Source organism: Pygocentrus nattereri, chromosome 27 (genome assembly GCF_015220715.1).
Source record: "Pygocentrus nattereri isolate fPygNat1 chromosome 27, fPygNat1.pri, whole genome shotgun sequence".
NCBI lineage: Eukaryota > Metazoa > Chordata > Actinopteri > Characiformes > Serrasalmidae > Pygocentrus > Pygocentrus nattereri.
This window is the reverse complement of record NC_051237.1, coordinates 24726677-24870855: the sequence shown is the minus strand read 5'-3', so window position 1 is coordinate 24870855 and position 144179 is coordinate 24726677. Positions and strand designations below refer to the sequence as shown.

Here is a 144179-nt window from a genome sequence, read left to right as displayed (position 1 = left end):
TCACCCCAACCCCTTGGAACAAGGGGCAGTGGTTGAGATCTTCCCTCTGAAATGAGACCCTCTAATAAAAGAGCATCACTTCATTAACAGCTACTAGCGCCGCTCTGTAGGCGACCCTGCCCGTCTGCAGGGACAGCAGAGGAGGGGAAAGTTCAGCTCCTCACTGGTGGGCTTTAGTTACATTTAGGGATCATACGCCTTCAAAGAGCGAGGCAATTATTTATTATCACCCCCCCCTAATTCTTCAGTGATATGAAGCTGAAGTCAGATATTCTCCAGGTTCTTGTTAGAATTTTCCCGTTCCACCTTAAATGGAGCAGCAGTTACATTCTGGCACTTCAGGCATCAGAACCGCTGGACTATTTAAGGTGGAACGGGAAAGTTAGCTAGCTAGCTACAGAGACATTAGCATGCTGTTAGGAATTTTATGTTATGAAGAAAAACGACCAAAATACACTGAAACGACACTAAACCAAGATGGTTATAGCATTTTTTTTCCCACTGAGAAAATTCTCACATTTGTGGGTTTCTTTGGTCTCTTGTTCTCCATCTTGCCCCTCTATCTCAAAAAGAATCGGGACACCCCACCCCTAGACGAGAACACGCAAAGCAGAGGACCGAGGGCTAAGTGGTAGGGGCGAGGGGTGAAATGGGACTTGGCCTAAAAATGTCCACATCTCCCATGTTTTGCAAGAGTTCTTTCAGAAAACCAAATGGAAGCTTCTGTAGGGAACCTAAAGTGGTTCTCTTGTTGAATCGCTCCAAAGAACCTCCTAAGCTACCACCAGCTGGCGTTTCCTGAAACGGCTGAGCGAGCGCTTGGTGGAGCAAGTGATGGACATAGTTACAAATGCTGCTGCAATTGAATAAAGTTTGTGATCTGTGTTTTTATTCATGATCCAATAAAGAATTTCTGTCTTGTTTCTAGCTGTTTCTTCTGTCCTGCAGTGCTCAGTGAATGTATGCAAATGAAATGTTGAATGTTTGCAGATTAAAACATGATGCATTGTTCTTTTCATCTTAAAGTATGTCCATTTATTCTAAGTACATGCAATGCATACTACAGAAAACGGTGCCTTTGACGTCATTTTGTCTCTTCTAAAGTAGGAGCTTCAAGATCTGTGATGCGTGGTGTCGATCCCCAGTGATTTGACATGGATTGTGCGTGTGGGTTTGAGGAGAAAGTTAAAAAGTAAGAAATTTAGTAAGAACGTAATGTATGTAAATAAGATTCTGTTGTTTGGCTTTCTGGTGCATTTGGACTCTTAATTGTCAAAATTCTAAGTTAAATTGCTTTATTTCTGCCTATGTTTACTTTAAATGCTTGAAAGGACGGTGTTTAAAACACAATTCTTAATGTGTGGCTATTTTTTTGTTCTCGGTATATTTGATTATTATATATATTGCTTATTAACCATTCCCACTCTCACAATCTTAATTTTACATTACTCTTTACATGTTAAAGATTAGCTAAATTACAATTATGGTTATCAATAATTGTGCCTTGTGAACGAAACGTAAAATACTTTAAAAGGACTGAAGGTCCTTTTTGAAAAATTACATGATGTTTTCTTCTAGCTGTTCAGTGTTTATGGTGTATCCTGGTGAACTTACTAGCTTAATTAGGAGTCATGTGAAACATCATGAATCAGATGATTTGATTACCTGTTTGATTCAGGTCAATGATGCTTTATGTTATCGAATATTATAGCACTACTTATTGATGTCGGTGAGTTCCGTAAAATAATGTTTGATGTCTCTCTCTCTCTTATATCTTCTCAGCTCCCATCTGGCGCCCCGCATCTGTCCAGACGCTCTCTGAACTGCTGTGACCGAGTGGATTTGAAAGGCTGATTGGAGAGAATATCTGCCTCCCAGGTAAAATGGCTGATACCACAGAAGCAGAGAGCTGAGCATCACACATTGCCCCCCCTTTCTTCTATGTTCGAGGATCATTTTATGTGGACATTTCCCCCTTCCATTTCAATTTTCTCATCATGGCTATGCATGATATGAATCGTGCAAAGGGTTTCCCTTGCAAAGAATGCGACATGATATGCCCAAGTACAACTAGCCTCCTGGAGCACATGAAAGCCCACTATCACCAAGAGGGAAGTGGCAGATTTGAATGTGAACAGTGTGGACGCATTTTCAAACATGCCAGTAGCTTGGCGTCACATAAAAAGTCCCACGAAATGGGTTCGTTCCAGTGCCCAGTGTGTACCAGAACACTGCCCAATGCAGTAGCACTGAAGAACCACCTCCGCATTCACACTCTGTCTCCTAGTGCACAAGCTGAAGAGGAGAATGAGGATGGTGTTGATGAAGATAGGGAATATGGTTTAGCACAAGATCTTTCTGACACAGGTTTCCGGGGCCACCTGAACAGCAGCGGAATGATGCCGGGACACGACCACGACAAGCAGAAATCGCCGGGAGCCGAAGATGCTTGGGACAGACCATTCAAGTGTGACCAGTGTGACAGGGCCTACCGGCACCACGGCAGCTTGGTCAACCACAAGAAGTCTCATCAGGAAGGCACTTACAAGTGCTCCGTCTGTTACAAACAGTTTAGCAACCTGGCAGCCCTCAACGCCCATGAGCGCACCCATTCAAAGTTTAAACCCCCTGGAATGTCCTTGGGGAGCCTGGTGCCTGAGACGTCGTCTGAACCTCGCCACCCTGTCCCCCAAACAGATGATATTGCAGCTTGCTTTTGCCATCTGTGCCAGGTTTCCCTGCCCAATAAGACTGACTTTCAGGAGCACATTCTGTTGCACAATGCAGCGTCCTCTTCACTGGGGCTGACGCGTAGTTTTCCAGGGATAGTGCCACATAATCTCGGCACTGTCCGTTCCTCAGCAGTCAATCCCTACACCCCTGCACTTGGTGACCCTCTTCCACTTCCCCCCTTACCTGACAAACGTTACGATCAGATGCTAGGGCCTCCAGTCAGTAACGCTATTTACACCTGTGCATACTGTGGGTCTGGACATCCTGACTTGGAGAGCCTCAAAATTCACTACCTGACCCACGAACCTCACCCAACCACGCATGCTCAAGAGGGGCCCTCTATTCTGAATTCCGATGGCCTAGGGTCCAACTCCCAACCATCTGTGTCCTCACCCAGTGGAGAGTCCAGATCCCAGCAGCAGTCGTCATCCATTGATGACGTTGACCGCAGATTCAAGTGTCAAGAATGTGGGAAAAGCTATCGACACGCTGGAAGTCTCGTCAACCACAAGCGCTGCCATCAGACCGGGCATTACCAGTGCACCATTTGCTGCAAGGAGTATCCTCACCTTGCGGCCCTCCAAAGTCACCTGCGCAGTCACAAAACTCGGCCAAACTCTCAGGGCCTAAATTCAGAAGGCGACTGGCTATCATCAGAGCCAATAACAGGACTAGAGTCCCAGCAAAGCTTTGTGCATTCTCAGGATCAAGAGAATGGCACCACAACCCCCATCTCGCTCTCTGGTAATCTTGGTGATGCAGCCCATTTTGTTTCCGACGGCGGCCATAGCAGTGGCCTGGATTCACTAGAGTTCCATGACCGGTTTGATGGCTCGCTTGCTCAGGGCAACTCCGGACACTCCCCTCTTCCACAAAACCATCGGCAGGCAGACAGGCACATGTGCTCTGAGCAGAGCAATATGTCTAATGGTTACATCGGCGGCATGAGCTTCCACAGTTCAGGGGCTGCCTCTTTGCCATCAGGTAGTGCCAACCTCAAAGAAAGCAGCCGCCAGCGACGTGGACAAGACCAGCATTATGGTGGAGGAGGAGGAAGCCAGGGAAGCAGCAAGAGAATGGAGAGCAAAGATGATGACGGAGAAGTCTACCAGTGCACGGTTTGCGGGAACCACTATGCTAGCCTTCGGGCTCTGCGTAGCCACCTGCGCAGCCATGGTGTAAACCAAGGCGCAGGGCCTTCCTCTGCCCTCTCGCCCATAGGTGAGCAAGAGTGGAGGAGGCGTCAAGAAGGTAGTCATTCTGGTCTACTAATCTGTTCTACCTGCGGCCAGAATTTTACCAGAAAGCAGGACCTGCTCAATCACCAGCTGGTCCACGGACCTCACCGACCAGACGGATCTGCACAGGGCTTGGGGGGCAACAGCTCTAATTCTAATGGCAAAATGGATGGAAGGAACCACATTTGCGTTGACTGTGGCATGTTCTTTGCAGATCGCCATCACCTGATCACTCACCTGTGTCCAGGGAAGGCAAGAGGCGGATCCCTGAACAAAAACATGAATGGAGCCAAAGGGATGACTGGTGGTGCTGGGACCAGCAGTGGTGTTGACCACCGGCAGATGGCCGATGACCGCCCCCACAAGTGTGACCAGTGCGGTAGAGGTTACAGGCATCCTTGCTCCCTTCTCAACCACAAGAAATCACACAAGACTGGGGTCTTCCGCTGCCTTGTCTGCCAAAAACGCTACTACAACCTGCTGGCTCTCAAGAACCACCAGAGGACTCATTTTGACTTAAAGAGGTTAGCCAGCATTGCATGTGCCCTATTATACTTTAACTGTGTAGTTCTCTTTGCATACTTTGACTGTGTATGTATTATGAGTTCCCCACTTGTGATTATCCAGGTCATCACTGAAAAAAATAGATTTGAATCAAATTGTGAGTGTTAAAACAATGTGTACAACTCATATTTCCATTAAAAGAAGATGAGGGCAACACACTTAGTCAGTCATTTTCTCTTCCTCACGCACACATGCGCACACACAAACACAATCTGTATTTCATAACATTTGTCCCATTTGAGCTTTTGTGTAGTCATCTCTCTATGTGTAAGTTCATGCTGTGTACTGCATTGTTTTGTTTGGTTTTACTTGTTTGTTTTTTGTTCCTTTGTTACAGATGATTTTGACATTTTTTTTTGCTCTCTCATCTTTTTCTACTTCTGTTTTTTTTCTCTGTTGCAGGCACAAGTGTGAGGAGTGTGGGAAAGCCTTCAAGATCCAGAAACAGCTGATCAATCACCTACGTCTGCACGAAGAACACAGAGCCAAGACTGGGGTCCCTGACCAGCGCGTCCAAAGCATGAACCAACACAACGGTGCGTGCTATGAGGGGGGCCCATCCCAGATGCAGCCCATGAGGATGGGGGACCCCAAGATGCAAAACCCTCAAATGGCCCCCAGTTACGGCCAACCTCAAGGCTACAAGAAACCGTACGCTGGGGCAAGGGCACAGCAAGTGGATGATGGCAGTGGCCGGCGCCCCTTTGCCTGTGACCAGTGTGGACGCACTTACCGTCATGCCGGCAGTTTGGCAAACCACAAGAACCTGCACAAGATTGGAGAGTATCACTGCAACATGTGTAACTCCACCTATCCAAACCGACTGGCCATGAAGAATCACCTCCGCATGCATTTCGCTCTGAAGAAGTACTCCTGCACCGACTGTGGCCGGGGCTTCAGGAACCAGAGGCAGCTTGAAACGCACACCGCCAACCAGCTGTGCAAAGACCTTCCAGGCCCCAGTGTGCCACCCCCACCACCTCCCAGTGTGTATGAGTGCAACGGATGCTCGGATCGTTTCTCAACCACGACTGAGCTAGCCTCCCACAACTGCAGTGCCCAGCTCCCTTCCTCTTCAGCTTGTTCTTCATCGGCCTCTCTGAACAGCTCCAGCTTGAGCATGGATGCCGTTGACCAGGGATCCCCCGAGCGTGAGGAGCGACCCTTCACCTGCGACCTCTGTGGCTGCTCCTACAAGCATGCCAGCAGCCTGCTGAACCACAAGAACACACACAAGACTGGGAACTTCAGCTGCTCCTACTGCGACAAGCCCTACACCAACTACATGGCGCTACGCAACCACATGCGCATCCACACGCAGAAGAAGCGGCACATCTGCTCCACCTGCGGGAAGGCCTTCCGGCTGGCGCGCTTCCTCCGCAACCACCAGAGGGTCCACGAGGAGGGCCACACCCGTTTCGGCTGCCCCACCTGCGGGAAGAGCTTCCAGGGTCGGTCTGGGCTGGCCAGGCACCGCTGCGGGGACAACCAGGTAGGCATCGAGGGCAGGAGGAAGGCCACTTCAAGCACAAGAGAGGGAGAAGAGTGCCGGTTCACGTGAGTTTACGTCTGTTGTTCGTGATTCTTGAAGTGAACTAGTAAAGATCACAGGTTTCTACATGTCTATTACAGGTATATGATCTCCAATCCGGCTTCCTCGGGACCATTCGCGTGCCGGAATTCGGATTTTTCTGAAGTTTGGACAGTATGATTAGTGGAGACCAGATAAGTTACCCCATTTTGCTTTCAGTTAGCATTATACTCTAGATTTTTTTTTAGAATTTAATAGGTAAACTATGTACTGTATAGTTAGATGTGATTGTTTTGTGTTTACAGTAAAGATGGGTGTCTCATTGAATCCCTTCTAAATGATGTCTTATTGAATGTCTGTTGTTTGCTATTGCACTTCTAGCCTTAGCACTGATGTTGTGTTATTTAATTGACTGCTGGAGGGAAATGAGACAATGTGTTATTGCTGTGGTGGTCCCAGGCATTACAGTTGGCCTGTCACTGACCAGTAGAGCTTGTCATGGGACTTTGTCCGTATGTACACAATTAACCCTAAATCTCAACATTTAGTACTTTCTTCAGTTTTACTTAATGTCTGGATGAGCAATTTTGTTCCTGTAAAGTCTGACATACTGATAAACGTACTAATGCACATTCTGTGACTGTTCTACTAACACTAAACGTTTCTAAAGTAAAAATATCACTCATTTGTAGAATTGTTTCAGGCTGACCTGTTCAGTTTTGTCCAGGTTTACTATACTCATGACTAGGTTTGTGCTCAAAAGGCTGCAACAAAGCTTTAGGTTAACAAAGAATATTTTGGCAGTAGCTAAATCGATGGAGGCCTGCCTTGTTGACACCTGAAAGAATGGGTTTATTATGACTAATGTTGGTAATTGCATTGAAATGAATCCATTCAGTGCCTTTTATTTGGCACATTTTGCTAGTTCTCTTGTCCAACTTCAGATAGTTTATGTTATGGCAGCTGGATTCAAGATCATATACCTGTACTTACCTCTCCATCTAGGCATTCCTTAACTTGGTCAAATGTGCTGTGTCAGGTTGCATACATTTAGATTAATCTAGGTCACTAATAAGACGCTGCTTAAAGAGAATAGAGATTTATTTTTCTTTATTTTTGTGTCTCCACAGATGTGAGCAATGTGGCCGTTCCTACCGGCATGCCAGCTCTCTCCTGAACCACAAGAACACCCACACAGTTGGCATCTACCATTGCGCCGTGTGCCTCAAGACCTACTCCAACCTGCTCGCCCTCAAGAACCATCGCCGCATTCATTCGGAGACACGGAGGCACCGCTGCCCCGAATGCGGCAAGGCCTTCCGTGTCTCCTCACAACTCCAGAACCACCGCCGTGTGCACCAGAAGGAGCGGGAGTTTGCCTGTACCATGTGCCAGCGGAGCTTCCCCAGCCAGTCCAGCTTCCGGTTGCACTTGGAAATGCAGCATGGACGAGGCCACAAATCCTCGCATCATCACCACCACCATCAGCATCAGCAGCAGCAACAGCAGCAGCATCATCACCCGGCGGTTTCATCTGGAAGCTCTGACTTGGGCTGGGGCTCGGGACTCGATCTGACATTGATGCAAGTGCAGGGACTGAACCCGAATGGCTCCAGCCGCTCCTCCGGCCACCAGCAGCACCACCACCAGCAGCAGCAAGGCCGCAGCGAAACGGGCCGCAAAGCGCACGTCTGCGACCAGTGCGGGCGCGGCTACAGGCACGCCAGCTCCTTGCTGAACCACAAGAACAGCCACAAGGCGGGCACCTACTTCTGCAACTCCTGCCAGAAGGAATTCTCCAACCTGATGGCGTACAAAAACCACAGACGCATCCACACAGAGCCCAAGCGCTACCAGTGCCCGGACTGCGGCAAAGCTTTCCGCGTCTCTACTCAGCTCATCTGCCACCGGCGCATTCACACCAAGGAGAAGCCCTTCTCGTGCCAGCAGTGCGATAAGCGCTTCTCCAGCAAGTCCAACCTGCGCCACCACCAGAAGGTCCACTGGAACAGCTCGGCGCCCACCAGCACCATCTCCATGGGCGCCGCCAACTTCTTGGGTATGCCCTCGGGGCCCTTTATATAAAGTTAGTGGTGGGAGTTTGGGGAAGAAGGACATGTTTTTTGTTATGGAGATTAATGCCAAGGTTTCTGGAGGTGCCAAAAAAATTCCCTTGCCCCCATCCTCCTCTCACTCCATCTGTAGTTACCGTAGTGTTTGAGTTGAGGCTGTAAGGTTTTCCTCTTCTGTTTTCCTGTTCTGTTGTTTTCGTTGAGCAGGTTGTCGTCTAGGTTTAGAGGACTACCCCTCCATCTCTCCCCGTACGTTCTTGGAGACACTGAATAAAACAAGGACACGGACCATTATGTCATTTAAGACAGTCTTAGGCTGACATGGCATACAAGCCACTCACCTCCATTCATTTTAAACACTGCAGCTGACCTTACTTGCATTGTTTCGTCGCTTGATTTACCTGGTTTACCTGGGAGGTGCTTGGGCGCCCGCCCTCCGTTCTTGAACCCAAGGTGATCGTTTGCTCAGCGTAGTAACTGAAGGCTTACTGTTTTAAGCTTGATTGAACTTGAACTCTGGCTTGATGGAGGACTACATTTCACATTGGACTGTCGATAGGTCAGATACATTTTCCGTTGTCAGGGTCAGTATTGAGGGAGAGATCGCTGTAGGTTCAGCTGAGGTCAGTGAATCGGACCCCATCGATTGACCCGCGCAGCTTAGGTCACTTTTTTTTTATGGGAGGCTTATTTAGGACTTCTTTGTTTGGCCCAAATTGGGCACTTCTGAGAGGTCTTTCACTGTGCGTTATGCTTTATTCATTATCATCTGCATTAATGCACTATTTCTGTTAGAAAATCACTAATAATTGCATTGTTAGTTGTAATAATGCGCAATAAAACTCTTAAGACATTGTTAAGCAAATTGTTGATTCCAGTAGTTATAAATTATTGAAAGCTTTGGTGCTTTTTGGCATCTAATGGAGCCTGAAATGGTGACGTGCTAGACGTGCATTGGTTCTAGTGTAATAAACTGAAATAAAACTCAGAATTTGATTCCTCTATAAGGAAAGCTGCCGATTATCAAACGCACACTAATGTGTGTGAATTTAGTTGATAATTCATAACTGAGTATTTTGTTTAACAGTGTCTTAAGAGTGTTGTGTATTATTATTATTATTATTATTGTCAACAAATAATGCAGTTATTGGCGAATTTCACAAGAAAGACCTCCAGTTAGGTTTCACTGAACAAAGACCAGAATAAACCTCCGTATCGCTGTTGCCAGGAGTAGATCTCCAAAATGGTAACTTTACAGGAGAAGGAAAAAACCCCACTTTACTTTTAATGTAAGTCAATGGAACCAAGTAATTTTGGGCCGTTTCTTTTGGGCCATTCATCGTGAAATTTACGGACAACATGAAGAGCAACAGGCGTTTTCAGAATGTTTCAAAAACTGAAAAACGACAGAAACGGAGATGCAAGGTTTTCTTCCGACAGCAGCGAAATACCAGTTCCTTAGAGTAAAGAGTTTCCGGTCAGGTCGTTCAGGCATCTGCACTCATGTTAAAAATCCAGACTCATCCACCATCCCATCTCCATCTCCATCCCCCCCCCCCCCCCGGTCACCTTAAAACATTCAGTCTGATATTAGACAAATAAATCATATTCACTGACTTTCAAATAAAATAAAAATAAAATGAACAAGATTGATGAGCCTGTATGTGTAGGGTGTAGGTCTGACAGTATATAGTTCGTATTTTTGAGAACTGACTGCAGGTCCCCATGTTGTGTAGAACTCTCAAGGGTGTCTCTTCTTTTTCCCGGTTCTCCTTCTGATGTTCTAATTTGTTTCTAACTTGTGTGTCTCTTGCAGCACGAAGATGAGCTTCAAACCTTATTATTCTGCAGATGACAGCAGCGTTGCGCTGTATGGGTTCACTTCTTTGCGGCATCGTTTTTTTTTTTGTTTGTTTTTGTTTTTTTGTTTGTTTTTTTGCGCGTTCCCCTCCTGTACGTTTTCAAGACGTTGCTCATTTTCCGGTCACCGCGCCTGAGTAGCTAGTGTATAGATACAGTAGGTTGTGCTTCGAGGAGACAAAAAAAAAAAGAAAAACAAGCAAAAGAAAAAGCAAAACAGGGGAAAAATGTATATTGATAGGCTTGTACTGGCATTTGGTTTTACCTTGTATTGTATCGTATTTCTGACTGTATTATTTACAGGAAGACTTTTATAAATGAAAAAAAAAGGATCACTGTAGTATGCATTTTATTTATATTAACCCTTGTAACCGAAGACGCTAGTTTTAGGACCTCCCTGTCGTAGGAGCTCTGTTCCAGACACTTCCTTGCTTCTTTTTTTTTTTTTTTTTAAATGCGTTTTGACCGATGAATCCTTCATATACAATTGACACGGAGTCGAGGATGTGACCGGGCTCCTGAAGAACACTCGTTATAGTGACTGTAATCTCCATATTTCACTTTTCGTTTGTTATTTTATGCTTTTAAAACCTTGTACAATAGACAGGGAGCTGTACTGTGTGTGGTTTTGTTTCTTTTTCTTTTTTTTAAATTTTTTTGTTTTGTTTTTATTTTCCCGATTGCAGTACGATGAGTGTAAAGATATCACTGTATTGTTATGCCTTCCTCACGTGATGTCGTGAAAAGTCCCGCCCCCTTCCCATGTCAAGATTGGATGTGCCTCTGTCTCATGCTATAAAGCTCACACACCGTTTAAGGGATGATTTTTGTGAACATTACAATCACTTGGGCAATCTCGTTCTAACTTTCTTTTCTTTTTGTTATGGTATCCCTTGTATTTATTAGTATCCTTTTTTTTTATTTAAATGCATTTGACTATTTCAAGCTCATTGAACCTATATGACCAGGGAGCACTGGTGCTAGTAAGTCCATTCTATTTTGAGTGAAAGTGAAGTCGTAAGGACAAGTGATATGACTAGAGCACAGGAAGATTGTGTGTGTGTATATACATATGTGTGTATATATATATATACATATACATATATGTGTATGTGTATATATATATGTATATATATATATTCCTATAACCTGCAATTAGGGTGGAAGAAAAAGCTAAACTATATAACAAACTAGGTGCATTAATTTGGGAAGGATTGACTTTGAACGAATAAGAATTATTATGTAAGTTTAACCTTTTCTTTTCCCTCTTTCATGCATATATATGTACTGCTGACTATACACTTTTTTTAAACTACATTTTGATAATTCATTTCCTAACAGAACTTGTTTGGATTATAACCTTAATGCTCTCAAGTAATGAAAATAAATAGCTGAAAAACAAAAGAACATGCATATCTGTGCGTGATTGTAAGTGTATAGTTGATGAAGTTACTGCGCAGCTTTATTAAACACCGTTCTCTATCCTTGATCTCTAGGGCTCGACCGATGTATCGGTTGGACGATGCTGTGGAACGATACTTGTGACCTGCACTTTTATTGGTCTATATATTGGGGTTTCAGACCTGTGACCGCAAAACCTCAAATGCCTAGAACCTGCAACCCCATTTCCAAAAAAGTTGGGATGCTGTGCAAAATGTAAATAAAAACAAAATGCAACGATGTGCAAATCATTTAAGCCCTACGTTTCATTGAAAATACTACAAAGACAACAAATCAAATACTGAAGCTTTTTTTTCTTTTTTTTCAAATGTTTGCCCGTTTTGAATTTGATGCCAGTTACACATTCCAAAAAAGTTGGGACGGGGGAACAGAAGGCTGGTAAAGTTGTGTAAAGCTTTAAAAAAAGTTGTTATTAATTGGCAGCAGGTCAGTAACCTTTCAGAAGAGTCTTTCAGAAATAAAGATGAGGAGGGGTCACCACTCTGTGAAGGACTGCACCATCAAATAGAGCAACAATTCAAGAAAAATGTTTCTCAACAACCGGGGTCCTCTCTGTGTGGAGTTTGCATGTTCTCCCCGTGTCTGCGTGGGTTTCCTCAGGGTTCTACGGTTTCCTCCCACAGTCCAAAGACATGCAGTCAGGCCAATTGGACATGCTAAACTGCCCCTAGGTGTGAGTGACTGTCTGTGTCTGTCTGTCTGCCCTGCGATGGACTGGCGACCTGTCCAGGGTGTATCCAGCCTTTCGCCCGAAGACTGCTGGGATAGGCTCCAGCACCCCCCGTGACCCTGACGGAGAAGCGGCTTAGAAAATGAATGGATGGATGTTTCTCAACATAAAACAGCAAAGAACTTCTGCTTTTCATCGTCTACGGTTCGGAATATCATTAAAGACTCCAAAAATCTGGAGAAATCTCTGTCTGTGAGCGACGAGGCCAAAAACTAGAATCTGCTGGCGGTGATCTTTGGGCCCTCAGGCAGCACTGCATTGAAAACAGACATGATTCTGTAGTGGAAATCACTGCATGGGCTCAGAAACACTTCTGAAAACCACTGTCTGTGAACACAGTTCATCACTGCATCCACAAACGCTGTTAAACTCTAAAACACAAAGAAGAACCCAAATATAAACAGGATCCAGAAACGCTGCCACCTTCTCTGGGCCTGAGCTCATTTAAAACGGACTGAGGTGAAGTGGAAAAGTGTCCAGCGGTCCGACGAATCAACATTTGAATTCTTTTCGGAAATCATGGACACTGAGTCCTCCGGGCTGAAGACCACTCAGCTTATCAGTGCACAGTTCTAAAGCCAGTATTCATGATGGTTTAGGGGGGACATTAGTGCACATGGCCATGGGTGACGTGCTCATCTGTGAAGGTGCCATTAAAGCTGAATGATATTTACATGATTTGGCAACATCTGCTGCCGTCCAGACGACGTCTTTTTCAGGGAAGGCCTTGATTATTTCAGCAAGACAATGTCAAACCACATTCTGCATGTATTACAGCAGCATTGCTCCGTATTAAGAGTCCGGGTGTTAAACTGACCTGCCTGCAGTCCAGACTGGTCACCACTGAGAACATTTGGCACATTATGAATTGAAAAATAATAAATGAGCCCCTGAAACTGTTGAGCAGCTGAAATCCTGCATCAAACAAGAACAGAAAACATTTCACTTTCTAAACTTCAGTTCCCAAACACTTAGAGTGCTGTTATAGAAGAGGTGATGACACACAGCGATAAACACGCCCCCGTCCCAACGTGTTGTTGGCATCAAATTCAAAATGGGCAAATATTTTTCAAAAAACAGTAAAACTTGTCAGTTTCATCATTTGATATGTTGTCTTTGTAGTATTTTCAATGAAATATAAATTTAAATGATTTGCACATCATTGCATTTTGTTTTTATTTACATTTTGCACAGCGTCCCAACTTTTTTTGGAAATGGTGTTGTCCCCCTGTTTAAAAATAGGGTTGCAATACAGATTGACCCAAAGAATCTGAAAACAAAACGTCATTTAAATTAGAAACCAAAAATCAAACCGAACGGGGACCTGTGCCAAGAACCAGGTTCCACGCAGAATGCAAAAATGCTTCATGTCTTTTTTTGCTGTGTACAGAATGACCTTAGGGGGAAAATCTCACCAGTTTTTCAACATGTTTGTGTAATTCAGTGATTGAGATGTAAACAAAGTCATTCAGAGCCATTTGTTGTGAACTGGTTCAGAGGTCTTTACAGTGGTGGTGAATTCAGAACCAGTTCATGTAGGAACTTTCTGTGAGGAGCTTTTAGAGGGAGACGTCTGGTTCCCATCACCACCACTGTGGACAGTTCTGACTCGGTAAGTTTATCTAGAATGAGAGTTTCGCACCAAACCGCTCTGAACGACTTACATGTCAACCGTTTTGTTATGTAGAATTTTTTGAAATTTGGTGGAGTTCCCCTTCAAAGCTGCAGTAGGTAACCTGTATAAAAAAGAATTGTCATATTTACTAAAACTGTCGCTGTGTCCTGACAGTACGTGAAAACCGATAATTAGGTTCCTCTGGTTCCACTTAGCGCACCCAAAAAAAACCAGTCAGAGCCAGGAGGTGCACGTGCTCTCACTGGGTCAAGCTCAAGTTCAGTGAGCAGCTTCAGGAAATGGAAACACATTATGCAATAATGATGATTATAACTTAAGTGCATTTCCTGAAGGAAACATGGAATGCTTGCTCAGCGGTTACTATGGAAGTCTATCGGAGGAATGAGGGATGAAAAAACTACACATGGTTGAGGATTAGACCTTGGAGACCTGATTTGAGTGAGCACATGTACGTTGGTGTCTGTTGGGAAAAAGACAAGTGCTTTTGTTGTGAATGAAAGTGAATGGGACTGTATGGGAGGAACGAGTTAAAGAAAAAAAAAACGCACATAGAGGAGTGCAAGTCAGTGGGGCTGAGGATTAGAGCTTTGGGATCTGCCTTGAATGAATGCTTGAAGTTCGGTGGCTGTTGGGCAAAGGAAATAATAGGGCTGGTGTTTGGGTGAAAATGAATGGGACTCTATGGGATGAACAAGGGATGAAAAAACAACACATGGAGGATGGTGGGTCAGTGGGACTTTAGATTCAAGCTTGGGGATCTGCCCTGAATGAGTACACGCATTTTGCTGATTGTGGGACAAAGTAGTTAGAAGAGTTTGAGTGGTGGTGAAAATGAATGGCACTCAATAGAATGTCATGCAATTTTTCATCCCATTCATTCTCCATAATAATTATAATGATAACTATCTTTATGTAGCACTGTTTATGCTGGTGGCAGCTCAGAGTTCTTTACAGACAGGAGATCAAGCTTCACAGTAACAGAAGAAAATATGAGTATTCATTTATAATAAGTCAATGACAGATCAGATTAAACAGATAAACCATGAAGAGCCGAAGTTTTACTGAAGCTCAGAGTTAAAGAGGCGGAGAGTTTTACTGAAGCTCAGAGTTAAAGAGGAGGAGAGTTTTACTGAAGCTCAGAGTTAAAGAGGCGGAGAGTTTTACTGAAGCTCAGAGTTAAAGAGGAGGAGAGTTTTACTGAAGCTCAGAGTTAAAGAGGAGGAGAGTTTTACTGAAGCTCAGAGTTAAAGAGGTGGAGAGTTTTACTGAAGCTCAGAGTTAAAGAGGAGGAGAGTTTTACTGAAGCTCAGAGTTAAAGAGGAGGAGAGTTTTACTGAAGCTCAGAGTTAAAGAGGAGGAGAGTTTTACTGAAGCTCAGAGTTAAAGAGGAGGAGAGTTTTACTGAAGCTCAGAGTTAAAGAGGCGTAGAGTTTTACTGAAGCTCAGAGTTAAAGAGGAGGAGAGTTTTACTGAAGCTCAGAGTTAAAGAGGAGGAGAGTTTTACTGAAGCTCAGAGTTAAAGAGGCGTAGAGTTTTACTGAAGCTCAGAGTTAAAGAGGAGGAGAGTTTTACTGAAGCTCAGAGTTAAAGAGACGGAGAGTTTTACTGAAGCTCAGAGTTAAAGAGGAGGAGAGTTTTACTGAAGCTCAGAGTTAAAGAGGAGGAGAGTTTTACTGAAGCTCAGAGTTAAAGAGGAGGAGAGTTTTACTGAAGCTCAGAGTTAAAGAGGAGGAGAGTTTTACTGAAGCTCAGAGTTAAAGAGGAGGAGAGTTTTACTGAAGCTCAGAGTTAAAGAGACGGAGAGTTTTACTGAAGCTCAGAGTTAAAGAGGCGGAGAGTTTTACTGAAGCTCAGAGTTAAAGAGGAGGAGAGTTTTACTGAAGCTCAGAGTTAAAGAGGAGGAGAGTTTTACTGAAGCTCAGAGTTAAAGAGGAGGAGAGTTTTACTGAAGCTCAGAGTTAAAGAGGAGGAGAGTTTTACTGAAGCTCAGAGTTAAAGAGGAGGAGAGTTTTACTGAAGCTCAGAGTTAAAGAGACGGAGAGTTTTACTGAAGCTCAGAGTTAAAGAGGCGGAGAGTTTTACTGAAGCTCAGAGTTAAAGAGGAGGAGAGTTTTACTGAAGCTCAGAGTTAAAGAGGAGGAGAGTTTTACTGAAGCTCAGAGTTAAAGAGGAGGAGAGTTTTACTGAAGCTCAGAGTTAAAGAGGAGGAGAGTTTTACTGAAGCTCAGAGTTAAAGAGGAGGAGAGTTTTACTGAAGCTCAGACCTTTCACTCCACTACATTTCAGAGTCTAATATCCGACTTTTTCCTCCTACATTTTGAGAAATCTGTCGTTCCTTTTGGTTTCTGTGTGTATAAAAACGTAACATGTCAAAACGAAAGAAGCGCAAAGCCAGAGCACCAATCAGGGCCCAGCGGTCACTTTGTTTAGAGCTGGTTTTGACCTGTTGGTCATACCGACCCAGTGCAACACGCGGTTCAACGTCAGCGCAGCAGCGTAAAACTTTGGGAGAGTCTGTTCAACATAAATGATGAACTAACCTAACTTTGTGTAAATAGAGCTCAATATAGAAATATGTCCACATATGCAGTCGAGACTGACGCGGCTTTTTTCTGAATTTCTACAAACACCATTTCATTTTATAGTAAATAAGTTTCAGTTAAAGCCAGTTTTTACTCAACTTGTAACTAATTTACAAAGTAATCTGAAACTGAAAGTTTGCTTGTGTCTAAAAAGTGATTTCAGAGCCACTCGGTTCTCCCTGATGGAAACTGTTTACCTTCAGTGTTTTGTGCTTCTGATCATTTTAATAGACGTCAGCGTCACTAATTAATGACGTTCTATTAAAAGACTGGTTTACCAAGAGAGACGCTGGAGGACTTTCACCTGAAATGAGTTCATGAAGCCAGTCTGGTTATAAAAATGATAACAGGACATCAGAGCCAGAATTACTCTTTTAGTACTTTTACTTTATACTTAAGTACATTTGAAGGGAAATACTTTAGTACTTTTACTCAAGTGGAGGTCTAAAGGGAGGAACTTCTACTTTTACTGGAGGAATATTTTACCTTGGGGGTCTCGACTTTAACTCAAGTACATGATTTGTGTACTTCGTCCACCTCTAAAGATAACTGCTGCATCATTTAAGGTGGACCGGAAAAGTGGCATTAGAATAAGCTGGCAAATACACAGACAACTTTAGCCTCTTGAAAAGAGGAACAAGAAAACATCTAACTTTTTCTTTTTCAAAGAATTCTGACTACAGTAATGATTTTCTCAGCAAGTCACTCCGCCCCTTGTGAAGTAATCACTTCACTTTAATCTGCAACTACTCAAACTTGAGTAAACCATGTTTAGGATGGGGCTGTTTGGTAAAAATGAAGTGGAGTCGACTCCATCGATTGGATCGACCAAGTCCAGAAACCGAGGAGTGTGCACCACTAGTTCAAACACAGACAGCATGCTGGGTAGAGTAGGGAAAGGGCGGGGTTTGGAAATGGGTCCTTCGTAATTTGCATAGTTGCATATTCATAGACCTTTGTGTTCTTGATGAGTGTTGAGGTTCGGGGACACTCCTGTGCCAGTTTCAGCAGTTTGGGTATGTATTTTTTGTGACTTTGGGGGTTCTATGAACAGCGGGCAGCTAAATCTGTAGCAGCATTACCCCAGTACAAACTCTAAGGAGGTTCTAGAGTCTGTTGGACTGATGAGGGAAATAAATGAGGAATCAGTCAGTCGCCCTCGCTAATACCTTCACTCAGATATGATCTATTAGGCCTGTGCCAGGAACAGAACTCCCTGGAGGGGGTGTTACTAATAGTGCCTAATAGTGCAGTTCAGTAAGAATGAAATTTGGCCATGAAACGGTCACTAATCTAGTAATAAAGAACCGTCTGATGCTGTGCTGATTAGCGTACTTGTTAAAGAATTTACCTAGATTTTCTCATAAGGCATAATTTCTTTGGAGACGGTGAAGTTCTCATTTCCAGAGAGCCCTGCTGAAAGACCTTGAGAATTATAAGGATTAAAACCTGATGGTTTTACATTCTGTTGTGAATTGGCTCATTGATTAACATTAGAGACCACTATTTTCCTGAAGGACATCCCATTTGGAAACCATTACATGCATCTGGAATCAGTCCCAGAACATGAGTTAAACCAGTGGAGTGACTGTGATATTAACCCATCAGGAAAGCACAGAATACTATTAGAGACTACTGGACACCAGCAGGGACCAGCAGAAACCATTAATGCGTTCTATGATCTCTTTCAGCAGAAGCTTTTCTGTGAGAACCACCTGCATGAGAACCAAGACTTCCAGGACCCAAGTCAACCAATGGTGTCAGCTATCATTAGCTGCAAATCTTATGGTTCTTTAAGGGTTCTTTAGTAAAGACAATATGCCTCAGTCTCCAATATCTTCCTAAGTGTTCTTAAACATTTTTCTAAGAAAAGGTCTCCGTCAGGTTCATGACGTGTTCTTAAAGCGCAGAACTGTTCTCACCTTTGCTCTTGAGTTTGTGTAGATCCTGTTCTTACCTGATAACAGACCCCACTTAGAGAGCAAAATTACACTCATGCGTACAGAAATGCTTAGCGTAGACGTTACCATGACAACCAGCATCACGTGAGGTCCAGTCAGAGTGAGATGAGCAGCAGTGAGCAGTGATTGTGTTTTTAACTGCTTTAAAATGACGTCAGACTCAGGAAAACGTCCTTCACACGTCCTTATTAAAGAAGGCCGAGAGGAAGACGTCGTGTTCTGAGACACATAAGCTGCTCTTCCGTCCCACCGCCATCTTTTAAAGATCAGAGCATGAACTTCGTCTCCTCTGCAGACCAGTTTCTGCTCTGCCGTGTTGAACGGTATAAACTCTCACTATGACGAGACACACATGCAGAATGGACTTAAACTTTCCGATAGGGAATGTAATCAGCTACAGGCGTTTACACAGACATTATTTATCTATTTAATGGATTGTTTACAGGATTACCCACCTCGTTCAATCAGATAGGAACTGTATTCTGACAGGCCTCAATCAGACTAGAGTTTTGCATTACATTTTTGTCACGTCGTCTTCTGTGAGTTTATTGGCTGGTTGTAAAGCAGAAATCTGATTACTGTCTAACTCATGTAGACCTGGAATTTCCCCATTATCTGATTACCAAAGTGCATGGAGACATGGTGAACGGATTATTGACAAAATCCGGCTTTCTAAATGATCAGATTATTTGATATACTCACTGAGTCTTCATATAGACTAATGATTTCCAAGGTTCAGACGCAAGTACAGTTGTAAATCATCTGTATAACAATGAAAAGATGTTATGCTCATGAATAGTTTGGCTTTCAGGGAGCATATATAGTGAAAAAAAGGACAGGGCCTGAACTGGACCCTTGCAGAACTCCAGATGTCATAGTGACTGATGCAGAGGAGTATTTCACAATGTTTTATGCTGAAAACGTCATATGTTTAATATGAGATAAACCAACTAAACACCAAACTCTTGACTCCAACACAGTGTTCCAAGTGTTCAATGAGTACATCATGGTCAGCAGTGCCAAAGTCCAGCAAAACAAAATATCACCAGTATCAGCTGAGTTGAGTTAAACATCATTGGTCGCTTCTAAAAAAGCAGACTCAGTGCTGTGAAAAGCTCTAAAACCTGATTGAAAGGCCTCATAAATTATGATGATGTCTAGGAAAAATGCAAGTTGAGCAAAAACAACTTTTTCTAAAACTTTAGGCCAAAGTAATGATTGTGATATAAGCTGGTAGATACCCAGAACCCCCATATCCAGATTCTACTTCTGTAAGAAGGGCTGAAAAACTGCCAGCATAAAACACACAGGACCTGTACTAGAGGCTGAACTTGAGTTTATAATCAACGAAATATTGCAACTGATTAGAACTCACAGTGCAGTCAGAAGAACATGGAAGACGTACGTACAGATGCCTTTTACCAGAGAACCAGCTCTGCCGTTACTGCATGATGTTTCAGAAACCCTCAAATATCAATCTGAAGAACCACTTCACCAAGAGCTATTTAAGCATGAATTGGTTCTAAATAGAACCATTTCCTTTACTAAAGAACCTTTGAAGAACCTTTATCCACCCTTTTTAAGAGTGCATGGGTTCAAAACACCAGTAAAATAGGTTGAAATATGCCAACAAGCTAATAAACACCCATTTCACAGCCTCGGTATACTTTATCCTTCACAAAAAATACTTGGAACGTTCACGACAGGTTGACGAGTTCCTCCTCATATAAACCTGTCACCTCACTTTCACTTAATAGGAGCATTACTACGTACTGTGTACAATTTGGTGCTGAAAAAACAAAAATGTCACATTGAAATTCTCTCAGAAGGGCAGGAAAGTTTGACTGCAATTCTGGAATGAACCACTAGAGGCGTACATATAAGGAGCTGATAGTGATGGTCTGACAGTGAGGGTCTGAAAGTGCGGCACTGCGGGTCTGGAGCTGGATACGGCTGAAAATGTCCTTAAATAACCAAATTGGAAGAACATCAAAAGCAGAGGTAGCTGATATTAATGCTTTGACCAGTGTTCACTCGTCAGGCTATCAGAGCAGTGACGAGCTGATTATTGCTGGCACTGGCATCCGACTCCTATGACTTAACAGCAGCTGCTCTGATGACACGTTTGAAGACATACAGGTAGAAAAAAAAGTCTGGTGCTTTATTGATGATGGACATCTCACTTTGCATAACTTTGGCATCCAAATGTAACACACTGTTAGAACTGGAGGTTCTGTTCAGGAACTTTTTCCGTTCATCAAGGTACAAACAGTGGAAATGTTCCCTCAGAGGTTCTACAGTGGTTTTAAAGTCTGATTTGTGGAGCTTAAATCAGTTCCTCCAGGTGAAAAGTTGGTATTTGTTCCTTTTCATAACCGAATGTTTGAAAACAGAACAGTAGAATAAAAGCCTGGAGGTGAGGCGAGGCGTGTGGAGTCAGTCCAGCTTAGAACATCATTTCAGTGGATTATGGTTCAGTTATGTTCCCTGATTAAAGGCACTGAGATGGAGCCTTGAGGGTTCCACCCCAGTGACGAGAGGGGAACTGACCCAGAGACAGTCTAGGGCCTTTAATTCTGAGAGTGTAGGATGGCACTGGCGACCCCTTGGCTACACTCTCGACACAATCCCTGCAGAACCCTGTGACCGCTCCACACAGTTCACTGCATGATCTATCAGATGTTAGATAAGCAGAGTAAAGCCTCTCTAGATAACATCACATTGTGTCTCCTGATTAGTGTTTTACCTGCTTTAAATCTGCTCCACTCACTAATCCAATGAGGAAGCAGCAGTGACATCCACTTTTAATGTGGACCTCGTCAAGCTCGCTCCAGCTGCTCCACCAAACGAACGTCTTTCTTTGGGGAAAATATAAATATCTTCATGAGCACCTGAGTTTGAGTAAAAGTGGAGGAGCAGTGTGTTTTGTTTGTCGATCGAGGGCATTAAAATGTTAACTATCCAACATTATTCAGCTACAATCATTCTGGTACACATTTCTGTTTAATGATATTGGGGTGACGATATATTTATTGTTTAAAACAATGTGGAAGTGGAAGTATCGCTGTTCATTTTTTTTACTAAACTAATTTACAAAAGATAACGACAGAAAGAAATGAAGGAAAAATCAGTAAATAGGACTATGAGCACTGAAAAGTGAAGCTTTTGTCTTCACACTCTGCTTAACCACCAGTGATCCACCAACAACCTAATACTTTCGGATATATAGTGTATATAGCCATGTAGTCTGTTTGTCATAATTGTGAATTAGCATGTCATGATATAGTATCTCTTAATTATCACTTGCTGTGCCATAATAATGAGTTTATTATGCCTTCATATCTAATATCAGAGACTTACTTTCTCAATTATGATATTTTCGCTGAATTTTTAGTCTCTCTCCTAAAAAACGTTATCATAATTATGAGATAGGATTACTATTAGATATGATGGCATAATCATGAGATATTATCTCATAATTATGTGATAGTAAGCCACAATTAGATGCAATGTCCCAATTATTAGATAGTATTGTGAGATATGAGATGGTACAATGGTGTCCGAAATTAGTATCACAATGCCCCTCACTAAGTAGTGTACAACTGATGTACCCTTGCAGATCGGGATACCCATAATGCAGTTGGGTTTGAAGATGCACATGCAGCTCAGCTACAGCAGCAGCAGCAGCAGCACCTCCACAGAGACTCTCAGACCTGTTATAAGTGTGAGTCAGATCTTCTCATGTGTGCGGTCAGACTCAGCGGTTATAGTGGACTGACTGCAGGACATTTATAGTGTTTATGTCACAGTAATGAGAAACCCGTATGACGTAGAGTCCCAGATTGTTTACTACCATCACCAGGGTTCTATACAGTGATCCAGATTGTCCAACCCGTATGACGTAGAGTCACCAGGGTTCTACACAGTGATCCAGATTGTCCAACCCATATGACGTAGAGTCCCAGGTTGTTTACTACCATGACCAAGGTTCTATACAGTGATCCAGATTGTCCAACCCGTATGACGTAGAGTCCCAGATTGTTTACTACCATCACCAGGGTTCTATACAGTGATCCAGATTGTCCAACCCGTATGACGTAGAGTCCCAGATTGTTTACTACCATCACCAGGGTTCTATACAGTGATCCAGATTGTCCAACCTGTATGACGTACAGTCCCGGGTTGTTTACTACCATCACCAGGGTTCTATACAGTGATCCAGATTGTCCAACCTGTATGACGTAGAGTCCCAGGTTGTTTACTACCATCACCAGGGTTCTATACAGTGATCCAGATTGTCCAACCTGTATGACGTAGAGTCCCAGGTTGTTTACTACCATCACCAAGGTTCTATACAGTGATCCAGATTGTCCAACCCGTATGACGTAGAGTCCCAGATTGTTTACTACAATCACCAGGGTTCTATACAGTGATCCAGATTGTCCAACCTGTATGACGTAGAGTCCCAGGTTGTTTACTACCATCACCAAGTTTCTATACAGTGATCCAGATTGTCCAACCCATATGACGTAGAGTCCCAGTTTGTTTACTACCATCACCAAGGTTCTATACAGTGATCCAGATTGTCCAACCTGTATGACGTAGAGTCCCGGGTTGTTTACTACCATCACCAGGGTTCTATACAGTGATCCAGATTGTCCAACCCATATGACGTAGAGTCCCAGGTTGTTTACTACCATCACCAAGGTTCTATACAGTGATCCAGATTGTCCAACCCGTATGACGTAGAGTCCCAGATTGTTTACTACCATCACCAGGGTTCTATACAGTGATCCAGATTGTCCAACCCATATGACGTAGAGTCACCAGGGTTCTACACAGTGATCCAGATTGTCCAACCCATATGACGTAGAGTCCCAGGTTGTTTACTACCATCACCAAGGTTCTATACAGTGATCCAGATTGGCCAACCTATATGACGTAGAGTCCCAGGTTGTTTACTACCATCACCAGGGTTCTATACAGTGATCCAGATTATCCAACCCGTATGACGTAGAGTCCCAGGTTGTTTACTACCACCACCAAGGTTCTATACAGTGATCCAGATTGTCCAACCCGTATGACGTAGAGTCCCAGATTGTTTACTACCATCACCAGGGTTCTATACAGTGATCCAGATTATCCAACACGTATGACGTAGAGTCCCAGGTTGTTTACTACCACCACCAAGGTTCTATACAGTGATCCAGATTGTCCAACCCGTATGACGTAGAGTCCCAGATTGTTTACTACCATCACCAAGGTTCTATACAGTGATCCAGATTATCCAACACGTATGACGTAGAGTCCCAGGTTGTTTACTACCATCACCAAGGTTCTATACAGTGATCCAGATTGTCCAACCTGTATGACGTAGTCCCAGGTTGTTTACTACCATCACCAGGGTTCTATACAGTGATCCAGATTGTCCAACCCGTATGACGTGGAGTCCCAGATTGTTTACTACCACCACCAGGGTTCTATACAGTGATCCAGATTGTCCAACCCGTATGACTTAGAGTCCCAGGTTGTTTACTACCATCACCAAGTTTCTATACAGTGATCCAGATTGTCCAACCCATATGACGTAGAGTCCCAGTTTGTTTACTACCATCACCAAGGTTCTATACAGTGATCCAGATTGTCCAACCTGTATGACGTAGAGTCCCGGGTTGTTTACTACCATCACCAGGGTTCTATACAGTGATCCAGATTGTCCAACCCATATGACGTAGAGTCCCAGGTTGTTTACTACCATCACCAAGGTTCTATACAGTGATCCAGATTGTCCAACCCGTATGACGTAGAGTCCCAGATTGTTTACTACCATCACCAGGGTTCTATACAGTGATCCAGATTGTCCAACCCATATGACGTAGAGTCACCAGGGTTCTACACAGTGATCCAGATTGTCCAACCCATATGACGTAGAGTCCCAGGTTGTTTACTACCATCACCAAGGTTCTATACAGTGATCCAGATTGGCCAACCTATATGACGTAGAGTCCCAGGTTGTTTACTACCATCACCAGGGTTCTATACAGTGATCCAGATTATCCAACCCGTATGACGTAGAGTCCCAGGTTGTTTACTACCACCACCAAGGTTCTATACAGTGATCCAGATTGTCCAACCCGTATGACGTAGAGTCCCAGATTGTTTACTACCATCACCAGGGTTCTATACAGTGATCCAGATTATCCAACACGTATGACGTAGAGTCCCAGGTTGTTTACTACCACCACCAAGGTTCTATACAGTGATCCAGATTGTCCAACCCGTATGACGTAGAGTCCCAGATTGTTTACTACCATCACCAAGGTTCTATACAGTGATCCAGATTATCCAACACGTATGACGTAGAGTCCCAGGTTGTTTACTACCATCACCAAGGTTCTATACAGTGATCCAGATTGTCCAACCTGTATGACGTAGTCCCAGGTTGTTTACTACCATCACCAGGGTTCTATACAGTGATCCAGATTGTCCAACCCGTATGACGTGGAGTCCCAGATTGTTTACTACCACCACCAGGGTTCTATACAGTGATCCAGATTGTCCAACCCGTATGACTTAGAGTCCCAGGTTGTTTACTACCATCACACCAGTTAAGCTGTTATTTGCTGACATCAAACTTGGAGAGAACACAAGTTCCGTTGTGGATGAAGAACATAAACCCTGTACTAGAGTTAAAGTAAAAACACCCAAGGTAAAATATTACTGCAGTAGAAGTAGAAGTTCCTCCCTTTAGACCTCCACTTGAGTAAAAGTACTAAGAGTAATTCTGGCTCTGATGTCCTGTTATCATTTTTATAACCAGACTGGCTTCATGAACTCATTTCAGGTGAAAGTCCTCCAGCGTCTCTCTTGGTAAACCAGTCTTTTAATAGAACGTCATTAATTAGTGACGCTGACGTCTATTAAAATGATCAGAAGCACAAAAGACTGAAGGTAAACAGTTTCCATCAGGGAGAACCGAGTGGCTCTGAAATCACTTTTTACACACAAGCAAAGTTTCAGTTTCAGATTTATTTACAACTTAGTTCCAAGTTTAAGTTGAATAAAAACTGGCTTTAAACTCAGGATCACAGATGAGCTCCTTTACTATGTTGATCTGTAGGCGTCTGTTCATAAACATAAACCAGCAATTTTGACGTTGAACCGTGTGCTGCACTGGGTCGGTATGACCAACAGGTCAAAACCAGCTCTAAACAAAGTGACCGCTGGGCCCTGATTGGTGCTCTGGCTTTGCGCTTCTTTCGTTTTGACATGTTACGTTTTTAAACACACAGAAACCAAAAGGAACGACAGATTTACTGTTACAAACACTCACTTTAAACCGCACTGAGACACTTTATCTAGACACTTTATCTACTGCTCAATTCAATATCATGCTGCTATAGCAAACTTGCACTCTGGACTTCATATTGCTGCTAACTGCCTACTCTCCTACTCTCCCTCTCTTGTGTTATTTACCTTATATTTATCTATTTTAATAACAGCTCTTGGGTGTAAACTGGACCATGAGATCTTAATTTCGTTCCACCTCATGTACCATGTGATGCGAATGACAATAAAATCTCCTTGAATCCTTGAATTTCTCAAAATGTAGCGGAGGAAAAAGTCGGATATTAGTCTCTGAAATGTAGTGGAGTGAAAGGAAAAAGTCGCCCAGAACGGAGAAACTTCAGTACAGATACACCAAAAATACTAAAGTACAGAAACTAATTACATTTACTCAGTTATTCAGTTACTGTCCACCACTGCACAGGTTTACCTGACTGCTGTACCCACAATTCACTCACATGCTGTTTTCCTTTTCTTTTTCTGTGACCAGATGGAAAGTTCTGCTTCATCCTCTTATCGAAGTTGTGAATAATAAGGAGCTTTGATATGAGAGAGAAGCGTGACCCTTCGCAATGTCCATAGTGGTCATCTAGGACCAACCGGCTCTGCTATATGGCTATTTTAATTTGAGTGGTGGGAACAGGCTTCTATGGCTGAGAGTCTGTGGTGTTGTCCTGTAGAGCCAGTTTAGAGAGACCCGGGCTTCTTAATCTTCACCCTACACCAAAAACATGGCTGTTTAACACTAGAGGGCACCTGTGAGCAAGTCCTCAAAGCATGGCGTTGAGTGGAGTTAAATGGCTCAAGGTAACATTTAAATCTACAATGCTGTGTGAAAGTTTTAGGCGTCTAAGCAAATTTTTAAACAATGTACCTCAGCAGTGATTTTATCATAATATACATTAGAATAAAGTCGCATTCATAATTCAAATAAACATAAAAACTATAAAAAGTAACAAGAATTTCTTGGGTCCATATTTTTCCTGGACACGTTCACAGCCGCCACAGAGACTCGTTAATATCATCAATGACATCATGAGCTCAATTTACTGAGCACTGATTGGTCAAACCAGGAGCTGCTTTTTAACTACATATAATACTGGGCTTCCTCGAGGAGAGGCTTGGAAATGGGTAAACAAACAAACTAACATCCAGAAAATCACTACTTATTTTATATATATATATATATATATATATATATATATATGAATTTTGTTTATTCAAATATTAACACTTTTCTCAGCAAATAAACACAAACTACACAAATAAATAGATTTTGAAAATGTGTCTTGGGTGCCTCAGACCTTCACACAGTGCTGTATTTCTAGTCTTGCACCCAGCAGTCCTTGTACTGAAGCGGAGGTACTTTTGCTTTGTACTACTGACAGGAAATAACTACGTCTCTAAATGACAAAGCACAGCTTATTCAGTGCCGTGACACTCAGGTACTGCAGTATCAGCTTATGGCTTATGGAAATAATCACACAACACAGGCACATCACTTTAAGAGGGAAAAAAGGCTACGACATTGTGTTTATTCTAAATTTTATCCTCTTTAATTGTTGTAAGTTAAACACTATGAAATTAATCTCTGACCAGTAAGATGGACAGCGCACCCCATGCTTGACCTCTAAACTCTACCTAGGAGGACAACCATAGTTTCGTGACCTGCTGAATATCTGCATGAATTGGGGCGTTTCATTTTCATTGGGGCGTTTTATGTAAACGGGATGTGTTTGAGGGTAAATTGGGGCGTTTCATGTAAACGGGATGTGTTTGAGGGTAAATTGGGGCAGTTCATGTAAACGGGATGTGTTTGAGGGTAAATTGGGGCGGTTCATGTAAACGGGATGTATTTGAGGGTAAATTGGGGCGGTTCATGTAAACGGGATGTATATGAGGGTAAATTGGGGCAGTTCATGTAAACGGGATGTGTTTGAGGGTAAATTGGGGCGGTTCATGTAAACGGGATGTATTTGAGGGTAAATTGGGGCGGTTCATGTAAACGGGATGTGTTTGAGGGTAAATTGGGGCGGTTCATGTAAACGGGATGTATTTGAGGGTAAATTGGGGCGGTTCATGTAAACGGGATGTGTTTGAGGGTAAATTGGGGCGGTTCATGTAAACGGGATGTGTTTGAGGGTAAATTGGGGCGGTTCACGGGGTGTGTGGAGTCAGTCCAGCTTAGAACAGATCATTTCAGGGGATTATGGTTCAGTTATGTTCCCTGACTAAAGGCACTGAGATGGAGCCCTGAGGGGTCCACCCCAGTGACGAGAGGGGAACTGACCCACTGACAGTGTTGTACCTTTATTTCTGAGAGTGTAGGAGGGCGAAGGCAAGGACAGGCTTCCTCTGAGACCCCTGAAGCTCCACCGCTTCTTTTCGAATTGCTGCTCACGCAGCGTCATTAAACAGCTAAACGCGCTCGGAGGAAAGCGTGGACCGCCAGATCTGTTACGTCAGCTCTGTTAAACAGACACCTGTGCTGACTCATCAAACTCAGGAGATCTCCTGATAACCAGGCCAAAGCTTTGCACACTCAGGAGCCCCGGACACGGAGCGGTTTGACTCGCTCAGGACGTTCTACGCAAATTTGATGAATAAGGGCCGTTATTACTAATATGAGCAAAGAAGGAAGTGTTTACAGGCATAAACAAAGATATTTTGCAAAAAAAAAAAAAAAAACATAGGGAGAAAGTATTTAGTATTAGCACTACACTAACATCTACACTCACTGGTCACTTTATTGTCTTGTATCTACACTCATTTGACCAGCTCCGCTGACCGTATAGCTGCACTCTGTAGTTCTACAGTTACAGACTGTAGTCCATCTGTTTCTCTGATACTCTGTTACCCTGTTCTTCAGTGGTCAGGACCCCCATGGACCCTCACAGATCAGGTACTATTTGGGTGGTGGGTCATTCTCAGCACTGCAGTAACACTGACGTGTTGGTGGTGTGTTAGTGTGTGTTGCGCTGGTGCGAGTGGATCAGACACAGCACTTTCCTTTGCTGAGTTGATCAGCTGCCCATCCTGTGGGTTTGATGCCGATGCTTCTTCAGCCTTGATCGGTGCCCATGGCTCACAAGCCTTCTGGACCGGTTTGACCACCATGGAGCTTCTCGCTGTATTTACTTCACCTGTTTCTCCCCTTTTCTGTATCTTAATGTTTTATGCTAATGTTAAAATCTTATTCTCTGCTCATTCCGCTCTTGTGTTATTGTTTGCTGTCCAGTGTGGTCCAGAGGAGGATGGGTTCCCCTTCTGAGTCTTGGTTCCTCTGAAGGTTTCTTCCTCTCGCTCTTAGGGAGTTTTTCCTTGCCACTGTCTCCATTGGCGACGCTCATGGGGGCGTGGACCTGGATTTTTCTGTAAAGCTTTGTGACACCACCTGCTGTAGAAAGCGCTACATGGATAAACTTTGACTTGACTCGGACTCTAAAAGAAGGTCCGGCTCCATGTTTCTGCCTCAAATGATCTCAGAATCAACATCGCACTGATGAAGATGGGATTGTAGTAGATAATTCACTCACATCCTCAGAGATGCTCCTTCACCGACTTTACTCCGAGCTCTCTCTGAATTCTCCCTCAATCACATTCATCCGCTCAGGGAAGAAGCACAACCCACACTACAGCGTTCTTTCTGAATGCAATTACACACGTTCACCAGAGAGGTCTCCAAATCCCCAAAACTTACACAGTGCAGCTTTGAAGAACAACCAGTGCTTGAATGATTGTTTCCCCTCATCGGTTCTCCTGGATTGATGTTCTGATGGAGAATGAAGAGAGAGAGAGAGAGAGAGAGAGAGAGAGGAGGAGAGCAGGAAAGACCAGGACAGCAGCGTTACACTGAACAATCCTTTTTTTTTCTTTATTCATGGTTTTTTTTTCATTTCATAATGTCTGTTGGACGGGGTTTTGTCTTTTTTCGTTTTTTGTTTTTTTTTCTCAATTTCAACTTAAAATTTTGACACACTTATAAAAGACAGCATCTGCATAGAGTTGTCATCTTAAAGATCCATGGAGAAATGGGCGAGAGAGAGAGAGAGAGAGAGAGAGAGAGAGAGGGGAGGGTAGAAGAAGATAGCGCAGGGGGGCTTTGGGGGGGATACTGGCACATCACACTAACTAAACAGAACAGCAAACAGCAGTACGAGAGAGAGGGAGAGAGAGAGAGAGAGAGAGAGAGAGAGAGAGAGAGGGAGAGATAGAGATAGAGAGAGAGAGAGGGAGGGAGGGAGAGAGAGAGAGAGGGACAGATAGGTTTATTTTCTCTCTTTTTTAACAATACAGTACGCACACATACACGCACACACGGAAAAAAAAGGGACACGAGTTGCAGCTCCGGGCAAAGTTGCGGAGATCGATTCAACTCCTTAGACACTACTTTAGACGCCCTTGTTCCGCCCTGTGGTTCCCCCTCATCCCGACGGGAGAAAAAGACTGCGGGTGGCGTCGCGAGTGAAACCGTTTGGCTGTCGCTATCGAGCCTCTCTTGGTCGCCGCGCCTGCGGTCAGTCGCTCTGCAGTGCTTTCAGGTCTCTGCGTGGTTGTAGAAAGCCCTTTACTTAGTATTGCACAGATTTTGTTTAACATTTTTATTTTGCAAGTAAAAATTTCCAAATACCGATGTTTTTAAAAATTCTTCTCTCAGTTATTGACGCCCTAGCCTTAATCGCCGAGACCACTTTGGGTCACTTCCTGGCAGAGACCACCCTTGTGATAAAAACAGACAGTAATGCTGCTTTTAAATCTAGAACTCTAGAACTCTGGTGAGCTAAAGTCTACGCCACATGCATCGCACAACACATCTGAGGTACGGCTGACCACGGCAACCTTTTGGCCCGACACCACGGCAGTGTTTTTCGGCTGAGGGTGATACAAATGGAGGGAAGCACGTTTCTCGGAGAGAGCTGTTCTCCAAGCGTATTGGTTAAAACTGCCATTTATGTATATATAAATATACAAATATAAATATATATATATATACAGTACTGTGTAGAGGTTTTAGGCACCGGAGAAAATCAGACTAAAAGCTGCTCATCTGGTCAGTAAGTGTTCATTTGCTTTATTTTCTAGGTGGTAAAAAAAAAAAAACACTTGGGAGCTAACTGGCTAACAGTTAGCATGCTAATGCTAAGGTATCTTTTTCACGTGGTCTGTAAAGAGTACGTGGAAAAAGAAAAGACGCAGCCCCCTGCTGGTCAGAGCTGGTACAGTTAGCCCCTGAGCTCCCCAGTGACTTTTTTTCACCTGATCCTTGAAGCCTAAGGGGAAAAAAAAACAGCTGCCCCCTACTGGTCGAAGCTGGTGTAACATGCTAAGTATTACAGATATATATGTGTGAGTGAGAATTCCATTTTATTTTTTGCGGTTTGGAACTTAAAGTCAGGAAAGTCACACCTTACTCTTCAGGGATTCTGCACTCACATCTATTCTAACGACGCACTGCAGCTTTACTGGCAAACGAAACACCCACTGCTGAGATAAAAAGGTTTTCATCAGGTGCCTTAGACGTCCGCACGGTACCGCCGGCCGGAGCTCTGCTGCAGAAGCACGGAAAAATAAAAGCTATCAGGGACGAGAGACGGGGGTCAGGGCGGAGAAGCTGATCGACCTTTGCAACTTTGGCAGGAGCCAGTTAAGTAAGTTTTATACATAGACATGCAAGTCGTTTTTTTTTTCTTCTTCTTCTCTCGTTAAAGTATTTACAATAATTACAAGACACAAAGATCCAGTTTCAGTTTGACTAAATTGTGAGCATTCAATATTCAATAGTACTACTTAATATTTTAATATAAGACAACTCCTCGGATTTTCCATAAACCACTGCGTTTAGTAGAATTTCACTGTTTTGTCGTCCGCTATGTCAAATTTCTCCCAGTCTGCAGTTCTTCTCCTTCTCAGATCACGGTCAAGTATCCATCTACTCAGAACCACCTTCGAGTGACAGTATTGACAGAGGTCAGTTGTTATTTTTTGTAAATTTTTAGGGGGAGGGGCTTCTCTACAGCCGTCCCTCAGCCGTACGCTAACACTGGACCATAGAAACACTGTCAGAAAGCAGAATTGGGGAAGAAACTCAGGAGAAACAAAAGCAGTCTGAGGTTGCTGAGAGTCGGCCTGGACGGGGAAGCAGCGCGGGACTCATATTAAAGCGTTAAAGCGTTAAAGCGTCGTGGCGGCGGCTGAAAAAACGGGATAGATGACGTAAACGTGGGCGTTTACAGTGGAAAGTGTTGGTGCTGGTGAGCTGATGTAACTCCAAACAACCTCAGACTGACCTGCACCGAAAGGTCACACAGGTCAACCAGTTACAAAATGCTTTCTCTATGAGCGTCAGGCCAGTACGATAAACAAACAAATAAAATCAAATCAAATCGAACAGATAAATAGATAAATAAATAGATACAGAGTGAGCAATCTTCCATCCAGCTCAGTGCCCGTTTTCTTTTTTTCTTTTAAATGTAATTAGTATTTATTTATTTATTTACTGTGTGTGTGTTTTTTTTTTTTTAGTGTTACCAGCACAGAGAAAGCAATGCAATGAGTTGAACATGGTGAAACACCATCAGTGGCCGAAATAACCAAACGAAACAAAACAAAACCAAAAAAAGCTAAAATAAATGAAATGTAAATCAAAACGGAGGAGAAGTAGATGATCACAGAATGTGTGTGTGTGTGTGTGTGTGGTTTTTCCCCCCCCCTAAGAAAACTATCATAAAAAAGAATAAATAAATAAAAAGGAATGAATGAATGAATAAATAAATAAATAAATAAATAAATAAATAACCACTAAACCCCAAAATCCCGTTTGGTTGCTATAGTAACCGCAGTAGTCAGGGTTCAGAGTTTGCACTTGCTGGGTATATTCTGAAACAGCCTTTCTCCAGGCTCCGCCCACAGAGCCGCTCACGCTAGCGCTATGCTTTGGCTTTTTACTGTTATTACTCTTTTTTTTTTCCCACTTAAACTCATTTTTCTTTAAATTTTTCAACACAAAACTGGAACGCACACGTACACACACACACACACACACGCCCTCACACACAACCACACACACACACACACACTCACACACACACTCACAAGTGTTTACTCAGATATGCTCATGCTTACGTACACACACATGCACAGCTTTTTAGTATGGGGGGGGCACACAAACGCACAGTTCCACAAGTTCCACAAAAAACTCACGATAACAGTATTAAATAAAACACCACAAGCTTTTTTTGGGTGGCCACGACTAATTTGCAGGTGGGCCGAACCTTGAATTTTATTTCACCGAACTGTAGCCGTGCGTCTGCGGAGCGTCGACCTTAGAACAGGCAAACAAATGGAAACTGAAAGCGAAATCACGGCTGAACTGCATTTCACAGGCACCTCTGAACGACATTCTGAAAATCCCCTTATACTCGATAATATTTAAATATCCAGAAAAGTTCATTTCCTAGAGAAAACATTGCCGTTTAGCGGTTGCTAGGGTGTTGCCAAGCTGTTAGAGGTCGCTAAGGTGTTGCCGAAAGGGTATTATGCTATTTTGTGTAGTTGGAAAGGTGTTGATAAGCAGTTGCTGTTGTATCCCAGGTGGTTACTAGGATGTTTCTGAGTGGTTGTTATGGTATCCCAGGTGGTTATTATGGTTCCCATATGATTAACATGACATAAGCTGGGTACGCAAACTTTTGCACCCCATTCATTCCTATGGGAAAAAAAGTTATTTAATGATTTGTATGAAAATTGAATTATATGAAAAATATATGTTGGATCAAAAAGCTCAGGAGTTGGAACAGTGTCGACATGTCAAAACTGTGGAATAACTTAGCGCAGAAAAGAAGAAGAAAGAATAAGAAGAATATAATAAAGCGGTAATAGAAATGTGTTAAAGTGGTTATTTATTGCTGTCAGAGTTTTAGTTTTAGTTGTCTGATTATTTGATTTGGCTGATTTGGCTGATTTGGCTGCTTTGGTGTTTGGTCATGGAAAGCAGCTCACCAGAGCCTAGATCATTATCACTAGGCGTACATGTTTGAGATGGTTCATCAAATACTTTGATGGCATACCAGCCTTTTATTGAACATTCTGCTCTGAGCATTTGTTAGTTTTTATGTGGAAAACGTGAGTTTAGACAGCTCGAATTGTATCAATGTAATGCAGTTCATGTGGTCCTGGAAGAGGTTTCTAGTTTTTTCCCCAATTCTGCAGCCAAAACGTTGCTTCGCAGACACCTCACAGCTACAGTTATTGATTTAGGTGGAATTCTGATCAGTCAGCGTAAAAAATAGAGTAGAATTTTGAGGATGCATCAATTAGTTTTTGCGTGAAAATAAATCTTAGCGCCACCACTGCCACAAGCACAATGAGCAATAACGCACAGGGAAAAGAGTGGAACTGTCGACCAATCACACAATCACACCACGTCAGGCGTCACCACCAAGGTGCGGGGGGGGGGCTAGCATGTGTGAAGTAAGTTTATAAAGTTAATAGAGTCAATAAAGTTAATAATCAACCCCATAAACCCCGCCCACCCCTCCCGCCAACCTGCCCAAACAGGATGAGTTAAATAAACAAACAAACAAAGGGGACGAACCCGAAATGGAAGGACGTATGGAGTGAGACAGTGTTTTTCTCTTCGGTTGTAAAGTGCACACATGATGTTGAGCAGTTAAAATCACCATGCAAGTTCTGACGAAGCCTACGCTGCTGCATGCCTGAAGGGAGGAAAAGCGTTCTCCAGCCAACAACGAAACCCCTCACTAAGAAAAAACAACAACGATACACGCACATCGACCCCACTGGAACCACACAGGTAGAGTGATCGGACACCAAGTACACAGAAAGCTTCCGAAAAAAGAAGAAAACATGCTGGCCATCGCTGGAATGGTCTTAAGGGCAAAACAGTCCAGGCCCTCTGCGTCACAAACACAGCATACCGACACGCCGACGGCTCCGTCGCCTACCGGGCAGGCGGACCTGTTTCGAAGGAAGGGGCTTCTACTGTAGATTCTGCGGGAAAGCTGGGAAACGACAAAGTTTCCTCACGCGGTTTGGGTTGCAGACATGTAGCGTTTGGAGGAGCTGTGAACCGCGACAGCGAGGGCTTTCTACTTCTCTAATCTCCAGGAGGAATTCAGTCTAGAGCTGAATTTGGTTTTGGATTTTAAGCCCTTGCATAAACGAAGACCACGTACGCAACCTTCACTATCCAAAAATAAATCGTCTCATGGCAGCTGGACTGTAGCTGCCTGGCAAATCCCTCACAGATGATTTGACCTGTTGACCTTTTCTCCTTATTTCGAATTTGCAAATGATTACAATTATTTTTGTTTGTTTGTTTTATCAGGATTTCCACCCTCCGAGCCTCACATTCACCTGCAACAGGTGTACAGAACTCAACGACGGGATTTGAGAAGGGTTCTCCCAGCCCGTCGGTTCTGGAACGTCTCTGAGATGTAAGTAGAAAGCCTCTCTCGTCTGTAAGTAGCACCAAAATAACTCAAGGCAGCGTTGTCCTCAGAAAATGTCACTCAGTTCGTAATCGGGTTCTGTACGTTAGACTCTGCAAATAAAAATAAAGCATAACTGGGGTTGCATATATAAAACTCCCAGCGTTTTTATATATATTTATATACGTATATTCATATTCATATATGTGACTATTTCTTTTATAGGCATCACAATGTAAAAACAACCAAAGGAAAGACTATTCAAAGGATGAGTCACACATCTAACCACCTCTGAAAGACAAATATCAGGCTATCCACTGCTTCAAGCTTCTAAAGTCCTCAAAACGATTTTCTTCTTGTACTATTTTTATATGTTTTTAGAAAAATCTACGTCGGAACAGCAGCAGACGTCTAAAGTGTGCCCTTCCCATCTCTCCCTCTGGATCCCACTTGAGAAGAGCTAAAGCACGGTTTAATTCTAAAAGCAGGATCGCCTTTCTTCATCTATCAAAACTGCATAGTTCAACTGGTTGCACATTGCTATACTTCTCCATCTCTCCTAGCTGAGCTTCCTGACTCTATGGTCTTCAGCATCAACCTCAAATGACAGCCGAGTCCGTTTGTGTGGTCAAGTTACTGATTATCTAAGAACGTGTGCTTGATTTGGTTATTTTTTTGTCCAGGATGGAGATTGAGGTCCAGCTATGAGGATCGAGGTGCTTATTTGTAATAAACATTTCTACATATTTCTATATTAGATTTATAAGCTTTGTCTGCCGACTACGATCGGATTCATTCATTCGCCGCTAGAAGAGAATGACCGAGTCCATCTATCTGAAAGCAGCCCCTCAGAACTCGAAGTCCCTCCCAACGAAACCTCACAACGTCAGCTAAAGCAAACCGTCCATTCTCCGTTTCGGTCAGTAGGTAAGTGCACTAAATGCTTAGCGCCGTATTAAAACCATTAAATCCATGCTCTACTGAAACACAGCCAAATTTATCAGTCGCAGTCGCCGGCACTGTCCTGGAGACCCCCCGAAAAACGAAAGAAACGTTTAAAAAATAAGGAAACAAACAAAAAAAAAATGTAGGTTGTATTTCTTTACAGGAAGTAACCCATGTGCTGTTTCTTATGTTCAATACATTTACATGTACAATTTTGTAAATAGAGTGTTTATTGTTTATTTGAACCCTCTCTTTTCATATATGTTTTAATCAGCTATTATGTAACATCTGGGTTTTTGTTTTGTTTTGTTTTTTTTTGTTTATTTGTCTGTTTTTATTTTTTGAATTTTTCGACCCTAACCAAACCCCTTTAAAGAGGAGTTTCCTTATCTCGTATTGTTGTGGATATATTTCTCTCTAAATATGCTTCTCTCGGCCTTCATCCGTCTACAAGTGAGTCTAGAAGCCCAGGGTTCCTCCGATAGTGGACGCCAAGATCACTCCCAGGATTACGCAGCAGATGATGATCATGATCTTCTTCTGCAGAGGCACAAAGACAAAAAAACAGTGAGGGGTGTTGTGAAATGGGCTGAGACTGACATTTACTTATCTCAGACTCTACCATTTCTGGGCTCAGTCTTATCTCAGGCTCAACTTTTTCTGGGCTCAGTCTTATCGCAGCCTTTACCCTTTCTGGTCTTGGTCTACCCTGAGTCAGGTCTTGTCTTGGACTCTGTTTCAGGTCTTAGTCTTGTCTCTTTCTGGACTTGGTCTTATCTCAGATTCCACCATTTCTGGTCTTCATCTCATCTCCGACTCAACCTTTTCTGGACTTGGTCTTATCTCAGATTCCACCATTTCTGGTCTTTGTCTTATCTCTGACTCAACCATTTCTGGTCTTGGTCTTATCTCAGATTCCACCATTTCTGGGTTTGGTCTTATCTCAACCTTTTCTGGACTTGATCTTATCACAGATTCCACCATTTTAGGGTTTGGTCATTATCTCAACCTTTTCTGGACTTGGTCTTATCTCAGATTCCACCATTTCTGGTCTTAGTCTTATTTCAGATTCCACCATTTCTGGGTTTGGTCTTATCTAAACCTTTTCTGGACTTGTAACTGTAAACAGTCTGAATCTGCACCTACCAGTGTATATGTGGGTAAGTGTATTTACCTTGCGCGCTTGGCTCTGGTATTTGACAGCCTTCTTGGTGTCAGACACTGCTCTTTCTACATAGTCTACCGAGTGTTCCACGTTGTACTCAATTCTGTCAATCATCTCACCCTGGCAATGACAAAAAATCGCACTGTTAAAATCTTGGCAGATCAGGTCACACACACAAAGATTTTTAACATACCTTCTTTCTTTCTGTGGAGTCTGACAAACATAGGCACACTAAACATAACTCTATCCTTTATGGACTAAACATAGAAGCCACATTGCCTTATTTGCTTATTTCCCAGAGGCGTTTGCAACTTGAGTGTAACTGGGTTGACTGCAGCAGACTGTAGGAAGTTTTTGTTCTTGTTTCTGTCCCCCGGCAATAAAAGGAGAAATATTCATTCAGGCTATGCATGTAAATACCCTGCTGAGTGCCGCATTTCTCAAAATCAGAATTCTGCATTTGGGATGAGGCTTCATTCTGGTTTATCCTGAGGTCAAGACATGAAAACCATGTGATTGGTATCAGCTGGTGTCTAGGAGCTGCAAGACTTCAGATTTTTTAAAGTCAACTGTTATGTGAGGAAAGTCAAGTTGCTGTAGACGTATTGCTGATAATGTCATGAATAAAACCACAGGAGAAGGGAATGCTTTGCAACACTTGACTTTAAAAATGAGTGATGGAAACCCCTCAGGTCAGTAGAGCATCACATTGCTAGCCTTCAGGTAACCAGAGATACGGACCGTGGAATCTCGCAGATTTGTGTCCGACTTGGGCACATCCTAGTTGGCCTTGTCAAGAGGCTTGTCTGCAGCAAAGGTCCAAAGAGCCACAGAAATGACTGGGTTACTGGGTATTAAGCTCCATCTTCAACCACACATGGCTTATTATCGTAGTCTTTGGGAAATATAATGACGTTAAACATCTGATCTTCTCTGAGTATCTCTGAGTAGAGCTCTGAGTGTTTGGTCTGTACCTTTGGACTTTTCAGTTTGGTCCGAACCAAAATAGCGGATGTGAAAGGTTCCTGGGACCAAAGGACTGAAATTGGACCAAAAGAGGTGGTCTTGGTCCAGATCAAACTGAAGCATTATTCAGTTCGTCTGCAGTATGAAAAAAAGAACCAGGCAAGAAGTAAAAAAGAGTCATGCTAGCTCACGGGGAGGAGACCATATATTTAACTGTAATTTGGTCTGACAATAAAATCAAACGTTAATTCAATAATAAAAAGCACAAAAATACCCAAACATCCTCCGGATTCTCAGAGAGAATAAGAGAGTAAGGATATTCATTTTCATTCAAATGGAAAAGACACTTCTCTACGAACCAATCAGTGTCCATGAACCTTGATCTGGACTTTCAGGTATATAAATGCCCCTAGGCATTAAGACTTATCCATACATTCTCCTAACATCAGACCTAAATCTGAAAATTGGAAGGTAATTATTCTGAATATCTGGGCTTATTTGTATGAAATATTTTAGAAAATAATTTGGGTCTCTAATCTTTGGAAACCTAAAGAAGCAATTATCTCTGGTGATAAAAGAATTGTAAATTTATTTTGATTAACAAGTTGAGAAATTGAGGGGAAAGCACAGATTGTGAACTTAATTAAATGGAAATGTAATTATAATTGCACAATGACTTAAACTGTGATTTACACAATGAATAACTTGCATTCAATTTCAATAATTCATTGTATTTAGTATTTCAAAATGACAATATGAGGCTTCTCAGGGTTAAGAAAGCCCCCTTGTCTTCTCAATGAAGACGTATTTGCTGTTCTCCTGTTTGGGTTTGTTCTTTTGAAGGAACTCTGCTCAGCCCCCTCTGGCCGTACCCATATGCCCACACAGCTTGAATAGCAGGGGTGCCAGACTGCAGCCACACAGTGTAACAAAATGGAAGCTCATGAGTGACGGGAAGCCTGTACGAGGTCAGGCAATCCCTCCTGCACTCTGACAGTCCTGTTCACTGAGAGCTGGGGTTGGGCGATATGCATAAAAACGGATATCTCAACATTTTTCAGCATTTTGCCAATATGTGTTTATTACGTGATTAGTACATATTACATTATTATTACATAATCACCTGATCACATTTATTTAATTTGTTCATCTGTTTGCACTTATTTCCCAAAATCACATGTTCATGTGGGAGGAAACAGAGTGAGAAATGGGTGATTTAATCAGCTGGGTTACGGAAATGGCTTGTACAAGCTCAGCTCCAAAAAAGTATGGGCAGATTGTGGAACACCAAGAAAAACAGAGCAGTGATTAATAACTTCACTACATCATGGTATTACTGGAGAATTTTGGTGTTTGATGGACAATGATGGGTTTTTTACAAGGTTAGTATTGATGCTAGCAGTGATGTTTACAGGAGAACTATGTCTGGTGGAGACTCATGGTGTTTGGAGGAGAATGCTGGTGTTTGAGAATGACAGTGTTTGAGAATGATGGTGTTTGAGAATGCTGGTGTTTGAGAATGGCTGGTGTTTGAGAGTGACGGTGTTTGAGAATGACGGTGTTTGAGAATGGCTGGTGTTTGAGAACGACGGTGTTTGAGAATGGCTGGTGTTTGAGAGTGACGGTGTTTGAGAATGCTGGTGTTTGAGAATGGTGGTGTTTGAGAATAATGGTGTTTGAGAATGACGGTGTTTGAGAATGTCGGGATTTGAGAATGCTAGTGTTTGAGAATGACGGGATTTGAGAATGATGGTGTTTGAGAATGACTGTGTTTGAGAACGACGGTGTTTGAGAATGCTGGTGTTTGACGGTGTTTGAGAATGACGGTGTTTGAGAATGACGGGATTTGAGAATGCTGTTGTTTGAGAATGACGGTGTTTGAGAATGCTGGTGTTTGAGAATGATGGTGTTTGAGAATACTGGTGTTTGAGAATGCTGGTGTTTGAGAATACTGGTGTTTGAGAATGCTGGTGTTTGAGGCTGACGGTGTTTGAGGATGACGGTGTTTGAGAATGACGGTGTTTGAGAATGCTGGTGTTTGAGAATGACGGTGTTTGAGAATGACGGTGTTTGAGAATGATGGTGTTTGAGAATGATGGTGTTTGAGAATGCTGGTGTTTGAGAATGACGGTGTTTGAGAATGCTGGTGTTTGAGAATGACGGTGTTTGAGAACGACGGTGTTTGAGAACGACGGTGTTTGAGAATGCTGGTGTTTGAGAATGACGGTGTTTGAGAATGCTGGTGTTTGAGAATGCTGGTGTTTGAGAATGACGGTGTTTGAGAATGACGGTGTTTGAGAATGCTGGTGTTTGAGAACGACAGTGTTTGAGAATGCTGGTGTTTGAGAACGACGGTGTTTGAGAACGACGGTGTTTGAGAATGACGGTGTTTCTGATGCTTCTTGAAGATTGCTGGATTACAGCTCTTCATCCAGTGCACTTTGCTGAAAGGAACTTCTTTGTTGTTTGCTCTGAAAGACGCCCCTGACACCTGCTGCTCTTACCTGGCTCTCCACCAGCATGGCCATGTCCAGAAACATATCGTGTAGCTCACGGATGCTGTTCTCCAGCTTAATGATCTCATGGTGTCGGGTCTCGATCTCGTTTAGGGCCTGCTTGGTCATCTGGGAGTCCATTTTGATCTACAGTGTGATAGAGAACAGAAAACAGTTTAAAACTTTAAATGTTTACCATAAACAGACAAAAATATTCTCCCAAAACAAGACAAACCTTGACCTGACTTCAAACTGGATGGCTTAAAGTTGTGTTATTACTAATAAAAGCCTGAAGAAGATTCTAAAACCAAAACCCTCAGGACCAGATGTTCGTACAAGTACAGACACAGTGCAAAACGTGCCTTGACACGACCACAGTGCGCTCCACAACGCACCTGAATTAAAGTTGTTTTACTCATTTTATTTGAGCAGGCAAATGATTTTATAAAGAACTCATGGATGTAAAGAGAACTACTGTGTTTACTAAAGAACCCTCGCAGAACCATCTTTTTGTACAGTTTGTACAGCACATACAGACAGATAGAGTTGGCCCTTTCTAATTTAGGTAATGAACTGCTCACTTCAGTCAGCCTGTCTGATTTTATGGCTTCAAAATCTGATTGTTTTAAAGACTGAAACACTTATATGATGCTTTTTTTTAATCCCACAAATGGGGAAATTCCACCTCCGCATTTAACCCATCTGTGAAGTGAAACACCACATACACACTAGGGGGCAGTGTGCACACTTGCCCAGAGCGGTGGTCAGCCTTATCCATGGCGCCTGGGGAGTAGTTGGGGGTTAGGTGTCTCGCTCAAGGACACCTCAGTCATGGACTGCCGGCTCTGGGGATCAAACCGGCAACCTTCCGGTCGCAGGGCCGGTTCCCTAACCTCCAGCCCACGACTGCCCCCTTGCTGCAGTGTGTTTGTGGTGTGGAGCTCTGGGCCTGAGTTCTGCCTGGCTGGTGCAGGTTTTGGTTTTTGGGATTCAGTGGTGGATGTTTCACTCACATCATCGGTGAAGACGGCGAGCTTGCCGCTCTCCAGCATGTCCTCCAGCTCCTCGTTGGTGGTTGTTCTTCCAGCTGATCAAGGTGCAAACATTACAGTGTTTATTAGAAATACATACAAAACAGACATAGAATCATGCTTCTCATAAATATGTACCGTTACTATAAAGCATACACTCTTCTAAAGGTGGTTCTTCAAGGGTTCTTTAGTGAAGAAAATGTATCTGTATAGAACCATGAACACTCAAAGAACCATTTGCATGATTAAATGGTTCTCTGCCTTGTGAAAACATTGTTCAGATGGCAGATTGCAGAGTGGGGTAGATGATTCTATGTAGAACCCTTTTGAAAAGGGTTCTGCTATTGTAATGATGTCAAGCCTGTAACAACAGAAGAACCATTTTTGGTGCTGTATAGAACCCCTTTCAAAAGGATTCTGTACAGAACAATATACAACACATTTTCCATCAATCTGAAGAACCATTTTACCATGCAGAGAACCATTTCTTTGAGTGTTCATGGTTCTATATAGATCCATTTTCTTTACTAAAGAACCCTTGAAGAACCGTCTTTCTTAAGTGCGTGTGAATTGTTTTCAGTGATAATAAATCCAGTCTGGTTGCAGATAAACATGTAAAACGACTCTAATCCGCTTCTCGGCCGTCAGACATTCAGTATGAAGCTGTAAATAAGAGTGAATGTTAAATCCAGAAGATTCAAACTGGACTGAGAAACCCGTCACATTCCTGCACAAGCAAATCCTGACAATGCAATGCAAAAATGTTAGCACCCCTGGACACAGTCTATGTATTTGTTGATTGTCTGAGTGTGAATAAGTAAACACATCCTCTACAGAGAACACACTACTGTACATTATAATACACAATTATTGATTATGTACTAAATTTAACACACTGGGGGGAAATAAAACATACTGAAAGTCTTGGGACATTTTATATGTTATGTATTTTTGTATACATCAGACTAGATTACATTACCCAAATAGTCTTGGCTAGAAAATCCTTCATGTTTCTGACTGCAAAATAAAAACGTTGCTACAGGAGTTTCTACAGGATTCCTACTCGAAACTTAAAGGGGAACGTTTCTACATAATCTAGATAAACTCACCGAGTCAGAGCCGTTCACAGTGGTGGTGATGGGAACCAGACGTCCCCCTCTAAAAGCTCCTCACAGAAAGTTCCTACATGAGCTGGTTCTGAATTCACTGCCTGATGACTGAGACGCTGTTTTATGAGAGTTTAGAGAACTTCAACTCCATCCATGGTGGAGGGAGTCATGCAGGGCGCCGTGCGGCAAAATAGTCCCCAAAGAAAACTCATTATTCCAGATTTTCCACTGTTTTCCATCATCAGCATTCCATATGAACTCAGAAGACTCGTGTAGGTTCTCTGGTGGTTCTGGATGGTAAATAAAGTGTCTGTATCTGTGTTGTAGTCATGGCGACGCCTGGTTCCCATCACCACCACTGTAAAGACGTCTGAACCGTTTCACACCAAACCCTCTCTGATTATACCTGAAACACTGAGTTATGGGGGAATTTTGAAAAATCTGTGGAGTTCCCCTTTAAATTTGTTTTACATTCTTACAGTTTGTTTACTAGAGTATATTACACAATTATTATAGTAGAGGTGGGAAAAATATTTGGTTCTCTCATTAAATGATTCGCAAAAAGTCATAATGGGCTGTTTTATAGATTCAATAGACGTTTATGATTGAGAGTCATTTCATAATCACGTCTAATGATGTCATAAGCACCCTGATTAAAAACTGAATCACAAGCTGCCTGGTGATTCTCTCCTCTACACTATACATTACTGTTAGTCCTGTTTAGGCCTGGTCACTTCCTCTGTCCAGTATCTGGGTTGTATCCTGATGAGATTTCAGCCACATGTATTTACACTTGGTGGTCAAATGCGTCTCCGGTTATTCAGACTGAAATCTGATTGCTGTGGGACAGAATATGCAAATCAGCTCATTATGCAGCAACCAGTTACCAATTTTTGTACTAGGAGAAGTTTCAGTTGTACTGGGAGGAGATTTCCTTGTACTGGGAGGGGTTTTGTTGGACTGGGAGGAGTTTTGTTGGACTGGGAGGAGTTTTGGCTGTGCTGGGAGGGCTTTTGGCTGTACTGGGAGGAGTTTTCTTTGTGCTGGGAGGAGCTTTGCTTGTACTAGGAGGAGTTTTGGTTGTACTGGGAGGGGTTTCTGCTGTACTGGGAGGAGTTTTGGTTGTGCTGGGAGGAGTTTTGCTTGTACTGGAAGGAGTTTTGGTTGTACTGGGAGGGGGTTCTGCTGTACTGGGAGGAGTTTTGTTTGTACTAGGAGGGGTTTTCTTGTACTGGGAGGAGTTTTGGTTGTACTGGGAGGAGATTTCCTTGTACTGGGAGGAGTTTTGTTGGACTGGGAGGAGTTTTGGTTGTGCTGGGAGGGCTTTTGGCTGTACTGGGAGGAGTTTTGTTGGACTGGGAGGAGTTTTGGCTGTGCTGGGAGGGCTTTTGGCTGTACTGGGAGGAGTTTTCTTTGTGCTGGGAGGAGCTTTGCTTGTACTAGGAGGAGTTTTGGTTGTACTGGGAGGGGTTTCTGCTGTACTGGGAGGAGTTTTGGTTGTGCTGGGAGGAGTTTTGCTTGTACTGGAAGGAGTTTTGGTTGTACTGGGAGGGGGTTCTGCTGTACTGGGAGGAGTTTTGTTTGTACTAGGAGGGGTTTTCTTGTACTGGGAGGAGTTTTGGTTGTACTGGGAGGAGATTTCCTTGTACTGGGAGGAGTTTTGTTGGACTGGGAGGAGTTTTGGTTGTGCTGGGAGGAGTTTTGGTTGTGCTGGGAGGAGTTTTGGTTATGCTGGGAGGAGCTTTGATTGTGCTGGGAGGAGTTTTGATTGTGCTGGGAGGAGTTTTGGTTGTGCTGGGAGGAGTTTTGGTTGTACTGGGAGGAGTTTTCTTGTACTGGGAGGAGTTTTGGTTGTTGAATGTATCTTGGAGAGACTGATGTGTTTTCACTGCTATAATGGGGCTGAAATGCGTCTCAGTTCACCTCCTGAAGTGGTTTAAATGATCAGATCTGTATCTGTTAAATGCGCCTCGGCTGCGTTTACACCTGCATTTTTATGTGGCCTCATTCAGAAACAATCCTGATACTCTTGCCTGTATGTGGCGTCTTGCCTGAAGTGACCGGGTGTAAACGGGGTCTGAGAGTACTATAGGAATATTATATATAATTATAGACACTGACTTTAGTTTACTACAGAATACCACAAAAATATTTATTATTATAGGTAATTATTTCACTACAGAATGCTACATATACTGTATATTATACTTTCCTATAAGAGCACTACAGAAATGGTATATCAGATTATTATAGATGTATATACAGCACTACAGACATCTTATAGTTTATGATATTAATATAGAGCTTTTTTGTCTTCCTAAGAAAGTCTGATAATTCAGCCTTTGTGTGTTAAAGAAGGTCTGTGGTTTTTGATACCTGTGTTGAGGGAGCTGTGTGTGTTTGAGTGTGTGTGTGTGTGTGTGTGTGTGCACGTGTGTGTGTGAGTGACTCACTGATCTCCAGCTGTCTCTGGATGCGGTCCTTGCAGCGGTCTCTGTATTTGGACTGCGTGGTGTTGTACTCAGTCATCACCTCCACAAACTTGCGGGACAGCGTGGAGTGCTGCAGAAAGAAGGGAGGAGAGAGGGATGAGGAGAGAGGACAGAGGAGGAACGTGGTGGAGGGAGAACCTCGGAGCTCCAGGGTGCATCCTGACTGAGGTTCATGAAGCAGCATCGCTGAGGAACAAACCGTTTACAGCAGCTTCAGTTTGTGCTGCCATGGCAGAAAAGGCCTTGCTGATTCCACTGCTGACCAGCAGAGGGGGCTAACAAAACAGTGCGGCCTACCATGGGAAGATGACTCTGTGTTTTAATGTGGCGCCACCATTTTTCAATATTAACCCCTGAACGTGTAGGCTTTTTACTGAGTTATTAATCCTAATACTTATTATTCAGTATCTAACGTGAATTATTTAGTCTTATTCAGTACATAATATGAATTATTTGGCTTTTTTCAGTGTTTACTATGAATTATTTGGTATTATTCAGTATCTAAAATGATTTTGTCCTATTTTTTACTATGTAATATTAACTATTTGGCCTTATTCACTCTCTAATATGAATTATTTGGCCTTATTCACTCTCTAATATGAATGATTTGACCTTTATTGAGTCTCTAATATGAATTATTTGGTTGTATTTAGTATTTAGTCTGAAGTGTGGACCCACATTCAGACCCTCAGAGTTGAAGGGGTGGAAATTGTGTATTATATAGATGCTGTGAGTATCAGATGTCATTACGAAGTCAGATTGATGGATTATTTAAACACTCTTGCAGAAATTCAGCTCTTTACGCAGTAAAAAGCATTTTCTGTGTATAAGATGGAAAGCAGGCGAGTGACGGCAGCCCTGCTGATATTAAACGCTCCTCTCTGAGAGCTGCAGTGTGAACAGAAGAGTGAAGGATAAGGGAACGTGTTATAAGCCTCCTTCCTCCTGACCTGTTTACAGCTAGAAAATCATGTCATATTATGTCAGACTTTATATCATTCCTGTTATATAATTGTGTGGGAACTGCAACTAACAGCCTCCTCGAGTGAAAGAAAGAGAAATGGGTGAGTGACGGTGGGTCTTCGCTGATTTCAGAGCGTGGAGCAGATTTTAGTTCACAGTAAGATCAGATTTATTAGATTCAGCACATTCAGAGTGAAGACAGCAGACCAAGATGGACAGACGAGCACCCAGTCAAACCCACAGCGCAGATGTTTTAGAACCGCCTCGCTTCATTTTTATACACTCCTAAAAACGATGGTTCCTCAAGGGTTATTTAGTAAACTTAATATGAATCATTTGGCCTTATTCAGTCTCTAATATGAATCATTTGGTTTTATTCTGTCTCTAATATGAATCATTTGGTCTTATTCAGTCTCTAATATGAATCACTTGGTTTTATGCAGTCTCTAATATGAATCATCTGGTTTTATGCAGACTCTAATATGAATAATTTGGTCTTATTCAATCTCTAATATGAATCATTTGGCCTTATTCAGTCTGTAATATAAATTATTTGGTTTTATTCAGTCGCTAATATGAATAATTTGTCTTAATTCAATCTGTAATATAGATTATTTGGTTTAATTCAGTCACTAATATGAATCATCTGGTTTTATGCAGACTCTAATATGAATAATTTGGTCTTATTCAATCTCTAATATGAATCATTTGGCCTTATTCAGTCTGTAATATAAATTATTTGGTTTAATTCAGTCACTAATATGAATCATTTGGTCTTATTCAGTCTCTAATATGAATCATTTGGCCTTATTCAGTCTGTAATATAAATAATTTGGTTTTATTCAGTCGCTAATATGAATAATTTGGTCTTATTCAGTCTCTAATATGAATAATTTGGTCTTATTCAGTCTCTAATATTAATCATTTGGTCTTATTCAGTCTCTAATATGAATCATTTGGCCTTATTCAGTGTCTAATATGAATCATTTGGTCTTATTCAGTCTCTAATATGAATCATTTGGCCTTATTCAGTCTCTAATATGAATCATTTGGCCTTATTCAGTCTGTAATATAAATCATTTGGTTTTATTCAGTCGCTAATATGTATAATTTGGTCTTATTCAGTCTCTAATATGAATCACTTGGTTTTATGCAGTCTCTAATATGAATCATCTGGTTTTATGCAGTCTCTAATATGAATCATTTGGTCTTATTCAGTCTCTAATATGAATCATTTGGTCTTATTCAGTCTCTAATATGAATCATTTGGCCTTATTCAGTCTCTAATATGAATCATTTGGCCTTATTCAGTCTGTAATATAAATTATTTGGTTTTATTCAGTCGCTAATATGAATAATTTGTCTTAATTCAATCTGTAATATAAATCATTTGGTCTTATTCAGTCTCTAATATGAATCATTTGGTCTTATTCAGTCTGTAATATGAATCATTTGGTCTTATTCAGTCTCTAATATGAATTATTTCATTTGAAGACATTCTCTATCAGTCTGAAGAGCCATGGAGAGGACCATTTAAACATGTGGTTATGGTTCTGTACAGAACCACAGCCTTTACTAAAGAACACTTGAAGAACCCTCTTTTTTAAGAGTGTGCTCTGATCTCACCTGTGTCTTGCGGATCCGCAGGTCCGCCGATGATCTGTTCATGACCTCCTCCTGCTCAATGCTCTGCTCGATTGCTGAGGAGAGGAAAACAGAACAATTACAGTAAACGAGTGTGGAGAAACAGCCGCTGTCCCCGCCCCCGTCTCCCTGCGTGACGAGCACGTCCTGCAGACGGACTTACAGAACTAGAAACACTCACTAACCACAAAGACTGGTACAAATAGGGCTGAACTGCTGTAGGCTGAATAGGCGGTGCTTAAGTGCTGTTGGCTGAATGGGTGGGGCTACACTGCTGTAGCTGAATGGTGGAGCTAAATTGTTGTAGCTGAATGGGCGGGGCTAAACTGCTGTAGCTGAATGGGTGGGGCTAAACCACTGTAGCTGAATGGTGGAGCTAAACCACTGTAGCTGAATGGTGGAGCTAAACCGCTGTAGCTGAATGGTGGAGCTAAACTGCAATAGCTGAATGGTGGAGCTAAACCGCTGTAGCTGAATGGTGGAGCTAAACCGCTGTAGCTGAATGGTGGAGCTAAACTGCTGTAGCTCAATGGTGGAGCTAAACTGTTGTAGCTGAATGGTGGAGCTAAACCGCTGTAGCTGAATGGTGGAGCTAAACCGCTGTAGCTGAATGGTGGAGCTAAACCGCAGTAGCTGAATGGTGGAGCTAAACCGCTGTAGCTGAATGGTGGAGCTAAACCGCTGTAGCTGAATGGTGGAGCTAAACTGCAGTAGCTGAATGGTGGAGCTAAACTGCTGTAGCTCAATGGTGGAGCTAAACCGCTGTAGCTGAATGGTGGAGCTAAACCGCTGTAGCTGAATGGTGGAGCTAAACCGCTGTAGCTGAATGGTGGAGCTAAACCGCTGTAGCTGAATGGTGGAGCTAAACTGCAGTAGCTGAATGGTGGAGCTAAACCGCTGTAGCTGAATGGTGGAGCTAAACCGCTGTAGCTGAATGGTGGAGCTAAACCGCAGTAGCTGAATGGTGGAGCTAAACCGCTGTAGCTGAATGGTGGAGCTAAACCGCTGTAGCTGAATGGTGGAGCTAAACTGCAGTAGCTGAATGGTGGAGCTAAACTGCAGTAGCTGAATGGTGGAGCTAAACCGCTGTAGCTGAATGGTGGAGCTAAACCGCTGTAGCCGAATGGTGGAGCTAACCTGTTGTAGCTGAATGGGCGGGGCTAAACTGCTGTAGCTGAATGGTGGAGCTAAACCACTGTAGCCGAATGGTGGAGCTAAACTGTTGTAGCTGAATGGGCGGGGCTAAACTGCTGTAGCTGAATGGTGGAGCTAAACTGTTTTACCTGAATGGGCGGGGCTAAACTGCTGTAGCTGAATGGGCGGGGCTAAACTGCTGTAGTCTTATATTCTTTATACCTTTGTTTTTTAAAGGCAGGTTCCGGTTGTCCCACCGAGTCTCATATCAGAATCACGTTCAAATCTGAGTCAAGCCCAGCAGCCGTAATGGTGAACAGCTCTAATCTGCGCTGCTGTTGTTCAGCTTTAATATCGACAGCCGCATCTTCAAAGTCCTCCTGATGCAATTTGGAGGAAACAGCTACCGGAGTGGGAGTTTGGATCACGGCAAAAAGGAAAAAAGATAACAATAAGAAAAAGAAAGAAAAAGACAGACGGGGTGAAGAACGCAACTCAGCAGCCTGGCATGCTTTCCTGAGGCTCTTCAGACGGAAAGTGCTTCAAAAGGAGATTAGTCCAAACTCCCACCGGCTCAGCAGAGTGAGCTCAGAAACACCCCTCCCCTCCCCACCCAGCACTGCAGTCTGAATGATTGATCAGGTCAGTCTTTCCTTCTCTCTTAGATTAAAAAACATCTCAGTGCGCCAAAATATGATGTCACTTGCAAAAGTCCTTTCATTTATTTAGTTTTCATTCATAACAGCCATTAAAAAGAAGAACATTTACACTAGAACCCCAGAACCCGGCGTCTGAGATGTGGAGGAAAGCTTATGGACTGATGAGATCGTTGGCAGCGTTAACACCACCAAAGCCATGAAAGACTCTTTAAACGATCAGTCAAGCATGACAGAAGATTCTGGAGATGCAGGGCATCTCCAGAGCAGGTTTGGAGATGCAGAACAACATCTGGTGATGAGTTTCTGACCGAAGGCGTCATAAATACTGAACGCAAACTAATGTTATTAGATTTTGCAGTTTGCTCAGTAAATCGTTAAAATGGGAAGAAATGAACCCCACAGCAAGATGACGACCCCAAGCTCACTGCTGAGAAGATCAAGTTAAAGAAGCTGAACGACCAGACCTCAACACCACTGAATGGGTTTGATCACTTCAGAAAATCATCAACCAGCTTCTCAGACTGAGCTTTGGAGGTGTGCCTGCAGATTCTTTGAGGAGCTGAAAGTGAGGCTCCTGAAAAGAATGGAAGCTGGAATGAAGGGGAGGAGTGGAGTTTATCTGGGTTTAGATGGTGAAGTTTATAGGGGTTTAGATGGTGGAAGTTCTGTATGTGGGTTTGGAAGGTGGAGTTTCTGTATGTGGGTTTGGATGGTGGAGGTTCTGTATGTGTGCTTAGATGGTCGAAGTTCTGTATGTGGGTTTGGAGGGTGGAGGTTCTGTATGTGGGTTTGGAGGGTGGAGGTTCTGTATGTGGGTTTGGAGGGTGGAGGTTCTGTATTTGGGTTTAAATGGTGGAGGTTCTGTAAGTGGGTTTAGATGGTGGAGGTTCTGTTTTTGGGTTTAGATGGCGGAGGTTCTGTATGTGGGTTTGGAGGGTGGAGGTTCTGTATGTGGGTTTAGATGGTGGAGGTTCTGTATGTGGGTTTAGATGGTGGAGGTTCTGTAAGTGGATTTAGATGGTGGAGGTTCTGTATGTGGGTTTGGAGGGTGGAGTTTCTGTATGTGGGTTTGGAGGGTGGAGGTTCTGTATGTGGGTTTGGAGGGTGGAGGTTCTGTATGTGGGTTTAGATGATGGAAGTTCTGTATGTGGGTTTGGAGGGTGGAGGTTCGGTATGTGGGTTTAGATGGTGGAAGTTCTGTATGTGGGTTTAGATGGTGGAGGGTTCTGTAAGTGGGTATAGATGGTGGAGGTTCTGTAAGTGGGTTTAGATGGTGGAGGGTTCTGTAAGTGGGTTTAGATGGTGGAGGTTCTGTAAGTGGGTTTAGATGGTGGAGGTTCTGTATGTGAGTTTGGATGGTGGAGGTTCTGTATGTGGGTTTAGATGGTGGAGGTTCTGTATGTGGGTTTAGATGGTGGAGGTTCTGTTTTTGGGTTTAGATGGTGGAGGTTCTGTAGGCATGTTCCTGCTTTGGCTCTCCGCCTGGAGCTTCTCTGGAAACGGTGATGAGCTGAATTACACAGTGACACTGGAGGAGAGTCTAATGATGCTGAGCTGCAGCGGCGCTGGAGTGAATATCAATAGTGCTGCTGGGGGCTTTAAAGGTTATTGATCCAGAGTGAGTTTTTAACAGTGTTGTTAAAATGGAGATTCCCAGGTTTGGGCTGGAAGTGCACTTTAGGGAGTTTGTAGATGTTGGGTGGGAATTCCGCTTGGGGCATTTCAATAAGAGCTCTGCTTGAGTGTCAGAAGCTCCGCCCACAGAGATACACAGTCTGTTTTGTACTGTATGTTAAAATTCCCAAAATGATCAGAATTTCTGTGTCTGAATCTGCTGTATGTGCACAGGTTAGAATTTTGAGTGAATACAGATACAAATCTAAGATTTAATTGGTGGATGTCACTTTTTAGAAAGATGAAATGAGTTTTGAATTAAGACATAAATAAAAAAACAGCATTCTAATATGATCAATTCCATTAATGACGGCCCGGTTTTCGAGAGCCTCTGTGCTGTCCTCTGTTACTCAGGACAGAACCCTTCAGCTTCACACCTGGCTGCAGAATTATGGTTTATACAATAACACAAGAGAAATGATGAGAATGAAGTGTCTATCAGTGAAATTACCTTTTAATTTTAAGCGCACTTTATTGGCTGTCTTCTTGATGTCGGCTGTGAGGTCCTCCAACTCCTGCTTAGTCTCTGAGTGACGAGAGAGACAAAGAGAGTGAGAGACAGAGAGAGTGAGAGTGAGAGAGAGAGTGCGAGATAGTGGGAGAGAGAGACAGAGAGAAAGAGAGAGAGAGAGAGAGAGATAGTGAAGATGCAGACAGAGAGAGAGGGAGAGAGAGAGAGCGAGAGAGATAGTGAAGATGCAGACAGAGAGAGAGAGAGAGAGAGAGAGAGAGAGATAGTGAAGATGCAGACAGAGAGAGAGGGAGAGAGAGAGAGCGAGAGAGATAGTGAAGATGCAGACAGAGAGAGAGAGAGAGAGAGAGAGAGATAGTGAAGATGCAGACAGAGAGAGAGAGAGAGGGAGAGAGAGAGCGAGAGAGATAGTGAAGATGCAGACAGAGAGAGAGGGAGAGAGAGAGCGAGAGAGATAGTGAAGATGCAGACAGAGAGAGAGAGAGAGGGAGAGAGATAGTGAAGATGCAGACAGAGAGAGAGAGAGAGGGAGAGAGAGAGCGAGAGAGATAGTGAAGATGCAGACAGAGAGAGAGAGAGAGGGAGAGAGAGAGCGAGAGAGATAGTGAAGATGCAGACAGAGAGAGGGAGAGAGCGAGAGAGATAGTGAAGATGCAGACAGAGAGAGAGAGAGAGGGAGAGAGAGAGCGAGAGAGATAGTGAAGATGCAGACAGAGAGAGAGAGAGAGCGAGAGAGATAGTGAAGATGCAGACAGAGAGAGAGAGAGAGGGAGAGAGAGAGCGAGAGAGATAGTGAAGATGCAGACAGAGAGATAAAGCAGCACCATCAGTCTGGTTAATGAATATTTTATGGAGCTGAAGTAGGTCTGCATTTCTGGCAGTATGTTTGGTAAATATTCAGTATCGTTTGCGGTGAATAAGCGCTGTGTAGCGTTAAGTGTAATTTGCTCTGAGCACACGGATGGAATCACCTTCACGCAGGTTATAATATCAATAAACAAGTAAAACAGTGTGTTGTGTCAATTTTAGTACAATGAAGTGTCTCTTCAACACGATACAATGCCGACAGTGTCAGAACATTAAAGTGTCTCCACAGCCTCCTAACCAAGCTCACGTCACACTTCCCCCTGCAGCTCATACAGAACAAAAATATGCTCATATTATAAATATATATGCTAAATATATTTGACGGTGCCACATTTTAATACGTAAATATATGTAAATATATGCAAATATAGACAGATCAGCCATAGACTATAGTCCATCTGTTTCTCTGATACTTTGTTACCCTGTTCTTCAGTGGTCAGGACCCCCATGGACCCTCACAGAGCAGGTACTGTTTGGGTGGTGGGTCATTCTCAGCACTGCAGGAACACTGACATGGTGGTGGTGGTGTGTTAGTGTTGCACTGGTCTGAGTGGATCAGACACAGCAGTGCTGGTTTTTGAACTCCTCAGTGTCGCTGCTGGACTGAGAATCTTCCACCAACCAGAAATATCCAGCCATCAGCAACCTGTGGGCAGCGTCCTGTGACCACTGATGAAGGACTAGAGGACTAACAGACTAAACTGTCTGTTGAAACTCAAACAGTGGAGGGTTGAGGGTTAGGACTAGGACCAGGGTTAGGACTTAGCTTGTGGGTTGAGGTTAAGGTTAGGATTAGGATCAGAGCAGGTTTAAAGTTAAAAGAAATGATGGTCAGTTGAGTACACATTCAGTTGAATGGATCTTGAAAGTAAATTAAGTGTCGTCAAAGCATCTAAAGTGGACGATCCAAATAAAGACCCATGTTCCTGTGGCTCATTAAGAACTGGTCAGAAAATGTATGCACAATAGAAGTCAGTGCTACGCTGTCCTTTCAGCCGTGTAGACCCTGAAGCCCTGGTGTTGAAACTGACCTATGGATATTAATGCTATCATGATTTTATACAGAGGACCTAAGAGCTGGACTGGACTGTTTCTTCTGAAATGCCCACAGTCTTCTGACCAACGTTTTATTTTTGGTCAGCGGTTTTGTAGTTGGGACTGGACTGCAGTCGGGGGCTGATTGATAGTAGCTGCAGTGTCGATCACCCTCCTACACACTCCTCCGTCTCTCTCACTTCTCTCTCTTTCATCCCTCGCTTCTGTTCTCTCCTTCCTCCACACGCCGAGTCACGCTCAACTTCATAAGCACCGGTTCCTCACGTGGCATGAGTTACAGGGAGAAGAGCTTCAGCACGAAAATATGTTTCATTTCTCTCCTTCTCCTGCTGGTAGAAACCCATAAAAACCATTAAGTGTTCCTGATGGTTCCTGATGGTTTTGTCATATATATGGACTTTTTTAATGGGTTGACATCACGGTGTAAAGGATTCTAATGGTGTAACAGGTGACCAGCGACGGATTCTAAATGCATTTCATGGTTTCCTAATGGGATCTAAACGTGTTCTACAGGAAACTAGTGGCCTCCGTTGGAAACCATGGAGTCAATTTTCATTAGAAAGCAAAGCCATTAGATTAGCTTTATGGGTTCTTTAATAAAGCCAACGGTACTACATAGAACCGTGAACACACAAACAACACTTTGCATTGTTAAATAGTTCTTGACATTGACAGAGAATATTCTGTACAAAAGGGTTCTGTATAGCACCAAAAAAGGTTCTTCTGCTGTCACAATTTCAAGCCTGTATCAATACAAGAACCCTTTTTTGGTGCTATATAGCACCCTTTTCAAATAGGTTCTATGTAGAACCATATAAAACACACTCTCCCACAATCCTAAGTACCCTTTCACCATGCAAAGAACCCTTTAGTCATGCAAAGTGCTGTTTGTATGTTTATGGTTCTATATAGAACCATTTTCTTTATTAAAGAACCCATGACTTTTTTAAGTGTGTAATGGTTTTTTGTCCAACTATGACAAAAAAAGACTTAAAACAGTGAAACAGATGTCAACAGTACTGAACACCAAAACTCTAAAGTCCCCCATGTTTAGCGCCTGAATTTCAAGCACTGGAGCTACGAGGCTAATGTAGCTAACAGGTAATGGAAGGTCATACCCCACCGATTAGCATGGTGCTAACTGCATGCCTTGTCAAGGTGTTAATTAAACTCAAGCAGACTTTCCTGTGTGTTTTCAACACTGTAAACAATCTTGCAGCAGGCTTTCTTTCTCTTTTCAAGCTTTTATTTTCTGGCAGTAGGGCTGGCCTGAGCTCTGGTACTTGTTATGTTGGTTTCTACCGTCCTCACAGCTTTAAACACACTTTCAAACAAAACATATGATCCTAAAAACAGGACAAAAATGGCAATTACATAACCACGTATATGATATTAGGCTGTAAATACCACGTCATATCCAGCTAACATTAGCCAAAGTCTGAAAACAGCCCCATACTGAACACAACCCTCTGATTTCACAACATTCCTGTCTGCTCATGTGACACGTTACAGCACATCTGCTCATCTGACATGACATTACAGCACATCTGTCTCCTTATCTGACATAACATTACAGCATATCTGTCTGCTCATCTGACACGTTACAGCACATCTGCTCATCTGACACGTTACAGCACATCTGTCTCCTTATCTGACATAACATTACATCACATCTGTCTCCTCACCTGATATGTTACAGCACATCTGTCTGCTTATCTGACATGACATTACAGCACATCTGTCTCCTCACCTGATACGTTACAGCACATCTGTCTCCTTATCTGACATAACATTACAGCACATCTGTCTCCTCACCTGATATGTTACAGCACATCTGTCTGCTTATCTGACATGACATTACAGCATATCTGTCTGCTCATCTGACACATTACAGCACATCTGCTCATCTGACATAACATTACAGCACATCTGTCTCCTCACCTGATACGTTACAGCACATCTGTCTCCTTATCTGACAACATTACAGCAAATCTGTCTGCTCACCTGGCGCGGAGGAGTAAACTCAGAAACTCATTCAGGACCCTGAGCTAAGCTTTTATTTTCTGGCAGGAGGGCTGACCTGGATCAGTTAAATACTCAAGTATTTGTTGGTTATGTTGGTATCTGCTTTTCTTGACTTCTTTAAAAACGTTTTATCATGAAAACAGGAAAAAATGAAAAAATGAAAAAAAAAAAGCCTGAACACAGCCACACTCTCCCCAAGAGTAAACTCATTCAGAACCCCTAAAAGCTAAATTAGCCTAAGAATTTTCTCAAAAGCATCTACACATTTCCACATCCAGTCCTCTTCTGTTACATTTATGTAAATGCATTTCTATATGCAGTGATCACCATTAAACCACGAAACGGGTCACCAGCAATACAGAATTAATTCTGGCCTCAATAACAGATGCATTAAGTGACCAGATCAGCCTGTCCTGTTGTTATTATGGCGGATGGACGTGTTGTTGTCAGCGTGGACATTTTGTCTGTCCATTGATTGACCAAAACAGACCCATATCCTGTATCCCTGACTCTGCGTCCTTCTGCTTACCCACAGCGGATCTGAGCGGCTTCATTCGAGCTCATCGAGTCTGTCATGCTTTTCTGGTTTTCCTCTTTCCTTCAGTGGGTTATATCTTGTTCTACATGTAAACACCATGCAGAGTCCCAAAGGGAGAACTTCTCTCTCACAGAACCCACTTTTCTCAGTTGCCTGAAACGCCTCGTTGGAATTCCAGCCCTTTTCCTTTGTAACAGGATGACATCATCTCGTAACACAGTCCTTACTGCCCGCCTACCGACAAGCTCTGCCCCCTCACACAGCGCACAGCAGCTACTGGAGGAGGAAGAGCGTGGTCGGTGTGTCCGCTGTCCAGGCACTTGAGTGTGGCCATCACTGTGTTCAGCCAATCGGGTAAGAGCAGACGGGTCTTCGTCATGAACGGCTAACATTTATCTTCCTCCAAGGGTAAAGAGAGGCACACCGGCTCTCTCTGCTTTGGATCCATTACAGTTTTCCACAGTAAAGAAAATATCTGAGAAGTGAAGCTTTAAAGGGAAAATGCTTGTTTGAATGAAGTTCACATGGTTCGAGCGAGAAAACCATTTTTTAAAAGTATAAATGGCTTGTAGGTACTTGCTAAGAGGGCTAGTGATGCTATGTTAGTGAGAGTGAGTTTATCTTAGAGAGTTAACTTGGTGGCTCATGTTAACGACAGATCTTACAATAAGAAAATTACAAAAGCACAAAAAACTAAAGTCTACACTTTTGTTCTTGCTGGGCTTTTTGGTGTAAAGAGCCCATGTCCTACATTTTTCTTTCATTTTGTTTCACTCTGAGCTCCACTTATAACATCATAATTCGTTTCTACGTGATCATTTACTTTGAATTAAACAGGCTGCTTTTGTTACTGCGCCTTTAAGACTGATATATGTAACTGCTGTAGGCTGAATGGGTGGGGCTAAACTGCTGTAGGCTGAAAGGGTGGGGCTAAAGTGCTGTAGGCTGAAAGGGTGGGGCTAAAGTGCTGTAGGCTGAACTGCTGCAGGCTGAAGGGGCGGGGCTAAACTGCTTTACACAAGTGGTACACAAATAAAACAACGTCTACAAGTATAAGTGCACACATATCATAAATATTATACGTGTTGTAAATGTTTAGAGTGTGGTGTAAACTGGGCTGCGTGGGTCACTAATGAAATATAAGCATCATGAACATTAACCAGAAACACATCAGCAGGACTACGATGACCATTTCACTGCTCTGTGCTTCTATATAAATGGGGAAAGTGAGGCACAACCCATCAGTGTGAAACACAATAACTGGATTATAATTCTATGATGTTTGAACCAGACGAATACACAAAAATATATTCATCAGAATAAATGATTAATTTGATAAATATGATAACTGTGATGAATCTGTGAGTAAAGCCATCAGTAAAATACTCTGTATTGAATGTATATGGAGGGGGGGGTATTATATGTAGATTGTTTACTTTGGGGGTCTCAGCTATATCAGGTGTTAAACTAACCCCCCCATGTGGAGGCTGTATTTTAGCCTGTCTGGTTCTCACTGTGAGATGTTTATCTGCTTCTATTATCTGCTATATTACACACACCAAGAGATTAAAATAATACAGGAGTGAATTCTTTACAGCTCACTGATCACAAACACTTATGATGGAAATATGTACTTCAGGGTGAATCTGGAGAAACGTCTGACTGACAGCTGTCAGGTGACGTTGCTATGGGAACACGAGAAGATGATCAAAAGCACCGCCTGTTTAACTACATTAACTATCCACTTCACGATTTCCCCGTGTCAGTTTGTGCCTCACTCTCCTCTCCACACTGTTACATCATCACACACACAGCACAAACACACACATGTAGAAGGTCACTGGACCCTCAGTACAGTGACAGTACAGATCAGCTGTACAGGAGAATGACACTGAGGAGCAGGACCCTCCCCTCCACCTACCCCCCACCCCCAGGCCCCTGGCCCCGCACCACACAGACTGTGTGCTTTATTAACCCTTACAGTTAGTACTGTCTACAGTTAGTCTTACAATTAATAATGCCTACAGTTAGTCATACAGTTAGTACTGCCTATAGTTAGTCTACAGTTAGTACTGCCTACAGTTGGTCTACAGTTAGTACTGCCTACAGTTGGTCTACAGTTAGTACTGCCTATAGTTAGTCTACAGTTTGTACTGTCTACAGTAAGTCTTACAGTTAGTACCGTCTACAGTTGGTCTACAGTTAGTACTGCCTATAGTTAGTCTACAGTTTGTACTGTCTACAGTAAGTCTTACAGTTAGTACTGTCTACAGTAAGTCTTACAGTTAGTACCGTCTACAGTTGGTCTACAGTTAGTACTGCCTATAGTTAGTCTACAGTTAGTACTGTCTACAGTTGGTCTACAGTTAGTACTGCCTATAGTTAGTCTACAGTTAGTACTGCCTATAGTTAATGTACAGTTAGTACTGTCTACAGTTGGTCTACAGTTAGTACTGCCTATAGTTAATGTACAGTTAGTACTGCCTATAGTTAGTCTACAGTTAGTACTGTCTACAGTAAGTCTTACAGTTAGTACTGCCTATAGTTAGTCTACAGTTAGTACTGCCTATAGTTAATGTACAGTTAGTACTGTCTACAGTTGGTCTACAGTTAGTACTGCCTATAGTTAATGTACAGTTAGTACTGTCTATAGTTAGTCTACAGTTAGTACTGTCTACAGTAAGTCTTACAGTTAGTACTGCCTATAGTTAGTCTACAGTTAGTACTGTCTATAGTTAGTCTACAGTTAGTACTGTCTACAGTTGGTTTACAGTTAGTACTGTCTACAGTTGGTCTACAGTTAGTACTGCCTATAGTTAATGTACAGTTAGTACTGTCTACAGTTGGTCTACAGTTAGTACTGCCTATAGTTAATGTACAGTTAGTACTGTCTACAGTAAGTCTTACAGTTAGTACTACATATATATGGAGAGAGAGAGAGACAGAAAGAGAGAAAGAGAGAGAGAGAGAGAGAGTGAGGGGACAGAGGAAAGGGTAGTATTATGCCTGTATAATACAGTCTTGTCTCTCTGTCTGTCTCTGGGGATTATGATTAGTAATGTATCGCAGTATGAAACGTGTAAGGGTTAAAACTGTAACATGTCTGCAGCCGTTTCCTTTATTTTGTCCCAGTGTCCTCCTCTGCAGTGGTCACTCTCCTGTGGGGGTCAGAAGTAGTAGTTTGCTCACTCACAAACAGAAATCCAATCAGACACTCAGCTGCCGCTGGACTCCTTCATGCAGCGTGGCCAAAAGAAACGGACAGGAGGAAGACGCGAGGGGGAGGAAAAGAAAAGGGGGGGGGCACAAAAAGAAAAAGACGTTTCACACAGATCATGCAGCAAAATGAAACACCATGCTGGAAATAAAACACATCATGCATCAGAAAGGAGAAACATTAAACAACGTCACGCTGCTGACCGCACTGGACGCACCGCTGCGTTACAGTTAACGAGCACGTCGCTCACACTCATTAACATATCACAGCGCACTGTCCTCTGTCTGTTTATGTGACTGTACAGATCTGAGCTGAGCGAGTTCAGCACAGCACGTTTTCAGTGTAGAGCTGCACAATGTGTGGTCTGTTGATCGTTGTGATGATGTTGCTGTTTGTTTCTCTCAGGCTGCAATATGCAAATTAGCCTCTAACGTAATGTAAATGATTTTGGAAAAAAATCCAGATCATCTCAGGGGTTCACTAATGTGATTTTGATGCGTTTAATTGGGAAGGCATATTTTACTCTGAACAGAATCACAATATAATTGTAACCAAGATAACATCAATACACCTGCAGTATAATATAATATAATATAATATAATATAATATAATATAATATAATATAATATAATATAATATAATATAATATAATATAATATATGCATATTTCAATCATAATATAACTGCAAGAAAACCACAATATAATTATAATATAACCACAATACAACCACTCTATAATTGCAAAGGAACTGCAATTTAACTAAAACATAGCTATAATATAATCACAACACAGCTGTAATATAATGGTAAAATAATTGAAATGTGGTGTTTTGTTGATATTGTGCAGCCCTAATGCTGAGAAACGTAGAAAATCAGGATCTATAGATGTGAAAGTGTAGACGCTGCAGAGTGTGGTGGGGTGTCGTAAACGCCCCGCAGGCTTTTTAGCCAAACCCAGACTCGGGCCTGTCAGGAGGCATTGGAACGTCAGGGATTAAAGCCTCAGCCGGCGGAGGAAAAGGCGCTTTGCCCTGGCAGGCTGAGTTAAGGACAGAGTGACTCAGTGCCAAAGAGAAGAGAGAGGGGATGGCATCACTGGACAGCGTTACAGTGGCCAGAACTGAAGAGCAGCAGTGCTTCACAGCCAGAGAGAAAGGGCTTATATTTATTCTCTGAAGCAAAGCAAATTCCTGGCGTTAGGCAGCACAGACGATGCACTGTTTACGTTATGATATTCATTTTAATTACAGAATAACACAGTGCATGAAAGGAAAACGCACTAAAGAGGGGATTACTGTATTTAAAAAAGAATAAAGCATGTGTGGTGCAGGCCTCTATTACAGTTCTTAGGAAATGATTCAGTGCAGCATTAAATCCCACATTTCACCACAATTTGATCTGATTACTTTGGTGCGATTCACAACATTTTTTTGTTAAATACACTGAATACTCTCCACTGTGACCAGAGGAAATGAGTGAGTAGCCAGATAATTCTGTTTTAGCCCAAATCAGGGGGCAGACATTGCTGAATATTGTTAGAATCATTTATAATTTATCATAATGCTGAGTTTACAGTTTGGTGATCAACAGCAAATGATATTTTCACTATTTTTCCTGGAAAAAAAAACAGACGTGACTGTAGCATCAGAGATTAAACTCATCATTTTGTATTTATATTAGCGCTGGCTTTCACGGTCCTTTAAAGGGCCCATATCCTACATTTTTCTTGTATTTTATTTTTCCTCTTATGTAATTTTACCTAAACAAAAACAGCCATAACTAATTTCTACATGTTTATTTGGCATTTTATCAGGCTGGTCCTGTTACTGTGCCTTTAAGGCTCATATATTTAAAAGAGCTCTGTTCTGATTGGCTGCCCTGTATTACACCTTACTCAAAAAGCAGTCTGGGCTTAAACACTTCTTATAACTTCAGTGTGAGTGGGCGGAGCTAAAGTGCTGTATTTTGAATAGGGGGATGTATGTAAATGTGTTGGTTTTTGTAATGTTACAAAAACAGAGAATTCAAAAACAGTTTTTTTTTGCAGGTTAGTTTCCATAAACAGACTGTCTGTTCTGGGAAGTGAATGGTATGACTTGAAACCAAGCGTTTACATGGTATGAACTTATGATGATCTTATCTAAGAAAGAGAGGAAAATTCAGTTTTCCATGATGCAGGTCAAAGGATTAAGTGGGTAAGTGTGAGACTTAAACTCTGAAATACTAGGTAACTATTCTGGTCTTGGAAAAGAGTCTGTACTTCATAATTATCTGATTAACACCCAAAATTAGTGTAAAAGAGTGTCATATTTTTCCGTTTTTTGGGCAGTACATTAATCTTACAATATGTTTTCTCAATCATGAAAAGGAAATTAAAGTTTTAAGTGTTGTCCAAATGCAATATTCCACAATATGTCAGCATTTTTACCAATTTTGGTCTGCCAGGGATCAAATTTACATTGGATCTGTGATCATATCCTGTGAACTTGGAAATGACTTTGATGGCAAAAATGTTGCAGTGGGTGGAAAAAAAAGGCAAATTCTGTGTAAAGTTTGTGCCTTGACCTTGAGAAGGTAAGTAACAGGATTACTATAGATCCAGGTTCAAAGCGATTGCAGGATTAAGTGAATCTGAGGGATGCTGGAGATGCCGAAGTCTGATTAGTGAGCAGTAAAGAACATCCAGGTGCATTCAAACTCTGGGAGTTTGAGTATGTAGAAAAAAATCACACTGTTAAATAAACAGTATGCTGTAGAACGTTGAGTGCTTGGCCCCCTGATAATTGCCACATTACGTAAGCCGAAGCCCAGGGCACGTCAGGCGGAGCTGCTTCCTACAACATGACATCAAACCGAAGCACACAGTGCTGGTACGAGTGTTTTTTGTGAGGGAGGACGACGCGGGACTCACTCTCGTCAGGGTTGGGCGCTGCCAGGATGGCGCTGTGCTGTTTTTTCACCTGCTCCACGTCTTCCGACAGCTTCTCAATGCAGCCGCGAATCTCCTCCACCTGCAGCCCAACACAGCAACCGTTAAACATGGCCCAATTAAAAGAGTCTTAAACACAGGATCCTCAGTTCTCACTCTGAAACTTAGTTGTGTATCGGCTTCATCGTTACCTGAAAATACAGGGCACAAAGTTAGATCTTGGCAAAAGAGGTCACTAGAGCTAATACAGCTTCTCTTTCTGACATCACTGTGAGAATATTAAGGTTATTTAACCTATTTTAAGACATTTTTGCTTTCCTATTTACTGAAAATTGTGTATTCTGTTCAGAAATTAACAAATTTTTCAAGAAATAATTCTTCAAATGAACCAATTTCTGCAAACAAGCAAAAACAAAAAACAAAACAAGATGATTAATTCTGATTAATTCTGCTACACAGTATTGACATAAGCACATCATCCCTGCTAGGTAAACCAGTGCAGACCAGTATGGCTGGTCACCATCAAAACCAGCGTTATGTTGAGTTTGGATTCAGCTGAATCAGCACTAGTTTTCCTGTAGGGTTAGCAGATGTTAGATTCTGTCATAACAGGTTATTTCCAGTAATATAGGGGGCAGTGCAGGTCAGGGAACCAGCCCTGTGACCAGAAGGTCGCCGGTTCGATCCCCTCAGCTGACAGTCCATGACTGAAGTGCCCTTGAGCAAGACACCTAACCCCCAACTGCTCCCCGGCCTCCGTGGATAAGGCTGCCCACCGCTCCGGGCAAGTGTGCTCACTGCCCCCTAGTGTGTGTGTTCACTTGTGTGTATGTATGTGGGACTTTCACTGCACGGATGGTTAAATGCAGAGGTCTAATTCCACAGAGTGCAAACACAGAGACAGATGGTTGTAAATTCTTCTAATTCTAATATAAGCATGTCATGTTACTATTACCACTAATTTTGATGACAGGTGTCGTTACATGTGATGTTACAACAGCTCAATGCCACACTAGTTAGCCTTCATAACATCGAACATTATGACATCAGCCATGACAACCAGCAGTAACAGTAAGACAGCACTGAGCACAATGTGTTAGAACAACTTATGACAGCATCATGACATGTTCACGGCATGGTTATGTCAAATTCATTATGCCATGTTTATGTTTCTTCATCATTTGAGCTCAGCAGCTGCAGCTATGGACCAATAGAATTGCTCCAAAGCTGCTTGGGATAAAACCTATTTAACGTAACGTACATTAAACGTGAAGAATGTTTTCATTAATGTGGAGATGCTGGTTTCGGGTTGGATGGTAGCAAAAGTATAAATAACATACAGGCTGTGCAAAAGAACGTAGATCAAAAGTAGATGCATATTTTTAGAATTTAGAACCATTTTGCCAACTGTAGAATTAGACCTCTGCATTTAACCAATCCGTGCAGTGAAACACCCACACACACATGACGGATGTATAGCCAGACCTGGGGGAAATGGCTCAGTGCCTAAACTTACAAAGGGACCGAAGAGACCCTGTGGGGACCGAACTGGGACGGAGACTGGGACGGGGTCTGCTTTCATACATGCTAATAACAATAGAATTAGAGACCTTGAAAGCTGACATTGATTTAGCAAATGCTGTACAAAGTGATGAATCCAAAGCAATTGACACATCAACACAACGGTCTTCTTAACATTTGGCTGCCCTGACTGATGAATCAATTTACAGTCACCGGAGAAAGAAAAGCGTATGTTCAACTGTGTTTCTGTAAGAGAAACACTTTCTAAATAAAACGAGCTTCACCTGTGAAGTCACCGAAAAATTTCTACATGAAAAAACAAATGATAAACAAGAAATAAACAAATAAATGAAAGTGATTCAGCGCCGCCCTCTAAAGGCGTCATTAACAAGCAACAAATAAACAAACGTCTCTCAGCTCCGCCCTCTAAAGGCGTCATGAACAAGCAACAAATAAACAAACGTCTCTCAGCTCCGCCCTCTAAAGATGTCATTAACAAGCAACAAATAAACAAACGTCTCTCAGCTCCGCCCTCTAAAGACGTCATTAACAACCATCAAATACACAAACGCCGCTCAGCTCCGCCCTCTAAAGACGTCATTAACAACCATCAAATACACAAACGCCGCTCAGCTCCGCCCACTAAAGACGTCATTAACAACCATCAAATACACAAACGCCGCTCAGCTACGCCCTCTAAAGACGTCATTAACAACCATCAAATACACAAACGCCGCTCAGCTCCGCCCTCTAAAGACGTCATTAACAACCATCAAATACACAAACGCCGCTCAGCTCCGCCCTCTAAAGACGTCATTAACAACCATCAAATACACAAACGCCGCTCAGCTCCGCCCACTAAAGACGTCATTAACAACCATCAAATACACAAACGCCGCTCAGCTACGCCCTCTAAAGACGTCATTAACAACCATCAAATACACAAACGCCGCTCAGCTCCGCCCACTAAAGACGTCATTAACAACCATCAAATAAACAAACGTCACTCAGCGCCGCCCTCTAAAGACGTCATTAACAACCATCAAATAAACAAACGCCGCTCAGCTCCGCCCTCTAAAGGCGTCATTAACAAACATCAAATAAACAAATGCCGCTCAGCTCCGCCCTCTAAAGATGTTATAAACAACCATCAAATAAACAAACGTCACTCAGCGCCGGCCTCTAAAGGTGTCATTAACAAACATCAAATAAACAAACGTCGCTCAGCGCCGGCCTCTAAAGGCGTCATTAACAACCATCAAATAAACAAACATCTCTCAGCTCCGCCCTCTAAAGGCAACATTACCAAACATCAAATAAACAAACATCTCTCAGCTCCGCCCTCTAAAGGCATCATTACCAAACATCAAAGAAACAAATGTCTCTCAGCTCCGCCCTCTAAAGGCATCATTACCAAACATCAAAGAAACAAACGCCTCTCAGCTCCGCCCTCTAAAGGCATCATTACCAAACATCAAAGAAACAAACGCCTCTCAGCTCCGCCCTCTAAAGGCATCATTAGCAAACATCAAAGAAACAAACGTCTCTCAGGGCCGCCCTCTAAAGGCATCATTAGCAAACATCAAAGAAACAAACGCCTCTCAGCGCCGCCCTCTAAAGCCATCATTACCAAACATCAAAGAAACAAACGTCTCTCAGGGCCGCCTTCTAAAGGCATCATTACCAAACATCAAAGAAACAAACGTCTCTCAGGGCCGCCCTCTAAAGGCATCATTACCAAACATCAAAGAAACAAACGTCGCTCACCGCCGCCCTCTAAAGGCATCATTAGCAAACATCAAAGAAACAAACGCCTCTCAGCTCCGCCCTCTAAAGGCATCATTACCAAACATCAAAGAAACAAACGTCGCTCACCGCCGCCCTCTAAAGGCATCATTAGCAAACATCAAAGAAACAAACGTCTCTCAGCGCCGCCCTCTAAAGGCATCATTAACAAACATCAAAGAAACAAACGCCTCTCAGGGCCGCCCTCTAAAGGCATCAATACCAAACATCAAAGAAACAAACGTCTCTCAGCGCCGCCCTCTAAAGGCATCGTTAGCAAACATCAAAGAAACAAACGTCTCTCAGCGCCGCCCTCTAAAGGCATCATTAGCAAACATCAAAGAAACAAACGTCTTTCAGCCCCGCCCTCTAAAGGCGTCATTAACAAACATAAAATAAACAAAAGTCACTCAGCTCCGCCCCTAAAGGCGTCATTAACAAGCAACAAATAAACAAACCCCGCTCAGCGCTGCCCTCTAAAGGCATCATTAACAACCATCAAATTAACAATCGTCACTCAGCTCCGCCCTCTAAAGACGTCATTAACAGCCATCAAATAAACAAACGTCTCTCAGCGCCGCCCTCTAAAGGCGTCATTAACAAACATCAAGGAAACAAACGTCGCTCAGCGCCGCCCTCTAAAGGCATCATTACCAAACATCAAAGAAACAAACGTCTCTCAGGGCCGCCCTCTAAAGGCATCATTAACAAACATCAAACAAACAAACGTCTCTCAGGGCCGTCCTCTAAAGGCATCATTAGCAAACATCAAAGAAACAAACGTCTCTCAGGGCCGCCCTGTAAAGGCATCATTAGCAAACATCAAAGAAACAAACGTCTCTCAGGGCCGCCCTCTAAAAGCATCATTACCAAACATCAAAGAAACAAACATCTCTCAGCTCCGCCCTCTAAAGGCATCATTACCAAACATCAAAGAAACAAATGTCTCTCAGCTCCGCCCTCTAAAGGCATCATTACCAAACATCAAAGAAACAAACGCCTCTCAGCTCCGCCCTCTAAAGGCATCATTACCAAACATCAAAGAAACAAACGCCTCTCAGCTCCGCCCTCTAAAGGCATCATTACCAAACATCAAAGAAACAAACGTCGCTCACCGCCGCCCTCTAAAGGCATCATTAGCAAACATCAAAGAAACAAACGCCTCTCAGCGCCGCCCTCTAAAGCCATCATTACCAAACATCAAAGAAACAAACGTCTCTCAGGGCCGCCCTCTAAAGGTGTCATTACCAAACATCAAAGAAACAAACGTCTCTCAGGGCCGCACTCTAAAGGCATCATTACCAAACATCAAAGAAACAAACGTCTCTCAGGGCCACCCTCTAAACGCATCATTACCAAACATCAAAGAAACAAACGTCTCTCAGGGCCGCCCTCTAAACGCATCATTACCAAACATCAAAGAAACAAACGCCTCTCAGCTCCGCCCTCTAAAGGCATCATTACCAAACATCAAAGAAACAAACGCCTCTCAGCTCCGCCCTCTAAAGGCATCATTACCAAACATCAAAGAAACAAACGCCTCTCAGCTCCGCCCTCTAAAGGCATCATTACCAAACATCAAAGAAACAAACGTCGCTCACCGCCGCCCTCTAAAGGCATCATTAACAAACATCAAAGAAACAAACGCCTCTCAGGGCCGCCCGCTAAAGGCATCAATACCAAACATCAAAGAAACAAACGTCTCTCAGCGCCGCCCTCTAAAGGCATCGTTAGCAAACATCAAAGAAACAAACGTCTCTCAGGGCCGCCCTCTAAAGGCATCATTAGCAAACATCAAAGAAACAAACGTCTTTCAGCTCCGCCCTCTAAAGGCGTCATTAACAAACATAAAATAAACAAACGTCTCTCAGCGCCGCCCTCTAAAGGCGTCATTAACAAACATCAAGGAAACAAACGTCGCTCAGCGCCGCCCTCTAAAGGCATCATTACCAAACATCAAAGAAACAAACGTCTCTCAGGGCCGCCCTCTAAAGGCATCATTAACAAACATCAAACAAACAAACGTCTCTCAGGGCCGTCCTCTAAAGGCATCATTAGCAAACATCAAAGAAACAAACGTCTCTCAGGGCCGCCCTGTAAAGGCATCATTAGCAAACATCAAAGAAACAAACGTCTCTCAGGGCCGCCCTCTAAAAGCATCATTACCAAACATCAAAGAAACAAACATCTCTCAGCTCCGCCCTCTAAAGGCATCATTACCAAACATCAAAGAAACAAATGTCTCTCAGCTCCGCCCTCTAAAGGCATCATTACCAAACATCAAAGAAACAAACGCCTCTCAGCTCCGCCCTCTAAAGGCATCATTACCAAACATCAAAGAAACAAACGCCTCTCAGCTCCGCCCTCTAAAGGCATCATTACCAAACATCAAAGAAACAAACGTCGCTCACCGCCGCCCTCTAAAGGCATCATTAGCAAACATCAAAGAAACAAACGCCTCTCAGCGCCGCCCTCTAAAGCCATCATTACCAAACATCAAAGAAACAAACGTCTCTCAGGGCCGCCCTCTAAAGGTGTCATTACCAAACATCAAAGAAACAAACGTCTCTCAGGGCCGCACTCTAAAGGCATCATTACCAAACATCAAAGAAACAAACGTCTCTCAGGGCCACCCTCTAAACGCATCATTACCAAACATCAAAGAAACAAACGTCTCTCAGGGCCGCCCTCTAAAGGCATCATTACCAAACATCAAAGAAACAAACGCCTCTCAGCTCCGCCCTCTAAAGGCATCATTACCAAACATCAAAGAAACAAACGCCTCTCAGCTCCGCCCTCTAAAGGCATCATTACCAAACATCAAAGAAACAAACGCCTCTCAGCTCCGCCCTCTAAAGGCATCATTACCAAACATCAAAGAAACAAACGTCGCTCACCGCCGCCCTCTAAAGGCATCATTAACAAACATCAAAGAAACAAACGCCTCTCAGGGCCGCCCGCTAAAGGCATCAATACCAAACATCAAAGAAACAAACGTCTCTCAGCGCCGCCCTCTAAAGGCATCGTTAGCAAACATCAAAGAAACAAACGTCTCTCAGGGCCGCCCTCTAAAGGCATCATTAGCAAACATCAAAGAAACAAACGTCTTTCAGCTCCGCCCTCTAAAGGCGTCATTAACAAACATAAAATAAACAAAAGTCACTCAGCTCCGCCCCTAAAGGCGTCATTAACAAGCAACAAATAAACAAACCCCGCTCAGCGCCGCCCTCTAAAGGCATCATTAACAACCATCAAATTAACAATCGTCACTCAGCTCCGCCCTCTAAAGACGTCATTAACAGCCATCAAATAAACAAACGTCGCTCAGCTCCGCCCTCTAAAGGTGTCATTAACAAGCAACAAATAAACAAACGTCTCTCAGCGCCGCCCTCTAAAGGCATCATTAACAACCATCAAATTAACAATCGTCACTCAGCTCCGCCCTCTAAAGACGTCATTAACAGCCATCAAATAAACAAACGTCGCTCAGCTCCGCCCTCTAAAGGTGTCATTAACAAGCAACAAATAAACAAACGTCTCTCAGCGCCGCCCTCTAAAGTCATCATTATCAAACATCAAAGAAACAAACGTCTCTCAGGGCCGCCCTCTAAAGGCATCATTAACAAACATCAAACAAACAAACGTCTCTCAGGGCCGTCCTCTAAAGGCATCATTACCAAACATCAAAGAAACAAACGTCTCTCAGGGCCGCCCTCTAAAGGCATCATTAACAAACATCAAACAAACAAACGTCTCTCAGGGCCGCCCTGTAAAGGCATCATTAACAAACATCAAAGAAACAAACGTCTCTCAGGGCCGCCCTCTAAAAGCATCATTACCAAACATCAAAGAAACAAACGTCTCTCAGGGCCGCCCTCTAAAGGCATCATTACCAAACATCAAATAAACAAACGCCGCTCAGCGCCGCCCTCTAAAGACGTCATTAACAACCATCAAATAAACAAACCCTGCTCAGCTCCGCCCTCTAAAGACGTCATTAACAACCATCAAATACACAAACGCCGCTCAGCTCCGCCCTCTAAAGATGTCATTAACAACCATCAAATAAACAAACGTCGCTCAGCTCCGCCCTCTAAAGGTGTCATTAACAAGCAACAAATAAACAAACGTCTCTCAGCGCCGCCCTCTAAAGGCGTCATTAACAAACATCAAGGAAACAAACGTCGCTCAGCGCCGCCCTCTAAAGGCATCATTACCAAACATCAAAGAAACAAACGTCTCTCAGGGCCGCCCTCTAAAGGCATCATTAACAAACATCAAACAAACAAACGTCTCTCAGGGCCGCTCTGTAAAGGCATCATTAGCAAACATCAAAGAAACAAACGTCTCTCAGGGCCGCCCTGTAAAGGCATCATTAGCAAACATCAAAGAAACAAACGTCTCTCAGGGCCGCCCTCTAAAAGCATCATTACCAAACATCAAAGAAACAAACATCTCTCAGCTCCGCCCTCTAAAGGCATCATTACCAAACATCAAAGAAACAAATGTCTCTCAGCTCCGCCCTCTAAAGGCATCATTACCAAACATCAAAGAAACAAACGCCTCTCAGCTCCGCCCTCTAAAGGCATCATTACCAAACATCAAAGAAACAAACGCCTCTCAGCTCCGCCCTCTAAAGGCATCATTACCAAACATCAAAGAAACAAACGTCGCTGACCGCCGCCCTCTAAAGGCATCATTAGCAAACATCAAAGAAACAAACGCCTCTCAGCGCCGCCCTCTAAAGCCATCATTACCAAACATCAAAGAAACAAACGTCTCTCAGGGCCGCCCTCTAAAGGTGTCATTACCAAACATCAAAGAAACAAACGTCTCTCAGGGCCGCCCTCTAAACGCATCATTACCAAACATCAAAGAAACAAACGTCGCTCACCGCCGCCCTCTAAAGGCATCATTAGCAAACATCAAAGAAACAAACGCCTCTCAGCTCCGCCCTCTAAAGGCATCATTACCAAACATCAAAGAAACAAACGCCTCTCAGCTCCGCCCTCTAAAGGCATCATTACCAAACATCAAAGAAACAAACGCCTCTCAGCTCCGCCCTCTAAAGGCATCATTACCAAACATCAAAGAAACAAACGTCGCTCACCGCCGCCCTCTAAAGGCATCATTAACAAACATCAAAGAAACAAACGCCTCTCAGGGCCGCCCGCTAAAGGCATCAATACCAAACATCAAAGAAACAAACGTCTCTCAGCGCCGCCCTCTAAAGGCATCGTTAGCAAACATCAAAGAAACAAACGTCTCTCAGGGCCGCCCTCTAAAGGCATCATTAGCAAACATCAAAGAAACAAACGTCTTTCAGCTCCGCCCTCTAAAGGCGTCATTAACAAACATAAAATAAACAAAAGTCACTCAGCTCCGCCCCTAAAGGCGTCATTAACAAGCAACAAATAAACAAACCCCGCTCAGCGCCGCCCTCTAAAGGCATCATTAACAACCATCAAATTAACAATCGTCACTCAGCTCCGCCCTCTAAAGGCGTCATTAACAAACATAAAATAAACAAAAGTCTTTCAGCTCCGCCCCTAAAGGCGTCATTAACAAGCAACAAATAAACAAACCCCGCTCAGCGCCGCCCTCTAAATGCATCATTAACAACCATCAAATTAACAATCGTCACTCAGCTCCGCCCTCTAAAGACGTCATTAACAGCCATCAAATAAACAAACGTCGCTCAGCTCCGCCCTCTAAAGGTGTCATTAACAAGCAACAAATAAACAAACGTCTCTCAGCGCCGCCCTCTAAAGGCGTCATTAACAAACATCAAGGAAACAAACGTCGCTCAGCGCCGCCCTCTAAAGGCATCATTACCAAACATCAAAGAAACAAACGTCTCTCAGGGCCGCCCTCTAAAGGCATCATTAACAAACATCAAACAAACCAACGTCTCTCAGGGCCGTCCTCTAAAGGCATCATTACCAAACATCAAACAAACAAACGTCTCTCAGGGCCGCCCTCTAAAGGCATCATTAACAAACATCAAACAAACAAACGTCTCTCAGGGCCGCCCTGTAAAGGCATCATTAACAAACATCAAAGAAACAAACGTCTCTCAGGGCCGACCCTCTAAAGGCATCATTAGCAAACATCAAAGAAACAAACGTCTCTCAGGGCCGCCCTGTAAAGGCATCATTAGCAAACATCAAAGAAACAAACGTCTCTCAGGGCCGCCCTCTAAAAGCATCATTACCAAACATCAAAGAAACAAACATCTCTCAGCTCCGCCCTCTAAAGGCATCATTACCAAACATCAAAGAAACAAATGTCTCTCAGCTCCGCCCTCTAAAGGCATCATTACCAAACATCAAAGAAACAAACGCCTCTCAGCTCCGCCCTCTAAAGGCATCATTACCAAACATCAAAGAAACAAACGCCTCTCAGCTCCGCCCTCTAAAGGCATCATTACCAAACATCAAAGAAACAAACGTCGCTGACCGCCGCCCTCTAAAGGCATCATTAGCAAACATCAAAGAAACAAACGCCTCTCAGCGCCGCCCTCTAAAGCCATCATTACCAAACATCAAAGAAACAAACGTCTCTCAGGGCCGCCCTCTAAAGGTGTCATTACCAAACATCAAAGAAACAAACGTCTCTCAGGGCCGCCCTCTAAACGCATCATTACCAAACATCAAAGAAACAAACGTCGCTCACCGCCGCCCTCTAAAGGCATCATTAGCAAACATCAAAGAAACAAACGCCTCTCAGCTCCGCCCTCTAAAGGCATCATTACCAAACATCAAAGAAACAAACGCCTCTCAGCTCCGCCCTCTAAAGGCATCATTACCAAACATCAAAGAAACAAACGCCTCTCAGCTCCGCCCTCTAAAGGCATCATTACCAAACATCAAAGAAACAAACGTCGCTCACCGCCGCCCTCTAAAGGCATCATTAACAAACATCAAAGAAACAAACGCCTCTCAGGGCCGCCCGCTAAAGGCATCAATACCAAACATCAAAGAAACAAACGTCTCTCAGCGCCGCCCTCTAAAGGCATCGTTAGCAAACATCAAAGAAACAAACGTCTCTCAGGGCCGCCCTCTAAAGGCATCATTAGCAAACATCAAAGAAACAAACGTCTTTCAGCTCCGCCCTCTAAAGGCGTCATTAACAAACATAAAATAAACAAAAGTCACTCAGCTCCGCCCCTAAAGGCGTCATTAACAAGCAACAAATAAACAAACCCCGCTCAGCGCCGCCCTCTAAAGGCATCATTAACAACCATCAAATTAACAATCGTCACTCAGCTCCGCCCTCTAAAGGCATCATTAACAAACATAAAATAAACAAAAGTCTTTCAGCTCCGCCCCTAAAGGCGTCATTAACAAGCAACAAATAAACAAACCCCGCTCAGCGCCGCCCTCTAAATGCATCATTAACAACCATCAAATTAACAATCGTCACTCAGCTCCGCCCTCTAAAGACGTCATTAACAGCCATCAAATAAACAAACGTCGCTCAGCTCCGCCCTCTAAAGGTGTCATTAACAAGCAACAAATAAACAAACGTCTCTCAGCGCCGCCCTCTAAAGGCGTCATTAACAAACATCAAGGAAACAAACGTCGCTCAGCGCCGCCCTCTAAAGGCATCATTACCAAACATCAAAGAAACAAACGTCTCTCAGGGCCGCCCTCTAAAGGCATCATTAACAAACATCAAACAAACCAACGTCTCTCAGGGCCGTCCTCTAAAGGCATCATTACCAAACATCAAACAAACAAACGCCTCTCAGCGCCGCCCTCTAAAGGCATCATTAACAAACATCAAACAAACAAACGTCTCTCAGGGCCGCCCTGTAAAGGCATCATTAACAAACATCAAAGAAACAAACGTCTCTCAGGGCCGACCCTCTAAAGGCATCATTAGCAAACATCAAAGAAACAAACGTCTCTCAGGGCCGCCCTCTAAAAGCATCATTACCAAACATCAAAGAAACAAACGTCTCTCAGGGCCGCCCTCTAAAGGCATCATTACCAAACATCAAAGAAACAAACGTCTCTCAGGGCCGCCCTCTAAAGGCATCATTAACAAACATCAAACAAACAAACGTCTCTCAGGGCCGCCCTGTAAAGGCATCATTAACAAACATCAAAGAAACAAACGTCTCTCAGGGCCGACCCTCTAAAGGCATCATTAGCAAACATCAAAGAAACAAACGTCTCTCAGGGCCGCCCTCTAAAAGCATCATTACCAAACATCAAAGAAACAAACGTCTCTCAGGGCCGCCCTCTAAAGGCATCATTACCAAACATCAAATAAACAAATGCCGCTCAGCGCCGCCCTCTAAAGACGTCATTAACAACCATCAAATAAACAAACCCTGCTCAGCTCCGCCCTCTAAAGACATCAATAACAACCATCAAATACACAAACGCTGCTTAGCTCCGCCCTCTAAAGACGTCATTAACAACCATCAAATACACAAACGCCGCTCAGCTCCGCCCTCTAAAGACGTCATTAACAACCATCAAATACACAAACGCCGCTCAGCTCCGCCCACTAAAGACGTCATTAACAACCATCAAATAAACAAACGTCACTCAGCGCCGCCCTCTAAAGACGTCATTAACAACCATCAAATAAACAAACGCCGCTCAGCTCCGCCCTCTAAAGGCGTCATTAACAAACATCAAATAAACAAACGCCGCTCAGCTCCGCCCTCTAAAGACGTTATAAACAACCATCAAATAAACAAACGTCACTCAGCGCCGGCCTCTAAAGGTGTCATTAACAAACATCAAATAAACAAACGTCACTCAGCGCCGGCCTCTAAAGGCGTCATTAACAACCATCAAAGAAACAAACATCTCTCAGCTCCGCCCTCTAAAGGCATCATTACCAAACATCAAATAAACAAACATCTCTCAGCTCCGCCCTCTAAAGGCATCATTACCAAACATCAAAGAAACAAATGTCTCTCAGCTCCGCCCTCTAAAGGCATCATTACCAAACATCAAAGAAACAAACGCCTCTCAGCGGCGCCCTCTAAAGCCATCATTACCAAACATCAAAGAAACAAACGCCTCTCAGCTCCGCCCTCTAAAGGCATCATTAGCAAACATCAAAGAAACAAACGCCTCTCAGCGGCACCCTCTAAAGCCATCATTACCAAACATCAAAGAAACAAACGTCTCTCAGGGCCGTCCTCTAAAGGCATCATTAACAACCATCAAATGAACAAACGCCTCTTAGCGCCGCCCTCTAAATGCATCATTAACAAACATCAAGGAAACAAACGTCTCTCAGGGCCGCCCTCTAAAGGCGTCATTAACAAACATCAAGGAAACAAACGTCTCTCAGGGCCGCCCTCTAAAGGCATCATTAACAAACATCAAAGAAACAAACGTCTCTCAGCACCGCCCAGTAAAGGCATCATTAACAAACATCAAAGAAACAAACGTCTCTTAGCGCCGCCCTCTAAAGGCATCATTAACAAACATCAAGGAAACAAACGTCTCTCAGCGCCGCCCTCTAAAGGCATCATTAACAAACATCAAAGAAACAAACGTCTCTCAGCACCGCCCAGTAAAGGCATCATTAACAAACATCAAAGAAACAAACGTCTCTTAGCGCCGCCCTCTAAAGGCATCATTAACAAACATCAAAGAAACAAACGACTCTCAGCACCGCCCTCTAAACGCATCATTAACAATCATCAACTAAACAAACGCCTCTCAGTGCCGCCCTCTAACATTCTATTAACAACCATCAAATGAACAAAGGTCTTTAAGTGCCGCCCTCTAAAGGCGTCATTAACAACCATCAAATGAACAAAGGTCTTTAAGTGCCGCCCTCTAAAGGCGTCATTAACAACCATCAAATGAACAAAGGTCTTTAAGTGCCGCCCTCTGAAGGCATCATTACGAAACATCAAGGAAAATAACGTCTCTTAGCACCGCCCAGTAAAGGCATCATTAACAAACATCAAAGAAACAAACGACTCTCAGCACCGCCCTCTAAAGGCATCATTAACAAACATCAAGGAAATAAACGTCTCTCAAGGCCGCCCTCTATAGGCATCATTAACAACCATCAAATGAAGAAAGGTCTTTAAGTGCCGCCCTCTAAAGGCGTCATTAACAACCATCAAATGAACAAAGGTCTTTAAGTGCCGCCCTCTAAAGGCGTGTTTAACAACCATCAAATGAACAAAGGTCTTTAAGTGCCGCCCTCTGAAGGCATCATTACGAAACATGAAAGAAACAAACGTCTCTGAACGCCGCCCTCTAATGGCATCATTAACAAACATCAAGGAAACAAACGTCTCTCAGCACCGCCCAGTACAGGCGTCATTAACAAACATCAAGGAAATAAACGTCTCTCAAGGCCGCCCTCTATAGGCATCATTAACAAACATCAATTAAACACACACCTCTCAGCGCCACCCTCTATAGGCATCATTAACAAACATCAATTAAACAAACGTCTCTGAACGCCGCCCTCTATAGGCATCATTAACAAACATCAATTAAACAAACGTCTCTCAGCGCCGCCCTCTAAAGGCATCATTAACAAACATCAAAGAAACAAACGACTCTCAGCACCGCCCAGTAAAGGCATCATTAACAAACATCAGCTAAACAAACGCCTCTCAGCGCCGCCCTCTAACATTCTATTAACAACCATCAAATGAACAAAGGTCTTTAAGTGCCGCCCTATAAAGGCGTCATTAACAACCATCAAATGAACAAAGGTCTTTAAGTGCCGCCCTCTGAAGGCATCATTACGAAACATCAAGGAAACAAACTCAGCACCGCCCAGTAAAGGCGTCATTAACAAACATCAAGGAAATAAACGTCTCTCAAGGCCGCCCTCTATAGGCATCATTAACAAACATCAAATAAACAAATGTCTCTCAGCACCGCCCAGTAAAGTCATCATTAACAAACATCAAGGAAACAACCGACTCTCAGGGCCGCCCTCTAAAGGCATCATTAACAACCATCAAATGAACAAACGCCTCTCAGCGCCGCCCTCTAAAGGCATCATTAACAAACATCAAGGAAATAAACGTCTCTCAGGGCCGCCCTGTAAAGGCGTCATTAACAACCATCAAATGAACAAACGCCTCTCAGCACCGCCCAGTAAAGGCATCATTAACAAACATCAAGGAAATAAACGTCTCTCAGGGCCGCCCTGTAAAGGCGTCATTAACAACCATCAAATGAACAAAGGTCTTTAAGTGCCGCCCTCTAAAGGCATCATTAACAAACATCAAGGAAACAAACGTCTCTCAGCACCGCCCAGTAAAGGCATCATTAACAAACATCAAGGAAATAAACGTCTCTCAAGGCCGCCCTCTATGGGCATCATAAACAAACATCAAATAAACAAACGTCTCTCAGCACCGCCCAGTAAAGGCATCATTAACAAACATCAATTAAACAAACGTCTCTGAATGCCGCCCTCTAAAGTCGTCATTAACAAACATCAAAGAAACAAACGACTCTCAGGGCCGCCCTGTAAAGGCATCATTAACAAACATCAAAGAAACAAACGTCTCTGAGCGCCGCCCTCTAAAGGCATCATTAACAATCATCAAATAAACAAATGCCTCTCAGCGCCGCCCTCTAAAGGCATCATTAACAAACATCAAGGAAACAAACGTCTCTCAGGGCCGCCCTCTAAAGTCGTCATTAACAACCATCAAATGAACAAAGGTCTTTAAGTGCCACCCTCTAAAAGCGTCATTAACAACCATGAAATGAACAAAGGTCTTTAAGTGCCGCCCTCTGAAGGCATCATTACCAAACATCAAAGAAACGTCTCTCAGGGCCGCCCACTGAAGGCATCATACACAAACATCTAATAAACATCGCTCAGCATCGCCCTCTAAAGGCTTCTTAAATAACCATTATATAAACAAACATCGCTCAGCGTCGCCTTCTAAAGGCGTCATTAACAACCATCAAATAAACAAACATCGCTCAGTGTTGCCCTCTAAAGGCGTCATTAACAAACGTCAAATAAACAAAAGACACTAAGCGCCGCCCTCTAAAGATGTCATTAACAACCATTAAATGAACAAACATCGCTCAGCACTGCCCTGTAAAGGCATCATTCTTCTTCTTCTTCTTTAGGCTGCTCCCTTTAGGGGTCGCCACAGCAGATCATCTGCCTGCATCTTGCCTTCACTGTCCCTCTGATCTGCTAATTTCTAATCTTGTCCATCCTTGTCACTCCCAACGAAAATCTCAGCATCTTCATCTCCAACCACCTCCAGCTCAGCCTCCTGTCTTTTAGACAGAGCCACAGTCTCCAAACCATACATCATAGCAGGACGCACTACTGTCTTGTAAACCTTCCCTTTCACTCTTGCTGCTATCCTTCTGTCACACATCAGCCCTGACATCCGTCTCCACCCACTCCATCCTGCCTGCACCCTCTTCTTCACGTCTTTTCTACACTGTCCATTGCTCTGGATGGTTGACCCAAGATATTTGAAGTCATCCACCTTTACGACCTCTACTCCTTGCATCTTCACCTTTCCACCTGCCTCCCTCTCATTCACACATGTATTCCATCTTGTCTCTACTGACCTTCATTCCTCTCCTCTCCAGTGCAAACCTCCACCTCTCCAGATTCTCTTCCACCTGCTCTCTACTCTCACCACAGATTACAATGTCATCTGCAAACATCATGGTCCATGGAGCCTCCTGCCTGACAACATCTGTCAACCTGTAAATCACCATTGCAAACAAGAAGGGGCTCAAAGCTGATGACTGATGTAACCCTACCTTCACCTTGAAACCATTTGTCACTCCAACTGCACACCTCACCACTGTCTCACTATCCTCATACATGTCCTGCACCACCCTAACATACTTTTCAGCTACACCTGACTTCCTCATACAGTACCACAGTTCCTCTCGTGGCACCCTATCATATGCCTTCTCTAGATCCACAAAGACACAATGCTGCTCCTTCTGACCTTCTCTGTACTTCTCTACCAACACTCTCAACGCAAAAATTGCATCTGTGGTTCTCTTTCTGGGCATGAAACCAAACTGCTGCTCACTGATCTGAACCTTTCGCCTTAGCCTTGCTTCAACAACTCTTTCCCATACCTTCATGGTGTGGCTCATCAACTTTATACCTCTGTAGTTACTGCAGCTCTGCACATCACCCTTGTTCTTAAAAATGGGGATCAATACACTGCTTCTCCACTCATCAGGCATCCTCTCACTCTCCAGGATTTTGTTAAACAACCTGGTTAAAAAGTCCACTGCCTTCTCTCCTAAACATCTCCATACCTCCACAGGTATGTCATCTGGACCAACTGCCTTTCCATTCTTCATCCTTTTTAAAGATGCCCTCACTTCCACCTTAAAAATTCTCTGCACTTCCTGATCCACTATCTCTCCCCCCGTTGTCCTCCTCTCTCTCTCTCGTTTTCCTCATTCATTAGTTCTTCAAAGTTCTCCTTCCATCTACTCATCACTCTCTGTTCACTCACTAGTACATTTCCCTCTCTATCCTTTATCAGCCTAACCTGCTATACATCCTTTCCAGCTCTATCTCTCTGTTAGCCAAACGATACAAGTCCTTTACTCCTTCTTTACTGTCCAGCCTCTCATACAGCTCATCATAGGCCTGAGCCTTTGCCACCATTCTTTTTGCTATGCTACTAGCATCACAGTACTCCTGCCTACTTCCTTCATCTCTCTGGTTATCCCACTTTTTCTTAGCTGCCTTCTTCTTCTGAATACTCTCTTGGACCTCCTCATTCCACCACCAGCTTTCCTTGTCTTCTTTCCTCTGACCAGACGAAACACCCAACACATTTTTGCCAGTTTCTCTCACCAACTTAGCTGTAGTTTCCCAGTCCTCAGGTAGCTCCTCACTGTCCCCAAGGGCCTGTTGCAATTTTTCCCTGAACTGCCTGCAACCATCCTCCTGCTTCAGCTTCCACCATCTAATCTTTGGCTCTGTCTTCACTCTCTTATTCTTCTTCTTTGTTTCTAATCTCATTCTACAGACATCCACCCTATGCTGCCTTGCTACACTTTCCCCTGGTACCAATTTACAATCTCTAATCTCCTTTAGGTGGCATCTCCTGCTAAGGATATAATCCACTTGTGTGCACCTCCTTCCACTCTTGTATGTCACCCTGTGTTCTTCCCTCTTCTGAAAATACGTGTTCACCACAGCCATTTCCATTCTCTTTGCAAAATCTACAACCATCTGACCTTCCGCATTTCTGTCTTTCACACCATACATACCCAGCACCACTTCATCCCCTCTGTTCCCTTCACCAACATGTCCATTGAAGTCTGCACCAATCACCAATCTGTCCTCTCTAGGGACACCATCTACCACTTCATCCATCTTACTCCAAAATTCCTCTTTCTCCTCTAACTGACAACCAGCCTGTGGTGCATATGAACTGACCACATTCAAAATTATACCATCAACCTCCAACTTCAGGCTCATGATCATGTCTGACACTCTCTTTACATTCAGAACACTTTTCCCAAGCTGTTCCTTTAGGATTATCCCTACTCCATTTCTCTTCCTCTCTACACCATGATAGAACAGTTTGAATCCACCTCCAATGTTCCTGGTCTTGCTTCCTTTCCATTTGGTCTACTGGACACAGAATATCTACCTTCCTTCTCTCCATCATGTCTGCAAGCTCTCTGCCTTTACCAGTCATTGTCCCTATGTTCAGAGTCCCCTTTCCTTCTCTCTCGCTGCCATCTAACACGCCTTCCTCAACCGATCCGGTATGACATCATCATTGATCATATTTGTGATCCGCATGATAGTTCTGGCACAAGTTTTACGCCGGATGCCCTTCCTGACGCAAGCCTCACCATTTATCCGGGCTTGGGACCGGCACCAGAAGTACACAAATTACACCCCTAATGGCTGGTTTCTCTAAAGGCGTCATTAACAACCATTAAATAAACAAACAGCGCTCAGCGCCACCCTCCAAAGGCGTCATTAACAACCACCAAATAAACAAACATCGCTCAGTGCCGCCCTCTAAAGGCGTCATTAACAACCATTAAATAAACAAACATCGCTCAGCGCCGCCCTCTAAAGGCGTCATTAACAACCACCAAATAAACAAACATCGCTCAGTGCCGCCCTCTAAAGGCGTCATTAACAACCATTAAATAAACAAACATCGCTCAGCGCCGCCCTCTAAAGGCGTCATTAACAACCATTAAATAAACAAACATCACTCAGTGCCGCCGTCTAAAGGCGTCATTAACAACCTTTAAATAAACAAACATCACTCAGCGTAGCCTCTAAAGGCATCATTAACAATCATGAAATAAACAAAGATCGCTCAGTGCCGCCTCTAAAGACGTCAATAACAACCATTGAATAAACAAACATCGCTCCGCACCGCCCTCTAAAGGCATGATTAACAATCACCAAATAAATAATCATCGCTCAGCGCCGCCCTCTAAAGGCGTCATTAACAGCCATCACATAAAGAAAGGCCTCTAAGCACCGCCCACTGAAGGCGTCATAAACAAACATCAAATAAACATCACTCAGCATCGCCTCTAAAGGCATCATTAACAATCACCAAATAAACAAACATCGCTCAGCATCGCCTCTAAAGGCATCATTAACAATCACCAAACAAACAAACATCGCTCAGCGTCGCCTCTAAAGGCATCATTAACAATCACCAAATAAACATCGCTCAGCATCGCCCTCTAAAAGCATAATTAACAGCCATCAAATGAACAAACACCTCTAAGCACCGCCCACAGAAGGCGTTATAAACAAACATCAAATAAACATTGCTCAGCGCCGCCCTTTAAAGGCGTCATTAACAGCTAACACATAAAGAAAGGCCTCTAAGCACCGCCCACTGAAGGCATCAAAAATAAACATCAAATGAACATCGCTCAGCATCGCCCCCTAAAGGCGCCATTAACAGCCATCACATAAAGAAACGCCTCTAAGCACCGCCCACTGAAGGCGTCATAAACAAACATCAAATAAACATCGCTCAGCATCGCCCTCTAAAGGCGTCATTAACAGCATCACATAAAGAAACGCCTCTAAGCACCGCCCACTGAAGTCGTCATAAACAAACATCAAATAAACATCACTCAGCATCGCCCTCTAAAGGCATCATTAACAATCACCAAATAAACAAACATCGAACAGCGTCGCCTCTAAAGGCATCACTAACAATCACCAAATAAACATCGCTCAGCATCGCCCTCTAAAGGCATAATTAACATCCATCAAATAAACAAACGTCTTGAAGCGCCACCCACTGAAGGCGTCATAAATAAACATCAAATAAACATCGCTCAGCATCACCCTCTAAAGGCATAATCTACAGCCATCAAATGAACAAACGCCTCTAAGCACCGCCCACAGAAGGCGTCATAAACAAACATCAAATCAAAATCGTTCAGCATCGCCCTCTAAAGGCATAATTAACATCCATCAAATAAACAAACGTCTCGAAGCGCCACCCACTGAAGGCGTCATAAATAAACATCAAACAAACATCGCTCAGCATCGCCCTCTAAAGGCATAATCAACAGCCATCAAATGAACAAACGCCTCTAAGCATTGCCCACCGAAGGCGTCATAAACAACGATCAAATAAGCATCGATCAGCATCGCCTTCAAAAGGCGTCATTAACAACCATCAAATAAAAAAACGCCTCTAAGCATTGCCCACTGAAGGCGTCATAAACAAACATCAAATAAACATTGCTCAGCGCTGCCCTCTAAAGGCGTCATTAACAGCCATCAAATTAACAAACGCCTCTAAGCACCGCCCACTGAAGGCATCAAAAATAAACATCAAATGAACATCGCTCAGCATCGCCATCTAAAGGCGTCATTAACAGCCATCACGTAAAGAAACGCCTCTAAGCACCGCCCACTGAAGGCATCATAAACAAACATCAAATAAATATCGCTCAGAATCGCCCTCTAAAGGCATAATTAACAGCGATCAAATGAACAAACATCTCTAAGCACCGCCCACTGAAGGCGTGATAAACAAACATCAAATAAACATCGCTCAGAATCGCCCTCTAAAGGCGTCATTAACAGCCATCAAATGAACAAACGTCTCTAAGCACCGCCCACTGAGGGCGTCATAAACAAACATCAAATAAACATCGCTCAGCATCGCCCTCTAAAGGCATCATTAACAGCATCACATAAAGAAATGCCTCTAAGCACCGCCCACAGAAGTCGTCATAAACAAACATCAAGTAAACATCTCTCAGCATCGCCCTCTAAAGGCATAATTAATGACCATCAAATAAACAAAAGTCTCTCAGCGCCGCCCACTGAGGGCATCATAAACAAACATCAAATAAACAAACGCCACTCAGCGCCGCCCACTGAAGGTGACATTAACAAACATCAAGTAAACATCGCTCAGCATTGCCCTCTAAAGGCGTCATAAACAACCATCAAATAAACAAACGTCTCTCAGCGCCGCCCAATGAATGCATCATAAACAAACATCAAATAAAAATCGCTCAGCATCGCCGTCTAAAGGAGTCATTAACAACCATCAAATAAACAAACATCTCAAAGCACCGCCCAATGAATGCATCATAAACAAACATCAAATAAAAATCGCTCAGCATCGCCGTCTAAAGGAGTCATTAACAACCATCAAATAAACAAACGCCTCAAAGCGCCACCCACTGAAGGCGTCATAAACAAACATCAAGTAAACATCGCTCCGCATCGCCCTCTAAAAGAATCATTAACAACTATCAAATAAACAAAGTTCTCAAAGCACCGCCCACTGAAGGTGTCATAAACAAACATCTAATAAACATCGCTCAGCATCGCCATCTAAAGACATCATTAACAACCATCAAATAAACAAACGCCTCAAAGGACCGCCCACTGAGGGCGTCATAAACAAACATCAAGCAAACATTGCTCCGCATCGCCCTCTAAAGACATCATTAACAACCATCAAATAAACAAACTCCTCAAAGGACCGCCCACTGAAGGCGTCCTCAACAAACATCAAATAAACATCGCTCAGCATCGCCCTCTAAAAGAATCATTAACAACTATCAAATAAACAAAGTTCTTAAAGCACCGCCCACTGAAGGCGTCATTAACAAGCATCAAATAAACAAACGTCTCGAAGCACCGCCCACTGAAGGTGTCATAAACAAACATCAAATAAACATCGCTCAGCATCGCCCTCTAAAGACATCATTAACAACCATCAAATAAACAAACACCTCAAAGGACCGCCCACTGAGGGCGTCATAAACAAACATCAAGCAAACATTGCTCCGCATCGCCCTCTAAAGACATCATTAACAACCATCAAATAAACAAACGCCTCAAAGGACCGCCCACTGAAGGCGTCATCAACAAACATCAAATAAACATCGCTCAGCATCGCCCTCTAAAGGTGCCATTAACAAGCATCAAATAAACAAACGTCTCGAAGCACCGCCCACTGAAGGCGTCATAAACAACCATCAAATAAACATCGCTCAGCATCGCCCTCTAAAGGCGTCATTAACAACCATCAAATAAACAAATGCGCCGCCCACTGAAAGCGTCATTAATAAAGATCAAATAAACATCGCTCAGTATCGCCCTCTAAAGGCATCATTATCAACCATCAAATAAACAAACGCCTCAAAGCGCCGCCCACTGAAGGCGTCATTAACAAGCATCAAATAAACAAACGTCTCGAAGCACCGCCCACTGAAGGTGTCATAAACAAACATCTAATAAACATCGCTCAGCATCGCCCTCTAAAGACATCATTAACATCCATTAAATAAACAAACGACTCAAAGCGCCGCCCACTGAAGGCATCATAAACAAACATCAAGTAAACATCGCTGAGCATCGCCCTCTAAAGGCATCATTAACAACCATCAAATAAACAAACTTCTCAAAGCACCGCCCACTGAAGGTGTCATAAACAAACATCTAATAAACATCGCTCCGCATCGCCATCTAAAGACATCATTAACATCCATTAAATAAACAAACGACTCAAAGCGCCGCCCACTGAAGGCGTCATAAACAAACATCAAGTAAACATCGCTGAGCATCACCCTCTAAAGGCATCATTAACAACCATCAAATAAACAAACTTCTCAAAGCACCGCCCACTGAAGGTGTCATAAACAAACATCTAATAAACATCGCTCAGCATCGCCCTCTAAAGGCGTCATTAACAACCATCAAATAAACAAACGCCTCAAAGGACCGCCCACTGAAGGCGTCATCAACAAACATCAAATAAACATCGCTCAGCATCGCCCTCTAAAGGCGTCATTAACAACCATCAAATAAACAAACGCCTCAAAGCACCGCCCACTGAAGGCGTCATAAACAAACATCAAGTAAACATCGCTCAGCATCGCCCTCTAAAGGCATAATTAACAACCATCAAATAAACAAACATCTCAAAGCGCCGCCCACTGAAGGCGTCATAAACATTATGAAGGCGTCATAAACAAACATCAAGTAAACATCGCTCAGCATCGCTCTCTAAAGGCATAATTAACAGCCATCAAATAAACAAAGGTCTCTAAGCGCCGCCCTCTAAAGGCATCATTAACAACCATCAAATAAACAAATGTCTTGAAGCGCCGCCCACTGAAGTCTTTATAAACATTATGAAGGCGTCATAAACAAACATCAAGTAAACATCGCTCAGCATCGCCCTCTAAAGGCATAATTAACAGCCATCAAATAAACAAAGATCTCTAAGCGCCGCCCTCTAAAGGCATCATTAACAACCATCAAATAAACAAATGTCTTGAAGCGCCGCCCACTGAAGTCTTTATAAACATTATGAAGGCGTCATAAACAAACATCAAGTAAACATCGCTCAGCATCGCCCTCTAAAGGCATAATTAACAGCCATCAAATAAACAAATGCCTCGAAGCGCTGCCCACTGAAGGTGTCATTAACCACCATCAAATAAACAAATGCCTCGATGCGCCGCCCACTGAAGGTGTCATTAACAACCATCAAATAAACAAACGTCTCAAAGTGCCGCCCACTGAAGGCGTCATTAACAAACATCAAATAAACATCGCTCAGCATCGCCCTCTAAAGGCGTCATTAACAACCATCAAATAAACAAATGCGTCGATGCACCGCCCACTGAAGGAGTCATTAACAAAGGTCAAATAAACATCGCTCAGCATCGCCCTCTAACGGCATAATTAACAAACATCAAATAAACAAACGTCTCTAAGCACCGCCCACTGAAAGCGTCATAAACAAACATCAAATCAACATCGCTGAGCATCGCCCTGTAAAGGCATAATTACCAACCATCAAATAAACATCGCTCAGCATTGCCCTCTAAAGGCGTCATTAACAACCATCAAATAAACAAATGTCTGAAAGCGCCGCCCACTGAAGGCGTCATAAACAAACATCAAATAAACATCGCTCAGCATCGCCCTCTAAAGGCATAATTAACAACCATCAAATAAACAAACATCTCAAAGCGCCGCCCACTGAAGTCGTCATAAACAAACATCAAATAAACAAATGTCTGAAAGCGCCGCCCACTGAAGGCGTCATAAACAAACATCAAATAAACATCGCTCAGCATCGCCCTCTAAAGGCATAATTAACAGCCATCAAATAAACAAAGGTCTCTAAGCGCCGCCCTCTAAAGGCATCATTACCAACCATCAAATAAACAAACGTCTCAAAGCGCCACCCACTGAAGTCTTCATAAACATTATGAAGGCGTCATAAACAAACATCAAGTAAACATCGCTCAGCATCGCCCTCTAAAGGCATAATTAACAGCCATCAAATAAACAAAGGTCTCTAAGCACCGCCCTCTAAAGGCATCATTAACAACCATCAAATAAACAAATGTCTTGAAGCGCCGCCCACTGAAGTCTTTATAAACATTATGAAGGCGTCATAAACAAACATCAAGTAAACATCGCTCAGCATCGCCCTCTAAAGGCATAATTAACAGCCATCAAATAAACAAATGCCTCGAAGCGCTGCCCACTGAAGGTGTCATTAACCACCATCAAATAAACAAATGCCTCGATGCGCCGCCCACTGAAGGTGTCATTAACAACCATCAAATAAACAAACGTCTCAAAGTGCCGCCCACTGAAGGCGTCATTAACAAACATCAAATAAACATCGCTCAGCATCGCCCTCTAAAGGCGTCATTAACAACCATCAAATAAACAAATGCGTCGATGCACCGCCCACTGAAGGAGTCATAAACAAACATCAAGTAAACATCGCTCAGCATCGCCCTCTAAAGGCATAATTAACAGCCATCAAATAAACAAACGTCTCTAAGCACCGCCCACTGAAAGCGTCATAAACAAACATCAAATCAACATCGCTGAGCATCGCCCTGTAAAGGCATAATTACCAACCATCAAATAAACATCGCTCAGCATTGCCCTCTAAAGGCGTCATTAACAACCATCAAATAAACAAATGTCTCAAAGCGCCACCCACTGAAGGCGTCATTAACAAACATCAAATAAACATCGCTCAGCATCGCCCTCTAAAGGCATAATTAACAGCCATCAAATAAACAAACCTCTCTAAGCACCGCACACTGAAGTCATCACTAACAACCATCAAATAAACAAATGCCTCGAAGCAACTCCCACTGAAGGCGTCATAAACAAACATCAAATAAACATCGCTCAGCATCGCCCTCTAAAGGCATCATTACCAACCATCAAATAAACAAATGTCTCTAAGCGCCGCCCACTGAAGGCGTCATTAACAAACATCAAATAAACATCGCTCAGCATCGCCCTCTAAAGGCATAATTAACAGCCATCAAATAAACAAACCTCTCTAAGCACCGCACACTGAAGTCATCACTAACAACCATCAAATAAACAAATGCCTCGAAGCAACTCCCACTGAAGGCGTCATAAACAAACATCAAATAAACATCGCTCAGCATCGCCCTCTAAAGGCATCATTACCAACCATCAAATAAACAAATGTCTTGAAGCGCCGCCCACTGAAGTCTTTATAAACATTATGAAGGCGTCATAAACAAACATCAAGTAAACATCGCTCAGCATCGCCCTCTAAAGGCATAATTAACAGCCATCAAATAAACAAATGCCTCGAAGCGCTGCCCACTGAAGGTGTCATTAACCACCATCAAATAAACAAATGCCTCGATGCGCCGCCCACTGAAGGTGTCATTAACAACCATCAAATAAACAAACGTCTCAAAGTGCCGCCCACTGAAGGCGTCATTAACAAACATCAAATAAACATCGCTCAGCATTGCCCTCTAAAGGCGTCATTAACAACCATCAAATAAACAAACGCCTCTAAGCACCGCCCACTGAAAGCGTCATAAACAAACATCAAATCAACATCGCTGAGCATCGCCCTGTAAAGGCATAATTACCAACCATCAAATAAACATCGCTCAGCATTGCCCTCTAAAGGCGTCATTAACAACCATCAAATAAACAAATGTCTCAAAGCGCCACCCACTGAAGGCGTCATTAACAAACATCAAATAAACATCGCTCAACATCGCCCTCTAAAGGCATAATTAACAGCCATCAAATAAACAAACCTCTCTAAGCACCGCACACTGAAGTCATCACTAACAACCATCAAATAAACAAATGCCTCGAAGCAACTCCCACTGAAGGCGTCATAAACAAACATCAAATAAACATCGCTCAGCATCGCCCTCTAAAGGCATCATTACCAACCATCAAATAAACAAATGTCTCTAAGCGCCGCCCACTGAAGGCGTCATTAACAAACATCAAATAAACATCGCTCAGCATCGCCCTCTAAAGGCATAATTAACAGCCATCAAATAAACAAACCTCTCTAAGCACCGCACACTGAAGTCATCACTAACAACCATCAAATAAACAAATGCCTCGAAGCAACTCCCACTGAAGGCGTCATAAACAAACATCAAATAAACATCGCTCAGCATCGCCCTCTAAAGGCATCATTACCAACCATCAAATAAACAAATGTCTTGAAGCGCCGCCCACTGAAGTCTTTATAAACATTATGAAGGCGTCATAAACAAACATCAAGTAAACATCGCTCAGCATCGCCCTCTAAAGGCATAATTAACAGCCATCAAATAAACAAATGCCTCGAAGCGCTGCCCACTGAAGGTGTCATTAACCACCATCAAATAAACAAATGCCTCGATGCGCCGCCCACTGAAGGTGTCATTAACAACCATCAAATAAACAAACGTCTCAAAGTGCCGCCCACTGAAGGCGTCATTAACAAACATCAAATAAACATCGCTCAGCATCGCCCTCTAAAGGCGTCATTAACAACCATCAAATAAACAAATGCGTCGATGCACCGCCCACTGAAGGAGTCATTAACAAAGGTCAAATAAACATCGCTCAGCATCGCCCTCTAACGGCATAATTAACAACCATCAAATAAACAAACGTCTCTAAGCACCGCCCACTGAAAGCGTCATAAACAAACATCAAATCAACATCGCTGAGCATCGCCCTGTAAAGGCATAATTACCAACCATCAAATAAACATCGCTCAGCATTGCCCTCTAAAGGCGTCATTAACAACCATCAAATAAACAAATGTCTCAAAGCGCCACCCACTGAAGGCGTCATTAACAACCATCAAATAAACAAACCTCTCTAAGCACCGCACACTGAAGTCATCACTAACAACCATCAAATACACAAATGCCTCGAAGCAACTCCCACTGAAGTCTTTATAAACAAACATCAAATCAACATCGTTCAGCATCGCCCTCTAAAAGCATAATTAACAACCATCAAATCAACAAACGTCTCTAAGCGCCGCCCACTGAAGGCGTCATTAACAAACATCAAATAAACATCGCTCAGCATCGCCCTCTAAAGGCGTCATTAACAACCATCAAATAAACAAACGTCTCTAAGCACCGCCCACTGAAGGCGTCATAAACAAACATCAAATAAACATCGCTCAGCATCGCCCTCTAAAGGTGTTATTGACAACCATCATATAAAGAAACGTCTCTAAGCACCGCCCACTGAAGGCGTCATAAACAAACATCTAATAAACATCACTCAGCATCGCGCTCTAAAGGTGTTATTGACAACCATCAAATAAACAAACATCTCTAAGCACCGCACACTGAAGGCGTCATAAACAAACATCAAATAAACATCGCTCAGCATCGCCCTCTAAAGGTGTTATTGACAACCATCATATAAAGAAACGTCTCTAAGCACCGCCCACTGAAGGCGTCATAAACAAACATCAAATAAACATCACTCAGCATCGCCCTCTAAAGGCGTCATTGACAACCATCAAATAAACAAACGTCTCTAAGCACCGCCCACTGAAGGCGTCATAAACAAACATTAAGTAAACATTGCTCAGTATCGCCCTCTAAAGGCATCATTAACAACCATCAAATAAACAAACGCCTCGAAGCGCCGCCCACTGAAGGTATCATAAACAAACATCAAATAAACATCGCTCAGCATCACCTTCTTAAGGTGTCATTGACAACCATCAAATAAACAAACATTTAACAAAAAAATGTTATTTACTGTCGCCCTCTAGAGGATCGCCTCAAAAGTCCCCGTTTATAATTTTAACAGCTTTCTAAGAGCCATAATGAGTCTAGTTCAGTTTTTTGATGTTTATATCTTGGTCTTTCTAACACTCGAAGGGACACGTCACTGAAACCTCAGCTTAATGCCCGGATGCAGACCTCACAAGCCTAAATGCTGATTATCTAACCTGGGTTTTTCTACCATATAAACAGGCTCTGCTTCAGTGCCATCCTTCCTGGCCACCCTGAGCATGAGTGATCTTTGCTCTGAGATCCCCCTCGAGCCACCGCGCCCGCAGGGTTCTCCTGCCCTGCAGATTCAGCAGTTAGTTGCTATTCTGGATACACTACTCTGCGAATGAGACCTCAAAGCAGCTCCAAAGTTCAGTGACTGCATTCATTTCCAACTCATAGAAAAGACACGTGGCTATGGACGCGATCTAAAGGTGCTGAAGAATGATTTATGAATGCATAATGAATTTTACGTCCCTTATGATATGTAACTGCAGGATTATGTGCTTACTTGGACATTTTGGGGAAAGAATTGAAAAATTTCATTACTGAATACTGAAACTGTAACAGTCTGTTCTGCTTCTGCTTCGAGGCTTTTGCTTTGTCCTCCTTGAAATCTGCTGCAGTGGACGAGCTTTCGTATGCATTACTAATCAATAGGGAAGAATCCCTGCATTAATTAATACAAGATTATATGTACACCAGGCCGTGTCCAGCTTCTTTACTGCAGTAAAAGGGCTACAGCTATAATGAGGTGGGTTAATTTGCAAAATACTGTACTAGCAAACAACCCAGTATAATTCATAAAAATACTTTGATAATAAAACAAATCATTCAGAAATATATTTATAACACAACTTTCTAGTGTAAGAAATGGGTGATTAAGTGATCCTTATTAGTCACACAACAGGGAAATTTCACCTTCGCAATCTAACCCATCCATGCAGTCAAACACACACACACTAGGGGGCAGTGAGCACACTTGCCAGGGGCGGCGGGCAGCCCTATCCGCAGCGCCTGCAGAGCATTAATGCATTAAATTGCAGAGAATTGTAAGTATCTACAGCCAATTTTGGCAGAAACGAGCAAGACAAGCTCTTCCATTCGGGTTCTTTTAAAACTTCGTACCGTATAAACAGTTCTTGATGCCTCTGTAAGTCAGCACACATCCATCTACGAAGGCGGCCGTCACATTTGCCCAGAACATATAAGTATGTAGTGTCCAAGAGTGGACGAACAAATTGCGGTTTAAACTGAGCGGTCAGTATATCAATATTTCTGATGTCATGTGAGGTCACGTGTTTCAAACCTTCAAATCCAGGTTTATTTCAGCTATTCAGGTTTCCGCTGTTCAGTGTTGCCATCACGTTTGCCAGCAAACATGCAAGGATTTCTTGTTTACAAGCTACTAAATACATTAATTACAACTTAATAACCGAATAACTGTTAAAAACGGCAAACGTTTCAGTCCAGCGGCTGTATTCACTCTGAAAGTCTGGCTGTTGTCACGGTGATAAAAACAGGCAAATGTTCGCAAAAGTGTGTTGTTATTATCAAACTGATAAAAAATAAGACAAAAGAGCTTATAAATTCCAGCAGCTGTGGTCAGATCAGTGTGCACTGAATAGCAGATGGTTGGTGCACCTTTGTGGGCGGAGCTTCCGAGGCTGAAACAAGCTAACTAGTTCTTGCAGTTTTTTAATAAAAAAAATACGTGATAAGATTAAAGAATGATAAGTATGATGTAATATATTAGTAACCGATTGTATTCGTCTAATTTGCATGATCTGCAATGCAGATTTCATGCCACATCATCTACTAACAGATTTTGTGGTTTCACTTTAGTTTAATGTACAGCTGTTCTTATCAGAACCACTCGGCATGTCTAAAACCAGCAGTTATCCTTCTATCTATCATCCTGAGGCCGAGCTCACCTGTTCAAAGAACTCATCCATGAAGTTTCCTCGGTCGACGTGGACGACTTCCTCATCATCGTCACTGTCCTTAGCCTGCAATGGAGTAAAAAAGAAGCGATGAGATCTGGATAGAGATTACTGTGAAATGAATTACTGTAGATATTTTACTATGATATTGATTTGATTGAAAGTTACTGTCGTGTGCACAAAAAAGAACAACATGCCATTTTTGCTGTTTCTGTCATTTTTTGGTGTAGAAGCAAAGAGAAAAAGACGAAGACAAACCAAACAACCTTTGCCGCTTAAGTAGTTTGCTGAAGCGGTTGGTTGGCGTGGTGGATAACACTACACCAATAAGAGTCCTTGGGCTAGACTCCTAATGCTACATTCACCTACTTCTACAAAATAGTTCGTGTTTAATATTTACATTTCTGAGAAAAGTATACCTATAAATGTAATTAGTGTAGAGTAATTAGACAATAGAACACAAGAGGGAGTGTGATGAATAGCAGCACAGCTATGATTCGGTCTCAGGTATGAGCTGAGGGTTAGTTCAGTAGATCATCGCTATTTTTCACCGTAACACACAACATCCAGGGTTCTATGGCTTTTATATCACAGTTCTGCAAAATAAAGAACAAAGTAAAGCAAAGAAGCCCCGAACTTTGCATGAAATGTGCTTCAAAATCGTCCGTTTCTTACATCAAAAGAAGCAGCACCTGACTACATTCCTAATATTGTGGGAATATTAGGTTGAGCTCAGCTTTTTCATTGTGCTCCAGGGGTTTCAATGTGGTTTGGTTCCAGTTTGACAACCACGGAAAGCTGTGAGTTTTTCCAAAAAGACTAACACGGATGGCTTATTACCTCAGCTAACGTTACCAGCCTCATCTTTTTCCTCACATTGTAACCGGCGAGGCAGTAAAACGATGCCAAATAGTGTAAATTTTGTTGAACGTTGTATTTATGTCGTTGAATTTGCATTAGTAGCACATAAAATGAGCTTGAACTTGAAGTTTGTCTCACTGAGATGCATTACATGATTAAATGATGCTGCACGCGAGGCCGTAATCGTAAAATAGAATCGCCCGTCAGAACTATTACATAATAATGTAATAACATCACCTCTTAAAAATGTGGTACTTCAGTGGTTCTGTACAGAGCCATGAACACTCCAAGAACCATTTGCATGCTTAATTGGTTCCCTGCATGGTGAATTGGTTCAGATGGATGGAGAATGTGCTGTATACGGTTCTATAAAGCAGCAAAAGGCTTCTGCTGCTATGATGTCGGTGCTGCATAGAAGTGTTTTCAAAAACACACCCCCCCATCAACAACGGTTCTGTGAGTGTTGATGGTTCTGAATAGAACCGCTCTTTTTTCAAGAGTATGGATAATCTAAAGGATTTGGCTGCCATTTTAGATCGGAGAATAAAGGCTTTATTTTGTTTACAGCAGTGGTGAGAATTACACAAAATGGAGCAGGACTGATGCTTGTGCTCCAGCTGTAAGTGACACGTCCAGGCCCTGCAGTGTTGTAGAGGATCAGCTAGTTGGAGGCCAGTCTAGTTCAGCCTGCCTGAAACTGCCACCCACGAGCCCGAGGAGCAAACCGAGCAGGGAAACAGACACAAACGCACTTTATGGCGCTGCAAGAGGAGAAGGCCAGGTTAATGGACAAATCGGATAACGTTTCCGTTCGCAATAAACCCATGACCGGGCCTTCTCAGCGTGGCGGACTTTGATAAATGGCCCGTATTCCGATGAAGTGACCCCGAGGTGCTCGTTGTTGGCAGGGAAGAGCGAGTCTGTCTGGCACGCGGCAGAAGACGAGCAGTTGCGCGGATATTACGGACTGTATGAATTAGACAAGAGCGCTGTCGGCATAAGCAATGCACCACTGCGCGAGCTGATAGGGCTGATATATGGCTCTTCTGCAAATATCCATAGATATGAAACTAAGAAACACTGTGATGCAGAAATATAAACCAATTTGTTTTGGGTCGTTTGTTTTCTTAAGAAAAAAAAAAAGGGAAATTGTGAAAATTGAAGTCTTAATACAGCGATAACATTGAAACATCCACATCTGTATCTTATTTGTCCAGTTTTCCACCCCACCATCAAAGTCCACTTGTAATGTTTGTGTGATTTTATCTACCATAAGTGAAGTCATTGGTTTTCCCAACCTCTCTTTACCCCTTAGAACGAATCAGGTTATTATCGGTAGTGTGCCTTTAAGACTGATGTACGTAAATGAGTTGAATACCGATTGGCTGACCTCAAAAAACTCAATAAACAGGCTCAATAAACAGTCCTGGCTGAAACACTCCTTATAACCTCGGTGTGAGTGTGTGGGGTTAAACTGTTGTCGGCTGCAAAGGCAAATCTATGCACATATGAAAACTAGAACGTCAGCACATCCTCTAGAGAGAACACACTTCTGCACGTTCATTTTAATGCACAATTACCGTTTATTTGCAGAATTGAGCTTTTTTTTAGGAAAAAAACAACATGAAATGTGGGCCTGTGCAAATATTATGGCACATTCTATGTCTATCTTTTCTCCAATATAAAAAATTCAGCAAATGAATAGAATATTTGGTCTAAAATTGTGGATGAAACTGCAAAGTGTGAGTCTACTGTAGGGCTCATTTTCACTAGGGGTGTTCAAATATGTGAATGCATGAACGATACGAATGTTTACATAGTACATAAAAACAAAACAATGTCATTTTGTCTGTGATATAGGCCCTTTAATGCAAGCTGTCTACTTACTTTTAAGCCAAAACGCAATGCTTAGTAGAGCCTATGAGACTTTTTAGTGCAAACTGAATCTGTATTAATGTACAGAATGCCTGACAGCTCATAAACATTGCCATTGAGAACACACACAGGGGATGTGCATACGATTCGGCCTCCTCACGCCATCGATCAGCGTATAATGCGGTGATGACGGTGTTTAGTTCAGCCACAGAGAGGCAGCGGACTGAGCAGTCGATAAACGTTCTCTGAGATGGCCTACAAAATGGCAGCCGCATCGAGGACATCTCTTCGCTGGTGCTTTTCGCATGTTGGCCAGAAAATGGGGCACTCTAATACACTGATACAGATCACATGTAGGGAGACGAGGGAGGCTGCGTGAACGCGATAAAAATAGCTTTTTTGTGTGCGTGTGTTCACTCGCATATGGACGGTGGGGGTAGGGCCGAGCTGCTAGGCTACGCTAGATTAGCTCAGAGACCATGTGGCTCCGGCAGCGGCGCAGCAGTCACCTCGGCTCGCGCCTCAGCCGCTCGACCTCGCCTCGGTTTAACCCTGAAACACCTCCTCGCCAGCTAAACCGCTGGAGCAGAGGCAGTTCTGCCTTAAAACATTCATTACATGGAGTCAGCACTGAGGCTGTGGCGATAGGCCTTCAGCATCCTCACTGATTTACCGCTGCGCACACAACCTACTAAGCTCTTCTGATTCTCTTAACGTCTTAATGTTCAACAATACGCTGCACGTGTCCTGAAAAAAACACGTAAACTTCCCCAGCTAAAGTGTTAATATGCTGAGACAGCAGTGAACAACGAAGCTTATATATATATATATATATACATGCTGGAAGCATCTGTAGCAAAAGCTGTCCATTTATGTAGAACGTTCCAACCAAATTGGATTTTCTTTTTCTTCCTGAGCATTTCTGAAATTAGTGTGAGATTTTATGCACCAAAAGCAGCCATAATTAATTTAACATGACCACTTCCCAATGATCTTAGAACTAAAAAGGCTGTTTTTGTTACTGGGTAACTTTAAGTTAATTGAGCTCTGTTCTGATTGGCTGCCTTGTATTGTGCGTATTTAAAACTAAACTGCTATAGGCTGAATGGGCGGAGCTAAATTGCTATAGGCTGAATGGTGGAGCTAAATTGCTATAGACTGAATGGTGGAGCTAAATTGCTATAGACTGAATGGGCGGGGCTAAACTGCTAAAGGATGATAGATCGGATGGTGCATATGCAAATGTGTTGGTTTCTCAGTGTATTCACCATAGACTCGCTCAGAGTGTAACTGGAGAGTGTTTACAGTGTTTACATACTGCATCAAAGTGTGGTAACATATAAACCTAAATGCTAATTGCAACATATTTCGATGGTCTTTGTTGAAGATGTTTTAGAAGACCTGAAGTCTCTGTGTGTGGTTTTTAAGGCTTTTATGGTGCTTTTAAAGTGTCCTCCATTTTTAAAGCCCTAAACATTGTGCATCCTTCCACGCGGCTCCTGCCGTGCTCATGATCTACTGTCCAGATTTAATGGCGTTTTTTCCTCCTCCTCTTTTCCAGAGAGGAATCTTTCTATCCCAGCATGTATAATTCATGAGCTGAAAGAGCTCCTGCTCCATACTGCACAGACACAGGCCTCTCCATTGCAGCAGATGTGTGGCGCTGCTGTTTGATGGTGCTGAGGAGTGATGTGGCTGAGCTGAATAAATGTGTGTTACAGACAAAAACGCTGTGCTGAGAAATTATAAGCACGCTACTTTATTTGACATCAGCTATCTCTGTTCCATCAGAGCTTAATACATAATTTACGCAAACACACCAGCGCTCCACACAAAGACATGCAAAAGGGGTAAGATGTAACATCTGCATGTCAGAAGAGAAAGTGACATGGTTCGTTAGCATGTAGTTTGGACAGCAAGTGTTCCAGCCAGTGTTCTTCAGCTGGATTAGCTCTTATGCTAGAGATCTAGTATATATGCTATAAAACAATATGTTGTTCCTTTCATTTATGCACCACATTCATTGTGTTTGAGGCTTTACCCAAACTGTCATCTCAGAGACTCAAGACTCGACCTGGACTCCCATCTCAGAGACTTAAGACTTGGACCCAGAATCTCATCTCAGAGACCCAAGCCTCAACCTGGACTCTCATCTCAGAGACTCAAGACTCGACCTAGACTCCCATCTCAGAGACTCAAGACTTGGACCCAGAATCTCATCTCAGAGACTCAAGACTTGACCTCGACTCTCATTTCAGAGACTCAAGTCTCGACCTAGACTCTCATCTCAGAGACTCAAAACTCGACCTGGACTCTCATCTCAGAGACTCAAGCCTTAGACCCAAAATCTCATCTCAGAGACTCAAGACTTGACTGGGACTCTCATCTCAGAGACTCAAGACTCGACCTGCACTCTCATCTCAGAGACTCAAGACTCGACCTGGACTCTCATCTCAGAGACTTAAGACTGGACCTGGACTCTCATCTCAGAGACTCAAGACTTGACCTAGACTCCCATCTCAGAGACTCAAGACTTGGAACCCAGAATCTCATCTCAGAGACTCAAGACTTGACCTCGACTCTCATTTCAGAGACTCAAGACTCGACCTAGACTCTCATTTCAGAGACTAAAAACTCGACCTGGACTCTCATCTCAGAGACTCAAGACTCGACCTGGACTCTCATCTCAGAGACTCAAGACTTGACCTAGACTCCCATCTCAGAGACTCAAGACTTGGACCCAGAATCTCATTTCAGAGACTCAAGACTCGACCTGCACTCTCATCTCAGAGACTCAAAACTCGACCTGGACTCTCATCTCAGAGACTCAAGACTCGACCTGGAATCTCATCTCAGAGACTCAAGACTCGACCTGGACTCTCATCTCAGAGATTCAGGACTCAAACCCGACTCTCATTTTAGAGACTCAATCCAGACTCTCATCTCAAATGCTTAACATTTCAACACCATAACACTCAATTTGCTGGGCTTTAAGCTCCAAGCTGCTCCATCCAGCTAACAAGAACAATAATTATGGTGCTACAGCACAGCTCTACTCTGAGTTTATAGCCAGACTAAGCAATTACTCACACACGTCATGTACGCTACGCTCAGACCTCTTTAAAAAGTGCAGAGTTTGCATGGCTAGCTGATTAGGTCACTCCTCACTGTTGTCTCCACCACTTCTGCCCCAAGTGGCCACTTGTGTAACGTAGGCATGACATACATCTGAAGGGCTGGTTGAAACGGGCGATGGCAAGCTAAAAAAAGGACTGAAACGGGGATCTGGAGTTCATGTAAAACACTGAGCTCCCCCACCTCCCCAGACGCACTCACACACAGTACAGCCAACAGCCGTCCAGCCGTCCAGCCGCCCACACTACTCCCAGCACACCTGAGCCAGGTAAACAACAGCTAGTTCCTGCCACACTCACTCTAAAAACACATTAAAAATTAAACTACAGAAATGTGCACTGGCTGTGGACCCTCGAGGACTTGATTACAAACCACTGTCCTGACCTTGCACTCACATAAAACATCCCATAACACAAAACGATGGGTGTATATGCTGCCACCCTCTCCTACCTTCTGTTTACCACCCTAACCCTAACCCTAACACCTGTCACATTCTTTTAGATGCAGGTAAAATGCAACGTAAATAAAAGTAACACTGTATTTAAAGGGAATTCCACCAATGTTTCAAAATTGAATATAAAAATCAGTGACTGAGAAGTAAACAATGTCATTCAGGGTGGTTTGACATGAAATGGTTGATGTTGATGATGATAAATTACAAAAGAAATCTGGAATAATGAGTTTTCTTTGGGGACTATTTTGCCGCCCTGCACCATGAATGGAGTTGAAGTTCTCTAAACTCTCATAAAACAGCGTCTCAGTCATCAGGCAGTGAATTCAGAACCAGTTCATGTAGGAACTTTCTGTGAGGGGCTTTTAGAGGGGGACGTCTGGTTCCCATCACCACCACTGTGGACAGTTCTGACCTGGTAAATTTATCTAGAACGAAAGTTTCATACCAGAGCGCTCTGAACTGCTCTGTTTACATCTGAACCACTTAATTATGCAGAAATTTTTGAAAGTCAGTGGAATTCCCCTGTGTCTATGTGGGTCTTCTGCACAAAGGTACAGCTGAGAATGACATACATGCTGAACATCAGCCGTAATGCTGTAAACTGTACAGAACAGGCTTAATAAATGTTTCTGTCATCATTGGTTTACAGTTTTTATAGCATTAAAAATTGCCAGTTGCTCTTTACATTGTGTGAACATTTCATAATAATAAACGGACCAATAGAAATGCGTCAAAATGACTTCAAATAAAACTTCATTGTGGCAGTCATGGGCTGGAGGTTAGGGAACCAGCCTCGTGACTGGAAGGTCGCCGGTTCGAGCCGACAGCACATAACTGAGGTGTCCTTGAGCAAGACACCTAACCCCCAACTTCTCCCTGGGCGCTGTGGATTGGGCTGCCCACCGCTCCAGGCAAGTGTGCTCACTGTCCCCCAGTGTGTGTGTGTGCTCACTAGTGTGTATGTGGTGTTTCACTGCACGGATGGATTAAATGTGGAGGTGAAATTTCCACGTTGTGGGACTAATAAGGGTCACTTAATCTTAATTAAAAGCCAAGAATGTTTTGCCTCTTCTCTTAACGTGTTAAATTGTTAACATCACTAACTTTGCAACACTGTTAATTTCCTATTTAGACCATTTATGTTTCATAGAACTGACATTAGCTTCCTATTCACCAGCTCTTTATTCAAAATTGCCACCTTAAATGGTACAGTGGTTATATTATTTAGCCTGCCCAGCAATGCAACTGCAGCATCATTTAAGGTGGAATGGAAAATTCAAATTCAAATAATAATAAGCCAACTTAGTTCCAACCTAAATGGCCTGAAACCCACCTGCTGAACACTATCCCTGGTCCTGGAGATCTTCCTTCCTGCAGAGTTTACTACCAACCTGCCCAGCCCCTTAATTAACTCCAATACATCTGATCCAGCCAATCAGGGCCTTGAGAAGAGGTTGAGTAGCTGGAACAGGTGTGGCAAAGTGTGGTTAGAACTGGACTCTGCAGGTAGGTAGATGTCCAGGACCAAGGTTGGAGATCATTTACAGGCCAAACAAAGCACTAATGCAGTTAGATCAGTTAGGTTAGCACAGAAGGACGCCTTCAGTAGGAAACATTGGACAGAGCTTGCAGGAGAACTAATCAAGCTCACAGCTAAGTGGAGCTCCAGTTCTGTATCGTCATTTTTGCTGTTCTTCACCTTTGACATCATTTGAAAAAGCCAGTTTTATGTTGTGTTGAAATTTAATGCTGAATTGAAACTCCAGCAGTACTACTGTGTCTGATCCGCTCCCTGTGAGGGTCCATGGGGGTCCTGACCACTGAAGAACAGGGTAACAGAGTATCAGAGAAACAGATGGACTACAGTCTGTAACTGTAGAACTACAAAGTGCAGCTATACAGTAAGTGGAGCTGATAGAATGGACAATGAGCGTAGAAACAAGGTGGTGGTCAGAATGTTATGGCTAACCGGTGTATATCACCGCTGTCAGACCAAATCTCCATTTCGTTTTTCAGTTTTTGCCATATTTTGAAACTGCCTACAGTCCTTTACACTGTGTGGAAATTTCAAGAGGAATGGACCAAAATAAACAACCCAGAATTACTTGGAAAAATTCTGGTACCATTGCTCTTGGAGATACGAGGTTTCAATTCGACAACAGCGATATATAGTGTTATGGCATAACTGAAGTTTGAGGAAAGACCACACCTAAACTCCTCCTACTTAATTCTAGCTTCCTATAAATAGCAGTCCTTCATTCCTCCTGCTCGTGATGGATTTCGCATCCCACCTCCTCCCCTTTCTCCTCAACCTTGTCCACGCCTGCAAATGATCTTTAAGGGAGGGGGTGGTTGGCCTTCTCATGACCTGCAGAATCCGTACCGAACTCTAGCCCAAAATTCCTCAGAGTTTCCCTCCTCTCATTATCTCACTTACCAAAGTGTGGTCTGCATTCGCTAATATATATATATATATATATATATATATATATATATATATATATATAGTGTGTGTCTGTTTGTGTGTGTAGCATGCAAGACAATTGTTCTATACAGAACTTTTGGATGCTAAATGGTACTTTCATGGTGAAATGGTTCTTCATGGTTCTTCAGATTGATGGAGAATGTACGCTTTACGGTCCACACTATATAGAGTGGTTTACATACTACACTGGAGCCATAAACAGCACATTCTCCATCAATCTGAAGAACCATGAAGAACCATTTCACCATCAAAGAACCATTTAGCATGCAATTGGTTCTATACAGACCTTATAGTTCTATATAGAACAATTGCCTTTACTAATGAACCCTTAAAGAACCATCTTTTTCAGGTACGTACACCATGCTAATATGTTACGGGCCCTTTAATTCTACTAACGACTCTCCAGGTTCCTCCATCTGAGGTCCAGCGCTGATCTCCTCCCTGACCGGAGCTGAATTGACCAGTGCTCATTGATCGGCCACTTTGGCCACCTGATTCCAGCCCCACGTCCCAAAGGGGATTACATGTCAGAGCACGATGACTTACTGATGTACACTCCAGCACTTTCAGCACCATTTTAACCCTTTCACACCCACCAGCCTGCCTGCTGCCTTTAAAGCGATAGCTCAGCAGAAAAACTCCTTCAGCACTCCCACCCCTTATGCCAAACGTGGTCGTGTTTGGCTTGTTCTAACCGCACGCCTAAGTCCTCACACTGGTCTAAAAGCGTATGACTTTCACTTTAATGCAGGGCTGGAAAGGTTAACGCCCGCTTGCCTTAATCTCTCTCTTACATTCATTGCTCTCTCTTTATGGACGTTCTCTCCCTGCCCCCACTCCCAGTGTCCACTTCCACTCTGTCCCATCAGGACCAGATTTACAGGGAGTGGGGGTGGGGCTGGGGCTGGGGGAGCCTCCACACACATCACATTTCTTTATTCAAAAGGCTCCATCCTGCCTGGTTTCACCCCTTAAGCATCCGTTTAATTAGACCTATCAATATCGATTAGATTAGTAATCGAGTTAAATATCAGTTATTCTGATGACTGAGAAGAGCTGATTTGTCCAGAGTGGAACATCTTTACAACTGAGAAATTCCACTGAATGATAAAGCAGAGAACTCAATTCAGCTCAGTTCAGCTTTATCTGTACAAAAACTAAGAGCTTGAGAAAGAAGAGGAACCAAGATTCCAAAGAAGAGCTTCCATAAGATAATGAGGAAAAACACTGAGAGGGACCAAGACTTCAGAATTCTTTAAAAGCATGAGGAAGAACCACTGAGAGGAACCAAGACTCCAAAGAAGAACTTCTCCAAGAGAATTCTGAAGAACCACTGAGTGGAAACAAGACTCCAAAGAAGAACCTCTCTAAGAGCATTAGAAAGAACCACTGAGAGGAACCAAATCTCCAAAACTCCTTAAGAGCATGAGGAAGAACCCCTGAGAAGAATGAAGACTCCAAAACTTCATAAGTGGATTAGGAAAAACCACTGAGAGAAACCAATGCTTCAACAGAGAACCTCCACAAGATCATGAGGAAGGATCACTGAGAGGAACCAACACTCCAGAATTCCTAAAAAAGCATGAGGAAGAACCACTGAGTGGAACCAGGATTCAAAAGGAGAACTTCAGCAAGAGAATTATTCCGTATCTACTATGAAACAAACATGCATGGCATTGACCTGCTGCTCCATTAACATTAATAACTGAATCATAAGACTGCAGTTTAAAGGCCAAGCATGGCAACTCAATGTGCTGTACATTAATAAAAGCATCAGAAGTTCGACGAAGGGGCTAAAGGGCGGAGGACGCGGAGCCGAGAGACGCTTTACGTCAGAAAGGCCTGGCTGGAGCTGATAAGGTCTGGGGGAAGAACTCAGTGCAGTAAATCTTCTTCCACACTGGACACGAGACACCGGCTAACGACCCGACCGCGCTGATTAACGCTCTGACTGATGAGGAAACGCTTCCGTAGGAATAAAGGGGAATATCAGTGAAGTTTTCTGATTTCAGGGCATTCACAGCAGTGCGTCAGAGTGGGAGGAGGTTCATCACTTATCCAGCCCTGGATCCCTCTGCAGTCAGACAGGAGGTCAGGTGAAGGTTATCCACCGCAGGGCGGACAGGCCCTCTGAAAACACAAAACCTGCCACCGGGCCCGCAGTCTGAGGGTCTTTAGGGGCAAACAGAACTGCAGAACAGCCTCAGATTTTACTGGACTTCCTCCTCTGGGCCATATTCTACATTTATGTTGTTTTATGTGCCAAAAACAGCCGTAATTCAATTTTCCATCCTCTCACTATCCTTTACAGTTAAACAGGCTGAACGTGTTACTATGCCTTTAAGACTGATATATGTAAACAAACTCTGTTCTGATTGGCTGCTACTACTGTGGGCTGAATGGGTGGAGCTAAACCTTGGTAGCCGATTGGGTGGAGCTAAACCGTGGTAGGTGAATGGGTGGAGCTAAACTGCTGTAGCTGAACGGTGGGGCTAAACCGCTGTAGCTGAATGGTGGAGCTAAACTGCTGTAGCTGAACGGTGGGGCTAAACCGCTGTAGCTGAATGGTGGAGCTAAACTGCTGTAGCTGAACGGTGGAGCTAAACCGCTGTAGCTGAACGGTGGAGCTAAACCGCTGTAGCTGAATGGATGGAGCTAAACCGCTGTAGCTGAACGGTGGAGCTAAACTGCTGTAGATGAATGGTGGAGCTAAACCGCTGTAGCTGAACGGTGGAGCTAAACCGCTGTAGCTGAACGATGGAGCTAAACCGCTGTAGCTGAATGGATGGAGCTAAACCGCTGTAGCTGAACGGTGGAGCTAAACCGCTGTAGCAGAACGGTGGAGCTAAACCTCTGTAGCTGAACGGTGGAGCTAAACCGCTGTAGCTGAACGGTGGAGCTAAACCGCTGTAGCTGAATGGTGGAGCTAAACCGCTGTAGCTGAATGGATGGAGCTAAACCGCTGTAGCTGAACGGGCATAAAGTATGTACAGAATAAAAGCTATTTCATTTTGTTTACACCATTAGAAAATGTCTAGAACATGTAGACCAACAGAAACAGTCCAAAATGACCTGTAGTAAATTCTACATTTACTGACCTCCTTAAGGCTAAGAACACTTTTGCTTCTCCTGTCAAGTCACTATTTCGGAGGTACAAGGGTTTGTTATGACAGCGTCACATGGCCACATTCAACTGTCCACAAACACCTCACTGTCCACTGAGGCCACCACTGGGCTCCTCAGAGCCAGAAATCTGACCAAGCTCTCAGCTTTTCAGGGAGGTTTTCATGTTTCTGTGTTGCTGATGCTCAGATGCTCCATACAGGACTCAACCCATGCACACACGAACCCAGAGACCCTCACTAATCTCTGAATGTTTACAGAAATCCTTCACGTTTTTATTCCTCCACCACATCTGCAGCGCTGCGGGGAACAGAGTCCGTTTCACTGCATTACATAACGACAGAGTAAAGTCATATTAAGGCTTTTACTTCTGAAGCCGTGATAAAGTTCAAGGAAATATGGATGTCAGATCTGATTGCGTCGTATAAATGGACTAATTGAAATAATGTCCTCTTTTTTTATGCTAAACTGGGTCACTTGGAATTTTTTCCCCCACTAAAACTCCTGTTTCTTTCGCTTTAATGTGAGAACAGAAACATTTAAATATTACCATTACAGTCTTTTCATATAGGATTACATGACAAATAAGCTGATTCAATGCAGTAGACTGTAAAATATACACAGAGAACTTTCAATAAGACACAAATACAATATAATGATACATGATATTTGCTTGTTCTCAGATTTGATACGTTGGAACAAACAAAAAAGCCCAAAAACTATAAATATAATGATTTTTATTCTGCCTTTCCACAGGACGCTGCACTAAATCCAGCTAAGCAGGACTAAATATGCTCTCTTTGTAATCAAACATGCAGACATATTTTTAAAACTATGATTTATTTCCATGAGGGTGTCAAATCTTCTCTTTCTGGGTTGAATCTGGCCATTAAATGACAGTCTAAATCCTGCAGGGCTGTGTGGACAAAATCTCACATTGAGTTTATACTGTTAGATATAGTAACAGTTGAATGGCCTGTAATAGATTAAAAAGACATTAGAATTCTTGAGAAAGCCTGACCTGCCTTACTCTGACCACATAACTGTGAATAATCAATAATTTTATAATGATATTAAATAATAATTATTATTACTATTTACATTCATTCACTGATTTAATCAAAACACCCACAACTGGAGCTGTGATTGGTCAGGAAACCCACACTGACTTGCTTCCAGGGCTAATTTGCATATTGCAGCATGTAATAACAGTTACTTAACTGTTAAAAAAGCCAATATCTCAATAAAACAATAAACTGTGTAGCCTACCACTAAAAAAAGTACGTGATTAAATTATATACATCATTTACACGACTAAATAATATGATCGGCACAGTAAATGCCAAAAGTAGCCTGAAAGTCAATACTTGTGTTGATGTATTTAAATATATGTAATTTATTCAGGCTGATCTACACTGTGTGCCACTCTGCGGTGGCTGGTAGACCCACAGGTGCTTGTCATGGCTGTAGAACCTGGCCAAAAATTCAGGTATTAATATTAATTGAATAATATAATTCAGTTATTAATATTAATTGAATTAGGTAATTTATTCGGACACATTTGAATCCAGGATATTCAATCAAATCTAATAAAATTAGTGCTGTAATAGCCAATATACCATACCAAACAATGCAGCCACACAGCCTTAAAAATAAAGGTACCAAAAAGGTTCAGTTCATTGCGTCATGCTGTAGAAAAGTGTCCCCAATTTAGGCACCCCTGCCAGAGAAGAACTACAAGTCCTGCAAAGGACCAAACAATTGTTTTTATATACCGTTATTAAGTTTAACAGTCCTCCAACTTGTTCTAAAGGCTTTAAGAACAACCCTTAAATTGGTAGAGAACATTTACATTATGTGTAGGTTCTTGAAAAGGCCTTTAAAAGGTTCTTTAGGAAATTAAAGTGGTCCTCTGTATGGCATTGCTTAGATGTACCAGCTAACAGAGGGAAGCATGATCTTTAGTACGCTTAGAACCAGACCGTGTTCCTCTATGAGAGCTGTGATGTGCTCAGTTATGAGTTTTTCTGGATGAGATTCTCTGGAACTCGTGAAGAAGTCGTTATGGTGTCATTTTTAATGCATCAGTAATGTGATGAATGATTGACACCACTAATGTATTTAACACCGTTAACATCCCCTCGTTTGACCCTTCGACCTTTAGGTAACAGTTCAGACTAAGGCCCAGTGCTGTATAATGCTCTGCGTTTGTAGTGCTATTGTTCAAATACAGCTTTTAAACATCTTTTAAAGTGAAACCTTCAGCACCTTCAGCAGATCACACTGGATAGACACTCACAGGAGAACTATAGATAAATCAACAAGCAGCAAACTAACAAAAGCAGCAGCTTGGTGGAACTCCAGTTCCCCTTGAGATCCTCCACGGTGACAAGAACCCACAAGCTGCACAAGTCCATTATTTACTGTAGCACATGTGTGTCTCGGAATAAAACTAGTTTTACAGTTGAACTGATTTTGTAAGGAAATATAATGTGTATGACATAAATACCTAATAAGTAATGCACGGTGTATGAAAGAGATGGCGTGTGGAATAATAAATAATTATATGAACCAGCCTCACATCAAATTTCATGGCTCAGTTTGTAGCATGAAATCAAACCCAAAAGAACAGCGAGGAACTTGGTGTTCTCCCAGACACTGAGCACTGGGTGAAATCCACCCGCAATCATACTGATTCAGACTGATCTACACTTACACTATGTGCTGCTCTGCAGTGGCCTGAAGACCAGGGCTGCCTCTCACGGCTGAAGAATCTGGTCAAAAATTATGCATAAAATATGAATATTAATTGAGTAAAAGTCGATGGAGTCAAACTGAGTCAAAATAACTGAATTAAAAAAAAGTCCATTTAATATTTTCAATGCATTCAAATTAGCAGGGGTATAACGATTCATTCAGATTTCGGTCTGATACATTTTTCTGTACAGCAGAAAAGGAGTTAATCATGTTAATAGGTGAGTGCCTATTTCCATAATTCAAATACAATATTTGAAAGGAAAACTTTATAAAAACTGCTTTATAGTGTTCTGATCTAGTGCTTTAGCCACAAGCTACAATTCACATTACAATGACACAGTCTGATTAAATTCTATACAACTTATTTTTACATTGCTATAAATTATGCAACCCAAAACCCCATCACAAGCTAACAGACCCCTTTCCATACAGCATCCTTCAGAACCCCCAGGCTGAAGCTCTAGCATTAGTTAAAGTACAGCCAGCCTAATTAGCTACATTAGCCTTAACAGACAGATTAGTGCTCAGTAAAAGCAACATGCCATTAGGCCAACTACAATTTTATTTGGACCATAACTTTTGTGTCAGATAGGCCAATAAAGGCTAAATGGCTAAAACAAGCATTCTAATAAACATTAGTGGCATAGGCTAATAAAAATGCTATGTTAAACAATTATGCCTGAATGCTCCTGGAAATACTTATGACAGAAAACTACAAGCATTTAAAATGTAATGTTAGATAAAACTAACAAATGATAGGTTAGCCAATATCATATTAAATTCATATAATATAGCCAATATCAATTATTAAGTGTGAGGTTGTAAAAATGTAGTGCAGAACACTGCTGTACATACATTATCTGGTATAGATAGATAGGTATAGAAGCCCTGTGAGTCTAAATGTGGGCCACACACTACAGACACCAGAACGCATAAGCTTTCCTGGACTGGTCAGCTACACGATCTGAATTAAAAATTTATTGAATTATGCAGTGTTGTTTAGGGCTGGTGCTGCTGCTCAGTCCAGGCAGAGGCCAAGACAGAGGAACAATCACTTTATTGGCGAAAGCGTAAGCAGGAAGGACATCTCACACTGGTAGTGAAAATATGTACATATGTACTAGCTGCATACCAGCATGTTAGGAGTGTAACAAAACAGTACATTGTATAATAGCACATTGGGGCAGTCGTGGGCTGAAGGTTAGGGAACCAGCCCTGTGACCGGAAGGTCGCTGGTTTGATCCCCTGAGCTAACCCTCCTAACCCTCAACTGTTCTGGATTCGTTCACTCCAGGTTTGGTCAGGTCAGGCTCAAGGATCAGTCAGATCCAGCCACTCAAGGATAATTTTGGCTTTGGTCACTCAAGAATAGGTCATCAAGGTTGTCACTGTGGAATTTGTCTCTCTGGGTTTGGCCACTTAAAGTTTGGTCACTTAGGGTACAGTCATTCAAGGTTAAGTCACACAAAGTTCTAAAGCTCTTAAGGCTCGGTCACTCAAGGTTGAGTCACTTTGTTTATTGAGGGTTAGTCACTCTGGGTTTGCTCACTTAGAGCTCAGAACTCACTATGGTACTCAAAGTTCTCTGGGTACAGTCAATCAATGCTCAGAACTCTGGGTATGGCCACTTAAAGCTCAGAACTCTGAGTATGATCTCTTAAGGTTCAGTCACTCAAAGTTCAGTCACTCTGGGTACAGTCATTCAGGGTTCACTCAATATCCAGGATTCTGGGTATGGTCCTCAGGGTTCAATCACTCAAAAATTCAGAATTCTGTGTATGGTCATTCACGGTTCAGTCATTTAAGATCTAGAAATCTGGGTATGGTCACTCAGCGATTCAGTCACTCAAGGTTAGAACTCTGGCTACAGGTACTTAAGGTTAAATCATTCAAGATTCAGAACTCTCGGTATGGGTGCTCAAGTATAATTCATTCAAGGTTCAGTACTCTGGGTACAGTTGCTCAAGGTTAACTCATTCAAGGTTCAGAACTCTTGGGTACAGTTGCTCAAGGTTAACTCATTCAAGGTTCAGAACTCTTGGGTGCCCAAGGTTAATTCATTCAAGGTTCAGAACCCCTTGTACAGTTGCTCAAGGTTAATGAATTCAAGGTTCAGGACTCTCGGTACAGGTGCTCAAGGTTAATGAATTCAAGGTTCAGAACTCTTGGCACAGGTGCCCAAGGTTAATTCATTCAAGGTTCAGAACTCTGGGTACAGGTGCTCAAGGTTAATGAATTCAAGGTTCAGAACTCTTGGCACAGGTGCCCAAGGTTAATTCATTCATGGTTCAGAACTCTGGGTACAGGTGCTCAAGGTTAATTCATTCAAGGTTCAGGACTCTTGGTACAGGTGCCCAAGGTTAATTCATTCAAGGTTCATAACTCTGGGTACAGTTGCTCAAGGCTAATTCGTTCAAGGTTCAGAACTCTTAGCATGGGTGCCCAAGGTTAATTCATTCAAGGTTCAGAACTCTTGGCACGAGTGCCCAAGGTTAATTAATTCAAGGTTCAGAATTCTGGGTACAATTGCTCAAGGTTAATTCGTTCAAGGTTCAGAACTCTTAGCATGGGTGCCCAAGGTTAATTAATTCAAGGTTCAGAACTCTTGGCACGAGTGCCCAAGGTTAATTAATTCAAGGTTCAGAACTCTTAGCATGGGTGCCCAAGGTTAATTAATTCAAGGTTCAGAACTCTTGGCACGAGTGCTCAAGGTTCATTAATTCAAGGTTCAGAATTCTGGGTACAGTTGCTCAAGGATAATTCATTCAAGTTTCAGAACTCTTGGCATGGATTCCCAAGGTTAACTCATTCAAGGTTCAGAACTCTTGGCCTGGGTGCCCAAGGTTAATTCATTCAAGGTTCAGAACTCTGGGTACAGTTGCTCAAGGTTAATTCATTCAAGGTTCAGAGCTCTTGGTACGGGTGCCCAAGTTTAATTCATTCAAGGTTCAGAACTCTGGGTATAGTTGCTCAAGGTTAATTCATTCAAGGTTCAGAACCCCTTGTACAGTTGCTCAAGGTTAATGAATTCAAGGTTCAGGACTCTCGGTACAGGTGCCCAAGGTTAATTCATTCAAGGTTCATAACTCTGGGTACAGTTGCTCAAGGTTAATTCGTTCAAGGTTCAGAACTCTTAGCATGGGTGCTCAAGGTTAATTAATTCAATGTTCAGAACTCTTGGTACGGGTGCCCAAGGTTGATTAATCCAAGGTTCAGAACTCTGGGTACAGTTGCTCAAGGTTAATTCATTCAAGGTTCAGAGCTCTTGGTACGGGTGCCCAAGGTTAGTTAACTCAAGGTTCAGAACTCATGGTACAGACAATTGAGGTCCAGTCATTCTGGATGATCACTTCAGATTAGATCACTCAAGGTTCAGTCATTCGTAAATCTTTCATTTGGGTATTAGTCACTCAAACATCAATCACTCAAGTTTTAATCGATCGAGGTTTGATCATTCACTGGTTGGCTGTTCTGGTTTGGATGACTCAAGGTTTGGTCACTAAAGATTCAGTCACTTTGCTTAGCCCTGTGCTGCTATGGATGTTCGCAATTGTGGGTGAACATGTGTGCCACTTCCTGTGCATAATAATTAGATTAATTTATTGGGCTGAGCTACCACAGCAAAAAAGCCCTCGGCAGGAATGGAGTAATAGAGAGCGAGAGAGAGAGAGAGAGAGAGAGAGGGGAGGGGGAAGCGGGGGACAAGAGACAAAGAGAGAGAGAGTGAGAGAGAGAGAGGGGAGGAGGAAGCGGGGGACGAGAGACAAAGAGAGAGAGAGAGAGAGAGAGAGCGAGTAAGGGGAAGAGAGAGGAGGAGGGAGCGGGGGATGAGTGAGAAAGATAAAGAGAGAGAGTGAGGGAGAGGGTCAAGAGAGAGGAGAGAGTGCTGTAGTGGGGGAGGGCACTGCAGAGAGGGGGGATGGGAGGTATAGAGAGAGCGAGAGCGAGCGAGAGATATCTAGAGGGAGAAGTGTTGAGGGAGGGATAAAGAGACCGGAACACATGATGCAGGTTAAAAAGCATCTGTTCGCAAAAAAAGGGAAGAGAATCCTTGATTCCTTCCCATGTGATCCATGAGAAAGTGATCAAATGGAGCATTTGCCACCGAACTCAGCTCATACATGCAGAAGGTTCCGCCCACCGACAGAAGCCCTGCGATGTCCTGGTTGTTAGGGAGCATCTCTGTGCCGCAATGCTTTTTGGTAAACCTGGAGCGGAGCACTGCGTGTTACATAAGCTGAGGTGTGGGCACTGGCTGGCTGTGGCACGAGGATGCAGCCTTGCACATAGTCCATCTGCATGAGGCATCGCGATCTATGGCCTGTCCTTTCTACATCAGCTGGGTAAACACAGCTTTTATGGCCAGGTGAGGGGGGTGGTGTGGAGTCTTTGTTGGGGAGGAACACAAATAGCACACTCTGCTGTGATGCAGCAACATGCAACCTCCTGTCCGTGCTGTACCTCTATGGTTCAGCATTCACTTGATGCTTTGAATGCGGGCAACATGCAACAACCAGACATTACTGTCAATCTCGATGCATCAATAAAGGCCTTAATCTGAAATTGAGGGATCTAGCATCAGCATTACGGGATGCAGTCCAAGGTCAGCTGAAATAAGGGCAGCATCTGACAGCTATATGTCCAAAAAAGGTCTTCGTAGTGATACCATAGAACAGGGTTGTAAAAAGGGCCATATTAAAAAATCTCATCAAATCTGTGGGCCAGAGGGTAAAATATTATTTATTTAAATTTTAATTAAAACATTGTGCTAAAACCCAATCTGGCCACTGTTTATTCAAAATATGCAAAAACTCCAGCAGTAAAATGCAGACACTTGTTGTAGACCTCGAAATATTACATGGACACTTTAAATATTTGAAATTTAAATGTCCCCAGGAGCTCAGTCTTTTAAACCTACCTCTTAATTTAGACTAAATGCCTGGTATCTTTTCTTTGCTGCAAGTTCATTAAGACTTAGGCTCAGATTCTGAGCTGCTGAGCTGATGTTAAGTGTTAAGCGTTTATGTTGGTTGAACTGTAGCTTAAATGCATTTTGGTGATATGACAGGTATGGAACTATGTAGAACTGTATACAACTGAGGTGTAACCATGTTCCCATAGACTGTTGTTGAGGTAGGAGGGTCAGAGCACACATTACATTGCAGTGCATGTTGGGGACTGTAGTGCAGCGCATTATGAAACGGACTAATACTAACAAAAAATTAAAATACTTTTGTAGGCCGGATAGGATTATGTCACGGGCCTGATCTGGCCTGCGGGACTTGTGGGCCATAGAAGAAGGTCCTTAAACTTTAGAAAGGTTCGTCCCATTCACAAACCTCATTTACACAAATGGCTCACTTACAAAACCAACATCTGAAAGGTTCTTTGAGCAACCAACAGTGTTGCTTCTATGACGCCATTCAAAGAACATTTTTGGCATCTTTGTTTTACAGGGTGATGCTGAACGAGGTGTGTTAAGGTAGCCTAGAGGTAAAGCCTAGTGGAGGGTAGATATCCAGCCAAGAACCACTGAGGAAACTTTATGTTTAAGAGTGTAGATTTGGATTCAAATTGTGGAAGTCTTTTGGCTTGAGGGTAGGCAAGCCTTAGAATGAGTATTAAAATGATTCCCTTAGTAAAGAACATCGTTAAAAGCCTTTGACACAATAAAGGGACCCAAAGAAAGAGTTACTGCTCTGTCAAGACCAGGAAACTGAAATATATTCTACCTGTACTGGTTCCCTATCTCTGAGGAACGCAGGAGAGTAACCATGAACCTTTAAACTGAACCGAAACCACAATCGGGTTACAGCAAGCCACTAGCTGTATCAGACCACTCATCTATGATAAAGCCTGATCTTTGCTATACTGAATGGAAATGTAATTGGAATTAATTAACGGCTTCGTTAATGGCTTTATTTAATTATAGGCTACACATGTTAGCACGCTTTGTCTTAGTCAGCTCATGGACTCATCCTCTATTCGGCGCTGAACCAGAGGCCGCTGCAAAGGGACCCGTGAACGGGATGGAGAGGAATAATCCCAGGGTCCTCAGAGAAATCTCTCAGTGCCTTTATCTCACATATTACATAACGTGAATATATGCTCAATATCCAGCCTGTGACTGAGGATGTTTCTCTTGCTGTCCCTACCGCTGCGTCAGCAGTAAACGGGCGCGGCAGCGAAACATCCGTGTGCACAGCAGCTCAGAACATGTTCAGTGCTAGACACTGAAGAAAAACAGCAGAACAAGAGGCCGGTGGTGACTGGAGGTGAATCTGGCAAAAATAAAACGAGAGTGTGGTCATTATAGGGAAGCACTGTGAACAGGAACGTCTGAGCTATTGAGTTAACTGGACAAAATGAGGGAAGGCAATGCACAGGAGATGCGGCAAGTCTGCTGGACTGCCCAAAATTACACCGTTCCTCTGCTAGACATGGAACTAGGTGTTATTAGTTAACACTTTAAAAATACGGTAGCAAAACAGGTTTCGCTGTAGAGCAGAGACTTTCCTAGGGTCTTCTGGACTTTGACCAACGGATAGAAAGATAACTGAAGTCATATTAACAGTATATTTTGTACAGACAGTATAGACTGTGTTTCAAGATATAACAAAATGATGAATAATAAATGAGGCTGGATCATTGTCTAAAACGCTAGCTCACTCGTCAAAGTATGATGCTACCGATCTAGTCAAGACCGTAAAAGACCATCTATTATGATACACATGCGAAGACTGCCATGTGTGCAAATGATGGATGTAAATGACCAACATATAAGCAATGCCAATGGCTAAAAAAGCCTTTTCATTAAAGAACGTTTGGATGTTTATCATAAAAGCGTTTGAACTGTATGCATTTAGATTGGTTTGATTTAGATTGGTTTGATTTAGGATTCAAACACATCCACACTCTATACATGATGCACTGTTTGGCTGTGGAGACTAGAAGTTCTAAACCTTCATAGCTAGAACACTATTTAGGGAGTATAGAGCCGTTTGAGACTCAGCCTGGGTTTGTTGCGCCTTCTGACTGAATCACAGATGTTCAAGTGACATTTTTAGACATTTGACCTGCAGTTTTTCAGTAAATCAGACCGTCAGTGCTTTAATTCAAGCCTGTGATATTAATGATGGGGCTGTTTAGCCTGTTGTCTGGCTGACCAGCCCAGTTCTAGATAAGAAAATAAGCGGTCATCCCCCAGTTTAAACAGAACTGGGTTCTTACTTCATCAGCACACCTCGGTGCTCCATGTGAGCAGCATTAGAGCCAAAGATTATTCATTAACAGCACAAGGAGAAAGAATTTGCATATTAGCCAGTTTGTTCCAAACTAATCTCACATGTTGATGTGTAGTACCACGAGCCTCCACTAGAGTTGGAAAGCAGACTCTCCCCAGTGGAGCTCAATGACAAACCGGTGCAGTCACATCTGCTGTTGACTTCATATCCCATCTGTCACTGCACGCACACAAACACAGGGTCACATCATCGCCAGGACTGGATGAGCTATCTGGGTTTCCATTATCTTCATAACTTGCTTTTACAGACAATAACGATGTAAACTGCCCGGTTTTATTGCAGTTACTGCTGACAGGCAAAATCCTTTCTTTAATAAGGCTGATACATCAGGATACAGGTTTTCAATGCCTAATCCAATCAGGCCATAGAATAAGAGGATATGTTGGCCATTCTTATATCTTGTATCTTATAAATGATACAAAAATCTAAATCCAGCCCAAACTGTTGGAGCTGGATGTCTCTGTAGATGATCATGAACTGTTATTGGTCTTTCCTCTATGGCGATGTACCTAATTATAGTCTAGGTCTGTTTGGATGCAGTTCCCTGGATCTTGGAGCCAGGGATCAATACAGCACCTTGGGAATGACTAAGCAGGATTTCTAAATGCAGGACAGCACAGGAGCTCGGCTACACAGATACATACACGCACATTCACCAGCAGGCTGAATTTACAGGCTAGTATCATGAGATTTGGGGTCATTTTTTCAAGAAGAGAAGTCTCAGGAAATCATCTGCTGGCTGGGGATCACAGAAAGGGGTCTGACACTCGTAAAAGGGACTCGTATTTCTCAGACTTACTATGACATTTTTCAATCATCGGTCATTGTGGCTCTTGGGAGACGGCTGCCCATGGCATTATGGGTGCAAGACCACGTTTGACAGTTAGCCACTGGCCCTGTGGAATTTCTCTCTCCACATCTGAATGCAAGACAATGGTGAAAGCAAATTCAGGCCAGGAATTTGGGGTAGGTGCTTCAAAATGAAAGTGTTTCTGTTATTTTGTCCACTGTGTCCTGTACATTGATATTCTGCACATATACGTCACATAAAATTCTCATTTGAAGAATAATCTGTGCATTGCAGGCGGTCAGTTTAGAGCAGGGGCGTCAAACTCAGCCACTAACAGGGCCACATTAAAAAAATCGTGAAATTACGTTAAAAGATGTTTTGCTAAACACGAAAAATATAGGCACTTGCACTAAACCTTGAAATATACATATTTTGGCTTTAAACTCCATTCATGGTGGAGGGAGACATGCAGGGCGCTGTGCGGCAAAATAGTCCCCAAAGAAAACTGATTATTCCAGATTTTCCACTATTTTCCATCATCAACATTCCATATAAGCTCAGAAGACTCGTGTAGGTTCTCTGGTGGTTCTGGATGGTAAATAAAATGTCTATATCTGTGTTGTAGTCATGGTGACGTCTGGTTCCCATCACCACCACTGTAAAGACGTCTGAAGCGTTTCGCACCAAACCCTCTGAATCTCTCTGTTCACTGAATTATGAAGGAATTTTGAAAGACTGGTGGATTTTCCCACCAATTCTTCAGAATTCCTGAATCCTTTTGTTTCGTGTCTGCGTTCAGTGTTTGTGGCTGAATTTAATGTTTTCCGACGTGTGGTTTTGATGATGTAAGCAGGTACTCCAGAGATGCATGAGTGTAAATGATGTTTAGAGCTCTGCGCGCTCGCAGCGTGTGGAGAACCCGGCGACCCGGCCTCACTGCACACAACGGAGGCTGGGCTTTTTGTTTGTGAAGAGCAAATTGGCAATTAGGAAAATGAAGCTGCATTGACGGTTTGAATAATCAATGTCTCTCGACCGTCTCACCCAGTTTCCCCGCTGAGGCAGACACTGCAGTCAGCAGAGCTTCTCCACCTGTTAGCACAGCCGTAGTGTAGCAGACACACACCTTCACGGCTTCATTACAGTCAGACAACACACGATGTCTCTTTAAACACGGCCAGAAAACACCATCTACAGTATATCCTTTCAAATATGATTCAGAAGAGCGAACTCTTTAAAGGGCCCATATCATGGAAAACTGACTTTTCCTTGCTTTTGTGAAATAAAACACTTTGATGTGGTGTGTAAATAATGTTTGAAAACCTGCTGTCCACTCCTCAGCCCATATATAGAACCTAAACTGCAAAAACAAACAAACAAACAAACAAAAAACAGCCCTGCTTTTTTGTGATGTCACAAACACCAACATATTACATATCACTGCTGTCGGAACAAAACCTCATATCTCTTTTTCAGTTTTTGTCATAATTTGAAAATATCCATTGTCCTTTACATCGTGTGTGAATTTAACAATAAACTGACCAAAATAAACGGCCCGAAATGACTCTGAAAAAATTCTGGTTCCATTGACTTCCAGTGAAAGTAATATATGTCTTTTCCTTCTTTTCCTGTCATTTCCACTTTGGAGATACAAGATTTGATTCCGACCGCAGCGACATATCTGCCAGTCCGCCCACTCACAGTGATGTTATAAGAAGTGTTTTAGCCCAGTCTTCATTTTGAATAAGACACAGCCAATCAGAACAGAGCTCATTTACATATATGCTAAAGGCGCAGTAACAGAAACAGCCTGTTTAGCTGTACAGGATAAAGAGAAGTTGGAAAATGACATTATGGCTGGTTTTGGTGCATAAAACAACACAAACTTTATAAAGAAACATAAAATACCAGAGAAATTTGGGCTCCTGAGTATAAATCAGAACATGTGAACGCAGAGTTCATCACTACGCCTCACAAATACGAGCAGCCAGTGGCTTCAAAATCCAGCAGCACTGAGAAACACAACAAAACACAGTCTAGAGTCCTAAACGATCATCTCAGCCCAAACACTCAAAAGTAGCACTGGAGCTACTAATGTAGCTACCAATTAATGGAAGCTTCTAGTCCACCGATTAACATGATAATCAGTAGAGACGGCTGACCAGTGTTTTTGAGGCCGACAGCCGGGCTGGACTGTCAAGGTCTATTCACACTGAGTTTGATTTTTTTGGATGTGATTTTAACGTAGTGGAACCTTCACACCGAGCACCAAGCGTTTTCTGTTTAACACAGGGATCTCCAGCGCCTCCTACAGGAGCTGAAGCTGCATAGCGAGCGATTCTGCAGGTCAGTGGGGAAATCTGAGGCGAATGAACTCTGGTTAAAAACAGTCGCTGTAACAAACTTTAAGTCAGCGTTTGCTTGTGATAAAAGCTTTTGTTCTCAGTTTCTGGCCGAAGTTCTGCCACCATCCTGACACACGTTTGTTTGGGCTGCAACCGTGACAACAGGTCCGTACAGCGCAGAAAATGGAGCATGCGCTCACTTTCAGAACTTGACTTGTCTTTTTCGTCTGTAAAAATCAGACATGAGTAAATAAGCCTTTAAGGCTACGTTCACGTTACCAGGCTGAAGTGGCACAAATCTGATGTTTCACCCTGATGTGACTCAGATCTGATCTTTTGCCCTGACGTGGCTCAGATCTGATGATTTGCCCTAATGTGACCCAGATCTGATCTTCTGCCCTACTGTGACTCAGATCTGATCTTTTGCCCTGACGAGGCTCAGATCTGGTGTTTTCAGGGCTGTGTGGACACAAATCTGATCTTTTCAACTCCGACCTGCGCCACTTTCATATGTGGTCCTAGATCGGATGCGTATCCAATTTGTGGCCGTGTGACGCTCAGATCGGAATTCATGTGCTTTTTCTCCGTCATTCAGCGTTGCCATGGCAGCAGCGCTGAACAGACGTTAAAGCCTGTAAACGGTGGAAAAGCAGCTCATCTCACCTTTTTCTCCTCCGTCTGGCTCTAATAATGAAGCTGAGAGCTGATCAGAGTTAATGATCTTCTCAGCGAAGCTCGTTCTGCTCGTTAGTTTGTGCTGATGATGCAGTGATTCAGTCACGCGACGTTACTGAGTAGGAGGAGCTCATGAGGGTCATTTCAGGACACCGGTTCATCACATTAATCACAGATCTGAGTCACTGACCTAAACGAGTCTGAACCGTGGAGTCAGAGAGATCTGATCTGAGCAATGAGGCTTGTAATGTGAATGTAGCCTAAGTCCTGCAGTCAAAAGTCAAAAGGTCTGTATTTCCATCTAGTGTTTGAATGAGGAACTGCAGCATCCCTTGACTGAGTGTCCTTGCACAGCACTGCAGGAATCCTTACACATGACTCACTGATCAGGATTGACCAAATTAGAGAAATATCGGCCGATCACTGATCGCATAATTGGGTTTAAAATCGCCCGACACCGATGATCAATCCTTCCATCGATAGCTAACTGCAGGCCTAAATCATCACCCGCTCACCTCAAAGCCTGAGGAGGTGCTCAGTCTCTCTAACAGTCTGGATTGTGTGGCTTCTGACACTGTATGACTCTCTGTCACCTATAAACATGGACTGAATTACATCAGCATCACTAAAAAGCACTAGCAGCAGCCCCCGAGAGCACTTACGCTACCATAAACAAATGTATGGAACGTTAAATAAACATAATGCACAGATGTGTTTACTGAACGACGTGTTGCTTTGAACTGTTAGATCATACACACATTTTAGCCATTTAGACTCTTCAATAAAATGTTAGCCGAGAACCAAAATCTGCAGGAAGTGTGTTGTGTATGTAGTGTAGATGGATATCTGTACAGCTGCCTCTTTCTGCGCTGCCCCCTAGTGGCTGTTCCACAAGCGTAAGGCGTGAATTTTTAATTAACATAATTAAATAAAATGTTCTGCACCCATAACTCTGTTATCTAATGAACTAGATGCGAAATGTTGAGCTGCTAGTGAGCAATGGGGGTAAAAGGGGAGGGCCGGGAAAAACTATTCACACCTCTCCTCAAAGAGAGACACTATCTTTGTGGACACAATAAACACACAGCCATTTAAACACAACGGCAACACTTCTATACCTGCTCGCTCACCTACGAAGACCAAAGTCCAGCTTACAGTGCAAAAAACCATATACACTTCCATCACAAACATACTTCATCACTGTTACTAAAGAAAAAAAACGGTAATCACATGTTAGGCCTCTGTGTTTTATTAAAGCACGGCTCGCGCTGCTCAGCAAATAAAGCACTAGTGGCTCCTCCTGCCTTAGATCAGCTCCACCTGATCAATAAGGACCACAGCTGCTTACATCATCTCACAGTGAAGAGACAGAATAACCATCACAGGGTTTCATATGGAAATATACTGTATAATTACGGTCATCACCTTTCATAATCTGCCAGTAAATTTGGTGCATATTTAAGAAAACACATTTTTTATTGTAGCATTTGTGTAAATTCAATTTCAATTTGAATTAATTGTATTATTGTATCTTTAGGCTTTTATTTTGTAAGATTGCTATTTAACTGCAAATCACTTTGACTTGCTACATGAACAAAAGGTGCTGTATGAATAAACATAATAATGAATTATCATTATTATTAATTAAATTACTGTGTATTAGGTAAGAATAGTTGAAATAATAATAATAATAATAATAACAATCCTTATTTATATAGCATTGTCTTTACAAGGATGAAGGCAAAAAATAATTTAATAATAATTCTATATTAAATATATCTATAAGTAGAAATAAGTAACAACAAAAACAAATAAACAATATATAAACTATAATGTTAAATATAAAGGAAAGAAAAACAACAACTCTAAAAGTAAAATAAGCAAAATAAAATTGTAATGTAAATAAATAGATAAATTGATATGGTACAATAATAAAACTAGAGGTTATGTATCTGCTAAACGCAGCACTTCTTTTCTAATATATCTTATCGATGTAGAAATTATGTAAATATTTCAAGAAAGTCAATTCAGCTTTCAGCCAATCAGGATGTGCGAAAACCCCCACAGGATGGAAGGGCGTGGTTTGGGAATGAGAGAACTGATCGTCTAAAAGGCTTTTTGAGCTGAAAATGCGAATAAAAAGCTGGAATGAAGTGATTTTCATTTTGCTGGGTCATTAAGCCTTTAAACCCCCCTCAGGACAGGACTCCTCCTCCTCCTCCTGCTCCTGCTCCTCCTCCTCTGAGGGGATCAGCTCATTTATAGATGCCATCGTCTATTTCTGTAACTGTTTTATCTGTTAGCTCAATAAAGTGCTGTAATGGCCGTGGATGCGGAGCCGCTGCTGCTTGTCCTGTTCTCCTGCAGCCTCGCTGTATGACCGCTTCCTGTCCTCTCTCTGACCACTGATGGCATTCTCTCTGACTCACTGTGGGATGATGCAGCATGCCTCACTTCTGGACACGAATGGTGGTTTTGGATGAGGTGGAGTTGGCCACTGCGCTGGTGGACAGACGGGACCACCCATACAGCCCCTGGACCCTCAACGCTTCCTTCATCACATGTTCTTTTGGCCATCAGAGGACTAACGATACACACACTTTCTTTAGAGACGCACCGATATGTGGGCTGATGCTGATATCAGATTTACTGATCTACTGATTCTGACACGTTTATAAACATTCTACATTTATAAAAGTAGAAACCGGGTCTGAATCTGCCTGTTTCAGCCTAACAGAGACATATAACAGTTTAAAAGATCAACCAGCATGGATGAAAGAGATCACTAAATCAGCCTGAAAAACAAAGATGAATCACTAAATCAGCCTGAAACGCAAAGATGAATCATTAAATCAGCCTGAAAAACAAAGATGAATCACTAAATCAGCCTGAAACTCAAAGATGAATCACTAAATCAGCCTGAAAAACAAAGATGAATCACTAAATCAGCCTGAAAAACAAAGATGAATCACTAAATCAGCCTGAAACGCAAAGATGAATCACTAAATCAGCCTGAAACGCAGAGATGAATCACTAAATCAGCCTGAAACGCAGAGATGAATCACTAAATCAGCCTGAAACGCAAAGATGAATCACTAAATCAGCCTGAAAGCAAAGATGAATCACTAAATCAGCCTGAAAGCAAAGATGAATCACTAAATCAGCCTGAAACTCAACGATGAATCACTAAATCAGCCTGAAACTCAAAGATGAATCACTAAATCAGCCTGAAAGCAAAGATGAATCACTAAATCAGCCTGAAACTCAACGATGAATCACTAAATCAGCCTGAAACTCAAAGATGAATCACTAAATCAGCCTGAAACGCAAAGATGAATCACTAAATCAGCCTGAAACTCAACGATGAATCACTAAATCAGCCTGAAACGCAAAGATGAATCACTAAATCAGCCTGAAACGCAAAGATGAATCACTAAATCAGCCTGAAAAACAAAATCACTAAATGACTAGCAAACGCAGATTTTTCTTGATGATAATGTCCCTGTGGGGGGTGCTGTGTGTGTAAGAGCAGTGAAGGAGGCTAAATGGCCTTCAGATGGATTAAATCCTCCTCCTGAGCTGTAAGGACAGTGAGTGGAGGACTGGAGCTCTGACTGTGTTTCTCCTGCGCTGGCAGATTTAAATATAGTCCCTCGGCCGCCGGTGGCTGCGTATGACCTTACAGAGCCCGGCGGCCTCTCGCCCCCCATCACCCCCAAACCTCCCCAGTCTCTCCTTCAGCCCTCAGACAACCAGGAAACCAACCTCTCTCTCTCTCTCTCTCTGTCTCTGTCTCTCGCTGCTGTAACTACGGCAACATGACACTGCACAAATCATCAGACGGCGCTAACGAGAGACGCTGAAAACAACACAACATCAGCCTGATAGCCCAGCATCAGCACCGCCGCTCAGCTCTAATCCAGATTAACCTGAGTGCTGTTCTCTATGAGTCTCCAGCACGATCTGAAATGATTAATATCACTGAAAAAAACAATAAAATCATCTAAAGGAACAGCGAGATTCATATAAACGGCCTTTAGATCACACATCCATTCAGATATTTAGATTCGCTGCACACATATTATCCCTTACTGCACCTCAGAGTAGCCAAATGACTACATTTCAATAAAACTGCTTTATTTATTGAATCACGTCATATTAATGACCGTGATCTAATAATAATCTCATTTTGGGAACAACTCATAACATGGTAAAATAGAATAAATGCCATTAAATAATTACTATGATTAAAACGAGGTTATATTTTATATCATATTAAATTATTGAATATTTTTGAGATACTGCTGCTGAATTGCTACGAATGGCTATTAGGTCAGTGAGTTTTTTCGACTATGAGTCGTTGTATATATTAAGTTTATTATAAGCTCAGATTTTAGATGCAGCCTGGCTCATCATTTCTTTTTTTCAGCTTTTCAGTTTGAATGTGCACCTGCAACCAGACTGTCTGCTTATTGATGAAAACAGTCACTCCGGGCTGCTGAATGGGGATGTTAGTGTCTATATGAGGGACGCAGCCTAACCACGGCACAGTCAGTGTTCCAGTGTTGATTCTTGTCTGTGGTCCCCGAGGCCTGCAGTAAACACTTCAGACACACACAAGGTGAAGAGACAAACGCACACACTGTGCTCTGGATGAGTTTTAGACCCACCGTGTATAAAGACAGCTGCTCTGAAATGGAGAAAGAGCGCTGTGTTTGTCGCCACGTCAGCAGTTCTGGCGAAAGCTGTAGTTTAAAGTGTGGTGGGTCTGAATGCGGCTGTCTGGGGAGGTTTACCCTTCACTCAAGGACAGACTAAAGCCTGAGGAAGAGAACAAAACACAGCATGAACCGAGCAACGTCACCGCACTGAGGCACTCATCTGCATCTCTAGCTGCTACCTGCTGTCTCAGGACGTCCCTACAGGGGGCGCCGCTTCCCCGGCGGAATGTACTGTTGACATGAACATCTAAACGGGTTGATACTGTGAACGAAACACTCTTCATACCACACGAACTTTGTTTAATTAGCCGTCAGCAGTATTACATCAGCTTCACGTGCTGAAGATTCCAGTCTGCATACCTGCTCAGCGTTACACACTGCAGATAGGGGGCGCTATTTCTACCACATCATTCATCGATGACGGAGACAGTGGTAGAACGGCGCCCTCTAATGGTGATGCATGATCCTTAGTGGCTTATATTCACTACATATATATAAAACTAATAATATTTGTGATAGTATCCTTAGGGCTGATATTCGCTGACTAATCATAACATTAATAAGAAAAATAAGGAATTAATAATACATCACACTTCCACTGCTTTGCACAGGAACAGAAGAAAACACCAGAGATTAAATGTTGTATAAATAAACCACAGCAATTGCTGAAAACAGGAGAAATTGCCGAGAATTTGGGCGAACAGAAGAAACATTGCTGTAAAAACAGCGCCCCCTACTGGGGTTGCACACATTCATTTAATGAGCTAACTGTGGACTGAAGTGGCTACTTCCTATTTTCACAGATGATAAAGGCGGACTTTCACAACCTAACAGTGGACTAATATGGCCCATTGTCCCATCACAGCGCCTCCCTGTGGCGGAAGCACACGTCCTTAACTGATCATAGTTGTTCTTTACAGCTACACACTGAGTTTTTAAGCTTCTCTGTTGAATTAAGAGGGTAAAATCTGACTGATCCCACTCAGTGTTGCCATATTGGGCAGGTTTCCACCAAAGTGGGCAGATTTTAGAGTAAAAAGTGTGTAATTATTTGGGCAGGTGTGTATGTACAAAATGAATAAACTGCATTGCTTAATAGCAAATTAATGCAGCTGGAATTTAAACACAGCCAAACATCCAACATTGATTGACGTACACTTTAGTCACTGCTGTTGAGAGTCGAGACAAACGTTCCTCGGCCTGTTCATACAGTAACAGCGGAAACTTGGAGCAGTGATCTGATCAGCAGAGCCATGTTGACAATGTTACTGCGATGCATTTGCCTTTCTGACTGTATGAGCTCATTATTTCCAGCGCTGGTTTGATCGAGCTCTGCAAGGTACGGGAATAAGGCCACTGTTATTATTTTATTAATGCAGTTTCTGTAGTATAGATGTTTGTCAGGGATACCAAAGCTTTTGGTTCTTCATAGCAGTGATAATTACAGATGTGGGCTAAACGCTGTATTATTCTGCGTCATGGTGTTCAGGTCAGTTAAAGAATGGAAGGTATTAAACTGTGTATGTTTGGATGTTTGGTGTGGCCAACTTGGGCCCCCATGAGACAGGGGCCTCAAATACAAATGACCAATAGCTTATTGTATGTGTTGATGTTGAATAATGTGCATGTATGTGTATATATATATATATATATATATATATATATATATATATATATATATATATATTGCAATTGTAGCGAATATTTTCAGGAATTTCAAAGCAGCCCTGCCATCACAGTTATAATGGTTCATTCCATGGTGTTACATGATGTCACAACGTCATTAAGACAGGCTGGCATAAACACAGCAACCAACATCATCTACATAACATAAAAGAGGTTCTTCGGTGTGATTGTTTAGGTGTTTGAAGGGAAAAATGAAGTCATCCAAGTACAGCAGAGAAACGCAAAAACAGGAGGAAAGTCAGAACAGAGCCCTGAGCCTGCTGAGCAGACTGTACACACTGCTAGTATGTACGTTAGTACTGTTTTCATAATTACTCAAAAGAGTAATCCGAGGCACGCATTACTTCTGTGTTACTCTGTACCAAGTTATCTCACTATATTGGCAGATAATACAGTGATATTTCTTCAAATAAGCAAAATGATCTGCCAGTAGAGTCTTATAATACCCTTACAGCCATCTCGAAAGGAGAGATATTACATCTATCCACTAGATTTAAGATGATTTCACTTGCAAAGAAATCATTTTGGTAGCAGTGGGAGCCCAGAGCTCCAGAACTAACCTAAAAATGTTCCACCACGGGGGCCTTGTGTTTTTCCTAAAGCCCCCCGAATCACTAAATCCACCCCTGGTGTAATGATGGATGTTAAAATGTTTGTGTCTGTTGTTTTTAGGATATTTTATGTTTGATACGTTTATACTCAGCTTCGGAGCAGGACTTTTATTTTGAAGGGCGGGGCGAGTTTCGGGAGGGATGAGCTGGGGCGAATGGTAGCCGAAATATGTGAGCTACGAAGCCTGTGTCGCTTGGTCTCCTATACCCCCCCTAACACACACACACAATACGGTTCGGCTTTTTAGGCAGATTTTCCTGCACTTGGGTGGATTCTGGACATTTCTTGGCTGGAAAACTATGGAAGCAATCTGGCAACCCTGATCTCCTGCCGTGACGCTCATATATATGAAGGATTTTACAGCAGGTGCATCAACAAGCGCATGCGGGAGATGAACCTGCTGTAAACCCGATAAAACTGATGACCCTGCACTGACACGGGCATCCTTTCAGCGGGAACTGTTCTACTGTTCTTACAGGGAACCTGTTCTAAAGGGTCCCACATTTGTCTGATAGTTTTTAGCTCCACGTATGACATGCATGTGGTTTTATGTGCCAATATGAGTCATAATTCAGTGACGTGACCATTTTCTAACCCCTTTTTATCCCACAAACGGGCTGTTTTTGTTACCGTGCCTGTTCTGTTCTGACTCATTCAAAAAAGCCTTCCTTAAGTTGTGAATAGGCTTAAACTGCCATAGGCTACAAAAGCTGCATGCATTTAAATGTGAGGGGTTTTTTCATGACGTCACATACGCAATGAATTCACACCGGCCTGTTTATGCAAAAATCAGTGTCCGTATACTGGCTGTATGGACTGGACAGTGGTCTGTATACTACATCCGACCGCTCAGTTTAAAGAAAGTGGAGATTTAAACGATACGGGCCCTTGAAACCAGCTGGAATCCGTGCTAGTGGCTATCCGGGTCCATTTATCTGGCTAAAACCAGCCTTAACTGAGACTCTGCAGGCCTCAGGACGACCTTTGAGGCACTTAATCGCTCCTTTTCTCCGATCACAGCCCATTCGATGCACCTATAGTGTCTAAACCAGCACATTTAGCAGCGCTGCTGGCACAGCGGAACGGCTCAGCGCTACTCGGGCCCGATGACTCACGGACAGAACAGGCTTTAATACAACTACAGGTTCTAGAGGCCGGATAGCCAGACAAGCTAACCAGCCCCACTTACACAACATACAGATAACAGACGAGGAAAAAAGGAGCATTTATATAAATAACGGGAGCAATGTGAGAAGAATAAAGGCTGAATTTAGACACGATTAAAGCCAGACATACACATGGGCTCAGTGTGGAGATACACTGATGGTGTTCTGGGGGATAAACTGCAATATTAGAACGGAGGATTTGCCATAATGAGAACACTAGAACACCTGTTTAAAGACCTGCGCTAGGCTCATTTTGCATGGTCGCTAATGAAGAAGGATCAGGATAAAACAAGCGCAAATAATCTTGTAATCTTAGTCAGACTGGAGGCACTGACTACATTTAAGGTGATGTCGCTGGATTCATCGGGTTTTTTGCACAGGTGAGATATAAAAGCATGTTTATTAGCTGCTAGTGTCGATGCCCTTTAGCTTAGCATAACGCACGCAGTGACTCGAGTCTCGGCGTCTTTGCCTCGAGCCGAACCGTCGGCATTTCCGCCCAGAGCACAATCGATAAAGTGGAGCAGGATCCATGCTGCAGTGAACACACACCCACATGGGCCTGAACATCACACTGCTCTCCTCCTCTGCTACCGCTGCACCGCGGAGATGGAAAAATGGCTGTTAGCGGAGCTCTCTCTCTCTCTCTCTCCCTCTCTCTCTCTCCCTCTCTCTCTCCCTCTCTCTCTCCCTCTCTCTCCCTCTCTCTCTCTCCCTCTCTCTCTCCCACTCCCCCTCTCTCTGTCTCTCTCTCTCTCTGTCTCTCTCCCCCACTCTCTCACCCTCTCCCCCTCTCTCTGTCTCTCTCCCCCTCTCTCTCACCCTCTCCCCCTCTCTCTCTCCCTCTCTCTCTCCCTCTCTCTCTCCCTCTCTCTCCCTCTCTCTCTCCCTCTCCCCCTCTCTCCGTCTCTCTCTCTCTCTCTCTGTCTCTCTCCCCCACTCTCTCACCCTCTCCCCCTCTCTCTCCCCCTCTCTCTCACCCTCTCCCCCCCTCTCTCTCTCTCTCCCTCTTCTCTCTCTCTCCCTTTTCTCTCTCTCTCTCCCCTCTCTTTTTCCCTTTCCCCCGCTCTCCCTCTCCCCCCCGCTCTCCCTCTCTCTCTCTCTCTCCCTCTTCTCTTTCTCTCCCTCTTCTCTCTCTCTCTCCCTCTCTCTCCCCCTCCCTCCTCCCTTTCTCTCCCTCTACCCCCTTCTTTCTGCCCCCCCCCTCCCTCCCAGTCTCTCTCTCTCTTTCTGCCCCCCCCTCTCTCCCTGTCACTCTCTCTTTCTGCCCCCCTCTCTCTCCCTGTCTCTCTCTCTTTCTGCCCCCCTCCCTCTCTCCCTCTCTCCCTCTCTCTGTCTCTCTCTCCCCCTTTCTCTGCATATGCTCATGCAACCCCGCAGGTTTTTCCTCGCAGGAGGACGACGCAGCTCCAGCCGTACGTCACCGTGATGCTGATGATTACATAAAAGCCGATTATTCCCCAATCACACAGCACCTGCTCCTGGTACACCGACCATGGGCTGCTTTAGGAAGCAAAGCGCAGCTGCATGTGGTGCTACCTTAAAAAAACGAGGGGGGGTCGCAGCAACACTGCATGTGCACAGATAACGCATTTATGTGCAGATACGGCCAGCCGGCTTTCAAGGATGTGCCAAGAGGTCTGGCATATTTGATTTGCGCTCCCTGCAAAAGGCGCAAGGCTCGCCGGCGATCAGTGTCAGTTTTAGAGGCGGTGCATTTTGCACGTGTGCAGGTAATGCAACATGTGCGATCTGTGCTGGCTGGCTTTTCGGTTGCATGCACAAACAGTGCAACCTGCGCAAAGACACATAAACAGCGGTAAAGAGGTCGCGCAACGTGTGTGAGCGGCTCTGCGCCGAGGGAAGAGCTGAATGGTGCATTCGGGGCGCCAGCCTGCGCCATGCATCTCTGCTGGGGGGTTTTATGAGGGAGGCCCCTGATTTGTATGCGCGTTATTGCACCCAAAAGCGTGCATGCTTTTCTCTCTTCACACCATCCGCCATGCCGACGCAGACAGGTCTACGGCAGCGCTGCGGCGGCCAACAGCTGCGCGCTAGAGCGCAGGGCAGCGAATGCGTGCGGTGCACTGGTTTCAGGCGTTTCTCCCCGACGCTGCAGCCTGAGTAAAGTTATAAATATATAAATACATAAATACATGAATGAGTGGACAAAAGGCGACAGCAGCCGTGCTGCAAGTCCCAGCGAGGCGAAGTGGAGGAAGGAAAAAGCGATGCAGGGTCTTTTTTTTCCCCGCATGCTCAGAGATGCAGCAGATGAATTACATTCTGCCACATGCAGCCGCTGCTCTCATCCACTAACCCCCCGCCCCGTCTCACCCATCCCTCCATCATCCTGGGTCCCTTTAAATCAACCCAGAGAGGGGGAAAAATCAATCCCGGGAGGTGCTGCGCCCTCAAGGAGCAGATGCAGCCATATACGCTGCACTGGGGGGGGTAAGGGGGGGGGGGGGTTGTGGGACCCATCACGACACCCAGCCATAAAACCATAAATCTAACACCCCCCCAACACACACACACACACACACACTGCACCGCCACTCACCGCACAGTACATTCAAATTACACTATATGTAGATACAGAGACACACACAATAGAGCTCAAAGGGAAGAAGGGAGGGAGAGCGGGATGTAGGGGTCTAGCTGCAGTGAGGAAGGACAGGAGGAGGAAGGATGAGGATGCTGGGGAAGAACAGGAGGGATGATGATGCTGCTGATGGTGAGGATGAGGAGGAGGAAGAGGAGGAAGGCTTACGCTCCGCAGCTCCTGTGTGCGATCCTTCATCGTTCCGCCGCCGTTCTGCCTCCACCGAAGCTTCTTCTCTTCTTCTGCCCTCCGAGCTCTTCCCCCCCCGACCTCAAACCTCCTGCTGCTCCCTGCGATCTGCTCCTCACGCGCTCTCTCTCTCTCTCTCTCTCTCTCTCTCTCTCTCTCTCTCTTTTCTTTTTTTGGCCCTTTTCTATCTGATGCCCTCCTTTATTGTCCTTCTCTCCTCCTTTTCCCGCTTTCTCTCTCTCGCAGTGTGTGATGTGCTTCTCTCTAGCTCTCTTTCCTTCCTTCCTTCTTCCTCCTCCTCTTTACGCAGCAGCAGCAGCCGAATGCGAAAGCGATGCTGCAAAAGAGAGAGAGAGAGGGAGGAAGGGGGGAGGGGGGGGGGGGGGTTGAAAGGAGGGAGCGTTGCAGAGGGATGGAGAGACAATGCGCATGCGCGGCCCCCAAACACACACACACACACACACACACACACACACACACACCCAACCCCACTCACCTCTCCTGCCACTCCTCCTTTTTCTATCCCTTCATCCTCTCCCGCCTTTCCGCAGCGGTCGCCGTGGCAACGCGTTGGGGTTTTATTTATTTATTTATTCAATTATTTATTAATTTAATTAATTATTTATTTATTATCAAGAAGCCCCGCCTTTGCTCTGCTCCGATTGGCTCCATACACCACGAAGCAATCATTCCACGCCCACCCTGCTGCGCGCAAGCCACGCCCCAGGTCGCCAGAGCGCCGCCTCCGCTGCGCGGCGATTGGCTGATTCCGAGCATCAGGCGGTGTCTGATGCGAGGACTGCTTAGCCAATCGCATGACAGGAAGGAGGCGGGGCTTGGCGGAATGCGGGTGGGAAAACAAAAACAGCGGAGGTGCACGAGATTCACAGGATTAATAACGCGCTGACTGATCGCCCCTCCTCCTTTTACAACCTCCTTTTATAGCCTTATTTATAAGCGTTTATAACCTTTTACAGCAGCTTGGGGACATTTCTGTCTCCCACCACGGCCTAAGTGGGCTGACTGTGGCTTTAAAGGGGAATTCCACCGAATTTCTAAAAATTCACCCATAACTCAGTTGTGAGATGTGAGCAGTCATTTAGGGTGTTTTCACATCTGCCCCCTTTGGTCCGGACCTTCAGACCTTTGAGTTTGGTCTGAACCGTGGAAGCTGCCTCGGGCCATAGTCTGGACCAAAGGACCAAAATTTGGAGGTGGTCCATCTGAACGACGGTTCGGCTCGACTGCAGCGTGAAAACACTTCTTAGTCCACTTGATTGTCTTCACCGTGGTGGTGATGGGAACCAGGGGTGGCCATAATTTACCATCCAGAACCACCAGAGAACCTACACGAGTCTTCTGAGCTTATATGGAATGTTGATGATGGAAAATAGTGGAAAATCTGGAATAATCCGTTTTCTTTGGGGACTATTTTGCCGCACAGTGCCCTGCATGTCTCCCTCCACCATGAATGGAGTTGAAGTTCTCTAAACTACTGTAAGAGTTGAATTTGGGCTGATGGATTGAATAGTAGTTTTGAATGTTTAATTCTAGCAGTATGGTCAGGAGACGGCCCCAAACTACTTATCTGGAAGCCTAAAAATTGATCTTCCACCTGCTTTTAAGGGGGATGGTACAGAATCTTTCACTAGTTGGTCTCGCCGCTTTGAGGTGGCAGTGCAGGCTATGCATCCTCCAGCTACTGACTTTTCAGACTCACGTGAATGCTCGCCCTCGTAAGCCTGGTGAGAGTTTGGATGGGTACAGTGCAGATATCACTCGCCTTGTGCTGGAAGCCTTCCCTAATCATTCCCTGACCTCATCAGTCATCTGTGTAAACTGCTTGGTGTTCAGAAAACCCAAACAAGCCCATATCATCCGCAATGTGATGGCATGGTCGAGCGTTTCAATAGAACTCTTATTGATCAGCTGGCCAAGTCACTTCTCCAACAGCCTGGTGAGTGGGATGATTGTCTCAACCAAGTTGCTCTGACCTATAACACCTGCTCTCATGCAACAACAGGCTTCAGCCCCCTTCTTCCTCACTCATGGACGTGAAGAAAGAATGCCTGCTAACCTGCTGTTACCTAACAACATACCATCTACTTCTACACCAGGATCACCTACAGATTATGCAGCCCAGCTGACCAGCAAACTCCAATTAGCCTTCCAGTCGGTTGCACAAAACAGAGACTGTGCGCACAGCCAGCAAAAAACAATACTACGACAAGCTCGTCAAACACATTCCTTATAATCCAGGAGACCTTGTATGGTTAAATGGCCCCACCACAACTAAACATAAGCTTGCTCCTCACTGGAAACCTCCCTTTGAAATACTGGAGTGCCTTGGATCTGTTCATGACAATCTTGGCGTGACATACAGGATCCGTTATCAGCTAAACCAGCCTGATAAGTCCCAAATTGTCCATTACAATCGGCTGAAGCCTTACCTCTCCCCTGTACCTGCTGAAGGATGTGACACAGCTGCATTTGACTTACATAAGCAACCTCAACCCCCACGCTTGAATGCTCTGGTCAGGTGCTCTGCCCTTCACTCAATCGAAGTCTCCAAGCACCAGGAACCTCAATGTACCTGCTGACAGCCAAGTTCCTTTGTCTTCGCGCACTTGCCCACCTCAAGTTCAAATGCCTCAGCCCCAAGCTCCAGCTGTTGACCCCCAGGAACATCTGTTAGTCGATCAGTCACCTACCTTCCCCTCTGCTGCTATGGGCCACAGTTCTGATTTTTCAGTGTGCCCAGGCCGACATCAAGTGAAGTTGCCCAGTTACTTGATGGACTATGTCCTGACATAAGACTTTTCCTACTCACACACGCTCACACAGACCACAGGACTTTTCTCTTTTTCCTTTCCCCTTTTACTGTTGATTTTGTACTGCAAATTTATACATGGAGAAACGAGGACGTTCCTAATGTGAGATGGGGAAGAAATGTAAGAGTTGAATTTGGGATGATGGATTGAATAGTAGTTTTGAATGTTTTCTATTTGCATGTTTGAATCTTTAGTTCTAGCAGTATAAGAGTGTAAAGCACTTTAGAAAAATGATTCTTCGTTTATTGTCACAAATACAGTGTATCACAAAAGTGATTACACCCCTCACATTTCTGCACATATTTAAGTACCTTTTCATGGGACAACACTAACAAAATGACACTTTGACACAATGAAAAGTCGTCTGTGTGCAGTTATTCTTCCCTCAAAAGAACTCAATATACAGCCATTAATGTCTAAACCACCAGCAACAAAAGTGAGTACACCCCTAAGAGGCAGTTCCTGAAGTGTCAATATTTTGTGTGGCCACCATTATTTTCCAGAACTGCCTTAACTCTCCTGGGCATGGAGTTTACCAGACCTTCACAGGTTGCCACTGGAATGCTTTTGCACTCCTCCATGACGACATCACGGAGCTGATGGATATTCGAGACTTCGCGCTTCTCCACCTACCGCTTCAGGATGCCCCAAAAATGTTCTATTGGGTTTAGGTCTGGAGACATGCTTGGCCAGTCCATCACCTTTACCCTCAGCCTCTTCAATAAAGCAGTGGTCATCTTACAGATGTGTTTGGGGTCATTATCATGCTGAAACACTGCCCTGCGACCCAGTTTCCGGAGGGAGGGGATCACGCTCTGCTTCAGTATTTCACAGGACATATTGGAGTTCATGTGTCCCTCAATGAAATGTAACTCCCCAACACCTGCTGCACTCATGCAGCCCCAGAACATGACATTCCCACCTCCATGCTTGACTGTAGGTATGGCACACTTGTCTTTGTACACCTCACCTGATTGCCACCACACATGCTTGAGACCATCTGAACCAAACAAATTAATCTTGGTCTCATCAGACCATAAGACATGGTTCCAGTAATCCATGTCCTTTGTTGATATGTCTTCAGCAAACTGTTTGTGGGCTTTCTTGTGTACAGACTTCAGAAGAGGCTTCCTTCTGGGGTGACAGCCATGCAGACCAATTTGATGTAGTGTGCAGCATATGGTCTGAGCACTGACAGGCTGACCCCCCACCTCTTCAACCTCTGTAGCAATGCTGACAGCACTCCTGCGCTATCTTCCGTGCTATCTATCCTATCTTTCAAAGACAGCATTTGGATGTGACGCTGAACACGTGCACTCAGCTTCTTTGGACGACCAACACGAGGTCTTTTCTGAGTGGACCCTGCTCTTTTAAAACGCTGGATGATCTTGGCCACTGTGCTGCAGCTCAGTTTCAGGGTGTTGGCAATCTTCTTGTAGCCTTGACCATCTTCATGTAGCGCAACAATTCGTCTTTTAAGATCCTCAGAGAGTTCTTTGCCATGAGGTGCCATGTTGGAACTTTCAGTGACCAGTATGAGCGAGTGTGAGAGCTGTACTACAAATTTGAACACACCTGCTCCCTATGCACACCTGAGACCTAGTAACACTAACGAGTCACATGACATTTTGGAGGGAAAATGACCAGCAGTGCTCAATTCAGTGTACTCACTTTTGTTGCCGGTGGTTTAGACATTAATGGCTGTATATTGAGTTATTTTGAGGGAAGAATAAATGTACACTGTTATATAAGCTGCACACAGACGACTTTTCATTGTGTCAAAGAGTCATTTTGTCAGTGTTGTCCCATGAAATGATAAACTTAAATATCTGCAGAAATGTGAGGGGTGTACTCACTTTTGTGATACACTGTATCTGTTGTGTCTTGTGATTGGTTTGGGGAAATCACATGATGTGGGAAGAGAGGAAGTTGTGTAAAAAAAAAAAAAAGGGGAGAATCAACGAGACCATGAGGCTTGAGTATTAAAAAGGTATTAAAAACACTGCTAGAGAGAAATCCGTCTCCATCCTCCTTCCTTTTAAAAACAGTTTTATATTCCTGCTTTCATTCTTGTATAAAGCACATTGCTGGTTATTTATATCAGAGATGATCAAAGGTCCACTGCATACAGGGATAAACATAAGATTAAACAGGTCTTTAATACAAAAAGCCTTTTCGCTGACTTGAGCACACGCAGTTCAGTCCAGTCTGTTTAGTCCCAGCAGAAATGACCCAACACACCTGATTCAGCAGGTGAGGAGCAGGAGAGTCAGTGAACAGGTGAGCTTTTACATTAACAGCATCTGACAGATGATCTCATTCAGAGTGATTGACAGTCTGGTCATTTTTGCTCAGGCAGGTGAGGGGTGTGATAGGAGTCTTGGCCAAGGACAGTAGTGCAGCGTGTTCATCCAAACAGGGGCTTAAACCCCAGTCTGGAGTGGGGAGGGAGGACACAGGTGTGACCCACTGCACTAGACCAACCAAAGGTGAGCAGGAGTATGAGTGAACAGGTAAATCAGTGAACAGGTGAACAGAGGAACAGATAAACAGGGGAACACAGGGGAAGGAGAAAAGGTGAATAAGTCAACAGAGGAACAGGTGAGTAGGGGAACATGTGAGCTGGCGAACAGGTGAGTAGGTGAGCAGAGGAACAGGGTCACAGGTGAATAGGTCAACAGGGGAACAGGGTCACAAGTGAGTAGGTGAACAGAGGAACAGGGTCACAGGTGAATAGGTCAACAGGGGAACAAGGTCACAGGTGAGTAGGTAATCAGAGGAACAGGGTCACAGGTGAGTAGGTGATCAGAGGAACGGTCACAGGTGAGTAGGTGATCAGAGGAACAGGGGAACAGGTGAGTAGGTGAACAGAGGAACAGGGGAACAGGTGAGTAGGTGAGTAGGTGAACAGAGGAACAGGGGAACAGGTGAGTAGGTGATCAGAGGAACAGGGGAACAGGTGAGTAGGTGAGCAGAGGAACAGGTGAGCAGGTGAACAGAGGAACAGGGGAACAGGTGAACAGGGGAACAGGTGAGTAGGTGAACAGGGGAACAGGTGAGTAGGTGAACAGGTGAGCAGGTGAAAGAAGGAACAGGGGAACAGGTGAGTAGGTAAACAGAGGAACAGGGGAACAGGTGAGTAGGTAAACAGAGGAACAGGGGAACAGGTGAGAAGGTGAACAGAGGAACAGGGGAACAGGTGAGTAGATGAACAGGGGAACAGGTGAGCAGGTGAACAGGGGAACAGGTGAACAGGGGAACAGGTGAGTAGGTGAACAGGGGAACAGGTGAGTAGGTGAACAGAGTAACAGGGGTACAGGTGAGTAGGTGAACAGAGGAACAGGGGAACAGGTGAACAGGGGAACAGGTGAGTAGGTGAACAGAGGTACAGGGGAACAGGTGAGTAGGTGAACAGGGGAACAGGTGAGTAGGTGAACAGAGTAACAGGGGTACAGGTGAGTAGGTGAACAGAGGAACAGTGGTACAGATGAACTGGGGAACAGGTGCATTGGTACTTTTAGCTGCTGTTGGAACTAAACTTTGTAGGACTAAAATTCAACCCCCCTGAGCAGCGGTCCCCACGGCGCTGCTGGAGATACTAGTTAAGCCTAATGACAATGACGGGACAGGCTAAGCAGAGCATTAGAACAGAGCTGCTATATGATCACTGAGCCTTTACAGAGTAAAATAATTTCATTAAAAAAGCAACAGCAGGAATCAGACATCATTTGGCATCTTGGAACTCTTGACATGCAGCATGTATTTGAGCCTGAAGCTCAGAGGAAGCTGCTGTTCCGCACCGGCTCGTAGGGTCCCTGAATCAAGGTGGGCCTGTGACCCTCTAAGGCATTCAGGTAGGTGAGGCGGTCCTCGGATGTGGGCGACGGGACGTATTTTTCACACACTGGGCCGCTCAGGTGCGGGCCGCAGACCGCAGTGACTGAGACGTAGAGCGTGCCGTGCTTCAGACGGAAACTCTTCTTCATGTTGTAGCCTTGGTTGGGCACCAGAGCCGCTCTACCCAGAAGATCATCATCCCACCTGTTATCACGGTCCCACACCTCAAACCATACCAGCCTGGGAAGGTGGAGTTAGAAGATATGGGGAAAATTAGGTTACAAATTACAAAATAACAGAATCAACCAATTTTGTTTTTGAAAAAACATCACTCTAGGCCTTCTGAATGTTCTAGATAGGTCACTAACTGAATACGAGTGGCGACCTAATCAGTGGGTTGTTAGAAATGATAAACAAAGGCGGCAGCTCTGCACCAGAGCTCGCTACTGAGAAAGTCAAATTTTCCAGTTCACCTTAAACCCTGCAGGAGTTACATCCATGTGCCTAATGCAGAGCATAACTGCAAATTTCATTGCACTAGTAGACTACTACTAGAGTCCTACAGGGATGCGAGCAGAAGTTAACATTGCTGTTGAGGTGGGTTTTTTCCTTGAGTTTTATGACCCAAATTGAAGGCCTAGATCTGAAAGTCACATTTCTCCACAGTACTCACCTTCTCTTTGTCAGATCCACAGTTTCAAACCTTTTGACGTGGTTCCAGACGGGGAAGTTGTTGTTCCAGATAACCCAAGTGGTGTCGGCCTGACTTCCGTAGAAGATCTTGACATATCCATCGGTTCTAGAAAAGTAATCTCCCCAGAGTCCCGCCGCTCGCTCCACTGTGACCGTGAGGGTGGCTATGCCTGGCTGGCTGGGGCAGCAGTTAGAGTCGATCCTCTGATGGCCGCTGCACTTGCAGGCGCAGTTGATCCTGCGTCCGTTCTTGCACTTGGAGGAACAGGACAGGGAGATGGCACTCTTCATGATGTACGCTCTGATGGCCTTCTGCAGGCTGGTTCTTCTTACCGTGTCCTTCCGAACCAGCATGTGGAGAGAACTCAGCCTATAGGACACCACTCCGGGGGCCGTCTTCAGCGTGTTGAACCAGGCGGTGTAGCCATTCTGATTGTCTGGAGTGAACAGAATGTCACTGTGACCTCCATCTCCTCCCAGAACCTCAGTGACCCGGTCTGGGAAGGATCCAGAGAAGCTGTTCCTGTTCTGCAGCTTCTTACCTTTGTTTTTGCAGTAGCTTGTTTGCCCGTCCACATTAACGCCCTTGATGATGGCCAAAGCCTCCACTGACAGACAGTTGCTGACGTCCTGCACTGACAGGCCGGTCATGGACACTTGGCAGGTGCGGACGGCGGTGGTGGAGTGCACATGGCCGCCCAGGTCCACCTGCCGCAGGAAATGTGTGCCGTAGGTGGAAATGAAGCTCTCGTATCTGGCTTTAGACTGCCTGTTGTACTGAGCAGGAAGAGTTTTGATGGAGCCGAGGAATTCTTTGGTCAGAGGCGGACGGGAATGAAGGCGGAACCTGGGAAGAAAAAGATATATAAATGTAACCGATCAGCAAAGACATGTTTGGTGTCCAATGTTTGCACTGGAGCTACAAGGCCAATGTAGCTAACAGGCAATGGAAGCTAATTAGCAACGTAATTCACATGGCGGACAACGCTAAATCATTGTACACTCGCCTCAAAGTTATTTCAGAGTTACTTGTAACACTGTATGACTCCCTTCTACGGACAAGAACGACAGAACCAGTAGACCTTTCTCACACTTCCGTGTTTGCTAAAGTGGAAGTGTAAAGTTCCACTTTGTATTGCAAACTATGGCTGGGACCACTGCCTGGATTCATTGAGAAATCATTCAGAAAAACAGCCTCCAGGACCAGAAATGTCTCATTCTGTTCACCTGCTATCGTTCTGTATCATTTGATCTCAGCAGCTTTATACTGTGTGAATGTTTCATTTTATATCTTTTATTTCACATATATATATATATATATATCTTTTATACTCACACACACACACACACACACACACACACATCACGTTTCTCAAGTCATTTTGGGTCATTTCTTTTGGTCCATTCATTATGAAATTCATACACAATGTAAAGATCAACAGGAATTTTCAAAACAGATAAAGATTTAAATATTGTAATTGAATTGTAACATTACTATTTTGTTTGTGTGTGTGTGTAATAATAATAATGTCACATATGCATGTAATATATCACTGATGTCAGAAGAAAAACTTGTATCTCCATTTTTGATGTTTTTCAGTTCAAAAACTCCATTCCATTGACTTCCTTTAGAAGTTACAGTTGTTTTTTTCCTTCTCCTGTAAAGTTACCATTTTGGAGATACAAGGTGCATATATATATATAGATATATAGTGTGTGTGTGTGTGTGTGTGTGTATGTATATGTATATATAATATGCCACATATATGTACCTACATGTAATAATACAATATGCATATACATGACATATACATGTCATCACTGTCCACACAAAAACATATATCTCCACATTTGTAACTTTACAGCAGAGGGCAAAAACACTCTTTAATGTAAATCATTGGAAAGAGATTTTTTTCAAAGCAATTTTGGCGCATTTTTATTGGTCCATTCATCATGAAATGTTCCCTCAAAGTGATGCTGAGCTCAAATGATGAAGAAAAGTAAACCCTGCAAAAAAAAGGCTGTTCAGTTTTTCTTTGGACAGTGATGATATATAATATGTTCCAGTTCTATATCATATAATTAAGTTTCATGTTTATCTGGTTTTACTACAGTCTATATGTCTGTTTTGAGCACAGTGCTCTGTCTCTGACCGCTCTTTAAACAGAGATGGTTTGTGCCACTAGCCTCGAAGAGTTTAATGTATTAAATGATTGTAATATGCGTCTAACATTCTGCAGGTCTCAGATAGTTTGTAGGAAGCTGTAAAAAGTAATATCAGATAAGGAAAGGAGCTTAGAGAGCTGGATAACATCAAGAATTAACTAAAAAATTAAATAAAACAGTCTGAATGCTTCGGGAAAAGCAGTGACCAGATCTCACTGATCAAATCACTATTCATAGTAATTTTACATCAAGAAATGGCTACAAATAGATATGCTTATTATTTAATAACATTCACTACTTTTGCTACCACGCACTGTAAAAAATTCTTTATAATTAACGCCAGCGTTCAATGTGAAAAGCCAAAGTTACAACCTATAGCCACTTTATTTTAAAGGTATTATAACTTCATTACTCGCAATTTAATAATTGTGGACCATTGTAGTCGTATTCCGAAGCCCTGTGTGAAGTTATTGAGCATAACTTTGCTGAATAAGGATCACTGCCTTCATCTCGGGCCCTCAGTCGTGCTCTGACCGCTCTCGCTCGTACTCACGAGTAGTATTTGCAGGAGAACTCGTGGCTGGTGTAGGAGAATTTGTCCTTTGACGAGTGCCTCTGGACGAATCTGGAGGATCGAGAGTGAGTGCCTCCCACAGCCATGCTGGCGACAAAGGGGATGCCAAGGCCCACCTTCCAGCTGCTGGAGGTGGAGCTGGAGGTCTCCTTCAGCACGGAGCTGCTGGACTCGTACACCTTGGCGCTGATGCTGCGGTGGCAGTCGACCTTCACCCTCCAGTCCAGCACAGATACCGGCAGCTTCTGCTCCAAGTTCAGCAGCCGGTTGAAGCAGATGGTGCAGTTTCCATGATCTCCACCCTTCATGTAGTCTCTAACGTTCACCACGAAGGCTCCGCTGGTCTTCATCCGGACGATATCAAACCCCTCAGAGAAAGAATTTGCTCATGGTCAGTATATAATGGTCAGGTGACAGCACATAAAGCACTAAGTATCTTAACCCATTCATGATTGTCCAGTAAATTTAGTGTGTTGAGGAGAAATGCTTGTTCTGATTGGTCTAAACGGATGACATGTCGAATGGTAGCTTGGAGCAGCATCTAACAGCACCTACTTGATACTTTCGATTACGTGTAGGTAACATTCTTATATATACTACCAAATCTGGATTTTCTACTGTATTATTAATAATCAGTATTCATGTGACCAAACTTCCCACAGCCATAAGAGAAAATGGACAAACTCTGGCTAAGGAGGCCGACAACGCTGCCCACTGTCCCCACACCTGTTTAATCTAGTAGCAGAAGCTGTCATTAGTAAGGCAGGACTGGAAAAAGATGGCCAAGGGTTCAGGATTGGTGAACAACCCTTGATACGTGGTTGATACAACAGTCATGGCAGAAGATCTGGAGGATCTGAAGTTGAAAGATTGAGTGAAAAAATGGGCCCCATTCACCAACCAGAAGAAATTCCTTCTTAAACCCACTGACGAAGATTCTGACTCACCAGTGTTCTCTATGTGAGGTTTGTTCTTAGGATAGAACAGAATCTACACACTCTCAAGAGCACAGAGATGAGAACAGTTCTGTGCTTTAAGAACACATCATGAATCTGACAGACAATTTTTCTCAGGATCTTTCTCAAGAACATTTGGGAACAAACTCAGGAAGATATTGGAGAACGTGATGCGACATGAAGAAGACTAAGGATAGGACAACAGGGAAGACTGCTGACGTCACCACTGATGGAGACGCTGTAGAAATGGTAGGCGGCTTTTACCTCCATCCATCCATTTTCTAAGCCGCTTCTCCGTCAGGGTCGCGGGGGGATGCTGGAGCCTATCCCAGCAGTCTTCGGGCGGAAGGCAGGATACACCCTGGACAGGTCGCCAGTCCATCGAAGGGCAGACAGACAGACACTCACACCTAGGGGCAATTTAGCACGTCCAATTGGCCTGACGGCATGTCTTTGGACTGTGGGAGGAAACCGGAGAACCCGGAGGAAACCCACGTAGACACGGGGAGAACATGCAAACTCCACACAGAGAGGACCCTGGTCGCCCGGCCGGGGAATCGAACCCAGGCCCTCTTTGCTGTGAGGCGACAGCGCTACCCACCACGCCACCGTGCTGCCCGAGCAGGCTTTTACCTGCTCAGATCAATTATTAGGAGAATCCAATACGTAAGAAATAAAAACAACAGAACAGGGATGAAGGAGTTTGAGAAGATCTTCAAATACAACAATTTGATTCTACAGACTAAGATCAGAAGCGTCCAGGCTGATCTTCTCTTTGGTTGTATGGTTGGACAATGAAAAGGAAAGAATATAGATGCCTTTGCACTTTGGTGCTGGTGAGGACTCTTAAGAGAACCTGCAAATAGAAGCTCTTCTTTTGAAGAACCAGTTGTCTGGAAAAGACCACTATTCTTTGAAGAGTTGAAGGTAAAAGGGGATGAAGACAACCAGCTACAAGATGGATTGACACAATCAGAGGAATCAGAAGCTGAAGACTGGATGTTCCGGAGAAGCACTTTTCATATGGTCACCAGGAATCCACCTGATGGCACTTGTATAATAAATAATATAATACAATAATAATGTGACCAAAAGACTGAAGAACCCACTTTTTAGCCAATTGGTTTGATGGATTTGATCAGTTGTTCCACTTTTGTGTTGGATTGCCATGCGCACACATTTTTAAAGCACTGTAATTTTCTGTAAGATTATATTGATAGTACACCCTTAAATAAGATGGTTCTTCTAGGCTCTTTTGGTTAATACAATGGTTCTTTATAGAATCGTGATCACGCAAACAACCATTTTCACACTTAAAAGGTTCTTTGCATGGTGGAATGTTTTGAAATGAGAGTGTGTTGTATATGTTTCTGTATAGCACCAAAAAGGGTTCTACCATTGTTACGATGTCAAGCTTAAAACAACAGCAGAATCCTTCTCGGTCCGATATAGAACCCTTTTCAAAAAGGTTCCATGTAGAACTGTTATAGCATCATGATTCTCAACAATCACTTTACCATGCAAAGAACTGTTTTAGTATACAAATAGTTCTTTGAGTGTTCATGGTTCTATATAGGATCATTGTCTTTACTAAAGAACCCTTGAAGAACCATCTTTTATAAGAGTAGCTTTGGTTGGCCAACCGGAAATTAGAAATGAGTGAAGAATTGAAATATTATTCGTGATGACGTTCCATGATACATGATTTGTGAACAAACTTATGGAGCGTAAACTGAATGGGACGCTATTGCATGTTCCTCCAAACTATAACTACATATAATGTCAGCACTTTAGACCAATCAGAACATGTTCTGTGGCTTTTCTCCTCATCACAATAGACTTACTTGATGGATATGGGCAGAATAACACACATTAAACCCTGACTTCCATAATGTCAACAAGATAAAAAATTTGCTTGTTATGATGCAAAATCAGAACAATCCAGTACACAAGTGTGATTAAATAAATAAATATATGCACCTCTCCCACCAGGTTGTGTCCTGGGACAAACTGAGGCTTCTCACACTCGGTGCTGGGGGCAATCCGGCAGCCGTCGGCCAGCGGGACGGCCAGGAGGATCAGCAGGAGGGAGAACATCTGACCTGAGGAACCACCCAACATTTATCAGCTATGAATTATTATTATTATTATTATTATTATTATTAAAGTTAATGTTTTAAAGTTTTAAAGTTTAAAGTTAATGTTTTAAAATTTCCATACAGTCACATGCAAAAATATATTCAAATACATCAAATAATTATATATATATTAGAGGTTATATTGACATTGAATTATACATATTAGAGTTTACATGCAGTAAAGTTTGCATATTTAAATTTGGCATATTTAATTCTCTACACTAGAGAATATGCTAATGTATTTTCAAAATCAACAAACTTTTTGTCTAGAGCTGCTCAAACCTCAGATGTTTGCATATAAAATCGTCTGTTTAGTTCACGGTTACATGGACTAATTTCAAAGCTGTACTTCAAACAGTTTTTGGGTTCTGAAGTTCTAAAGTGGTTTGTAGAGTCTATGAGATGTAGATACATGTGTCTGTGTACAGAACTAATGAGCAGACGTTAATGAAGGATTGAACAGCACAATGTTTTGTCTGTAGATAAGTGTAGATGATGTACTCACCGCCTCTGTGTGTGCTTTAAAGGTCTGAGCTCAGACGGGAGACGGCGGGGTTCTCCTTATATTCTCGGAACATTCGAGACAAACCCCTGACACAGCAACACTTCTGTATGCTCTGACACATACAGACGTGTGATGAGGCAAAAAACAGCCTGAAGTGTCTGAGTGAGGTGCTCAGACACCTCCAGCTGCGAGAACGTCTTCAGTGCCACTTGTGAAAGTCTCTGGAACTGTTCTGGGGGGACGGAACAGTGTTCTCCCAGAAGATGTTCTCTCAGCTGGTGTTGTGTCTGTAGTGGTGGAGAATACAGGCTAATGTGTCGCTCCACACCGTCCAGGTCATTGCTATGGTGTTTGCTAGGGTTTTGCTAGGGTGTTGCTAGTTGGTTGCTGTATTATTCCAGGTGGTTGCTATGGTGATGCTAGGAGGTTGTTAACGTGTTACTAGGTGCTTGCTATGGTGTTGCTGGGTGGTTGCTGTAGTATACCAGGTGGTTGTTATATTGTTGCTAGGTGTTTGCTATGGTGTTGCTATGTGTTTGCTATGGTGTTGCTATGTGTTTGCTAGGGTGTTGCTAGGTGTTTGCTGGGGAGTTCCTAGGTGGTTGCTTTAGTATTCCAGGTGGATGCTATAGTGTTGCTAGGAGGTTGCTAGGGTGTTGCTAGGTGTTTTCTAGTGTTTTGCCAGGGAGTTGCTAGGTGGTTGCTGTATTATTCCAGGTGGTTGCTATGGATATGCTAGGATGTTCCTAAGGTGTTGCTAGGTGCTTGCTACGGTGTTGCTGGGTGGTTGTTATAGTGTTACTAGGTGTTTTTTAGGGTGATGGTAGGTGTTTGCTAGGGAGTTGCTAGGGTGGTTGCTGAAATTTTCCAGGTGGGTGCTATAGTGTTGCTAGGGTCTTGACCCGCAGAAGAAAGAGAGATCATATTACACCTGCACTCCACTCACTGCACTGGTTACCTGTTAGTTTTAGAATAGATTTTAAGGTTCTGATGATGGTTTTTAAATGTCTTCATGGTCTTGCTCCTCTTTACCTCAGTGAAATGATGGTGAGATATGTTCCTGTCAGGTCTCTCAGGTCTTCAAACAGTAATCTACTGGTGATTCCTAAAACCCGGTTAAAGATTGGCGAGGGTGCTTTTAGCCACTATGGCCCAAAGCTTTGGAACTCTCTTCCTGAGGAGCTAAGAGGCATTACATCCCTGTACAGCTTCAAGAGTAATCTTAAAACCTTCCTGTTTAGATCTGCTTTTAGTTAAGAAACTTTTGTCTGTTCTATCTTTTTCATTTTATCTTTTTCATTTTATTTCATTATTTTATTTTGTCTCCTT

General features: G+C 43.3%; 3 protein-coding genes across 7 annotated transcripts in view; 1 reads left to right on the top strand and 2 right to left on the bottom strand.

Moving 5' to 3' along the window:
• The window catches only part of si:dkey-89b17.4 (zinc finger protein 845), a 20726-nt gene extending 9037 nt beyond the window's left edge, over positions 1-11689 (top strand). Inside the window, exons 2-7 of one of the 5 annotated variants that reach the window (XM_017684975.2) lie at positions 1108-1192; positions 1783-1878; positions 2368-4495; positions 4938-6092; positions 7197-8125; positions 11495-11689. In XM_017684975.2, coding sequence (XP_017540464.1) covers positions 2397-4495; positions 4938-6092; positions 7197-8125; positions 11495-11658 — 4347 coding nt within the window. In that variant the 5' untranslated portion in view covers positions 1108-1192; positions 1783-1878; positions 2368-2396 and the 3' untranslated portion in view covers positions 11659-11689. The other 4 variants (XM_017684973.2, XM_017684972.2, XM_017684976.2 and 1 more) reach the window with 4 other exon arrangements.
• A 17888-nt stretch (positions 11690-29577) lies between these two features.
• On the bottom strand, positions 29578-129482 carry stx1b (syntaxin 1B). Its single transcript, XM_017684978.2, has 10 exons — positions 129130-129482; positions 92359-92433; positions 62529-62628; positions 51893-51967; positions 47957-48030; positions 45329-45437; positions 41749-41822; positions 40745-40882; positions 37284-37394; positions 29578-36649 (listed from the first exon to the last, which is right to left on the bottom strand). The coding sequence occupies exons 1-10, from the start codon at positions 129157-129159 to the stop codon at positions 36569-36571; spliced, it is 867 nt and encodes a 288-aa protein (XP_017540467.1). The 5' UTR covers positions 129160-129482; the 3' UTR covers positions 29578-36568.
• A 6011-nt stretch (positions 129483-135493) lies between these two features.
• LOC108412772 (perforin-1-like) lies at positions 135494-142875 on the bottom strand. The gene is made up of 5 exons (XM_017684969.2): positions 142851-142875; positions 142188-142309; positions 139231-139619; positions 136492-137358; positions 135494-136058 (listed from the first exon to the last, which is right to left on the bottom strand). The coding sequence occupies exons 2-5, from the start codon at positions 142302-142304 to the stop codon at positions 135758-135760; spliced, it is 1674 nt and encodes a 557-aa protein (XP_017540458.1). The 5' UTR covers positions 142305-142309; positions 142851-142875; the 3' UTR covers positions 135494-135757.
• Positions 142876-144179: the final 1304 nt, after the last annotated feature.

Excerpts from the sequence above, each read along its gene's own strand:
- stx1b (XM_017684978.2), bottom strand. The coding sequence starts at position 129,159 with ATGAAGGATCGCACACAGGAGCTGCGGAGC. Across the intron at positions 45,438-47,956 it reads TGCGGATCCGCAAGACACAG|CACTCCACGCTGTCCCGCAA; the intron begins GTGAGATCAGAG and ends TTCTTTCTGCAG. Across the intron at positions 41,823-45,328 it reads CCAGAGACAGCTGGAGATCA|CTGGAAGAACAACCACCAAC; the intron begins GTGAGTCACTCA and ends CACCTTGATCAG.
- LOC108412772 (XM_017684969.2), bottom strand. The coding sequence starts at position 142,304 with ATGTTCTCCCTCCTGCTGATCCTCCTGGCCGTCCCGCTGGCCGACGGC. Across the intron at positions 137,359-139,230 it reads TTCTCCTGCAAATACTACTC|GTTCCGCCTTCATTCCCGTC; the intron begins GTGAGTACGAGC and ends TTTTCTTCCCAG. Across the intron at positions 136,059-136,491 it reads GTGGATCTGACAAAGAGAAG|GCTGGTATGGTTTGAGGTGT; the intron begins GTGAGTACTGTG and ends CCACCTTCCCAG.